General features: G+C 38.6%; 6 protein-coding genes across 9 annotated transcripts; 1 reads left to right on the forward strand and 5 right to left on the reverse strand.

Moving 5' to 3' along the window:
- Nucleotides 1–1,092: 1,092 nt before the first annotated feature.
- On the reverse strand, nucleotides 1,093–7,870 carry LOC118812932 (taste receptor type 1 member 1). Its single transcript, XM_036578039.1, has 6 exons — nucleotides 7,564–7,870; nucleotides 5,707–6,004; nucleotides 4,809–5,561; nucleotides 4,494–4,706; nucleotides 4,280–4,400; nucleotides 1,093–2,027 (listed from the first exon to the last, which is right to left on the reverse strand). The coding sequence occupies exons 1-6, from the start codon at nucleotides 7,737–7,739 to the stop codon at nucleotides 1,093–1,095; spliced, it is 2,496 nt and encodes an 831-aa protein (XP_036433932.1). The 5' UTR covers nucleotides 7,740–7,870.
- A 2,062-nt stretch (nucleotides 7,871–9,932) lies between these two features.
- Nucleotides 9,933–20,446, reverse strand: LOC118812933 (taste receptor type 1 member 1-like). The gene is made up of 6 exons (XM_036578040.1): nucleotides 20,009–20,446; nucleotides 19,509–19,806; nucleotides 18,551–19,282; nucleotides 16,490–16,699; nucleotides 16,154–16,274; nucleotides 9,933–10,913 (listed from the first exon to the last, which is right to left on the reverse strand). Exons 1-6 carry the CDS (start codon nucleotides 20,185–20,187, stop codon nucleotides 9,979–9,981), a joined length of 2,475 nt encoding a protein of 824 aa, XP_036433933.1. The 5' UTR covers nucleotides 20,188–20,446; the 3' UTR covers nucleotides 9,933–9,978.
- Nucleotides 20,447–23,412: 2,966 nt separating this feature from the next.
- On the reverse strand, nucleotides 23,413–30,033 carry ndufa7 (NADH:ubiquinone oxidoreductase subunit A7). The gene is made up of 4 exons (XM_036579004.1): nucleotides 29,808–30,033; nucleotides 29,412–29,461; nucleotides 24,879–25,016; nucleotides 23,413–23,587 (listed from the first exon to the last, which is right to left on the reverse strand). The coding sequence occupies exons 1-4, from the start codon at nucleotides 29,856–29,858 to the stop codon at nucleotides 23,500–23,502; spliced, it is 327 nt and encodes a 108-aa protein (XP_036434897.1). The 5' UTR covers nucleotides 29,859–30,033; the 3' UTR covers nucleotides 23,413–23,499.
- Nucleotides 30,034–32,088: 2,055 nt separating this feature from the next.
- kank3 (KN motif and ankyrin repeat domains 3) lies at nucleotides 32,089–56,683 on the forward strand. 2 transcript variants are annotated; one of them, XM_036579005.1, is made up of 11 exons: nucleotides 32,089–32,202; nucleotides 45,428–45,507; nucleotides 46,462–48,096; nucleotides 48,638–48,746; nucleotides 48,927–49,151; nucleotides 50,380–50,470; nucleotides 50,594–50,813; nucleotides 50,921–51,063; nucleotides 51,949–52,149; nucleotides 52,488–52,586; nucleotides 53,927–56,683. In XM_036579005.1, exons 2-11 carry the CDS (start codon nucleotides 45,471–45,473, stop codon nucleotides 53,984–53,986), a joined length of 2,820 nt encoding a protein of 939 aa, XP_036434898.1. In that variant the 5' UTR covers nucleotides 32,089–32,202; nucleotides 45,428–45,470; the 3' UTR covers nucleotides 53,987–56,683. The 2 variants fall into 2 exon arrangements, with proteins under 2 accessions (XP_036434898.1, XP_036434899.1); XM_036579006.1 differs by having other exon boundaries at nucleotides 48,644–48,746; nucleotides 53,927–54,203.
- An 898-nt stretch (nucleotides 56,684–57,581) lies between these two features.
- dpp9 (dipeptidyl-peptidase 9) lies at nucleotides 57,582–78,834 on the reverse strand. 3 transcript variants are annotated; one of them, XM_036579008.1, is made up of 21 exons: nucleotides 78,666–78,834; nucleotides 74,747–74,837; nucleotides 74,393–74,631; nucleotides 73,940–74,052; nucleotides 72,408–72,581; nucleotides 72,099–72,267; nucleotides 71,764–71,874; nucleotides 71,230–71,358; nucleotides 70,507–70,568; nucleotides 70,208–70,308; nucleotides 69,890–70,067; nucleotides 68,103–68,262; nucleotides 67,941–68,020; nucleotides 67,697–67,849; nucleotides 64,804–64,939; nucleotides 64,461–64,606; nucleotides 63,542–63,688; nucleotides 63,086–63,238; nucleotides 60,168–60,310; nucleotides 59,410–59,521; nucleotides 57,582–58,509 (listed from the first exon to the last, which is right to left on the reverse strand). In XM_036579008.1, exons 2-21 carry the CDS (start codon nucleotides 74,800–74,802, stop codon nucleotides 58,417–58,419), a joined length of 2,655 nt encoding a protein of 884 aa, XP_036434901.1. In that variant the 5' UTR covers nucleotides 74,803–74,837; nucleotides 78,666–78,834; the 3' UTR covers nucleotides 57,582–58,416. The 3 variants fall into 3 exon arrangements, with proteins under 3 accessions (XP_036434901.1, XP_036434900.1, XP_036434902.1); XM_036579007.1 differs by having other exon boundaries at nucleotides 72,099–72,270; XM_036579009.1 differs by lacking the exon at nucleotides 78,666–78,834 and having other exon boundaries at nucleotides 72,099–72,270; nucleotides 74,393–74,626.
- A 3,682-nt stretch (nucleotides 78,835–82,516) lies between these two features.
- Nucleotides 82,517–105,225, reverse strand: si:ch211-251b21.1 (uncharacterized protein LOC571720 homolog). Its single transcript, XM_036579010.1, has 10 exons — nucleotides 105,117–105,225; nucleotides 104,750–104,826; nucleotides 98,463–98,494; nucleotides 98,157–98,336; nucleotides 97,059–97,285; nucleotides 96,812–96,909; nucleotides 95,063–95,280; nucleotides 91,496–91,715; nucleotides 86,032–86,276; nucleotides 82,517–83,302 (listed from the first exon to the last, which is right to left on the reverse strand). The coding sequence occupies exons 2-10, from the start codon at nucleotides 104,808–104,810 to the stop codon at nucleotides 83,204–83,206; spliced, it is 1,380 nt and encodes a 459-aa protein (XP_036434903.1). The 5' UTR covers nucleotides 104,811–104,826; nucleotides 105,117–105,225; the 3' UTR covers nucleotides 82,517–83,203.
- Nucleotides 105,226–106,046: the final 821 nt, after the last annotated feature.

A 106,046-nucleotide genomic window follows, 5' to 3' on the forward strand; every position in this document is an offset into this window, starting at 1 on the left:
ATCCAACGGCTTTCAGTAAAATATTGATCTAAATATATACTCTTTTAGAACTGGCAGTACTAGTAAGGCAAAACATAGATAAAAACACAATTTCTATAAAAATGTCTGTGGTATTGGATAACTATGTCTCACATTTGCTGTACTCAGTTCTGAAGCTGTCCTTTTGAGCACTGTGTTTAGAAGATGACACACTCTTAAAGCTTCTTGTTCTGGACCAATGGTAATTGGAAAAACCTTTCAGAACCTTTAGAACCTTTAGATTATGTTTTGGTGCTTTAAAATGTTCTTCACACTCACATATCTCATTTACAAGTAGGGACTTTAGGGAACCAAAAGTGGTTCTTTAACAGGCACTCTTGTTTATAAGAAGGATTTGACTGATATCTGCTTCAATGAGTGAGCTGAAAACAAGGACATTTAGGGTAGTTTGATGTGAAATGGTTCATTGCAGTGAAACTTACTCTCTTGATTTTTTTTACAGCGGTGGTAAAGGGAACCAGGAGTCACAATGTCTACAACACAAACATAGCCATTCCGTTTATTATCTAAAATGACTAGTGAACCTACACGTCTTCTGAGTTTTTATATGTGATGTTGATGATGAAAAAATTGTGGTAAATCTAAAAAAAATATCTCTTTGCTGACTATTTTGGCTCACAACACTCTGCATATACTGTCCTATGCAGAAGTTTTGTCCGGTTTTCTCAATAAATAACTAGAAATTGCACAAAAATTTGTCACGTATAAGGTTCCCCGGGGATTTGTTAACTTATTTTCACTTAGAAAATCAATAAAACATGTCATTTGATCAGGGGTGTTCACAGTCCATATGGAAATGAAAACTTTATTAAAAATGGATTGTAAAATAATGTTTCAAGTGTTAGACAACATATTCATACCCATTTCATGTATTAGCTTTGTGTAAGGTAGCTTTTAGCGACATTAAACGTCTGGTTCCCAACACCAGCACTGTGAACAGTTCAGACTTAGCAAGTTTCTCCAGAATTTCACATCAAACCACTCTAAATGACTGTTCAAACCACAGAAATGCAGTTTAATTGGCAGAACTCAGCTTTAAGAGTGTAGGGCCATTTACGTCCTGCTGATGTTTTGGGTGTAATTCTGGATAGATGTCTGAAAGTAAGCTTGAGTGTTCTTTTTTGGCTGAAAAACAACGACGTAAGACTTCGGGATGAAGTAGCTTAGCATGATACCATACAAACTGGACAGCTGTGCCACTGCATAAAGAAGCTGGATGTATACGGCCTGAGATATCATATTTGCTGTGAAGTAAAGGCACCAGCTGATATAGAAGAAAAGTATGCTGAAAGTTATGGACTTAGCCTCGTTGTAGTTTTTGGGTAGATCAGCACACATGTAGGAGAAGAAGAAGCAGAGAAAGCTCAGAAGCACAATGAGAAACACAACTACTAGAAATATCCCTATGTTCCCCCGTGAACAGCCCAGGATGATCTGATCTTCATAAGACGATTCATCCCTCGAAGGAGCAGGAGCTGTGGCGCTCACCCATAAAACACACAAGATGAACTGAAAAACAGAGACGATGGTGATGACCAGCCACTGGCCGTTGTGCTTCACCCAGCGTTTGTAAGCTTCAGGGAATTTTGCGGCCATTTTGAAGACACAGAAAATTTGGAAAGAGCGTACAGTCAGACAGGAAAGGCAGATAGAGTAAAAACAACAAAACATCATATTTCGGAAGACACATCGTATCACCGTTGGTTGCCCAAAGAAAAAGAACAGGCTTATGCTGGACATAATCAAAGACACTAACATGAGGAAGCACATACTGCCACCAGCAGACTTCACGACTGGCGTGTTATAATTGTATAAGAACAGAATTGTAATTGCAATACAAAGTAGCACCAGAGAGGCGGCAGATGCTATGAGTAATACAGACAGAGGGTCTGTGAAGGAAAGATACATGATCTCACGTCTCTGACAGGCTATGCTTCCCTCTTGTGACCACTCATCTGTACTGCATGGGACACAAGTGTAGGGGTCTCCTGCACGAATGAAGTCAAAAAGAATACAGTGAGACAAAACAGTCCTAAAAAAATTTAAACACCCACTCAAATACTCACATGTCAAATGACATGTTTTGCTGATTTTTAAGTGAACAGAAGTTAACAGAGCCTTTACAGAGAACAAACGTAAATAGCGTAAATAAATTCTGTAATTTAGTGCACAATGATTCAGTAATTGTGCACTACAAAGGATATGCACATATTTTCAAATCAACAAAACATGAAACTTAAACGGTGTGTACAAATTGTATACAACTGTACATCACTGCTGAAAGCAAATATGACAGCTAATAAGTTTTATTTTGAGCATTTGTAGCTCTCCAGAAGAAAGTGCTGACTAAATAACCTAATGGGGAAGAATGCTTACCAACAAAAACTAAGGCCAGAAACATTAAAGTCAAGGTAGGGGCATAGCTAGAACGTTTAGAATAGGGGTGGCCTGGTAGGAATAAATAAAAATAAATAAAATTGCATTATTGTATTAAGATGACGTCTCTGTACATCACTAATCTGTCCATAATTTCCACAAGAATAAAATATTACAGCAGTACTGCCAAAACTAAACTGGAAAACAAAACTGTAAAACATATTGTAGAACATTTTTGAATCAAGTAAATTAAAAGCATCACATTTCTTCAGTGCAACCTTCACTCTAGAAAAATACTTCATACACACAGGCCACCAATTTAGGTTGCAATCACTGCAGGTTATACATGAGTCTAATTATTAGAAAGCTAGCAAGACAGCACCACATAAGGTAACGTACATCACATGCACTTATTCAACTGTAAAAAGAAATTATTTAGCACGTTAAATGATATATAGACTAATTTTTGATGGTTAATGCATCTTACAATCGAATAGCCTACTTCATAATGTAGCTCACAGCAGCACTGCTGAAGGGACCCAGTGCACATTCACTCAACTGTTTGCTGATAAAATCAGCGAATCACGGCAAGATACACTAATTATTCAATGGAGCGTCATCAGACCCTCCAAACTGACGGGTATCCTGATGCCAGATTTTCACCATAATGTGTAATTGATGCTTTATTAATGATGGCTGACTAATGAATGCTGACATTTTTTTTTACTTTCCATAACTGGGGGTGAGGCCATGCTTCATTTCAGGATGCTGCTGGTCTAAGATGGTCTAAGGTGGTATATGCTGGTCTAGCTGGTCACCCAACATGTTTGTGCTATTGTACCAGCATACCAGCATGCAAAACACAACATATGCTGGTTTACGATGACTTCTAGCAGGATCCAAATGGATTAGCATACTGTTGAATGCTTTCTTATTGGACTAATACAAATGCATGTATGATTGGTTCCACCATTTAAGGTGGAACGGAAAAATTAATACAAAAAAGCTGGTAAACAGCTGGCTTTAGCTTCATATCCCCAAAGATTTAGGCGTGAGCGATAATAAATAATTGTCATATCCCCCCTCTTTGAAGGCATATGATTCCCTAAATTTAACTAAAGCCCAGCAGCAAGGTTGCTGAACTTTATCCTCCTCTGCTGTCACTGCAGACTGGTAGGGTTGCCTACAGAGCACCGCTAGTAGCCTGTTAATGAAATAATGTTCTTTTTTATTTGAGGGTCCCATTTCATAGGGGAAGGTTTCAACCACTACCCCTTGTAAATCAGTTCCAAGGGGCAAGGTGACACGCACAGGGGTATGAGATTGGGCCCAAAGTAGGTAAAAGTTTTGTTGGAAACTAGCAAGAGTTAACAAACAAAGAGTTTAAACCTGTGCTACCCAGTCCAGGTGTGCTCCAGTCCTGAACTAAACAAGCCAAATGTGGACATCAGACATAACTTGGCTGACTGACTATACATTAAGGGTAAAGGAATCTTCCTTATGATTGCATTGCAGATAAAGAACCGTTTAAAGAATAGTTCTACATTGTACTAAAATGGTTCTACTGTTGTTCAGGTCATGGAACAATTTTTGTCCAGAGTATTCCTGATTGGAATGTGCCAACAGGCAAGATGATGATCAGTTAATAGCCCATCTAAATGAAGCCTTGCTATTAATAATAAAAAGAATAGCTACTCATGAACAGAAAAGAAGTGCACCAACCCTGGATCAGTTTCCTCACAAATGCTGCTGAGATAAGATTGTTATTTTTTAGGATGTCCTGGCATGGCCTAGAACATGTGTTATGAATACAGGCCCAGATCAGAAACCATGCTTAAAGAGATTTTGTGTCAAAAGTACTTACGAGTGTGGTTTACATAGGTGTTACTCGAGCAGATCTTACAACGAAAACAGCAATCATGATTGCGATCTTTCTCCCTTTGAAATCCCTCCTTGCACTCAACAGAGCAGTTTCCAAAGGGTACCTAATGTGGGTAAGACGTCCATTATCATTATTATAAATGGAAAAATGGTGACGTATTGTGAGGACATAGGCAGTGAAGTAGGCTTTTCCTTACAGAACCGTCATTATCCCAGAGTATGAGGGAGCTGTTGATGGTGAAAGCGATTTCTGGATATGTATCGTATGTGCCAACCACCTCAAAGACTTGAGAACTGGTGCCAGGGTGCCACAGAACCACTGCATAACTGACAGGTGGATCCCCATTGACGTCATACTTTATTTGACGGCCATTAAGAGAAAAGTTCAACTTCTTAATTTCCTTCAGAAGCTGCAGAATACAGAAGACAGCACGGTTTACTGATGTGGTGATTTGCGCCACATTCAGTATACATTATGAAGATAACTGTTCATGCTATCAAGTTCTACATACCATGAAGGGGTAAACTGTGACGTTCTTGTTGCAGCCACTCGAATCACAGTGTAGAATGTTGTGTAAAGCATGTGCCATGCTATAGATGGCAGCATAAACAGGAAAGCAGAATGTGGTACTTTCATTCAGAATTTCCTCCGAACTCAGCTTCGTGCAGTTATCACAGACTTGATTACATGTCTTTTCCTGAGGAGACTGGCCTTCACAGCCACTACATTCTTCATCGTCGTCACTGTATTTCCGCGTTTTGTTGATGAACTTGTCGAATCCAGGTAAAGAAGTGAATTGTTCTGTAATACCAAAGATTTTCCCAATGTTTTGGATCCCAGGTTCATGAGAGAGCATTTTATTCATAGACCAACCCTCACCAGCAATCCAAACTTTGTCCCTGATATTGTAATTTATAGCTGCTCTGATTAGGTTCTCTGCTATGACTTCTGAGGAAAAAACCACAATGATTTTTATTTTAAGTTTTTCAATTGTCTTAAGTGTTGCATGGTAATCAGACTTGAAGCTGAGCGACTCTTGATAGGCCAAGCAAATGTCATTTCCTCTAATATATTGGTAAAATAAACTCAGGCCGTCTTGGCTGTAGTCATCCTGGCTGCCAATGAAGGCAACCCAGTTCCATCGAAACCACTTAATAATGCGAATAATTATATCGATCAGGTCTTTGTTGCTAGGAACTGTTCTTACAAAAGAAGGGTACAACAATTTATTGCTTAAGTCATAACTGGATGATCCATAATTCACCTGTAAAAGAAAACAACAGGAAAAATTACATTTACGAACAACTGGAAATAAAATAGCTCTGGTCAAAAACAAACAAAGAAACCAAAAAATAAAACAAAAAACAATGCCATTTCAGAACAATTGTACAAAATTACTGTTTATTTACCATGGGAATGAGGTCCATCATGAAGAATGGTGCGACAGTGATAGTTGTAGTGCTGTCATAAGGACCTGTTACTGCGATTACTTTAGGCTGGTACTTGTTGAAATTTCGCAGCACTGGAAATGATCCGTTCTGAGAAAGGAAACTGAAAACGGAGGGAAAATTCAGCGTGTCGGAGCAATGGTTGAAGATTTCATACCCGAGTGATACGTTAGGCAAGAGGGTGGTGGAGTTGTTGATTTCCTCCACTGCAAACCTCATCACTTGGAACATCTGATAAGATGATTCATCAAACTGATACCTGGAGCAAAGAGCAAGAACAGGGAAAAGGTGAGAAAATTCTGAAGTCCTGGATAAAAGAACTTCATTCTTTTAGGAAATATTGGTAACACTATATTGTTGCTGCTGTGACAAATCCCTGCATCTCTAAAATGTATCCTTCCTTCTCCTGCAAAGGAGAATGTGGGACACAAAATACATTGTCAACATTAATTGGAAGTGAATGGAACAAGATTTTTTCCAAGTAATTTTAGAGAATTCCTATTGCTCCACTCATTGTAAAATTGTCAAACTATGTAAAGTGCAGCTTTCATTTTCAAGTTCTCAAAGTAAACAAATAAATTAATAAAATTTAAATAATAAAAAATGACAAAAATAGAAATGCAACGTTTCAGCGATGATTTGCATAAATGTAGGCAATTCTTGTCATGCTTAACTTACATTCAACTAAATATCTCATAAATTCACCTTAATTCTCCCCTAATCCTAATTCTAACCTTGGTCCCAAACATAACCCTGGTGCTACTCCTAACCCTCATTTGAACATATGTAGATAATCTATAGGGGGCTATCCAAACAAAGCAAGACTAAAATATCTTCATTAATCATACATTTACTAGGTGTAACATTTACAATCAGTAGAATTTGTCATTTCGGTACAACACGAGCAAGAAATCAATTCTCTGTTTTCGTGAAAGTTCCATATTTCTTTGATTATTTAATCAATTGATGGTTCATCAATTAACCATTTTTGTAAGTGTGAAGTGTTCAAAGAACCTTCCACCTAATATAAATGGGCAACACTTTATTTGGATAGCCCACTATAGATTAATCTGTTTAATTTAGCTTCATTTTTTATCCTGTATTCAACTAATTACCTATTAAATTCACTCTTTTTTCTCTAACCCTGAACTGTAACTTTAACCTCAACCCAAAAAGCTAAGCCAAAACCTGGTACTAATCCTAACCTTAATACTGTGGAGAATCAACTGACTTTTCACTTCATTTTAACAGCTATCAATAATATATTGGGGGTATCCAAATACAGTGAGACCTATAAATGTTCTACACCAACTAAAGGTCTATCCTCAAATTGTTCATCCAGGCCAGGAACAATCTAAGAACCTTTTTTAAGTTCACTAAATTGGAGAATGGTGCCCTACACACTTAAAAAATGGTTTATAATTTTTTTTTTTTTTTCTTAAATAAGTCTCCAGCATCTGGCATTGTATTTGTGACTAAATTGTGTAGTAACGTTCTGTAAAGTAGCTTTAAGAACCATTAAGCTTTTTAAGCTCTGAGGATGTCTGGTTCCCATCACCACCACTGTAAACAATTTTGACTTGGTTTCTCTAAAATACAGCATTTCACATCAAACTACTCTGAATGACTTTGATTACACCTTACCACTTAATTATGCTGAAGTTTTGGTTAAAAATTGGTGGTAACATCCTGGAATCTGTATTAGAGATACCTATAAAGCTGTTTAAATGCTAGTTTTCTGGGTGGGCCACTATTTCAAGCAGGCACTCTGTTCATTCTAAGTTGTTTAAAACAAAAAACAGAAAGCATGCCACTTACCTGTGACACTCAAGGGTCACTGGGTATGACTGGAGTTCTGGTTTTAAAACTATATTTAATGAGAAAAATCCACCCAGCAAATAGTCCCCCTGCAAGCTGAATTCAGATGCTGAGCAAGAGATTTTAAACCAGTTAGCTACATCCAAAAGAAAAACATAGATGGCAAACCACTGCATGGTGCCAGGTGAAGTGTTTCATGATAGAGCGATGTGTTGTGAGAGTCGAGTAAGAAGGGCAGGAGTAACGTCCGTATCCACTTTACATATGTCAATTTGATTAAACCACCAAATGCATCATTACATGTCATTTCCATGGGACAACCTGAGATTCCTGGGTTCATTGATCTGGGAGAATGGTCCCCATACTATTATACAGTATACCAGAGGTGTCACTAGAGGTTCATGGATAGAGGGAGTCCGAGTGGGAACAGCCAGAAAATATATCTTGAAAAAAGCTATTTGGTCAAATTAGCACATAGTGACTTCTTTTCACTAACCTCCATCAGATCTGCTCCTTCAGCCCTGTCAGTCTCCTTCAGCTTCTTTCTCTCTCTCTTTTCCTGTGTTTAGTAACACATTAATTTCATTAAACTCAGATTTACACTAACTCAAGGAAATAAAGAGAGTTCATTCTTTTTTGTTGTTGTTTTAACTGGTAAACATCTTCTCGTCTGACTGGCCTTCAACAAACTACCACTTAATTTCCATCCACAAGTTGTGGAATTGAAAGATATAAAATTGTGTTACAATCAACACCATATGACATTTTCACTGATAATAGCCAACTGTAATAAATATATGGCAAAATAATGTTATTCTGTCTCTCTCACTGGTTCACACTCGCACTAAAAAGTGAGGTTAAACTAGTTGGTTTGTCAGCTAGCTAGCTAATGTCAGTGTTAGCCTAGCCGCTTTTTTGCCTCAGGTAAAGCAAAGTTAGCTGACCTAGCCAACAAACAACCGAGTAAAAAACCCGATAGCCGCTTATACTGACCATAACTTGTCTCGAATCCATATTGTACTGAATCTTCACCCTGTAACTACTTAGTATTTCACTCTGTGTATTACAGAATTTCAATAAGGTCTGATGTTCGTTTTGGCGTCAGCTGTTGCTGACTGACGTTACTTTGCAGAGCCCCGCCCCCAAGGCTGATATGATTGGCTTACAGCTTACGAGGTCTGATATGATTAAACGAACCATCTCTGGTAGCACAATGACGGGAGCCCCTAAGGGGCCGTGGTTAAAAAAAGTTAATGACACTGCGTTCCCTCGCAAATAAAATGCATTCCCTCGCAAATGTTTTGCATTACAATGTAACGGTTTGCATTCGCTTGCAAAAGCTGTGCTTTGCTTAAGCTCAGACATGAAGCAGCTCGTTGAATTTTACGTTCAACTTGGATTGAAACATAAAGACGTAGTGTCGCTTCTCAAAATCAAACATGATTATGCTGTTTGTGAGCGCAAACTGAAACGGAGATCGAGTGTCCTCGTACAGTAAAAGCTACATTTACAGACACTGCAGAGAACAACTGCTGAATAAACTCAGCATAGACTGGCGAAACTGGGAAAACAGCTTTTAACGTTAGCTACGCTAAAAACAAAGCTCTAATGTAGGCAACGTCATTGGGCACCTCTGGTCCTACGTTTGCTTGCTGTATGACGAGCATATATTTTACGAGAGAAATGCAAAACATTTGCGAGGGAACGCATTTCATTAACCGTTTTTTTAACCACGGTCCCTTAGGGCCTCCGTACACAACAGAGGCAGCGCTGAAGCAGCGGGCTTTAGAGCAGCAGCAGCGCCTCCTCCAGGTCGCGCCTTGTTATCACAGGACATTGTGAATGAGAATAAACTATAGATGATTTGAATTAAGCGCTGATAAAGGCTCCAGCACCCCCCACGACCCAGGAGGACAAGCGGTTTAGAAAATGTGTCTCTGTGTATCATTTGAATTACATTTATATGGAAGGGGGGCTGAATAACAGTTAAAACTGGCCTAGCAACACCCATGCAGTATAGTCTGGATAATCTCCATAATAAAAAAATAACCAAAGGCTATTTTAGCAAGTGATCAAATGTTTAATAGCACATCACATTTAAATTTGCTACAAAGGTTGGAATCATACATCATATTGCGAGAACACACACTGTACTAGATGTAGACATCAACCAAGTGTTAGCTCTCTTACTCTGAACAGTGCAGATAATTAACATATTGTATTTCTAACACTTTAATATGTAAATATTGTCATTGTTTTAACATTAATGGAAAGAATAAAGGTCAGGGAATCATTACCAGAAGAAAATATTTTATCAGGGATTTACCAGGATTGTGAAAATCCACTTACTGCTATTGTTAATCACAAAATACCAACAGCAACAGAATTCAAAGAATTGTGATGACTTGCATGAAACTACATTCTGCTAATGGTCTGGGTATAAGTCTGAATTTTTGTCTGAAAGTACGCCTGAGTGTTCTTGTTTGGTTGAAAAACAATGATGTAGGTCCTCGGGATGAAGAAGCTGATGATGATTCCATATGAACTAGTCAGCTGGGCCACTGCATTAAGAAGCTGTACGTACTGTCCTCTGAACACGATGTACGCTGTGAAATATGCAATCCAGCCCAGGTAGAACAAAACCAGGCTAAATGTGATGGACTTTGCTTCGTTGTAATTTTTTGGAAGATCTTTTCCCATGTAGGAGAAACAAAAACAGACCACGCTGAGAACCCAGAGAAAAGACCAGGCTAAGATGGACGTGACCACTGTCCCTATATCACAGCTAAGAATAGTCTGATCTTTGAAGGACGTGTTGTCGTTGTAGGGTTTAGGTCTGCCAAAATGGAGCCATATCCAGCAAGCGATGAGGTGCAGAAAGGTATACACAGCAAGGCAAAGCCACTGGCCATTGTACTTCATCCACCAGCTGTACGCCTTCGGGAACTTGGCAGCCATTTTGAAGACAGACACAATTTGAAAGGAGCGCACAGCCATACAAGAAAGGCACACAGTGAAGAAAAAGATAAAAAAGATGTTTCTTAAAACGCAGTTCACAGGCAGAGGGACTCCAAAATAAAAGAACACTCCGATGTTGGACAGAATCAAGCAAACTAACATGAGGAAACACATGCTGCCACCAGCAGACTTCACCACTGGAGTGTTGTAATTGAATGCAAAGAGGATGGTGACTGTAATGGAAACAACCATGAATGATGCGGCACATAGCAGGAAAAGTATAGAGAGAAGGTCGGTGTACTGAAGATAAACGATGGAACGCTTTGTACAGTATGTGCTCCCCTCGTCTGACCATTCACCCTCCTGACAGGAAGTGCAGGTATAGAAGTCCACTGAAACAGAATAGCCAAAAACAAATACACTGTTAGGTAAAATTGTTCATATTTTATGCTGAAGGTTCCAGAAAAGTAGCTTAACAGGAGAAGGCAAAAGCATACATAAGCTTTTAATATAAGTCAATTAGTGATTAAGAGATTAGTGATTTTAGAACATTTCAGTTGGTCAATTCATCATGAAATTTGGACATGATGTAAAAGGCAGCTGCTGTGTTTAAATGATGCAGAAAAATAACAATTGAAAAAAAGACATACATGTTTTTGGGATTTTTTTGGACAGCGACAATATATTTCTTAGAGACCCAATCAAATAGTAAACATACCCTTTGAGCAATGCTTAAATGACTCATGAATGACCGATATATTTCACCACCTTTCTTTCCTCTTGATGTAAACTGGGCGGTCCTAATCTTGGGTAACACTTCCGCAAGCATTCTCCTGACCAGTCACAAGGCTGACGTCTCTTGCCCCGCCCACACAAAACAGTTTCAGAGTCAGAGAAACTTAGCAAGCTAAAGCTAACCAAGCATAACCAACAGCTAGCAAGCTAGACCACCTGTCTGTAGAGGCCTGCCACTCGTTCATTTATTGATCCAAACACCAACACTGTTTGTTTATATGTTCCTTCGTTCACATATTGCTTCACCCATCCGTTTGTTCATCCGTCTGTCCGTCTGCACATCTGTTCAGCCCATGACTTTTTTCATTCAGTTACCATTAAATGAAAGCTGGATAATGATTTTAGTTCTGTATGAGTGGCAGGGCAGGCTAGAAGTGTTTGACAGAGAGAGGTCAATTAAACTGCTGACTAGCCACGCCCACACAGCTCTCAGATAGGTCTGTTCAGCTGTGTTTTATCATATTTATGTATTATATCTTTGATTCAAGCTTTGCTGGATGTTTACTATAACACCCAAGTTTAGTATCATAGAAATATTTTGCTCTGCGTTCCCTGGGATTTCAAGAATAGGGCCTCATTCACCAATATCTTCGTAAGTTTTTTCTTAAATTAGTTCTTAAGAAAGGTCAAGTCCACATCAGATTCATGACGTGTTTTTAAACCGCAGGATTATTCACATCTTTGTGCTCTTCAATGTGTGTAGATTCTATTCTTAACTAAGAATAAATCCCAAATAAGAACACATTGGTGAATGTCAAAAACGTCGTGACACCTGGGTTTTAAGAAGAAATTTCTTAAAAAGTTATGAAAAACTATAAATATGCCCATTTTTCTCCGGGAAAGTGAATGCAGTGCAATGTAATGTGAGTTTAAAACTTATTTAAGGTAGCCAATTAGACTTTAAGGACCATGTTGTACCTTTGATGTACCATTTACATTATTTGTACCTTGGGGGACTAAAATTGTTCTGACAATGCTTGAGGCCTGTGCCATATTTGTGTGGTGTTTCTTCCTCTGCTTAGAGGGTCATTGTTCTTTGAGAGGGTCATTGTGAGTGAGATAAAGATTTGTTTATGCCCATCTCCAAAGTACCAGACATGGTGGTGCAGCCTGTAGTAATGGAACTGGAACTGCGTATGTCCATCACTGTAGAACTGGGTGAAAGGTGACTTTGTGGAGGTTACTGGGGATTCATGAGGCCTTTAGCCTGACTGAAACTGACTGCTGCCAACGTCATTAGGATGTACATGACAAACACTGTTTGGTGACTGGACCAATGACACTGTGTTTAGTTATGTTTTTGAATGATCCAAGTGTCCATTATAATAGCTTTGCTACGTAGCAATGAATCAAGAGTTGTAAACATAGTTTGTCTAATTTATATATAATTTGAATAAAGGTATAACTCATTTTTAGGAGGGAGGGAGACTCTGAGGGCGCTCTCACCTCCCATGTCATTCATCTTTCTGTCTCTTTAAATCTAATCAGGATTTTTTTCTCTGTGGTATCTACATATATACAGCCAAGCAAGCTCTCACATTGGCTAGGACTTCAAGAGCTTAACTGAATGCCTAATGTGGCCCAACAGTTTAACCACTAATATAATTAGAAACTAACAGTGGAATAAACTAATCAGTTTTGATTCCTAATGAGACGAATTTGGTTAGAAAAACGCCACTCTAGGCCTTCTGGAAGTGCTAGATACATCACTGACTGAGTACAAGTGGTAGTTTCACCAATGAGTTTCAGTCAGATGTTTGAAGTGGAAAACAAGTGGCAACTCTATGCCTGCATTTAAAGCAGCACTATGTAACATTTGGGGATTTGGTATGTGTAATTACATGCAGTGTGCGGAAGAACATTTTGTGTAATCTGTTGTGCTTTAGACCCCTCACGAGTGGATAAATCTGATGATTGACAGTATTTAAAGAGAACTCATCAGTATAATGTTTTGCCTTTGAGACCTAAACATTGAGCTGGACCTTTTTTTTGAGTCCATTACAGCATTATCATAGAGGTGTTTCTTCCCTTGTTTATTAGAGTGCCAAAATGGGCACCTAGCTCTATTAGTCATGGTTCTCCACTGCTTATTGCCTTTGTTAAGCCTTTATGTGTAAAGTTATATGAGAATGTGTTGAGATGATTGAGATGAGATACTTTTCCTATTACATTTTACAGTGTTTCAGGTTCTCAAATCATGGTCTTCCCTTTTTTTTAAAATGATAAATGTTTGTTTTTTTGTACATTTCTAAATCTTTTTCTCAGTCTAGCTGTGTTCAATTACCCAACAAAACAATTTGATGAATGCCTTCATTCATAACAATAGTTGCATTAATATTAAAAGGCCTATATAATTGAAAACCGCATATTCCTCTCTTTAGAAAAATTGATATTGTAGATAAACATTGTCACTGTTTCAAAATGTATTGTTCACTCAACAATATATGGAACATAACTGAAACAACAGCCCATTTTAATTGGATAGTTTTTGTTATATCATGGAAACCATTGCATTTACATATATCCACTTTTTCAGCCTACAGCAGTTTAGCTCTGATCATTCTCACTTAAGTTATAAGGACTGTTTCAGCTCAGACTGATTTCTGAACACGTCACAACACAGGGCAGCCAATCAGAACACAAATCATTTACATATATCAGCTTTAAAGGCACAATAACAAAAACAACCTGTTTGTTTCTAAGGGATGGTTAGGGAATTTATTATATACTTCTGGGGATAAAAATACAAGAAAAATGTAAGATATGGGCTGTTCAAAACTTTTTAGTCATGTTTCATGCAAGTAACAGAGGACACTTAAGAAGCTAATCCCAGCCTCTTCAAAAAGTGTTCATACGAATCGCTGTTAGCTTAGCGCTAAGAACAGAAGTTAGCATTATTGTTGGGGTAGTTTTTTTCCTAATGTTTTGACTGGGTTTTTGCGTTTATGTCCCAAGCTGAAGGCTTAGTTCCAACAGTCACAGTTCACCACTGTTATTATTGATATTTGCATGAACATTATTTTTTTTCATGTAAGTTCAAGGCCAGCGGACACATTTTTTAGACACTGAACATCCTTTAAAAAAGTCTTTTAAAAGGTAAAAACAACAATACCAAAATCTAAAATCTTTAATAGAAGTTATTACACCTACATGTGGTCATTTGGGCACTAAAATGATTTCTAATTATGTATAATTGAGTGGGGAATCAACAGGGCCTTCTAGGCCTTCAGAGAGAGCTCAGTGATGTCTGTGAAGTACAAAACTAAGTGTATCTATAATTATTATTATTATTTTTAGTTCAATCATGCTTGTATTTAAACTTTAAAAAGTATTACTGGTCCTGTGTCACTGTAAAGTTTAGAATGGAAACAAAAGGGTTAAATTCTAAAAAAAGACGAGCATAAAATCGGCCAATCACAATCGTTGTCCTCTGTGGTATCTAAGTAGCTATAGCTAAGCTAGCTAACTCTCCTACGGAGAGGCAGCGGAGGCAGCTCTGTACTGAAGGAGTCACTGAGGAACTGCTACGAGGTAAGCTATACACTAATATGTCTGTCACAAGCTTCACGTAAAACTTGTAATGTCTTTTAGAAGCTCCAAATATCTGTCTAGAACTGCCTTTTCCAATTCTCCGTTCCATCTTAAATGCTGCAGCAGTCACACTGTGGTGCATTTAGGCACCATAAATTAACATCTTAACAGCTGCAGGGTTTAAGGTGGAGCGGGAAACTTAAATCAGAAGCTCCTTAAGAACTCCAGCCTCCCCAGAAAGCGTTCTTGCGAATCGCTGTTAGCATAGCGCTAACAACAGAAGTTACCAGTGTCGCTGAGGTATTTTGACCCGAGCTATTATTGACATTAATATTATTTTTAAGTCACAGTTCTTGCAAGTACTAGGCAGGTGGAGTTTTTAACACTGAACATCACTTTAAAAGTCTTTAAAAAGCTACAGACGACAAAATCTAAAACCTTTTACTGAGGTTGTTACACCTACATGCTTTCGTATGTGTATGCAGAAATTATTTCATCATTTTCTAGAGTCTAAAGCAAGACAAGTTTATCTATATAGCACCTTTCATACACTGCGGTCATTCAGAGTGCCATACAAATGAGAAAAAACAAAAATAATTCAAATTAATATTTGAATATAAAGTTAAGGAGAATGGAAATTAAAACATGATTAAAATAATAGATAATTAAAAAAAGAAGAAATTAATCACCAAATTAAAAACTAACCCAGTTTAATAAAGTGCTGTTACAGGAGAGAAGTGCAGTAGAGCTACAGGGTTTTAAACTGAGCTGAAAGCTGCTTCTGTGTCCAGTGTCTGGACTCTTCTAATGCTCTCTGTCAACTGGTTCCATTTAGGAGCAGCATAGTAGCTGAACGCTGCTTCTCCATGTTTAGTCTTTACCTCAGGCAGGACTGACTCACCAGCACCAAACGATCTGAGAGTTTGGCACATATCACCGCAGCGTATTAGATAAATGTGCTGGTCATAAACCATTCAGCCATTTATAGACCATTAATAGTATCTTAAAGTCTGTTCTGTAATAGACTGGTAGCCAGAGTAAGGATTTAAGAATGGGGGTGATGTGATCCCTTCTTTTACTCCTAATAAGACTCTGGCAGCTGCATTTTGAATCAGCTGAAGTTGAAGCTGGAGTCCAGTTAGGAGACCATTACAGTACAGTAGACTTTGATTTAAAAAAAATAATCGGCACTTCTAAGCAACATCAAGAACAGAAAACATCTTCAAAGTACTCAAACAATAAGCCTGCAGACGTGACTGTAACTGTATAGTATATATCATGTAAGATGTATACTTAAAGAACTTACCCGAGGTGTTGATGTACGTGTTGGCCGGGCATTTCTCGCACTGAAAACAGCATTTATGTACTGAATTCTGCACTCGTGCAAAACCTGACTCACATTCGACAGAGCAGTTAGAAAAAGGCACCTGGGGAACGGGGCGAAAAAAAGGAAATTGTTATTTGGTGCTTCTTTTTTTCATACTTTATATAAAGTAACTGACTGAGATGTTTCTGAGAAACATTCGGGGCACATTTGGATGAAAAATGAAATGTTTTTATAAAATCGATCAAAAGCGCAATGCAACAATATCCATACATCTTCAAGATCATCAACATAATCTTAGAAATAAGCATAGCTTACTGTGCCGTTGTCATACCAGGACACCAGGTTATTGTTCAGAGTAAACCGAACAGTTGGATATGTATCATATGTGCCAACCATCAGAAAGAAGGGGTCTCTCTTTGGTCTCCAGTGCACCACTGCAAAACTGGCCGGTGGATCTCCATATTCATCAAATCGAATTAGCCGATTGTGCAATGTGAAGTTTGACTTTCTCACATATTGTAGAAGCTTGAATGAAAAGGGAAACATTGTAGAAAGACGTTTGATAAGCTTTTTTGTTCTACAGTGACAGAATAAAGCCACTGTGCAAATATATGTTAGGGGAGGGCACAAAAACATATTTTATATTTGTCGAATTCATGTTTAACTATTTGAGCAAGATTAATTGTTCTTAATTGTTCTTTAAAACCTGCATGTCTCCGGTATGAGAGAAAATATATACTTTGTTTCCAGTTTCCGCTAAATATTTCTATGTAGTTTGAACTACAGCTTTAATATGTAATATAGGCATTAAGAATTTTATATATATATAAAAAGAAGTGCAAAGTACAAAATAAAAGAGCAAAACTCAAATATCAGCTGATAAAATTAAAAATAAAATCTATTTCATTTATATGGCATTTGCAGTCTGTTTTTGATGAATCTTTAAATAGTTCCAGAAAATTAATTTATATGACGGAATATGGACTCTTATTGTTTGTTTTGGGAGTATTAGTTGTACAACTTGCCCTGCCTTGTGGAGGCTGCAGTTAAGCTCTCCTCAGGAGTTGTTTATATTCTTCAGAGTTACACTATATTCAAGCCACCAAGGGAGGCTTAAAATAACTTGATAAATAATGATGAAAAATGGTACAAAAACAGTGAGAACTGTCACCCAGGTAGTGCTCAACATGCACAGAACATGTTTCTATGGGAATATGATAACATAATCATAAGCACATTCTACACAAATGTTATAAAAAACCTGTGTTACTTTACCCCATGTTGGGTTGTGCCCATCTCCCCAACAGGAGACTATAATCAATCTTAGTGGGGCCCTACGCCAAACTTGACTTGCATGTTTTGCATTTTATTTCATTATGTTCCATCACATTTTGTTCATAATTTCATTACCTTTGTAAAATTTGTTACATTAGAAAGCATTGAAAGCAGTGGTGAACAGTGACTACTAGAGTTAGGCCTTCAATTTAAGCTGTAAATGTCAACTTGGTCCAAACAAGAGGTGAAAAACCCACCTCCAGCATAATGCTAATTTCTGTTAGCATCACCCCTAAAGGATTCTAGTAGTTTGTAGATGCTTAATTTTTTTGGTCCTGCTAGATTAAAAACAGACATTTAAAGCTTCTTAATGATATTCCATGTTTTACTTAAAGCTTGTGACACACAGTTTATTTATTGCATTTATTATACCTCGCAGGACTTACAGTAAAGAGCCCTGCCACTGCTGTTTTCCATTTCTAATAACGAGTTCATTAGCCTGATGCTCGTAGTTATAGTGAGTGACATATTGTGAACTTCTAGAAGGCCTAGAGTGATGTTTTTTTTTTTTTCTTTTCAGAAAATTGGTCCTGCCATACTGGAAAACATGATTGTTTGATTCCTCTGTCACTTTGTATTCATGCTGATTGTTAGTCCAGTGAGTTAGGACATCTAGTGAACTCTTATTTTTGACTAACAGGAGAGCTTGCTTAGCTAAGTCTACCTAAATAATATGGATAAAAACAATTCCTGATTGGTCAATTTTCCGCTACGCATTTGAAAGATTTAACCCTTTTGTTTCCATCTAAAACTTAAAAATGAAACAAGTAGTGCTGTAATACTGGCAGAGGTTAAATACAAGCATGATTCTATTGAATAGATATTGCATTTTTATTCAACAATGAACTAAAAATTACAACTAAAAATGGCATTTTTTTAGTTGCCAGGAATTGTCAGGCCTAGAAGGCCCTAAGGGGTCCCCTCACAGTCCTCAACTCTATGCTTTCAAATATGTTTGCAATTATTAATCCTCTGTGAACAGTTGCACGATAGCTATATATATATACTTTGGTATCAACACTTCCATAAAAAGAGGCTTACCAAATAAGACGGAATGTCTTGAACTGTGCTGCACCCGACGTCGCTGCAGTTGAGTGCATCATGCAATGCATGGGCAATGGCGTACACAGCAGTGTATACGGTAAAAGAATACGTGGGGTTTACATTAATTACTTTTTCTGTATTCAAGCTTGTACAGTTTTCGCAAGCTTGGTTACACGTCTCTCCAACCGAACACTCGTCAGCTTCACCCTTGAACCGTGACTTGTAGACAAAGTCTGTGAATCCAGGTAAGCTCAGCGTCCTGTCTGTAACTCCAAAAACTGTCCCGATCTTCTCAATCCCAGGTGTAGTGGAGAGCTCCTGATCCATAGACCATGTATCACCTGCTATCCAGACTTTGCCCTTTATGTTGATCTTTATGGCTGTTTTAATAACGTTCCGGGCGTAGTCTTCCAGCGTAAAAACTATTATGACGTTTATACTCAGCGAGTCTATCTTGCGTAGTACATCCTCATAATTTGACTTCTTCTCAAGTGCATAAAGATTGGCCAAGCATATACCGGTGTCTTGTATGTACTCGCGGAATAACTCAAGTCCATTTCGGCTGTACTCGTCATCTTGACTGCCAATAAAAGCCACCCAGTTCCATCCAAAATTCTTTATGATCTGAATGATTAACCCAATTATATCTTTGTTGGTTGGTACTGTCCTCAGGAAAGATGGATACACCAACTTATTGCTCAGAGTGAAGCTAGAAGCTCCGTAACTGATCTATAAATAAGTAAATAAAAATCAAGTGAGTATATACAATTGAATGCAAAAGTTTGGGCACCCCTGGTTAAAGCTGCATGTTTAGTTGATTTTCTCAGTAAAAACAAGTTGTCATTTGATCAGGAGTGTTCAAACTTTTGCGTACGACTTTATCCGAATGAAGATATTTAAGCAATATAATTTTTTTCGAAATGTTTCGTCACTTCAATAGATCACTGATACATACCATTGGAATGAAGTCCATCATAAAAAGAGGTGCAAGAGGCACAGAGTCGGCGCTTCCATATGGGCCCACAACACCAATAACATTGTGTGTTATGTTCTTACGACTCGCTCCCACTGTTATTCGCCCATTGTTTGAGATCAAATTGAGTACGGAAGGAAAATTCTGAACAGCAGCACAAACATCAAAGATCTCATAACCAAGAGAGATGTTTGGCAGGAGGGTAGAGGAGTTATTAATCTCCTCTACAGCAAACCTCATCACCTGCATCATCGAATAACCCTCCATTAAAAATGGCTGCCTGTAGAGAAAAGGGAAAAAGAGCTATTTGGAATTAAGCAAGTCAAGGCATCTGAATGAGTGATTAAACGAAAGCTGACCTCTAGACCACCTTCATTTCTACCGATGCTGTTTCCTTCTCTTTAAGGTAGTTAATAGTGACTACAAGACCACCACATCTTAGAGACACAATAAAAAAGTACAGGAAAGTTTTATGTACTTACGTCAAGCATTCCAGTGCCACAGGAGAACTTTGGGCTGTGATGTCACCAGCTGTATGCACCTTAAAAATGCCCCCAATTTTGTAGTCTCCTTGTAAGTTAAACTCTGAAGCCTCACAATCATGTTTGGTGAAAACATATAAAACAAAATTGAAGAGACAACCTAAAAGAACACACTGCATCGTTGCTTAATCACTGTTGGTATAGCAATATGATAAACAGAGCATTGGTTATGACAAGCAATTATACAGAAGCTGGAAGATCATTTGGACCAACTTTACATAACCTAATTTGAATTTTGAAGGCAAATGTCATTTTGCATGTGTTGCTTTCCTGAAGTACTGACCTAACACCTGGAAAACCCCTGACACTTTGACTGACACATGAGTGAAGCTGTGTAGCTAAATTTGACTCTGGCCAAAGTGATACAACAGGTAGGGCCTAACACACATTACTATCCTCCTCAGTCCTGAGATGGACACCTTAAAAGCAAATGATTTTTTCTCATCAAAATGTCCTCTGCTGTGTACTAAATAATATATTACGTGATTTTTTTTTGTTTAGTGGGAAACATGTAAAACTCAGTGTCCAGTATACCAGACATAGGACTTAGGCCAAAGAGTTTTTGAAAAATGAACATATTTCTTATTGCCAATAGAACAAAACACAAATCGGGCACTGAACATTTTTCTGTGTTTACTGTATGTGGAGCGGGATGAAAAAGTTTCTGAATTCTTGGAACTACCTGGACTTCTGCTTTAATAGTTCCTAAAATATTAAATAATCTTTAATATTTTATCTAATATTATATATATTATATATTAATAATATTTATCTATTACTACTACTACTAATAATAATAATAAACAGCTTTTTTAATGCAAAGTATAGACAGTGATTTACTACATCTACAATGAACAAATGGTTGTAACAATCGAGGTAATTTAAGAAAACAAGCCAGAAAACTTTCCATAAGCTATATTAACAAATGACTTGAATTTGTATGTAATATACATATTACACATTTTATCCAATGTTGTAGATGGAAATAATGTTTATGTTATGTATGATATTTCTGAAACACAGGAAATGTTTAGTTTTTGTTTGGTTCTGTTATCCCAATAATAATAATTGTTTGTTTTCCCACATTTCATTAGCCTTATTCCAATGTCCAGTGTAGTGGACAATGAAATCTACTTAAATCACTAAAAAAAAAAAAAACAATATCCCCAAGTTCATAGATCATCTACTGCCGCTTCTAAATACATGTTAGAGTCTGTTTTAATAAAATAACGCAATCATTCAAGATTTTGTTTTTTGTCTAGTGCGAGTCTGTTATGCTAATCAAAGCATAATTTACTCACTATTTACAATTTACTACATTTACTACTCCAAATATCCAGATTACTGGACCATAAACTTCTAAATCTCACAATTTGTGTATGTAGAAAAAAATATTTCTTTCTTTCTTTCTTCACCTTTCACAAGAGGAATTTTGTAGAGGGACATACATACAAAACATTTCTGAAATTAATACAGGACCAATCACATACAGTCTGTCATTTGGTCTCAGAGGTGGTCAGTGTCTATCACGCCAGCTACTATATTTGTTTTTGTTGATAATGATAAAAAAAAAGAAAAATTTATTAAATGAGTAACCAGTACTAAACCAGTATCGCTTCAAACTGGCAAACACTACATACTGATGATGTAGAAGCTTCACGCAGGAAGATCAGCCAAACTGTCAGTGGTCCTGATTCTTCTAGATCTCTCTGCTGCCTTCAACACAGTCAACTACAAGACCCTCCCGTCAAATCTCACCAGCCTTGGAACTGTCAGCTCTGCATGCCAGTGGTTTGAGCCCTTGACTACTGCAACTCACTTCTGGCTGGTCTTGCATCTAATCCATGATGCAAAAGCCTGACTCGTCTTCAGTTTTCGGTTCACCCATGTCGCTCAACTGGTGCGTACCGTTCTAGATTTAAAACACTGATGCTTGCCTACAAAGCCAAAAATAGACCACCCCTCCATATCTGATGGTAGTGGTCAAAACCTGATTCATAATTGGAGCCCTTTGAGCTTCAAACACAGCTTGGCTTGACACGCCATCCTTCAGTGTGGATTCTCAAGACTCTTCTGTCTCGGCACCCAGGTAGTTCAATAAACTTGTGCTTACAGACAGAGTTCCTTGCTGTTTTCAAACACAGAATGAAGACTAATGAAGTCACTTGGCAAAGGGTTTAAATGAACAGTAATCTTGCTCTTATGTCTTGTAATTAAACTTATGAAACATCTTATCTCTGCATTGCGTAGCTTTGTATCTAGATATCACTACTGACTTCTGTTTGTGGTAATAACTCATCTTGGGTGAATCTTTAGGCTTTGGTAAGATGCTGGTGACCACACTGGTTTACTTCTGCTCAGGAGCGGCAGTATACAAGACCCCAGAGCTTCTGTTAAGGAGCGGCAGTGCACAAAAAACTGGAGGTTCCTCAATAACCATTTGGCACCAATAGTGCTATCCAAATAGCATCCTCATGGTCGAGCTAGCAAAAGTGTTGCCTTTCTAGGGATGAAACTGGCGGTAGAACTAATCGGCAAGTCAGCCAAGACAACAAAGTGTTACTGCCCTCACTGGGGCATCCCACTGACAGGAAATGGTCAGAAAATGTCATCAGGTATTACGCAAGCAAAGCTCTTGACCTAGAGCCCTGGGAATTTAGACCCCTAGGAGCAAATGGCCTTGGGATCATAGAGATGTTATTTTATGATATTGCTAATGCACAACTACTTCTAGATTCCATTATGCCACAACAGTTCTCATTCCAACAAACCAGGAGCTCAGGCGATCAATTATTTAGACAGAGAGCGACTAATTTAACAAATCAGGTGAGCTCCTGCTTGTTTGCAATGAAAACTGGCAGCCACACCAGCCTTTTGCAGGTAAAACTGGACACCCCTGCATTAGGCTTTGAGTAGGTTATGCTTTTCAGTAAGTTTTTTTACTTACAATGTTAGCTGCCATTTTTTACGTTTTGTGAAGTTTTCATGACAAATGGACAAACAGAAATGGTCCAAAATGATTTGGTTTCATTATATTAATTTACATCCTATAGAAAGTTGGCCTTCTGGAGATTATTAGAATTATATATTCCTTTAATGTATTATTAAACTACTGGCCCTTAGATAAGCAATACATCACCACTTTAACCCTTCAAAACAGTCATGCTTCATTTCAGTAACCTCGCTTCCTTGCTTAAAAATAAGGGGAAATGACTATTGAGTCATTGTTTATGCCATTAGGCCAAAAAAGCTACATTCCCAAGTGTGTGCACTGGATGATTTCTGTTCTCCAATATTCTAACATGAACAATGAAGTGACAGCAGACAATTAAACATACATCTGCAATGTTTCCGTATGTACACATAGTTTAATCAAAGACAAAATACTATTAACAAGGTTTCATGATTACACTCCTCATGAAATAAAGTGATCAAAGGTATGGCTGGTCAGTAGACAGTGGGAGCTCCTTTGGCTCAGGTCCAGGCAGGACAGGACGTTTGGCCTTTCCTGGAGCTTCGCTGTGAAAACATGAAATAATGACTTTTAATAGCAGGTCAGCACAAAACTAAGTCTAACTAAGACTAAACTGCTTTGGTGTGCACTGATCCTCGTGAAAATCAAGTTGTATATATTAATCGTATTGACTGAAATGTACAGTGATGAGCAAAAAAAAAAGAAAGCATAAGACAATTCAGTGGGAGTTAATTACACTGATTAAACATTTCTAAAACCTAAACCCAATTCCAAAAATGCTGGGACAGTATGTGAAATGTTAATAAAAACAGAAAGCAGAGATTAGTAAATTCTGTTTGACCTGAATTAAATTGGAAAAAAAAGTACAAAAACACGATATTTCAGACATGATTATTCATTGTTCAAGTTGTTTGATATCCATCCTGGTTTTTAATGCAGTCCTGTCTGAGGGACTGAAGGTCACAGGGATTCAGTAGTGGTTTTCGCCCTTTACGCCTAGAGATTTTTCCGGATTCCCTGAATTTTTAGATAAAATTATGCACCATACAGGATGAAATACCTAAAATCCAAACACCTGCTGAGGAACATTGTTCTTAAACAATTGCACCAATTGCAAACATCCTTACTTATAAAGGACTTAGACCTAAGGACTTTCCTGGATGCTCCCCTTACACCCAAGCATATTTACATAACCTCTTTTAAAATGTTTTCTGAGCCTTTAACAATGCTACTATTATTAAATTGCCCTGTCCCAACTTTTTTGGAATGTGTTGCAGGCATGAATTTCATTTACAATAGTGTACATTTACAATAACCAACACAGTTGATGAAGTGAAACATTTGTCTTGTACTGTTTTCGTTTACATATAGGTCAAAGTGAATTTATACATCACTGCTTTCTGTTTTTATTTGCACTTCCCATACTGTATCAACTTTCTTAGAATTAGGTTTGTATTACGCTGGTATATCACCTGCGTTTTCTCTGTGCTGGTGTTCATAAAGTAGTCGTGAGTTAGAGGACTGATCTCTGAGCTGATTTCTCTATTTATAAGTCAGAAAAATTTATCTATATACATATGCACACACTATATGGTATAAGCCCCACACTACCATTTCACAAAGAATAAGTAATAACAAAAAAATACAGCTATAGCGGTTGTCATGCTACCCATGTGGTGTTGTAGTGATCCCTGCAGCCCTAAAGGCGAGTACAGTCTAAGACAATATAAGTACACTTGTGGACACTGAACCAGTACTGTAACTGCTGAAAACCAACATCCAGTAAGCGGCACAAAGACGGAAAACAGTAGTTTAATCACGGAGAAGATAATTTACCTTCCAGCAGCCAGGGCCTTCTGAGAAGACATTATAATAGTTGGGGGAATAGACTCCCGTCTTCCATCTCTGGTATGATAGTAGTTGTTGGCAAATTGATGGCTGGGTCCAACTGGAAGTTTGGGAGGCGGCTGAGTCCTGGCACCAAAACAAAATGAGAAGTTTGAGTATATTTATACAGGCCACAGACACTTTCAGGTATTTAGTATATCTTCACAGATACCAGATACAGTTTTACTTTGAATGAATGTTCCTGGCAAGTGTCTTTGATACTTTGCAATATTACACCTCCATTCACCACACTGTCAACAAAGGGTGCACCAATATGGGAAATGTGGGCTCATGCCGATATCTAATATTTTTCATGTAAATTTCTGTCATTGCTGATGCCGATAGGGCTGGGTGATATGGCAAAAATGTTGTCATGATAATTTTCATATCGCACACACACATTTTCTAAGCCGCTTATCCTTCTGGGTCGCGGGAGGAGCTGAAGCCTATACCAGTGACAACTGGACAGAAGGCAGGATACACCCTGAACAGGTCACCAGTCAATTTTCATAAGTTTAAAGGCTGATTTTTGCTCCTGAGTGAAAGTTGAAACCAAATGGTTAATTGTTTTCGTAAACTATTCTTTATGGTCAGAACATGACAAACACTTGCCAAACAGTGGAATATTTTACAAATCTGTCATGGGATAGTGGGAGAAAGTTTCCCAGGTTAGTTGTTTTTACCAGCTGGTTAAAGCAGCTCTCTCACACGCACAGCACAGCCACAATCTTTGTAATATTCATAATTTAAAAAGAAATCATTATTTTTAGCTGCCTGGTGATAAATGCTAGGCTATAACAGATGCTAAACTGTTTAGTTTCTCAACAATGTCAGCTTAGTACAAACAGCAAACATTAGCTGGCTCGGCACATCAATGATGGATCACACTGCCTTACTGATATCACTCCTTCCACATCCATGTAAAAGCGTATCACAGTATTCAAACACAAGCCAGCAGACATTTGGATTTCTCCTTGCTGATACAGTAGTTTGAGGGGTGGAAGAACCGCAATATATCTGACGCTTACTGAGTGAAGGATAGACCTCACTGGCATTAACTGCAGTGTGATTCTCTCGCACCAGACAAACAACGTTGTACCTAAAAGGAGGACGCTGTTTGCTTGGTGCGAGAGAACCACACTGCAGTTAATGCCACCGAAGTCTCTTTTCTGTTTTGTTTAATCACTGTAGTCCACTACAATAACCGAGTGACAGAGCGCTGCTTTATGTTAGTCAGCTGCTAAAAACAGGTAGCCTGGGAGGCAAGCAGGCTAGTGCTCTCCCACTCTACCATGCCACACATACAGCATCCTCAATTTACTTTTGTTTAAATCAGTGCTGTTACTAGCATGAACACACTCCTTTCTCTCACTTTTGTTGACTGGGAAAGCACTAATACTAAAATATGACTGTTTAAACTCTGTAACACAGCGCTGTAGCTGCAAGGAGCAGACATGATTTAACGCTGCTAAAACTTGTTAGGATGTTGGCAAATAACACTTGGTAACAGGAGAACAGATCACCAATCACTCCACTCAAACAGGGAAGGTAACCCCATGTTTCAGATGTCTAAGTATATTTGGTGACCCATTTTAGTCCCCCTCCCTTGTCGAATCATGTCGGAAAACTCAAAAGTGTGTCCTTTTGTGGCGACAACAAAGTAGTGTTACTTGACTTACAGTAGAAAATGCCACCAGAACTGTCGCTAGCATGCGGATGTGTGTCAATCGTCTGTTATTTCAAATATTTCTTATACTTCTATCGAGGAAAATAAGTTATTAAAGTTATTGTTATTATTTCATCGCACTCCCGATACATAAACAGTACAAATTTGGACTATATTAATCTTAACATCACAGAGAAATATTTATTTTTACTACAAATGCAGTAAAATTTAGCAACCCAGTATCACTTCTCTTCCATAATACAATAAACCATTATCATTGTGTGTCTCGTGTTAACACAGTAGTTATAATGGTTGCAAAATAGTTTTCCAGGCAGAAAGCAGCCTGTTGAAAAGTCTAATGCAAAAAGTAAATAAGGTTTGAGCTATAAAGACCATAAAGTTAAACTCTGCCTCATTTAAACGCATATATTAAATTAAATATTTATTTCCAGAACTTTGATTGCAACTGCAGTTATAATATGCATAGTTTATATACTTGTTCCTCCTTTCAACAGATTAACGGTAAAGCATTTCAAAGAATATACACAATATATACAATGGATTCTAGGCAAGTTGCTCATATCAATAGCTTTCAGCATAGCTAAATATAATGTCCAATACAGTTAATGTACTAGGGTCATACGATAAAGCGTATTGTTATTGTGTTGAGTTTCTGCAAATAAATACATAGTAAGGAGCGCTGATGACAGAACAGACTGAATTACTTCATAAAAACAACACCAGAGAGACGTCGTTACGTTGCCAAACTGTCAATAGGCCCACACAGGGGGATGGGTAACTTAACCATTAGGCTAAACAGCCAAGTACAAAACACACATGCACAGCTCAAAAAGTGCTCCATTCACTGGACAACTAGCCTGAAAAAACACATCCAACATTAGAGCTGTTCTCACACCCAGTGTTGTAGGGGTGGGAATCTCTAGGCACCTCACGATTCGATTATGATTCAGAGGGCTGTGATGCGATTATAAAACGATTATCGATGCATCTTGAGGCATCTTTTTTCTATAAAGGATTTCTTTTTTTCACTGTGTGACAACTTTGTACATTTAAAGCAGAGTATTTGTAATAGTCCATAATTAATTTACTTCCAATATCTTGCATTAATAAAACAAATGGAAATGATGTGGCAAGTGAACTAGAAGGCTCTCATTCGCTGTTCTTGTTTGGAGCACATGAGACGCAGACTGCCACTCATCTGCGATAAAATGCGCAGTTACGGTTAAATAAGATTCTGTGGCAGTGGATGTCCACGCATCGCGTTACAGCTGTCCTACACGTTTTCTTTAGTTATTTTTCATTTTTGGTCTCGTTGTAGAGGCGGAGTGTCATCAGTAAAATATGTTTGAGACAGGACGCTGTATCTCGGCTCCAAAGTGGGCAGCATAGCGCGAAAGCCTTTCTCAACGACACAGAGCAGACCCTAATCCTTGGCAATAAAAGTTGTGGCAGAGTTTGTAATTCACTTCCAATTTGGGTGGAAGCTCCGACATCGCTTGCTTGAACATTTGGAGATGCCTTTATAAGAACCACAGTTGGTTTAAGATATGTTAAATCTGCAGTGAGAAACTGTCAAACACTAAAAAGTTGTGAAGATGTCGGCTTCTCTTTCAAATTTTCCCGTTCCACCTTAAATGGTGCTGCGTTTATGTTCTGGCGCCTCAGGCAGACTTTAAGGTGGAACGGGAAAATTCAAACACGAAGCTGGAGAATAAGAGGCGACTTCAGCCTCGTAAAACAGTCGAACGTTGAGAGACATTTTATAAGAAACTATTCAATGTTTGAGGAAAAGGTCCCTGAGGGAAAGGGGAGGAAAGCGGTTATAGCTAAAGCTTAAAGCAGAGCAAAGTAAGTCAGTGTTTTCGTTTATATTGTTTAGCCTATACTAGGATATTATCAAATACTGAGACATACTGGACATTAAATGTTGTGGCTCCCAAGGTGGTTTGATTTTTGTTGAAAGGTCAAAATGGCTCTTCTTAACATTTGAGTTGTGACTACTGACCTAACCTGGCTTTAATGCAGAGGGAGCCGGTCGGATTTCTCACTCATCCAGTAGTGTTTTTGTTATGTGCCGCCACAGACTGTCCGGCGCTGCACTTCCACACTTCCAAGTTCCGTCTTTTGCATTCCGTCAACATTAAGTTATAAATTAACTATTTAGAACATTTGACATTTGTGAATCGATTCAGAATCGTTCACGTCTGCATCGCGATGCATCTAAGAATCAAGCTTTCCCCACCCCTACAGTGTTGTGTCGTAAGTGTGTGAGGTAGTAACAGCCACTGTCACAACAAGCATATTTAATAACTAAACAGGAATAAAATGAAACAAAAATATGTACTTGTTCTTGTGTGCCTACATAAAAAAATAAAAATATTTCTTTGTTTTTGCAGCCTTCATAGAAAAGCTGTTGAGGTAATGTTGACTATTTCTCAGCCTTTTAGTGCCCAACAATGTGCTCTCAGTTCTGATGTAAGTAGCTGTCAGCGTTTCTTTTTCTTTTGCGCAATTGTGTATGATGCTTTTGTAATTTTGTATTTTTATAAAGAGATGTTAGTGAGATTTCTATTTACACACCCGAAAGATAAATAAAATAAAGACAAAAATTACACGTTATCATAAAGAGTCTGCACTTGTGTCACATCCAATCAGAGGCTCGTTATTTTAAACACAATTGATCGCTTCTCATATAGTCATTGTGATATCTGAACATTGCATTTTATGCCAATGTAGAGAAAAGAACACCTACATAAGTTACACCTAACTACATAACTGAAGACAGACGTTTATACCTTTTAGCAATTTCATCATAACGTAACTGCAGCTTTGCTTGGAGGTCTCGCTGTGGAGAGAAGAGTCAAAACAACGTTAGACATTTTAGCGACCCATCATACTGAAAATGATTTAAACGAACTGAAAACGCTTCCGACGGCTAGCAAAGTGTTTGTAGGACGGGATAAAGTCACTATTAGAGTTTTCAGCCGTTATTCAGAATAATATTGCTATAAAAGCCGCTGAGCAGAACAAGCATATGTAGCACTGGAAGCTAACGAGGGTCTTGTTTGGTTAACGTAACTAGCTTTATAAACCTGCATGGTGTAATAATTTCTTGTGTTATGCTTCTTGCTAGCAGTATTTTTCTGTGTGAACACTTTTGAGGATATAACATAGCCGGTAAGACCTCTTACCCCTGACAAAAAGTTCCTTAGCCTCTGAATAATCTTGGTTGCAGACGCCATGGCTGATGTCAAGGTGAAAAGGCTGCTGTCCGCTGAGGCTGATTCAGGATCAGCTCCGCTTTAAGGAGCCGACAGTAACACAGCGGTTATTCCGTTACAGCTGAACTCAGATCAGTCAGAGACGCTCCAGCCTAAAGCGCTGTAGACGGAAACTGAATTTCTTCTCCGTGTCAGTGGAGCCGTTACGAGGCGAGTAATGAAAATGTCGCCCCCTGTCGATCCGAGCACTGAAATCACTTCTCAGGTTTACTGCTTTAGTGACGTTGTGTGAGTATTTACCATAATAACACAGAGCTTGTGAACACAGTTGTATGTAAAAGTGTGTGTCCCTGGTCAAATTATGTTTTTTAGATTTTGTAAGTGAAAATAATTTAAAACTTAAGCACATTTTAATGCATTAATACTGTTTGTTTGCTAAGTTTAACTTATTAGGCAAAAAAATGTGCAAAAGTTACAGTTTTATGTTTTTGTTCCTAAAACTCAGTAAATAAATTGAAATCATTACACACTAAATTTGCACACAAAAAGGACAGCAGAGAGAATTGTTGGGACTTCACTTCCTCCCATACAGGACATTGCAACAAGTCGCTGTCTGACCAGAGCTCAGAACATAAACAGAGACCCCTCCCACCCGTACCATGGACTGTTCTCGCTGTTAGCCTCTGGAAAGAGGTTCCGAAGTCTTCGAAGCAGAACAGCCAGTTTCAAAAACAGCTTCTTCCCACATGCAATAAGACTGCTAAACTCTAAATAAATGCTGCTTCAATTCTTTTTTTGATTACTCCATACCTGGGAGCTACAGTGCAATACACCCTCTTGTATATATACTTATTTAAAATTTATTTATCTGTTGACATAAATATGTTTACATATGCACCACACTCTGCACTACATTGCACTGCATTGTATTATTTATAATTCTCCTGATCTACTCTGAGCCTATGCAACGTAATTTCATTCTAATGTGCACTGTACGGTGTAAATTTGAATGACAATAAAGTCTGTCTAAGTCTAAAAAGCCTTTATTCTTTTTTTCACTAAGAAATTAAACAAAAAATGTAATTCGAACAGGAGTGTTCAAATTTTTGCATACAACTGTAAAGTATTTTGAAATATATGGTCAAACTTACAGTTTGTCAGGATGGTTTGATTGTGTTTAGAAAGCAGTCTGTATCTTTTCCTCTCAGATTTCCCTCCTTTGGCAAAACATAAACACTGAAATAAAAACAAACAGAATCAAAACATGTGCTTCTGCTTCATAACCTGTAAATACACTAAGATCACAAATAAGTTATCTTAATTCTTTTAGCTTAAATCTCTCTTGAAATCCTGTTACACATGTTGAAGAATTCTAAAAATTTGAAGAAGGTTTTAGACTAACAGATTATATTCACTGGTTTGGAGCAGACAGTGTGGACATTTTTGGGCTCTTTATAAGAAAAACACTCATTGAGCTTGATTAGGTTACTTTCTTTCAGTGCTCTAAAAATGATATTTTTAACATTTGCTTTGCTTACAAGTGGCTTTCAAATGAAAACCTTAACAAAAACAAACCAAAAACATCATCTAGTCTATGCTTATGATGTACAGTTTTGGCATGGTTAGAGACAGGGAGGTTTAAACTGGATTCTTTGGTCACTTTTAGGCTGTTGGTCAGCATTTTTACTGGCAGGCCTTTTCTTCAAATGAGCCTCAACTTTCAGCCCAAGGCACATTTTTACTTTGTCTGGCTGGGCAGCTATAATTTAGCCATTAAATTATATATATATATATATATATATATATATATATATATATATATATATATATATATATAATTACACAAAAATATTGAAGTACTTACATGCTGTAATAGTTTTATAGCTTTTTGTTTTAAAGAGGGTTGGATTAATTTAATATAATGCTCCCTCTTCTTTTCAAAGGCAAGTTATATACACTTGTGAATATAAAACTTTAGCCATTAAAAGTATAAGATTTATCATAAATAATACTTTTCATCAAAATTATGAACAATGAAGACACTGAGGTTTTGCCAATGACATGCTGATAATGCCAAAATAAGTGAATAACTGTCTCTGGGTAGTTGGAATTGTTGCTTTATGTGTCTGTACGTGTGGTGTTTCCATCATTTCGCCACGTGGTTCTCGAGTCTGGTCCCGCCCCCGAAAAACAAGAGCCGCTCCTATTGGTCAGGAATTGTGCGTTTCCGTTGGCCCAGCCTCCTGTCAATCATTAGTCTGTAATCAGTAGCAACTCTATTTGTGAGTTACTGAAACTCCCATTTGGAAAATCTGCAAACACGCATTTTACCTGCTATTAGAAAGAAGAAAGGGTCAGCCAGAGGGTAAGAGATGTTATTATTTCTTCCGTTTAGTGCTTTTAACAGAGAGAAGAACAGATAACATTGTATGTTAAAGCTAGCTTGTCGCTAACTTGATATCTCGGCTGCTCCGTTAACCTTTCTACAGCTCTGAGAACGTTAACGGTTTTTCGTGAAGTTGTAAGGAACGTAACGTTGTTATTTGGGCTTCGAAACAACAAAAAACGTGCCTTAAACTCAACTTTTTGGAAGTTTATTCTAGACATAACATTAACTACGAACTACTTGGCTGAGTTGTTTCTCTCAGGCTGCTAAATTATTGTCCCGCCACCTCCTCGTATGAGAGGAATGTTATCAAGTTGCTCCCTTAAAACTCCAAAAATATCCTGATGGAATTTAAAGCGAAATCTTTTTTGGCTGGCGATGTGTCTGAATCAAAATGCGTTTCATCGTTGTTTGCGTAGCTAAAACGCTGAGTCTGCTTGAGCAGCTGTAGTTTTTTCCCTTAAAAAACGTTACCCTTTTACGTGCATTTTTTTAGCTTCATATTCATAAATATGTGAGTTTATCGTTTTATTTACATTTGGAAGAAGAAAGGTTTTCTTTGTCTGCTGCGTTTGACGAGACACGCCCATGTAACTTTTCATTTTTATTCAAAAACTGAGGTTTCAGAAAAGTAAAGGCAAAGGAATATGTGAAAAGTCTCTCTGTGTCGTAAAACTGCCAACATGTAGTCTGTCTGGTAAAATAATAAGCATTTTGTTAGATGATAAAACAGGGAGAAACCTAGTCGTCCGATTGAAAGGGGGATTCCACCGATTTCTCAAAATGTCTGTGTAGTTCAGTGGTTGAGATATAAACAGTCATTCAGAGTGGTTTGTTGTTAAATTGTTCATTTGCTGAGAAAGTTACAGACTCAGGTTTATTTACAGTGGTGATGGTAGTAGCCAGGAGTCCTGATGTCTACATATACCCATTGTATTTAGTGAACCTACTCATGTCTTGTAAGTTTTTTTTTTTTTTAATGTAACGTTGATGATGGTAAAATAATGGTCAATGTGATAAGTTTTCTTTGGGGACTGTTTTGCCTCAGAACACACTTCATCTATCCCTCCACTGTGAATGGATTAAAATAAATGGATTAAAATACATTTTAGACCCAAACTTTACCTCAAAATACCATAAAACCATGTCTCGGGCATCTGGCAGTGTATTCCTAAACACTTCATGTAATAGCTTTCTGGGAGGGAGCTTTTAGAGGAGTTAAACTCTTCAGACTTCTGGTTCCTGTCACCACCACTGTGAACAATTCTGACTCTGTAATTTTCCTCAGAACAAAGCATTTCACACCAAACCACTCTGAATGATTTTGTTGACGTGTTAACCATTTAATTATGCAGAAATGTTGAAGATTTGGTGGCGTTCCCCTTTAAAGCAATAGCATAGAATGGATGGAGATGGTCAGGAAAGTTCAGCCTCTTATGGATAATATTCAATCACTGTCCCTTTGTTTTCCTGGCGTGGAAAGTTACAGCAAGAAACAGTGGATGTAATGTGATGACACGTCTGACGGGAAATAAAAGGGACAAAATGACATTAAATTGTTGACTTGCACTCAGAAAATTGAACTTGCCTCCTAAACAGTAAACTTTCACATGCTTCACGTCCCGTGATTCTATTTATGGACGGTTTCCCTTGCTTGGGCCACAGGCTCGCTCTCTGCCCTTCTCCTTCATTTCCTTACAGGATAGGTTAGCTTCCCTAGGCTCTTCCATTTTCAGATAACCTCATGTAAAAATAAACGTTCTTTAACATATATTATCTCTTGGAAGGACCTTTAGATGGAGCCTCCACATTATGAAGAGATTTTTTTTTAAAGAAATTTCACTGATTTTTCAAAATGTGAATAAGTAAATTGTTAAGATGTAAACAAAGTCATTGTGAGTGGTGGTGTAAAATGTGTAGTTCCACAGAAACGTACAGAGGCAGAAATGTTTACAGTGGTGATATTAGACATCTGAAGTGTTTAATGCCTGTAAAAGCTACATCACAGAAGGATATTACACAAAATGGTTATGAATACATTGCCTGATACCAGAAACATTGGTTCTCATTCACCAACCGTTCTTAAGAAGAAATCTCTTCTTAAAACCCACTTTTTGAAGATTTTGACATTCACCAATGTTTTCTTATTTGGGATTTGTTCTCAGGTAAGAACAGAATCTACACACACTCGAGCACAAAAGTGCGAACAATTCTGCGCATTAAGAACACGTCATGAATCTGACGTAGACTTTTTCTTAGGACCTTTCTCAAGAACAGATTTAAGAAAAAACATAGGAAGATATTGGTGAATGAGGCCCATTGTTTTATAGTGGTTTTGTAATAAAGTTTTGGCCTAAAACATTTTTTTCAAATCCATTCATAACAGAAAGGTACATGCAGGGTCTTGTTAGGCAAAAAGTACCCAAAGAAAACACATGTTTTTGGATTTACTGCTCTTTACCATTTTTAACATTTACATACACAAAAAATTAGATGTGTAGGTTCAGTGGTCATTTTGGACAGTAGATAAAATTGCTATATTTGCAATGTAAACAACACAATCCCTGGTTCCTATCAAAACCACTGTAAAGAAAATCAGTGCACCATTACATGTCGGACCACTCTGAATCTCTTTACTTCTCAGCGGTTAAATTATGTGGAAATGGAGGAAAATTCTTGGAAATCCCCTTAAAAACTTCACTCTCTTCATATCACATTTACAAATGTGATTCTTTAAAGAGCCATCCATTGAAAGGTTCTTTAGGGAGCCAAAAGTAGTTCTTCTGATGCTATATCACTCTAAAGTACCCTATGTGGCATCTTTATTGTGAAGAACATATGTAGGGTGCATACCTAACGTTCTTTGGTTGGATTTTTCTCAATATTCTGAATCGTACACAACTCACGCATGTTGTGTTAACATAGCCTGATAAATACAGTTGTCATACTGCTCCTAACTCTTCCTAGAGTCGTTCTTGATGTAGTAAACCATTATCACTCTTATCCATCGACTCTGTGTGCCTGCAGAACTCCTAAAGATTCAGAGCTTCTGCTTACTGTTAGCACTTATCTGCTCATTGTCATACCTGCTTTGGTCATTTTAACAAGAGTCTCGCACAGCAGGCTACACGCCTTGTATCTTTTACTGGAACCACTTTTCGAGTTTGTACCAGAGGCAGTTTCCACATTGCTTTGCATCTTTTTCCCTTTTTGCCTTTTGTTGCTGGAGCGCTGCACAAGATGTTGGGCATGTGTTTCCACAGTCGGGCTGTTTTATAGTTAAAGATAACTTCTGAGATGGAAATTACACTTGTCTTCAGTAAACCTGCCTTAAGTGCCAATGATGGACAGTTTAATTGCATTTGGTATCCTATCCTTGCTATTTGCTTTCATCCTGAGGTCTGCATGAGATGGTAAATCAAAACTGAAGCGTACTGTATTGAATTATGACCAGATTCATTCAAGGATTTTTTCCCCACATCATCTACTGCTGTATATATCCGTGACTTCAACATGTTTAAAGGTGGATATGAGCTGCAATGTTTACAGTATTTTGTTGCCTCTGTGTTTTGATGCTTGCAGGAAGGTAGATAATATGGTCGAGTGTTTTAGCTGACCGAACAGAATGACTTTAAAAGTCTGAATTATTGATCACGTGTAAAAGAATTCTATTCAGAGGAACCTTATTCTTTTTTTGCAAGCAGTAAAAAAAGAAACAAGTCATTGTATCACATGACTTTCGTCAAGACACAAGTAAAGTGGCCTTTATTTTCGAATATAATTAGTGAAATATGGAGGTTTGTTTTTCAACTAAATATATTTAAGGTGGCTTATGTTCATGTATTTCATTTTTGAAACAGTCATAATAGTTAAGCTTAATTGAGTCAGATGTTTTCTGCCAGTGTATGAAAAGTCTGTACTGTAAAGGAAATTGGTGGAAACTTGTGTGGTTTCATTTAACTCAGAGTTAGGAGTTCCAGTTAGCACATTGGCACTATGTTTGCACAGTTTGTAGACAGGGTAACCTTAGAGGTACCTTACAGTAGAGTTTGAATTAGTACTGTTGTGAAGACAGGTTTTCAGTGCTTAAAAAAACTTTGACCACACAAGGAAGCTTTACTGAGTAATACATTTTGAATTAATCATGTCTGAAATGCAAGTAAAGAGGTTTCTTTTTAAATACAGTACTGTGCATTTCAGAGACCCTTCATTTCCAAAACTGGAGTTCTAAAAATTATTAAAAGATATAGGAAACATGGGGCTCGTAATAACCATGCAAGACGTGCTAGACCACCAAAACTGTCTTCACCAGATAAACAGTAATTAAAACTTTTGTCTTTGAGCGATGCACCCATCCTTCTACTGTGAAGACAACTCAACACAACAGGTCTGAAAAGACGTGCAGCTGTCAAGAAGTCATTAAGAAAAATAAAATAGACAAAAAAGAAGAATTTGTACTGCACGCTCATAAATAAAGGTATGACACTGTCACTTGGGCATTACCCCTCTTGTCACTGGGGTGGTACCCTCAAGGGTACATCTCAGTACCTTTAGTCAGGAAACATAATTGTACTATAATCCATTGAATGCCCGTCTCGTCTCCAGGCTTTTATTTTAATGCTCTGTTTTAAAACATTAGATTATGAAAAGGAACAAATATGTACTTTTCGGTAAGGCCAAATGAGTCTGGAAGCAGAAACATTGTCACATCCTTATATGTCCCTAGTTTGTGTTAGCAGTCTGTAGTCTGATATCGATCATGTTACAGTATAAAAGTGTTCTGCACACAGAAGAGCCTTAGAAGGTTAAGCCTAAAGACTTGTTTACGGTCTGGCACCTGATGCATCAGTGACCGCAATAACAAATGCTCCTGTGGTTTGTTGTAATGTTTGTGTAATAAGAAATGATGAATCATAAGAGTGGGCATTTTGTCTTGAAATGTGGAGCACTAAATAAAATCAGCAATAAAGGACTTCACATCTGGAGAAGTGCATGTCCTTCTGTGGATGCTTCGTGTTCTGAGAGTGTAGGCCCAGGCACAGTTTGATGTTATACAGGCTGTTTTGTTGGCTCTTCTGATGTCAAACCATTTTGAAGGTATGAAAATGATCAATATTTTCCTTTGTGATAATGACTTGCATGTTATTTTGCCTCAAAGAAATGTGCTGTGCATTTTTTTTCTTACAGATGTGGGAGCGAGAACCTCTACTTAAAATTACAACTGTTTTTCCAGACAAGCAGAATAGCCCCTGCTGCATTGTTTGCTATAAATTAGAGAGAACAGATTGGAAGAATGTTACCTCTCCAGTTTATAGGCCTTCTGCTGGATATAAAGCCTAGGTTTGTGTTAGGATCAGGCTACAGTCTACATTGGTGTGCATTTTCATTGTGCACAAGTGAGATTGTATAAAAGTTCAATGGACTTATCGTCATTATCAGTCAGTCTGGATATTGGCATTATTGAATTGTGGCTTTTAATTTCAGAGCAGTACATGCTGTTTGAATGCATGGGAATGGGAATGAAATACGCCCGGCTAAATCTGAATCGTCTAACCGGCAAGAATTCACAAAGGGCACTCTCTAATTGAATCTGCATTGCCTCGAGAATCCATTTAGCCTGTCTTAAAACATAGTCTACTGTTTTTCACAGGAAGGCACAATTCTGTTCAGCTGCTTTTAGCAGCAGATGCTTGATGCTAATCATATCACACTTTGTTGACTCAGTCTGGCTTGGAGTTGATCATCTTTTCTTCTTCCAAAGCTGTGTTTAGTTGTTTTTGGGGAGCTAGACATGGCCATTGGTGCGACTGTGAACAGCTGGATGGTATGGAAAATATCAAGGGGGGTGGGGATGATCATGGAATTCCCCTTCCTTTTGCTAAATGGAGCAGCAGAGTACACATTAGTCAAAGCTACCTAGAGCTTTGTGATTTCTAATACTGTGTACTTGAACAGAAACTTGGGGCCTGTTTTTGGTTTTGACTGCATTTTACTGTAGTGGCTAACGTTCATCTGTTCTATCAGTAATCTTTTATCCTTGCGTCTGAAGAGCTTACATGATTTGTCTACATTGTGTATCCACACGATATGAGCAGAATGTTTGGCAAAAAGCAAATGTTAGGAATTGCTTCCCAACAGAGTCTTTGTTTTGGCAAAGCTTGCAGGAGATCTTGGCATGTAATATGCTATTTACATGAGGTTATAGAGTTTCACAGTTTTTGATGTCTGTGCTTGTGTTCCTCACATAGGCTACTTGCTTTTAAACAGTGATTAGTTCTGACCACACCACCTGATTGGTTGAAAAACATTCTACCTGTGCGTGGTCATGGGGTGCCTGGTGCCCTAGACCACCAAACCCCAAAAAAAATTTTTTTAACTCAAACAGTCCTATGCTTCTGATGAAAGTTACAGAATGTAATTCATCTTGCATTCTTGATATACAGAATGTGTCTGCTATCACAACGGCAACATTTACAACCCCATTTCCTAAAAAGTTGGGACGCTGTGAAAAATGTAAATAAAAACAGAATGCAATGATGCGCAAATCATTTAAACCCTATACTTCATTGAAAATAGTACAGTCTGCACAGCGTCCCACCTTTTTTGGAAACGGGGTTGTACATGGCTGCATGTCACTGTAGGTCATAGTTACACACAAAACATCACTGTGTTTCTCATGTTTGTTGGAACGTAGATGAGCTGTGTTCATTCCTAGCATAGTCAGCTAATTACTTAGCCAGTGAGGGCTGTTAAGTGGAAAGAAAGCAAAGTTCAATACTGAAAAACAAGACAATAAACAACAACAAGATGGTCTTCAGCCATTCACCCTAGCCATCTATACTGGTTCTCTAAAAGCACTCTGATTAATTAGCGGAGACTATGGCATGGTGTCGGCTGTTATAGGAACCACAGTTAGGCAGTCAAGTGCAAGGTCAGCAGTCGTGTTGTATTTACTTTTTTTCCTCTCTCTCTGGTTATGGAAGCTAAAATTAAAAAGGCTAATTGGCTAATTGGTACTTGTATGTCTCTGGGACATAATGCTTCCTGGATGGCCCCTCCCAAGCTGTAACCAGCATCTCCAAAAATGACATTTTGTCTGTTCCACTGATGTGTTATATTGTCCTGTTGATTATATTCTGTCAGTAAATACAACCACTTCCACCAGCTTAGTCACTTCTGGTTTGAGCCACACACACTTTCGGTTTAAAAAGAAGGTATGAAAAGAAAAAACAATCAGGAATCAATATTGAAATTAAGGTATTGGTACTGGTACTGATACTGAATTTGCAAAACTATTGTATAAAAGCAAAAGAGTACTTAAGGCCATGTGCAGTCACAAATAACCCGATGACCAAATCACAGCTGTGATGTTAATCCTGATAACGCACTCCCTCTGGGGTTCTTTTGCTTAAATATATTGTAACTGTTGAATTGTTTCCAGCAGTTTTTAGCATTTCTGTGTTGCTTAGGTAATTGAGTGTTTTATCATTTTTTTTTGTCTATGTTTGCTGAAGGTCAGCAGATTTCAAATCAAAAGTCTCTTGAACTGCGAGCAGTACTTTCATTGACAAGTATCATCAAGCATGATTTACAGCAAGGAATTCTGGAACGCGACTCTCTTCAGTTTCTCTCTATTCTTTCCAGCTCTTTTTGTAGATGGGGGAGTGAACTGGAGAGCAGAACAAGGAGACTTCAGAAATTTTGCCATGCGAGTGGCATAATGGTCCATTATTTGATGTTCAATGTGTCCTTGTGTTACATGGAGATTCAAGGGACTTTTTTTTGTTATTTGAGTTGTCCAAAACGAAAGTTTAAGACCTCATACGAGGCTTCCTACCCTTTGTAGGAATTTCAAATACTAAACTGACCCCAAAATGTTGCTTGCCTAGTTGGTCATGTGAATATCCTGACCTTATCATAGGCATTGCTGGCTGGCGCCACTTTCTGATTTGTTTTGCCTGCAGTGAATGTCTGCACTCATACAATTGCCAATTAAATTGGTTTAGTTACTGTATTTAAGTGTTTTTATTATTATTCTCATTATTATTGTTGATATTCCACTTAATTTCACTTTATTTCCATTATTCACCGGAATTTATGTTAGAGGCTAGTGTAAGGAATAAGAAGTTTCGTAGTTTTTAATTTAATGGTGTATTGTGCAGTATTAAATATCATGTACCATGTAATGAAGTTAAACTTCCCATAACTGATGAAGTGCAAATGCGATTATATGTCTCCTGGCATTCAAAGCAGCAAAAGTTGCATTCCTATGCAATCAGCTGATGCGAGGGTGCAAGAGCATGCGACTGTGATTTGTGTTCTTCGTTTCCTTGTTTATATCCCCCTTCTCAGGTTTTGAGGAAGCAGCTTGCGGTCCATTGATCAGTTGTCTGGCACTTGTAGTCCTGGAAGACAATGGGGGGCGTCCCTGGGGGCTTGAGGGTGTTATCAAACCTGCTTCCCTTCAGGAAACTGCAGATGTGTTGCAGCGCTGGGTTGAGGACTAAGAGAATAAGCGACTATATAATATCCAACCCATCTATATTTCTAGGCTGTATATGTATGCACAGATTTGTGATGGCACTTTAAGACTCATCCTTTGTAGTCAGTCATTCCTTAACTTCCTTAAGCCTTTAAGTTTGACGCATTTCCCAACACATACTGTCAAGCTGACACTGTCTACTGAGAGCACAAGACTGCTACTTCCTTTTAGAGGAAAAGGGAGGGAAGACCATGAGGTCACTTTGTTAAAATATGACTCATTTTCATAATAGTCCAAGGGATTATTTGTAATAGAATGACACCTCTGAAAACTCTCAGCCTTCAAAATGGTGGATGTTTGTCAGCGGCCAACTACAAATTGGTCAACATGTTCGATTAACTGTGTAGAAGAAGAAATAGACATATTTCACTCAGAAAAGCTAACGATGTTGAGAAATGATTTAATGTGTGGAAGTTAGCACTATGTTAATGAGTCCCTAACTAGCCTTTTAGTCATGTTGGTGTATTTAGTTTGTCAGTAGTGTTAGCCATTTTAATATTATTAATTTATCATTAGTGTAGGTCTGTTGGTAGCCATGTAAGTGTTTTTAGTTTGGCGTTAGTGTAGGCCTGTTAGGCTTGTTAGTATTTTTATGTTATCATCAGTGTAGGCCAGTTGTTAGCCATATTAGTATTTTTTACGTTATCGTTAGTGTAGGCCTGTTAACCATGTAACTATTTTACTTTATAGTTAGTGCAGGCATATTGTCAGTCATGGTAGTATATACTACAAAATTTCTTAGTTTATCATTAGTGTAGACTTATTGTTGGCCATGTTAGTATTTTTACCTGATTATTATTAAAGACCTCATGTTAGCCATGTTAGTATTTTTAGTTTATTATTAATATTGGCCTATTGCAAGCCATGTAACAACTGAAGTATTTCTTTAAAACATTTTTACAGTGGAATGGAATGGAATTCAAATGATCTCCTCCAGTGGAGCTGTGAAAAGCAATTTTTCTGTTTGTGTGAACCTTTCATCCTGGTGGTATGTTGTTAAAGAGAATTGGGGAGCTGAGAGGAATGTGTCCCCCCCCCACCTCCTTCTTCCCTGTAATTAGGCACTTATCACCAGACTTTGTAAACAATATGATACGTCTGCTCAAAGAAAAGAGATGGGGGAGTTCAGCAAGCTGCTGGTCCAGGAAACAAGCTGACACGCGGTATCGCGGTCAAGCATGACTGATTGATTTAAAGCAGGCCTTGATCTAGCTGACCTCTTTAGGGCATGTCTAAGTGTTCACATCTAGCATTGAGAACACCGTGTGAGATCATGCGCCTCATTATACTGCTCAAGTAGGCGAAAACACCCCTTTGCCTCATTAAATATGAACAAGCATGTCTGGAATTAGAGACGGTGTATTCATGCTACCTTCATGACTTTAAGGAGTAAAGTTAGTATGTATAATATGTACAATGCCCACCACAAATATTGGCACTCCTGTCAAACATGAGCAAAACAGGCTGTAAAAAAACAATTTCTTGCTTATCCCTTTGAGCTTATATTCAAAACATTAAGTTTTAAGGTGTGCTTTGGATCGTTGTCCTGCTGATCCAAACTATGGTCCAGATTAAGCTTCCTGGCTGAGGTGGTCAGACTTTGATGTAATTTCTGCTGGTGCTTGATGGAGTTAGTGATACCATATATCCGAAGACGTTGTCAAGTTGTCATCTTTGCTGACCATTTAAGTGTTCCTAATCGCTCAGATGAACTTTAAACATAAAATATAATCGGGAATATATTACAGTTACACTTCACTCTTAAGAATGTCTAAAGGGGCCAACAATTGTGGCACACATAGATTTGGAAAAAATATTTATTTCAAGATTTAGTTTTTCTTTTGAACATTGTACCTTAAATAAAGGTTAGATTTTTGCTAATATTTGGAGTGACAGATCAGAAGGATAAGTAATGAAGTTGACAAACAAATTCCAAAAGCACAACGCATTCTGGGTAGTCCCACACCAAGTGCTATAATGTATTATTTAATTAGTTATGAGTGAGGAAATAAATAATACCAAATGTAGACTTCTGAATCAGTTTCAGTATCTGATCCTTTACATGTACATATCTTCCTATACTGATACATGAAAGTTTATAAAATGTAGTATTATAGAAAAATATAGCATTCCTTTTTCATGAGGTCACAAATGCAATTTGTGAATAAAATACAATTGTAGCCCAGCATCACTTAAACATTATGCTGTTCCTACGAGAAGTAAATTCATCAATTCATTTCAGATTCTTTTTTTTAAGCTATTACCTATTGATGTTGATATGATTCCGATTTCATTGTGCATCCCAAATTAAAGTACACCATGCTTTTGTTATTGCCAGCAGTAACCTTGACTGCTAAGGGTTAAGCTAGTGCAGTAGTGTTCTGTGCTTTTTCACAGCTTGGCCCACAATCTGTCCATTCACGTTTCTTTTCTTTCTTTTAATACATATCCACCTACACCCTGTGCCCAAATTACAAGTCCGAGCCTGGTCACATTAGCAGGATATGAGAGGGAAGTGTGTGGTGGAATGTGCCTAGGGCTCTGCAAAAACAGATCAGCACACATAACATGCTTTTGCCACCCCCCACCCCTCCACCCCTTTCCTCTGTATCTGTGTTTTCCTGACAGCATGCATGTGTATGCGTGTGTATTAAGTGTATTTCCATGACCAGCCCTTTTTCCAGGGCTGTTAAATTGAACTCTGTTCCTCTGAAAACGCATAAAGAAGCACTGAGTGAATATCTGTTTGTGTGGATGAATAGATGAATTATTTCTATAAAGTAACCGGCCACAGCCTATGTAACACACTGTGGATTAGATCACCAGCACATAGGCCTTGATGGTTCAAGTCCTTTAATTGCCCGTTTCTTGCTTTTTCTCACAACAGGAGCTTAGAGACATTACTTTTAAGGCTCCTCCTTGTTGTTAACACAGTGAGCGTTTGCATCTAAAATGCATGTGCCTCCATGACAGACTTTTCTTTATAGATTTCTTACAGACCTGGGAAGTCCAGCACCTGTTTTTGAACATGCTATGCTGTCTGTTATTATGTACATTTTGTTCATGTAATTCTAGATGTGCTGTTTAACTGGCTGAAACGTCTAGTCAAATGCTGGGCCCCATAATGGGGACTCCAGGTGTTTGCAGCGGCCGCAAATGCATGCATCATCAGGATTATCTTCAGGAAAGGCGTAGCTGTTGTTTTCTGTTCTACAAAACATCCGCTGAACAGATTTCAACAAGGACATGATTGGTCAACAAGTTGATTTCCATTATTTGGATAATAGGATTTTTATATTGAGTACTGTTTGTACGCATTATGTAGTTTCAGTTTGCATGTTATTGTAAAATATCTGCATTTGCTGTTGTGCTCTGGTCTCAGGCATCCTTCCTCACCCTTTTACAGTGGTAACTGTTGTCAGTTGTGGAATTCTGTAAGAACATGTATGAGGTTCACATTGCATGTGTTATGTTATATTTTGACATTTAACATAGAATCTTGAAGCTTGAATCTTGATGAAACATGTTTTCATAGTGGTCTTGTGACAGCCTTAGGCTGATAATGGATGAAATTGAATAAAGTGGTAATATAAAGAAGTGCTGATGCAAATTATATCGTTCTTACGTTCCCTTTCATTTGGCTTTTTTACTGCTGTGTTTTTCTTTATAGTCTTTGTCTTTTGCCTTTGTAGTGTGCAGTTAGTTTAAAAATGAATCCAATAGAAAAGACAGTAGCTAATTATAGGCTACACAAACAGAACATCACGAACGAATTAACTACACACACACACACATACATACATACTTTGAACATGGGAAGATTATAACACAGATTTTCAGACAAAGATTGCTGATGTATGCTCAGAGAAAGTCTGGAGTGTGACAGAGATTGTCCAGAAGAAGGGTGCAAACACACTCATTTGGCAATATTTTGGCTTCTAACCAAATTAACAACTGGCTGTTAACAGTGTTGCATGCTGTCTGTGCAGAACATTATCATTATAAATTATTAAGTAATATTAGCATCTACCATAGTTGGTAATTATAATCAGGGAAATTGCAGGCTGTATGGTAAGGCTCTGTAATGCTTCCACTGTGGTACTTTGTTACTGAATTTGGAATATGACGATACTGTTTATTGGGAAAAGGCTGCAAACAATAATCTTTTGTCTAAATTTACCTTATCAAGATGGACAAGCTTAGTTGTGCCAAAATAAAGATTCCTTTGGTTTTGCTTTGCCAGTGATGTCCTCATTTCTGATGACTGGCTCTTCCTCTCTTTAGTGTCAGATATCCTTCTCTTGTAGAGCCCTTTGTTACTGTGGTGAGGAGACATCCTGGAACTTGCACCCATTTTTGCAGAGAGGACCTGGGCTTGTATTCATAAAGTTTCTCAGAGAAGGAGTGCTGATCTAGAATCAGATACAATGATCTTGCTGACAGAAACATATCCGAGATCAGCAGGCATACTGAAAGAAATCTTATGAATATGATCTCAAACTTCTTAAACTTTACGATGGGAGCAGTTAATAACGACTAGTGCTGATTCTTTCAAAACTTGATTAACCTGATCACAAATTACACATATCATGTTAGACTTTGACATCAACATTAAGTAGTATAGATCATTTAATTCTTTATTTCTTTTTTTTTTCCTCACAGGTCCTGAACTGACCTCTGGAGGGGGACCAGAAGGTTTCAAAAAATGACCCAATCTGTGCACATAAACTCCAAGCTGCCAAGTGAGTGTTTGCCTTGTTAACTTCAGAAAGAGACATAAAATAGCAGTTATAGCCTAATTCTGGGACTGTCTGGTCTTTATTGGTGTCGAAGTACCAGTGGTGATCAGTCAGAAGTCCATGATCTCTGTCTGAGAATGTTACTGAGAATGCAGATGCCACTCACCTCCTCCACTGCTGTGCAAAAGCCATAGACCACCCTTCATTTTGTTGCATTTTTCTGGTCAAAGTGGTTGTAAAGTACAATTCATTTATTTTTCAGGAGATATTTCTGATATTTCAAGAGATTAGATACAAGACATCTTGTATGAGAAAGGGGAGATATAGAGAAAATGGTGCTCCTAACAACCTGTAAGCCTGGTAGACCACCAAAAGTGTCACCATCCGATAAACAGTACTTAAAACTAAAAAGTCAAGCTCCACTCTTGCTTCAGATCTCAAAATAAATCACAGGTGTTTGTCCATCCTTCCACTGTGAGAAGACAACTCAGCATTATGGATCTGAAATGTGTAGTGGTCAAGAAACTGTTACTGAGAAAAGGAAATGGACCAAAAAGAAGAAAAATTGCAAATCGAACAAAGAAGCTGCTGCTGTTCTCAGAACAATAGACTGACCACCCTACAGTCTAGAACTCAACATTATTGAATGTGTTTGTGTTTACTTGGATTGTGAGTAGCAGAAAATGCAACCAGCTGTTAAAACTGTCTTGAGGGTGCTCTCTGCCTTTGCACAGTACTGTAGTACAAATGGTCTGGAAATCAATAAGTTGACACTAGTTCCAGTCAACAGTAGGCTGCCCTTTTTAAATAGCTGAAATGAACTCAGTCCACACATGACCCATTTGTACTGGCAGCTAAAAGACTGGGAGCAGTTTGTAGAGATCAGTTGTCAAGATGCAAATCAACAAAAACATCATCAACCGTGATATATGGCTTCATAAACTTTTTTTTTTGCAGATTTGGGTGCCCCTTTCCAATGTGCCAGTCAGGAGGAAATGGATCACAGTGGATCCTATTCTGTACAGACTCCTTATGGATTCCAGTTGGATCTTGATTTCCTGAAGTATGTAGAAGAAATAGAGAGTGGTCAAAGTATCCGGAGGGCCCACATGAGTCCTCGGAGATCATCACGTAGTGATAGAGCCTCTCAGAGGAGTGTAGGGGGTCGCACCAGTGGCTGGACATCTACTGAGTCACTGGCATCGTCGACTAGCGAGGATGGGCGATCTGTTCCCCCACCCATTTCTCGAAGCCACGTTCCCCAGTCTCCCAGCAAGTCCCAGCCACTTTCACCATCTTCAGTGTTCAGCCCCACAATACCATCCACTTCGAAGGTCCCACCTCCACCTCCGCCACGTAACCCGCGAGTGGAAAGAACACTACTTGAAACAAGCCGTCGACTGCAGCAGGAACAGGGTCTCTTCCCAAATGGTTTAGGATCTCTTGTGCCTGATCTTCCCAAGGTGACTGTCAAGGATGGAGGATGCTCTGGCAACTTGGCTGCATCCTCCCAGTTTTCTCCAGATGGTCATCTGCTACAAATTTCACCTGCTGTGCAGAATCCACCTACAGCTGGCTGGACCAGAATTAGCCCTCAGAACTCTGGGAGGAGCACCCCAGCTTCCAACACTGGAACGTCTTCAGTTCCCCCAGCGCAGCTCCAGACAGTACGAGAGCAGATGGCTGCAGCCCTTAGACAGCTTAAGGAGATGGAGGAGAAAGTGAAAGGGGTATCAGCCTTGGAGAGAGAGGTGGCGATGCTCCGCAGTGAAAAGGATAGGCTGCTTCTGGCCCTTCAAAAGAAAACAGAGGAACTTGATGCTTTAGCTAAAGTGCAAAGTCCAGCTGAGGCAGTAGCAGGTATGGTTCAGCCTGCATGTTTGTCATTATCTTTGGATCTCAGCAGTTCTAGTCAAGAGGTGAAATCCAATGAAAAAGTAAAGGAAGCTCCAGCTGTGTTAATTGAGAAAAGGTCCATAGCTATAGGCAGTGATATCCCTCTTGAGGCAGTGGTGGTTTATAATCGCCAGGATGCCAAAAATGCATCCGTTGAAGCCGCTGTTGATGTCTGCCATAAAAGTACGGAGACTGGTATGGTGACCATGTGCGATGAAGAAGTCCAGGCTGAGGTCCAGACAGATGAAGCAGCTGTTTGGGTGATGGAATCTTTACTTGGACTGTCAAGTGAGGCTGAACAAGAAATAGACAACCTGCAACAGACAATCAAATTTCAGCAAGAGTCAATTAAAGTTCTGGAGACACGTTTAGCCCAGACCAGTCAACACCTGGAGGAGCTGAAGGCTAAGGAGATGGAAAGGACGTCGAAGATCTGGTTAGAAAGAGGGACACTCGTCAGACCGGAGACGGCTGAGGCTGTAGTGGAAACTGAGCGTTGTTTGAAATCGTCAGTTGGAGTGGGAGTTTCAGATGCAGACTTTCCAGTGACAAAAACTGATCAGAGCATTCAGACAGATTCAGTAGAAGGTTCAGTAGAAAAGATCCCTGTGACGCGGGTCAGCACAGGTATCCAATGGGAAAATCTCCATAGTACTGACACACAAGACAATCAAGAACAGTCAGTCTCTACAGATGGTGAGTATTGACACAGTGTCTAATGTTAAAATATACGGTAGCCCATTCCCATTATTTTATTCCCCTACTTCTGTTTCTGGCAGAAGTATGTCAGAATTTGAGTTGAGTCTTAAAATATTGACTTATTTTTTTTTATTAATGACTTACTGTCTCAACAATAGTTACTTATGTTCTTGAAATGTTGAATTATTTTATTTAGATTTTCAGTTATTAAGTTATCTCTACATTCTATGTCAAAATAATTATTGAATTTATTTAATTAAATTTCAGGAAAGTAAGTAATTATTTTGGGGTCATTATTTTGACATAGTAAGTCAGTATTTTGAGAAACAAAGTCATACAAGATATTAAGTCAGAATTTGATGTACTGCTTCCAGAAAGAATGAAAAAAATGTAGGATATTTTTTTCTTCTCTACATACTTAGAAATGGGTGTCCATAAAAATGCCTGTGATCAGAGAACTTTTGTTGTCTTTGTTTTTCTTTTTTTTGTTTTTGGCTTGTATATGCTTTCCCCTTGACTTAAATATTTTCAATGGAAGCTACAGGCCCTCTAAAATCTATCATGAAGAGAAAGGATGGGAGTGGCTCAGGCGGAGCTTGCAGCAGTGGCAAGAAGAGCTTGAAATTCGTAGGAATTCTTAATGGAGGGTGAGTTTCTCTTTTTTTGCTAAAAACTTGACTACAATGTTTCCATGTCAATATGCATCCATTTTTTTTTGGATTTTGATTTCCATTGGTCTCATACTTGACCACCATCAACTTCATGTTGAGTAAGTTTTTGTCATTTTGAAATGCTGATAGTAATATTGACACTTCCATCCTGTCCAGGTATGAGTCGACGTCTAGTGAAGAGGAAGATGAGGAGGAGGATGAAGGAAGCTCCTCAGATGGAAGTGCAGCTGGTGCATGCTCAGACAGCAGTGAGGAGGAAGCGGCAGCTCTGGAGGACACATCGGATGACGAAAGGAACATAAATCTGGAAGACAGTGAAAGCGATGAAAACGTAGCAGCTGTTCCAGATGTTAAGGAGCAGACTGAAGAAGTAAAAGAAAAGTAAGTCTCAACAGATAAGATACATATTTTAAAGTGATGGTTTGGCTACAAATTTAGTTTTTCCCCTTACCCCAAAAGACGTTGATCAGTCAAAACTTCTCAGCCTCAGATGCTCTGCTCACACAGAAATGGACCATCTGATGCCTGTTGCACGCTAAGCTGGGCACAACTCTCAGGATTTTGCTAATTTCATTCTAATTGGGTATTTACACCTCTGATTGGCTATCCACACTTCCATGTGAACTAACTTCTGTGCAACTGGTTTTGTCGGCCCGACAGGAAACAAATGTTTGCAAGCAGTTGCCACTCTGCATGCCGCGAACAAGTCTTTTGGTATAGGATAGATATATAGAGATAGTCGTTGGTTTGGAAAGAAGTGTGTCTTTAAAAGTTTTATTAAGTGTTCTTTGAAGTATTAAGTTGCTTTTAAGTAAGAGAGCCTTGCTTGTTTGGGGACGCATACAAGCCCAGGTTTCTGATTGTTCATTTTGTATGTCAGTAAAATGGCCCTTTCCTCTCAAAGTAGGCTGTTTATGGCCACATTAAGGGACGAATCACGCCAGACTCTATGACAATAGACAGAAGCCAAGACTACAGAAATAATCCAGACTTTTATATGGCTTCTTCTAGTGTTTTAAGCTATTTGGTGTATTTTTTTTTTTGTCCATTTTTCTAGTTTTCATATTGTACAGTAGCAGAACAGTGTTAGAAATCACATAACCAAGTCTGTTCTTAGCAAGCTGATGCTACATTATCCTTGTAGATCTTGTGTAAAGCTAAAGAAAACTTTGGATGCAAAATATATCTTGGTTGATGGACCACATGTGAAGTGAGGGGAAAATAACTAAAATTAGATTTTTGGCCAGACTATTGCTGTAAGAATGTGGGAATAAACTCCTCTTTGTAATTAATGAAAAGTTGATCTGAACCTCTTGTTTGTCAGTCTTTTTTTCCTGGGGAAAATTCCATCTTTCTGTTCTCCTCTGCCATATAAAGGGTGATATTATAAGGATTGATCCCAAAATATTGCCCTTTCAGAGCTACAGACTGTTCTTGTCTTTTAATACACAGTGTTCTAAATAAAACCAATTTGTTCAGGCCAAAGGAACTTGATAAGCTCCCTGTGTGCTGTTCTGTTTTGCTCTGTGATCCATAGCCCTAAATGTTTCGTGTTTTGTTTTTCTTGAAGAAGTTTATGGTTTTAAGCATATACAATATTTTATCATAGGTTTGAGCTGAGTTCAAAAATGCGTGAGGCTTGTCTCATTTTGAAGAACCACCTGAATGATGGTGCCAAAACAGCGAAGAGTAAAGAACTGGTAAGTGGTTTACATTATATAAATGAATCAAATCTGTATCCTACACTATATTAATAATCCTTCCAAGAGTGCCAACAGGAAGTCATTAAATATAGTCTGCCTATGTTAACTTTATCATTTCAGTTGTCCAGCACACACACTGTGCAATTGGAATGGTTCAGAGTGTCCAGTGCTAAGATGTCCCAGCCGTCACGGGTCTCCAACTACCTGATGGCTTTCTCTGAAATCTCCCCTGTCTTACTGGGGCATGTAGTCAACATGACCGATGGCAATGGCAACACAGCTTTGCATTACAGTGTCTCACATTCCAACTTCACTGTGGTTGGCCTGCTGCTCGACACAGGTTATTATAAGTTACAGACTCGTCAGGGTCAATGTAATTCTGGATTGCTGTGCTAGAGGTTTGGACACGAATGTAAGTTTATATGTGTGATGGTGTGCATTGCATAGGGATGTGTAATGTGGATCAGCAGAACAAGGCGGGATATACCGCTGTGATGCTGGCAGCATTATCAGCAGTGAAAGAAGAGGAGGACATGTTGGTTGTCAAGAAGCTGTTCAGTCTGGGCAATGTCAATGCTAAGGCAAGCCAGGTAAGTCTATGCCCAAGACACACACATTGCTGTACCTCTTTAATTCCTGCTAAGGCTAGTAGAAACGTGTTAACACTAGAAGACCATTCCAACTGGTCCCGGTGTTTACTGAATATTGCAGTCAGTCTTGTGAGAGTGAAACTTTGTTTCCAGCACCCTCTATTTGTGAGCAGTTTAGCTGAAACATAAGTGCAGATGTTACAACCCCCATAGGTGGGCTTATGAGTAACTATTAACACCATGAGGGCATGAGGGCTTGCTTTAACAGTCAAAAAAGCAATACAGGAATTTAAGATGGGGAAAAAATGTACATTTATGGTACCAAATCAAGAAATTCTCAAGAAATGTTGATCCGTTTAGATAATGTTGCTATGGTAATAAAAGATGATGGGCAAAAGTATCTGCTTGACCACATAAATTGTCCATGTTTCATTTTACCTGGGGTTAGTTTGTGCCGCCCTCTCTCACCTAGATGCTTATATGCCACCAGTTAGCATCATGTAAACTACTTGCCTCAAACCAGTTGTTCAGTAATCTCAGATAGATTTGCTTATGTGTTTTTCTGACATACTGGTATCTGTAAAAAATTGACAAAAGTACATTGCATACCTAAAAATAGCTAAACTTCAAGCCTGAAATTTGTCTGTACTTTTGCCCATTTTTATAGGTAACAGGATGTCATTTAGTCATAACATAATGCAGTTTGCATGATGCTAATTAAAAGGTATAAGCTTCAGTTACTTGTTAGCTATATTAGCCTTGTAGCTCCAACTATGCATAATTAAAGAAGCACACTTATGTTACTAAACATTTGGGATGAGGGGAAAACTGTATAAATGAGATTTTTAACCTGCTGCTTAAAAGGCTGGGCTGTTTGTGCTTTAGGCTGGGCAGACTGCACTCATGCTAGCAGTGAGTCATGGAAGGCAGGAGATGGTGCGAGCGTTACTGGAATGCGGTGCCAGTGTGAACATACAGGATGACGAAGGCTCCACAGCACTCATGTGTGCCAGTGAACATGGCCGTGCTGAGATAGTCTCACTGCTGCTGGAGCAGCCAGGCTGTGACATCTCCATCGTAGACAACGTAGGTACACCTGCTATGTAACAGCTGCTGTTAGTTTGATATGTGTTGTTTATAAAATCTTGAGCAATTTTACAAAGAAACTAAACATAATAGAGCAGGGTGTCTGCAGTATTATCCACAAAGGGCTGGTATGGCTGCAGCTTTTTATTCCAAGCAAGTTGGAGCACATCTAATTCCAGTCTTCAACTACTGAACACGTGAGCCCTGCTTTATTGGAATGGAATCCTGCAGCCACACCGGCCCTTCGATAAAACTGGACACCCCTGGAACAGAATAATTGGTAAATCATTCTTACCTCTTTCTTCATTCTAACTTACTTTCTTACTTCATTCGTCTAGGATGGCAGCAACGCCCTATCCATTGCCCTGGAGGCATCCCACAATGACATTGCTGTGCTACTTTATGCCCACATGAACTACTCTAAAGCTCAGGCAGATGTAAGTAGTCCAGCACTAGAGATCTGATTCAAGACCTGCACATCATTATCACACTCGTTTTATTTATTAAGTTATTTGTGTATTTATATGTACATTGAGAGCTGAAATTCCCTTTAAATGTGAGGTAGATATTCAAATTGCAGAATAAAGATGCTTTTTGTAGATTATCATACTGTAGCTTGACAAACATTTTGCCTCCTCCATCAAGCATCTTAGATCAGACTTTCAGGTCTTTCACTTTCAAGTTTTACGACAAAGTGTAGTTGATGAAGGGACTTGATATGATGTGATATGATATGATATAGGTTTAAAAAATGTGTCATCTTTTTGGACGTCCATGCTGCTGGTGAAAGAAGAATTCTGTAATTGCTCTGAACATTCAGGTCATTCTACCATTATGGTGGTCCACAGTTTTAAAGCCATAAAAAGGGGTCAAAATAAGAATAAACGACAGCTAGCAGATTGTCTGTGCATCCTAAATTGGCCAACAAAAACCGTAACAGTTCCTCTTCTTGAATTTTTGTTTTGGTGATTTTTAGTTCACCAACAGCATCTCACAGCAGTGACTTCACAGATGCTGAAGTGTTATTTTAATGTGAAACAACACTTGTCTTCAGTTTAGAAGGTCTTTTTGAATTACTTGTATGGATTTCTCAGGAAGGAAAATAGGAAGACTAACACTGAAGTCCATGTTTTTAGTGAAATCTTGGCTAAAATTGTTCTACAACACACAACATGGATAGATTGTAAATGGTGTTACTCTTGTTACATTGAGTGATTTTTAAAATTTAAATAAAATAACATGCATGGTGACTTTTAAATTAAAGTGAGAGTGGACTGTATTTTAGAAAAGCCTAGATTTTAGTCATTTTGTCAGTGATGATATGGTCAGTGGTGTTTAAACCTTATTGATGTTGTCCAGTATAACAGACTTACTAATATAGCCTGTTTGCCACTACAATAAAATGTCAAATTTAGAGATTAAGGGATCGTCTAAAAAGTGCGTAATGTGGATGTCTATATGTTCAATTTGTATTTAACTAAAAGAAAGCAAAAGCACATTAAATCACTTAAAGAGAGTGGCTTCTCTTACATTGCATTTGTAGTAGACTTAAAGAAAGCCACTCTGTTTACTACAAGACATTTGATGTGAGTTTGCCTAGTTTTAACGTTAGCACTGTTTAGACGATCCCTTAATGACTGAAGTGTGCATTTCTGGAAGGTTGAGCCAAATATAACAGCTGAAATTTTTGAAAAATATTTGGTTATATGTTGTCTGTCTTATCAAAAATGCAAAAGGACACTAATTTTAACTCTTTCAATCACCTTGTTTCTTTCAGGTTCCCAAAGCAAACCCTAGGAGTCCGTCCAGCCCTAGAAAAACGTGGCCTTCTGAGTAATGCAGTCCCAGCTCAGACAAAAGGAGACAAATGGATATTAGCAGGACTAACTATCTTGACTGGAAAACTAACATTGTTTATATAACAAGTTTACATGTAATAATATTGTATATGCCAGCCATTGACTTTATATCCAGTTAAATGTCATTATATTGCATTGTAGTGTAATTATTGGGTACAACTGCAATAATCTCATTCATTTTAGTGGGGAGGACAGATGTGTGTCTGTGGATGGTTTTAGATCAACTCATGTCGAAGGAGAAGAGTCGGGACCCAGGTCTGTTGATTTGTATGGCTCGTTTCAAAGTGTTGAGCCAGTGTTTGTTTTGTAAAGCTACAATCAGTATGTTTTAGCCGCGTCTGTCATTTTGGACCGATGTTTTTCACGGTTCTCATAGCGGATTGGCCGCTCCGCAGCCAAATAAGGCCAAAGTAATGACAGCCTAGATTTGCTTGGAATGAGCAGGTTTTAGCACGACCTTTGCGAATCCGCATGCGTAGTTGTTTCTCATAACAGATCTGTGTTTTATATAAAATAATGTAGACACATTCAGAGCACATGAAATCATTTCTAGCTCTATAAAACAAAACTTTGCGTGAATTCAATCAGTATGCAGGAAAGTGATTATTCAGGGAGTGTGATTTGTCAGTTTGGGTAATTCACAGTGATTTTCTTATGCCTTACCGATTTTAAAACCTCCTAACCAAAGAGCACTACAGGGAGTAGCTTGCTTAGCTGTAGATTAACTCAGTCTTCCATCTAGTGCATTGTTTTCCAGTGCTGGGGTGTCCCTGCCGTACACACGTTAGCATTTACCTGCTCACCTGACTCAGCTCATGAAGGACTCAACACTTAATGAGTAGAGTAAGGCCTTAGAGAGCAGAGAGATCCTTCGTAAAGTTAGGGGTGATTTCTTTTGCACTGATATATTATTATATTCACAATAGCACGTGCCTTCATTTTCCTTTTTGGGAAACACTGACCTTTGCAAGCAGGGTCACCCCATACTTGGGATTGGAAAATAATATTGATTTTAATGAAAGAAATACTTTTACTTGTCCAGGCACATAAAAAAGAAAGTGTCAGTAAGAAGTGGGAGAGGATGGAGTAGATGTATACGAAACTCAGGTCAGGTCTATGATGGAACAAAAGAATTATGAAGAAAAATACTCCATAACTAGCACAAACATTGAGTATTAAAGTTGTATCTGTTGGTAGATATTGCCTGGTTACATTGGTGTAGTTGAATGGGTTTTGGGTAGCAGCTTCTGTCAGCATTCTCCAGTTACTTGGCCTACGTTTGAGTAAGATTGAGCAACAGGATGTACTTACTAGTCCTTAACTTTGCACACCCATAATGCAGCTGGAGGCCTAGGACCAGCTCCTAGTCTAATATATAATCAGTATAAATAATCTATAATCAAATCCTTTGAGATAGAAAAGGCAAAAAGCTGTTCTTACAAAGGAATTCTTACCAGGGCAAGCTCAATACAAACAGGCCCAGATGTTTTTCACAAATAACATCTGGGAAATGCCCCTTCAGAGAAAATTCACATGGTTAATTTGTGCCATCTAGAGGTGAACTTGCACACAGCCTTATCCACTGCATCGACGGGAGTTAATGTAAAACGAAGAAGTAGGTGAACCTTTTCAGAATAACATGCCTGAAAAATAGTGTAGAAGACGTATTTGCAGTTGTGTGCAAAGGTTTGAACACCCCTGGTCTAACGACGTCCCCTACAGAAGACTTACACTTAGCATTTTCTGCTCATTTTAGTGCAGTTTCTGTTTATTTGCCAGGTTTAACACATTGGAAAATGTAAAATGTGCCATAACCTTTTCAGACACCATATTTTAAACATTTAACTGAGCAAATAAACCGTAATTCTTTTCACTTAATCAACAAAACATGTAAATTAACCAGGGGTGCCCAAACATTTGCATATGACTGTACTTCACTGCAATCACAAACAATGTGCAGTGTAATTCAGCTGGAGTATAATCACTACTTTGATGGCCGTATGTTTCGAATCACGTTTTGCTAATTCTTCACTTTAGTACTACAACTAAATGGTATTGTATGTAACACAGTTATGTCAAAGAGTAACATAACCAGTACTGATCAAAGCTTAGGCCTTTTGCCCCTTTCCTAGCCACTGCATGGGCCATTTTGGCTATTATTTCCACTGTGTTCCCAAACCCTTCATAGGATAAAGCTACACTGAGATTTCCCCATGTCCCAACTATAATCCAGCTTCATCCATTGCTTGTTGTAGTAGTGAAGAAAAGGCCTTGATTTGGTAAATCGGCTCAGAGCTATAAGCCTTTATAGCAGGGGTGGAGAACTGAGGGCCAGAGTCCAGCACAGTTTCATGTTTTCTCAGCTCTATCACACCTTTTAAACCAGGCCGTTAACTGATGGGCTGACAGGGTATGTTTGAGCAGGAAGATCACACTGTGCAGGACACAGTGCACACTGTTCCCCACCTCTGCTTTACAGGCAAGTTCTAAGCAGCCTTTTCAAAGATGAATATCAGCTGATTGCAGTCAGTTTCTCTCCATCTCTACTGCTGTATTACCACAGTACGGTTAGACATACAAGATGTATTTAGCACCGTTATCCCACAAACGATATCCTGAATTTACCTTTTACTTTGCTTATATAATATATACTCTGTTATCCTGTGGTCACAGATTATTACTTGCTGTATCAGGAATTGTGCCTAACCAGTCATTTTACCCTTTTTACTGTAATGTATTATTACTGTACTGTTATGTTGCATTTTTATTATGCTTCGTTACGTGCCTTGGGCTGCTTAGCCACCTTAAAAACATACAAATAAAGTTTATATTACATAATATAAACACCTTTGTGATTTCTGAAGAGACACACTAGATTGTGTTCTGTACATACAAGAACCACAAGCTGTCGGCACTCCTCTTCGTGTTGTTCTCCAGCATTATTCAGATTTACTAAAGCCGTGTCTAGAGAAGCACCAGGTGCGTGACCACAGCTTTTGAAGAATGCAAAATGACTTCTTCAGGTTCAGCTGCAACTGGCTGAGAAGTCAATGTTCAGAGACACTAGTTAGGGAGAGGTTATTTATAGTTAATATTAAAACAAAGGTAAATTCCACAGACTTGTTCTCAATGATACAATGTTTGAAATCATTCAGAGGGGTTTGATGTGAAATGGTTTGTTCTAGAGGAACTTGCTGACTCAGATTTCTGACCAGTGAACCTAAATCAGAACAAATGGATTTACTTTTTTACTTTTGTTTTGCCTTACAAGACCCTGCATGTACCTTTCCACTAAGAACAGGCCTTAAATCTGTTTCAGTCCTTCGTCTCGGGCATCTGACGGTGTAATTTGGACTCTGCCAATTTCTCTAAAACTCAGCACTTCACAACAAACCACTGATTTAAATTATGCAGAATTTTTAAAAAATGGATAGGAATCACCTTTAATTGGGCAGTGCTGATCCTCCTTCTGTGCTCTTAGCTTTTACATTCAACAACACTATTGTGTACTACTAAGCGCAAGGCTCTATAATTTTGTAGACTGGAAAAGTGATTTGTGAATTAGCCAGCTAGTTAAAACACCACTGAATCACAGTCATTTAATGAGTTTCTACATATCACACCACTTATAAAAGAATTGGAATTCATAAAAAATATGTTCCTTTAATAATACACACTTAAAATATGAATTGCAGGTAGTAGTGTGAGGTGTCTTTATGCAAGAGCCGCACCGCGCGGCTAACAAGGTGACGTGTTGTAATCCAGTTTGCACATTAAGCACAACTGTACTTGCAAAATAGAAAAGCTTGCTTTAAGTTAAAATGATCTGTTAACCAGAGGGAGATAAGAGCATTTCTGTACGTGAGAGTGAAAGGGGGGGAGGGGGGGGTGCGGGTAGGGGGGGACTCGATATACGTCAGTTAAGCCACTAGCAGGAAATAAAAAAAATAAAGACACGTTTTGGCAACTTAGTCAGTGTTGAAGGGGGACCGAGAAGAAAAGAAAGATGATACCTAGATGTGGCACGGAAACAAAAAAACAAAACAAAAAAAAGATCCAAAATGAAAAGAAAACTGCTTAGAAGTTCATGAGCTACAAGGTTCCTTTTGTTGAAGTTACTGTGTCACTTTGCACCCCGCGTCTCGGTGTGTCCTTTAATCAAACCTGTTAAAACTGCTGACATGCTCAACGTAGAACGTTTTGGGACAAGTCTGTTTCCTGGCTGTTGCAAAGACTCTCCAGAGGGAGAACGGACAAGCAAAAGGCTATAAAGAAGAGCGCCGCCCTGAGCTGTTCATGTCATGGCTGCTCGAAGGCGGTGGGTTGTGATTGGTTGACAGGCGGGTGGTCGGAGACGGGAGACTGTCCCCCCAAAAAAACCCCAAGAAACAAAAACCCGCAGCCCTCATCAGAGATTCTGCTGGAGGAAATATAGCAGCGTGATCTCGTAGTGCTCGCCGGATTCAGGGCAGCGGATGCTGTGCCTCTCGTTGGGATAGATCTGGGAGAAGAGAAGAAAAGACTCAAGTCAGTAACTGGAAATTAAACCTGTAACATCTAACATGACAAAAAGGTCTCAAGATGTATTCACATGTTGTCACAAAAGAAAAAAAATACTTGTATCTCCACAGTGGCATTTTTATAGAACAATGGGGGGTGGGATTCATTTAATGTACATATTACTATATTAAGTACTTCTGGACCATTTCTATTAAACATTCCATGAGGAATGGTCTAACACAATGTAAAAGGTAGTGGACATTTTCAAATGTAAGAAAATAAAAAAAAAAAAAAAATGTTTTGATACGTGGAGTAACAAAATCTATGCCATGTATCAACAATCAAATCAAGTGAAATAAACAAGATGCAGCTTTAAATTAACAAGAAGGCAAACAGAAGGTGGTCTCAGAGCAGCATTCTTGTTCTGAGTTTAGTCAGATTCATTTTTTGCCTTTTACTTTCTCCCCAATTTACTCTTTGCCAGCTCCCACTCACTATGGAAGTCTCATCACACGATACTGCCAAGCTGGGAGGGTGACAGCTAACATGCGACACCTTCGAGACACGTGAAGCGCCACCACATCTTTTCAAACTGCTGCCAACACATCACTAGACAGCTCAACACACTTAGAGGAGAATGCCAATAGTCAATTTTGTTGCATTAGCAAACAGACACCCATGTGGCTAGCACCACAAAGAAAGGTGGGGAGGAGGAGGACCAGGCCAATTATAACCCAGCCATGGGTGGCTGCGGTATCACTGGGGATCAAACTTATGATCTTCCAACAACAGGGCCAGCGCTTGTGCCAAGATGGTGGTGTCATTTCACTTTCTTTCTTAAAAAATACTGGTAACAAATAAAACATTTACGTGGAAAGCAAGAGGAAAGGGGTGTTCAAACCTGTAGCTGATAGGGCTTCCCTGCACGGATAAGCTGGGACACCAGGAAGTTGGTGTGGAAAAAGTGCACATTCTCATCAAGGAACCCATGTAAGATTAGTAATCGGTTTGGCCTGTGAGGAACATCGAACATATTAGTAACTTAAGAAAACATGACAAAATAAAGCAATGGTGCAACACTAATAATGGGATATAATAAAGAGAACACCATATAATTTAATTCATTCAGCTAAAAGTAGAATTAGGCTTCATGCTTCTGAAGTTTTTAACCCAGTATACTGCAGATACCTTAGCAGAAACATCTATAGGCATTAAATATGTTTTAAACCCAAGTTGAGCACAAAAACATTTTTCAGAACATAGGCTGATCTTTGCTCTCAAAAAAAAGTTTTTAAAACGATTAATTTTGGGTGACATAAATGCTAAAATAAGAAATAGACATCCACTATTTTAAATCTTACTGTAAGACCTGGTAATTAACCCAATACATGCAATCCTAATTTGCCTGAGATGGTTTAACTGCTGTGGGTTGGGATGTATTTCTAGATGTTTTCACTTCCCACTGTATTAGCTTGTTCCTCAAGCATAGAAATAAGCTAATACGGACTGAAAATCACATCAATGAATAATCATTTCCTTCAAACACATTTTCTTTAACAGTGCATGTTAAATGCTGATTTCTTTTTATCAGCACCTGGGACTTAAATTTATAATGCTATTTTATTGGGGTCAGATACTCCTTTAATGATCAGAACTCACTCATTTGGAAGCTTGTCCACATGCAAGGCCACAGAACCTGCTTCATAGCCCAGCAGGTTGTTTTCAGGCACATCCATGTAGCGCTCAGTGTAGCCAGTGTCATACGCCATCCACACTGTTACAGGGGCTCCAGCTACGGCCACCTAAAGAAAGATAAAGAAGTTTTATTTGAATCAGAAAGTCACAAGGCCAAGAAATGGATCCTAGATTTTCCTTTCAAAAAACACAACAAAATTTATTCTATCTTTAGTCCTTAATAAGACATAAATAAGTATGTAATAAGTACATACTTGTAGAAATGTACAGTTTTATATAACATGATTCCAACAAGCTAACAACTCACAGTTGAGTCTTTTAAACGGGTGTCAGTTGAATATCAGTTGGTCAGAACTGATGAACAGAAACCTTGTGGTGAGAAGTTGTTAGCTTTCTAGCTTAGCTAGCCCTAGCACCACGTGTACATTAGGACAGTATAGTGGAGCCAAAGCAACCTGGAGGAGTAACAGCTACACACACACACACACACACACACACACACCACAACATAAGTTCTCTCCAGATTGTGGTATGTGGAGCTGTTAGTCTGCCTGATAGGTTTGACTAGGACAGTCAAGCAGTAACTTAGCTGTACAGATGTCGAACAGAAAATGAATAGCGTCATGACTTATCTACTTTAGCTGAGTGCACGTCGAAACTTCACAAACCTTAAAGTTAGCTAAGTTAGCGCAGGCTTGTTCTGTAGCTGTAAGGTTCATTACATTGTAACCCTATTGTTAGCATATTTTAGTATACTGGATTACGACAGGTTCACGATTATTTGAAACATGCGCAACTGAGATGATTGCAGTTATTTGAAATAATGCCAATTATTTAAGATGACTGCAATCATTTATCACTGTTAGATTTCACAATAATATTATGCTGCAAACAGGCAGTTTTTTAATTGGTGTGTTGGGTTGTGGCAAATAAATGTAAATAAAAGAAAGCAGTAAATGCATCTATTGAGACATCATGGAGCTTATTACTAATTTACAGTGCAAGTAATTTGTTTGTGTGTTAACTATGTAGCTAAGTCAGAAGTTTTTAGTATAGAAGCATGAAAGCTATATTTGCTTATATTTTCTCTTGCATGAAAAAATCAGTTTTGCTTGACTCTATATGTGATTTAGTGTAACTGCAGACATTTGTGTTAGTGTGTGTGCACACAGTGTAGCTACTAAGTAAACATAACTAGGAAGCCAGATGCCTAATAAACCAAATTAGATTCTTTAGGTACTTTAACAGTTGCTTACAATGAACAAGAAAAGAAAGTTAATAGCAATTCTTTACATGACAGCTGTCACAAAATTTCACGATCATGACAGCTTCACCTATGAGCTGTGAGTCTATGTTTTCAATGGAAATGTAAAGTCTGTGCTGTGGTAATACACTGGACAGAAAATACTCTAAAATACTAAACAAAATAAGTTAACCTAAAATACTAATCTATATATCATAAACAAAGATGAGTATCTTTTTCAAAAAGTACCTTTTTGAGTGCAGAGAGTCCTTAAAAGTACATTACACACTTCGCCCAATGCTACTTTCAATCAGAGCAGACTTGGTGTTTTTGAGATTATTCCCCTTCTATTAAAAGTGGAATATCCCTAATGTTTTATGGTACCACTGTTTTTTTTCTCTCTCCCTCTCTCTATACACATACATACATACATACATACACATATAAATATACACACACATATATATATATATACACATACATACATACATACATACATACATACATACATATATATATATATATATATATATATATATACACACACACACACACACACACACACACACACACATACATATATATATATATAAGTTTTTTTTTTGTCCCCCAATAAGTGGACAGTTCTCCAAATCTTATTTTAAATATGACTCATATTTAAGTCAACCTCATTTACTAGTCTGGCAAAATTCTAGCTATGTTTACAATTTCAAAGCAAATCAACGTAAAATGTTCCTTCGAGGATTTCGTTCATATAAAATTCATCCATCACGCATAAATTGTTACAAAAGGTTTTTTTTTCAAAAAGTGAAACAAGTAAAATAGTCTACTAATGAAACAGCCACCATATCTCAGACTGAGAAAAGCAAGAAAACCAAGTATAAACCAAAATGAAGAAAATATAGCAGCGAGTACCAAGTCTTATCATGCCGTGACAAACATCTCCTTTGCTCCTCATAAAACAAGCAAATAATGACACTGAATGGGCTCCTTTCAATTCTAGAAAAGTAAAAGGAGCACAGAGAATTCATTCAGGAGCCAGAACTTTATGAGACCTTTTGGATAAAGTTAGCACTTTCGTAACTCAGTTTCAGCTGATTTGACAAATATCAAAACAGTGTGAATGAAATGTCACCATTTTCGCCATTCCAAAAATCACATTTGGTGTGATCAGTAATACATGTGATCGAATTAAATTATTGTCATCCAAAAACGCTGCACGAATAAATCACATTCAGTGTCCTTTAGGTTTCACATGTACGAGAACAGAACACAAGCGACTAATGCGCTGCGGTGTACACTTAGAGGTCTTTTTTTTAATAAAGCTTTGAAGCTGAAGAAATTATGGTGGCAGCTGGAGACGAAAAAAATATGCATCTAAAGCTACTTAACTGAGCCAGAGCTCTTCCATTAACATCTAGCACTTGCTAGCCGCCAAACAGCATCAGCTAACTCATCCGGCGAGTTAGAAAATGTTCGGCTATTTTAGGTGTTTGTGTTGTGGTATATTATACAATCAAGCAAAACTGACAGTCTACATTATTTTTTTTATATTTGTTTGCACATTAAATGATCTGGTCAGTAAAATCTTGTAGGCTATAGAGGCTTTTCTGGCCAGCAGGCCATATGCAAACCTTACCTTGAACACATTAGGCCGATGAATGAGGCCCATGAGGGAGAGGAATCCTCCATAAGACCAGCCATGAATAGCCACACGACTTAAGTCTATAAACTTGTACTTGTCAGCCACATACTGAAGACCCTCCACTTGGTCCTCGATCTCCACTTGACCCTGAGAACAGAGAACACATCACCGGCAGTCAGACAAGGTATAACAGTGTCCTGTGTGTCGTACTGGCGTATTTATAAAAGTCAAGTAACACTGCAAGAGCTAAAGCCATCTTTGAGAAACATTGTCTTTAATGGTACGACCAAATATGCTAAGACTGTCAATACTGAATAAATGCTAGCAGCTATCAGTTAACAATGAGGAAATTAATTGGTGTAACTGGTTGATGCAAGCTCTCATTGATTTTAGCCATGTTAGCAAATTCTTTGGAATATTCCTTTATGATATATAGCTAATCTGACATACCATTTTGTTTTTAAGAGCCCCTTCGAACTTCAGACCCCTCTGGCATGAGCCCCTTCCATCGATGACCACCACTGCATAACCTAGAGATGCTAGTGTGTTCAGACGCAAATACTTCACTCCTTTGTAAGAGTTGTTCACTAACTGCACCTGCAAAAAGGAAAAAGAAAAAAAAAAAAACAAAAATCACCACCTTATAACCGATTTCAAAAGAAAAGTTGCTTAGATTTTATGTGTACATGGTTGTGTAAACTACAGATAGCATGTTAATACATTCTTTGTCTAATACTAAAACATTTTTGGCCAATTCAACTTTAAGTACTGATAAGCTTTAAAATGAATTATTTTCAACTAAACAACAAAAACACTTGTTTTCAAAAGCCACCTGGTTCCTATCACCACCACTTTAAAGAAATCAGAGATAGCAAGTTCCTCTACAAGGAATCATTTCCCATTAAACTACTCTGGCTCTGTTTATAGCTCAGTGACTGACTGAGAAATTTGGAAATATTATTGAAATTCCCCTTAAAGATGGCCATCTAACAGTATCATGCTCAAACACGGCACTCTTTGTACAGCAAAGATACAAAGTCACACAATTAATTCATTCATTTTAAAAAGGTAAATGTGCACTTAGAGTGCAAATGTATGCAAAACTATTTTAAGTAAGATGTAATTATAGTGCAATACTAAACTAGGTACTTGATGCTACATGTGACTACTTGTATTACATAACCTACATTACATTATGTTGCACTACAAGCAATTCTATTAACTTCAGACAGTTTGTTACAAAACTGGATCAGCTTTACGCTTTCTTTTTTTTTTACTCTGGCCTAGCATATACACAGCAGAAAACTAAAATGTATAACTATTTCTAGTAATTAAAACAAACCGACCTAAAACTAATGAACAAACCAACCTGTGGACCACCATACACAAACAGGATTGCTGGGTGTTTCTTGCCCGGTTTCAAGTTGTGTGGTTTGTACAACATTCCGTACAACTCGAAGCCAGACTTTGCAGGGAAACTAAATATCTCTGGGGGGACATAATCTGCTGGGCAACCTGAAAGAATAAATAAATAAACACAACACAGCTAAATGATGTGAGCAAATCAAAAATAAGTGACCGCAGTATAGTTTAGACATAAACAGTCAAGATGCAAATTGTGCTACTAGGGGTTATTATTTCTCTGTTTGACTCTAGAATATTGCTTTATCATGTGTTCTTTCCTCCCACCCTCTGAGTCACTGGACTTTTACCTGCTGCCTCCATCATGCTGGCCCAGAACTCGGGCTCTTTGTGCAAAGGGTCACTGTCGGAACCAACCAGCTTGTAGACGTGAACGCAGGGAGGAGTGCTCACGTTGCTATAGTGGCTGATGAACATGTCGAAGTTCTGCATGAGAGAGTAAATATTCGTAATAATAAATAAATAAATAAATAAATTTTGATCTATTCCTGCATGTCTGGCCAAGCACATGACTTCAGCAAATGAACGTTTTTTTGTGCTGATGGCAAAGTTAAACATTTCTGCACGAAGACAAAAACAGCTGCCTATCAAAAACAAAAAAAAAGTGAAGCCATACTGTTACTATGTTGGCTCTAGAGTCGATAATAAACAAACAAGCTAAACAAAGATGCTATAAAGGGGAGCAGGGTCAGATCTTAGGAGGAATGAATCCTCTGTAAAACCTGGGAGGAAATAGCAGGCTGGTCAATGGTACCTGTGGCATGCGCCCGCCCCCCGGGCCCCGACGATGACGGCCGCGGGAGCCGGCAGGAAGGCGGGGCCCGAACACCCAGCGGCGACGAACCTCGGCCAAGACGGCAGGGAGAGAGCCGCGAGTAGGGAGGGGGCGGAGCGCAAAGCCCGAGCTCCTCCGAATAACCCGAGTGACGCGAGTGACGGCGGGAGAAGGAGCAAGACGACGACGACGGTGCCGGCAACGAGAGGCACCAGGGCAAGGAGCGAGTCCCGAGCTCCGCCGCCTGGACCCCGCCCCCGGTTACGCAGCGAGGCCGCTCCATTACACCTCACGTTCGACCCGGGCGGCTGAGCTGCCAGCTGGGGGCGGTGACAAGGAGGCGGAGCAGCGAGCTCTCGTTCCCTCTCGGCTCAGGTGCTCGCGCTGCCCTTAATGAGAGCCAGCTGATGCTGATCTGGCTGGCAGCGTGAGCGCCTTTTAAAAGAGCTGAGAGGGAACAGAGGGAGAGAGGGACGAGCAGCAGCAGCAGCAAGAGACAGAAGAGCTGAAAAGCTTATTTAGGAGAAGGACTGAAAAGTCTGGCTGAAGCCACTGAAAAGTGGCCAGCCTAGCATAGAGCAGTGTTGGTTTGTTTGAGTTTGTATTTTTTGTGGGATTAAAGAAATATGGCTGCTGCAACCCTGAACCCTGCCTCCAGCGTCCTCCTTGAGCCCAGGGTAGCACAGGCCGTGCTACAGTACCATAGCAATGTACAAATTCAAGCAACTACAATGCTGTATGGCACAACAAACCTACAGTAAATTTATTCTGTACTTGTAACCTCATTAGTCCTGGGGCAGCAAAACTGCTGTTTAGAAAAGTTATGAATGAAGATTACAGCATAATATAATATATAGCTTCTATGGAAAACATAATGGAAAACTGAATTCTTAATTTTTTAAATATAAGAGTTGTACGTTTTTGCAACGTCACAGAAAACAACCTATATACATATGTCTGCCTATGTCGCCTACGGCAGTTTAGCCCTGCCCAGTCACATAGACTGTTTTTTAAATGAGGCACAGTATAGAGTACCCAATCAGAATACAGCTTATTTACATACAGTAGGGTCCAAAAGTCCACATTAAAAATCTAATTTGTTTCATTTTAACCTGGAAATAAAAAAAAAAAACATTTTGAGAATTTTGGAAATTTTAAAACAAAGAAAAGTGAAATGAGGAAAAATGTTCAAGATTCACTATTTCTAGGTCACTATTTACACTGAAGCAAAACTGTGTGAAACTTGTCTCTTGCACTGAAGCTTGAGTTCAGAGTGGATTTTATCTACCAATCAGAGGCTTACCAACTCGCTGTAATATATTTGTAATAAGACATGTTAAGTTATATTGGATAACACTGCAAAAAGAAGCATTTTACTGATGGTCTCAGACCTTTGGACCCCACTGTACACCATATATCATCTTTCTATAGGTCATATTTAATCTTATAGTGATAGAAATTCAATTAAAACAATCTTCCCCATCTCCCAAAAGTAGTCAATTAGCCAAGACATCCTTAACTAGCAAGCAATGGAAGCTTGTACCCCACCAACTAGCACTGTGCAAACAGCATTACAATCTGTTTCTTATGGCGCGACATATCAACCTTCCGATACGTCACAGCCTCTATCGCGTTGGCTGAGTCTCTCGTCTTTTAAACATGCCGCAGTGTTTGTTCTTTGTTGTTTGAATAGATCTGCACCCAAACAAAAAAGAAAAAAGAACACACTAGCTAATGTTAGCGCCCATACTGGCCCCTTTGCGGATAACCTTGATATATGCTATAGGCTTTACCGAGTATTTCTTGCTATGAACCCACATCTTTGTGTTTCAGGTGTTGGCACTGTGCTACCCAGCTAGCAAAGATAGCTAGATAGCACACACTTATATTAAAAATATATATATTTTTATTTTTTAGAAATACCTCAGCCAGAACACGGTACATCATCTTTATATGTCAGCTAGCTAGCTAGCTTACTGCTAACTTCTAACATGCATCGACCTCATAAATCCTTTTTTTCCATGGATGCCTGGACTCCATCCTTGAATAAACCACCTATTTAGACACTTTTTAGCCCTCAGTGGTGCCTCACTAAACAAGGAAGTGACGCAGACTACAAAATGATGACAACTTCAGCGGTCCATCGCATGTCATGCAATGTCTGAAACCACATAAGCAAGTATATTTGAGAACACTTAACAACTTAAGGTGGTCTGAAGAAAGTGTGTGATGATTTAGACATGCAGTTTGCACAATGCAAAGTGGGTTTGAAGTTTGTCTTAGGAGAAAACTGGGTAAATCTGATTTCTCTTTGCACCTCAATCATCTTCAAATTTGTCACACATTGGACTCAAAACACTGAACAAAGCATACCAGATAATATGTGCTAAAGATGTGGCCACATGTACCTGGCTAACAGAGCAGCTGTGAGAAAAGCCTGATTTGGTCAGCCGGACGATGTCTCCTGGAGATTCATAGCTGACCACATATAAATGATGCTCCAGGGGCGTGTCTTTTGTGCCCTGGAAGTACACCAGCTTTGTGTCTTCATTTACCCAGATCTGCAAACCCAAATAAAGGTAAACAGTTAAACTTCATAGCTCATTTACCAAGTGTTCATATTGCTAAGTAATCTGATGACATGGTACGGACCTTCGACCCATGTCTAGCTAGCACTTCCCACTCTCCGCTGGTTAAGGTCACCTCCTCCTTTATTGGACATTTGAAATCATCTAGGGAAATAAAAAAGAAGCATGTTGTACCTTAAACTTGGAACAATGCACATTTAGATATAGATGTCATTGCATCTCTTACCCTCTGAGGGAGTGTAGTCTCTAGTCCACTGGTGGCAACCAGGCTGTAGAAGGCTTGTGACTCTGTACAAATGGCAGAAGCCTGTTTTTGACTCATTCACCCACAGGAAGTTGATCTCATCGTTATTCGTTTGAATAAAAGGGTAGAAAATGTCGTGGACCTGTTTGCAAAATAAAAAGTTAACATTAATTTTATTTGATGCTTTTTTAAATATACATTAGGTTTGCAACTAAATATTTTAAATATTAAAATATTTAAAAAAGTAAATATTTTACTAAACAAAGGGCTATGCCACTATAAGGAGTACATGTAACTTATTTTTCTGTTCTGTTCCAGAGTGATTTCTCTCTATAGTAGTAAAGTGCAGAAGGTTTAAGAGTAGTCTTGTAGGGCCAGTTGTGATCTCATAAGAATGTGTAAGAACAACTAGTGGGTGGTATGTTCAAACATTTATATCATGGCATTTGTAGATATCACAGTATATATTTTGCGGAATTAAACCATTTCAGATGCTTTACTGAACTTTTCTTTAGTCAGATTTTAGACTGCAGAAAATCTGTCTTCCTCAAATCAGACAGGCTGAAAAATCTGATCTGAGCTGCATGTCTAGACAAGGCCTTACTATCACTCACACCATCAGTACGGCTTGTTGCAGGCACAAGGCCCCAGCACTGCAATGTCTTTTGATGCAGCAGATCAAGTAAGGCGGCTTGTCAGGTAGTACAAGAGGAAGCACGACAACTGCTCTGGTGTCCATGTTAGGCAAAGGCTAACCGCAAAATACCCACCACTCCTTTATGCCCTGTGCCTCAAAAATAAAGCGGACTACTTCAGATGGTGTAATCTACTTTAGGTCGAAGGTCAACTGCATTTTCATTTGAAATGTGACAAACATCTAGGAGTAAGCTATTTTGTTAAACAAGCTAACATAAGCATAGTTTGTATGCATTATTTGTATGCTGCATTATCTTCTGAAGAAGAATTTCAACTGTTACACCGGTCACTCGTAAACCACGATCACTAGGGACAACCATTACGAATATTGGTGGGAGGAACACAGAATTATCAGAGTGGGAACAAACTGATTGTGAAATTTCTAAACCAACCCAGCGCGTCATAATGGCGTAGCCCAAAGTAAGCGGCAACTGTGTGCTCGTCAACACTGTCCAACGAGCAACAAGTCTGTTAGCTCATGGATGTAATAAGTTAGGAAAAGCCCCCCAAAATACCCTCTAATTAAGCATGTAGATTTGTGTCATGTGCACAGAACACATCCTTTACCTCCTACAACAGAAAACAGTTCCAACTGCTAAAAATAGTGCTTCACTGGCTAGCTAGTCTTGCTTGTGTTATCAACTGTACCCCCGATGTTAAATAAGCACAGACTAGGAATTTGGGAGCAGGTTTTAGATGTAAATCCTTGTAAACAGCAGCAATCCAGCACCAAGTTTAACAAGCTGTCCTCTTGTTTATTCTCGTTATGAGATCACCAGGTTCAGATCTGAATAAAAAGCTACACTACAATGTAGCATTTTTTTGACAAATTCAAAATACCAGCTGCTCTTTACACTGTTTAAAAATTTTTATGACAGACTAACTTTGTTTTGTTCTGTTTTTTTAAAAAGTTAATGTTTTTTCCTTCTCCTGAAAGGCTACCTGTCTGGAGATACTAGGTTTTGTTCCATCAGTGACTACGTACTCCATGCCAAGTATTAACAGCCAACCTTTTCCCCTCCAATTACAAACTCCTGTATGATGTCATTATTGAAGACAACAAGTGCCCTTACGTTAATCCAGACGTCCGTCACTTCCTCATAGATGACGAAGGGCTGCACTCCCTCAGGCATGGCTGCCACGTGCTCCTCCCACTGTGGGTCTTCAATGCCCACCCGGAGAAACAGGGCAGGGGGTAGGAGAACTAGCTGCAGCTTCTGCTGACTGCGGTCCAGTAACACTGCCCATGCACTAGTCGTTGAGAAAGAAGTTTCTAATTCATTCAGCAAATAACTTCAATCAACTAATTAGAGAGAAACGCCTTTTAAGACATGATAATGATATGATAATAACCACATGAAAAAGCAAGCAGACTGCTGCTGCAAACATACTATTTGCCATCTTTCGTCCAGCCAGCCCGTGCAATGTACTCAACGCCAGGGAACAAGGTCTTAAAAGGCAGAACAAGTTCCTTGATCTGTGTGCTTACAATCTGTACAGCAGAAACAGAAACAAAAAACACATTTCTGTAAGAAATACATAATTAAAAGAATAGAATTTAAGAAGTGGGTCCAGACAGAGATTGGTGTTGATAATTAAGCAATATCAGCTCGTTTCAGTCCAATACGAGCTCTCACACAGATGTGGAAACTAAGCCATTTATAGTAGGAGCCGTAGGGCATAGACTCACCTCACCATCCTCATCAGTTCGAATTTCAACAAGTTTCAGACTGATCTGTGGATTTTTACTCCCTGAAAGCAGAAAAGACAAAAACTTAGCTCTCCCAAAGAAATGCAATCAAGGCTGATAATGTTAGATTGATTATTCATAATACTAAAAATATAGCAATTCGAACAAAAAGAAAAAACTAACTCTATTGGTACTCCTAGTCACAGGTGCTAATTTGTGTGTAACACTGGATGTTTCAGGGGTTGTGGAATGATTTGAATTACAAGCACTGCTTCTTTTTCCTACACTTTTCCTCATTACATCATTCTGGTACAGGGTAATCTTTAACTCAGCTGTCTGAAAGATTCTGCAGACTTCTAAAGCATGTTTAGGTGACATGTAACCTGTCCTTTGTTAAGGCCATGAACTTTTATTGAAGCTTACTGTTTGCTTGTGGTAAACTACTTGAGGTCACGCTGACCTATTCTTCTCCATACAGTAGTCTTTTACATATTTATGATTACATCCTGCATAATGTTCTAGATCAGACTTTTTTTTGCCTTTTGTCTGATTTATACAGATTTTTCAGGCTCTGAATGGCCTGCTTTATTGGCAGGCACACTTCATGTACCCTAAGGTTGAAACAGCAGCAGTAGACCCAGAAAAACCAATTATGCATTTCAAATAAGGCATTCAGTAGAGTTGGATTCATATCTTATGTTTGAGCATGGATGTATACATTACCAGTGCGTGGGTATCTATATACATCTGCCTTGCGCTCCTCCAGGGCTGGGGAAGGGACATGAATGATCTCCACCTCTGACTCATCCACTTCTTCATAGAGCAGCTGCAGGGTCTTGCCTCCATCTGCATCTGAATTACAAGAGGAGGGTATAATGAGAAGCTCATGTGGTGAAAGAGACACTTGAATTACTCTATGGAACAAGAAGTGTCTTTATTTACTAGAAATGGGTCATGGTGCATATTACTCAAAAGGTGCTACCTTGTAACTTATAAGGTCAGTATATAGAAAATTATAAAAGTGGAAGGCCCTGATGGGTAAAAACATGGGCCCCAATACTGTACATTCCAAACAGATACTTACTAGCACATCTAAAAAGTGCTACCTTCACTTATCAGTAAAAGCCACAAGGGGCCAGTTAGCATTTTAAAAGAGATCTATTTTACCACTGGTCAGCGCTTAAGGTCTATAGCTGCACACAGACTTGATGTCAGTCCAACAAAGCCTGTAATAATAAGTCAAACTATCATGCAAACCTTCAGAAACAGTTGGACACCACCAGTAGCCAGTGAATCGATCAAACTCCTCCTGAATCACAAAGGTTGCAACGCCAGCTGATTTTGGGTCATCCTTGATGTTATTCAAGCCTGCAACAAGAATAAAAGTATATCACATACATATAATATTTACAGCATGCAGGGTGCTGTACGGGTCACATATACGTGAGAAATCACACTCACGCTCAATTCAAATCACTTCTGTTTGCATTAGGAACTTCATTTGCATGGCGCTCATGCTTGTCACATTTGGATGATTTCATAAGAGAGTGCATGACAGCACTTGCGTATCTGAGCCACGACATCCAGCTCACCTTTATGACAGAAGGTCAACCTTCGCTCCTCTCCGCTTTCGATGTTGGTCACCCACAGGTCGTTGTTATTAATGAAGGCTATGAAGCTGGGGTCACCGGGACATATCTTGGGGTCCATGCGAATCCCTGAGCACTGAGTTTTAATCTCCACAGGCTTCATGGGTGCAGCCTGCTAAACAGTACACACTTTTTCAGGGAAAAGGGATAGATGGGAGCTAGAGACATCACATTTTGTGAGAACATGTGGAAACCTGGTTTTATTTGAAGGGGGCTGATGGGTATTGAAAGAAGAAAATCTTGTTGACTCACAATGAAGCCATTATGCCCACCATCATGGCAATAGAAAAGGCTGTTGCTAGCTTGAAAGAGGAAAAGGCCGCTTTGCGCATGATAGTCATAGGACGTGATGCCGAACACGCCGAGGCGCTTCCTCTCGCGAAGGAGCTCCTCCTCCCGAGAGTACACACCATGATGAGGAGTCGCCTGAAGAAAGAGCACAGTTGATGGTAAAGGCAGCTGTTTTTTTCCCCGACATCAAACAGTTAAATGTAGGCTTGCTAATCAATTAAATTATTGCCTTTGTCAGAACTGATGCACTACATTATTACATTTAGATCAAACTGAAGTTTCAGAGCGAACTGTGAAGATTAGTAAAAAATTAACATATTTGCCCCTGTATCTGGTGTCTGGTGTGTGCTTATTTAGATTTCTAACCGAGTTATGAGGCTAAAGATCCCAACAAATAAGGTTGGATACCTTGGATAAAGGGTTGAAGGTAAATGTCATTTTAAAACATAGTGTCATTTCTGCAAAGCACAAAAGGGTATTGGAGGGCTAACAGCATCCCCTTGTGGAGAATTTTTAACTTGTTAAACGTGAGTGAGGGAGTTAGTTACAAGCCAGATCCATGAGATGCTTCATACCAAAACATTGCTTTCTTTAAGACAGAAAGTGATTATATTCTTACACATCTATAACAAAGAGCAAATACATTTTTACAGTACCCAAAGTCAACAGTCAACGACACTAACTATTATGCCTACAGTGTCCATCATGAAAAATGGATTAGTGTTTAGCCTGTGTGCTGTAGTCAACTCAAGTCACAATGGTAGACAGAGTACCAATACTCCAACACAAATACTGACTATAATATAAATACTAGGGATGTGTATGGGTACTTGAGTACTCAACTAATCATAAATTGTTCCAGCACTTGAATACAGAAATCATTATTCAGGAATTTGTTACATTTCCCCACAGGATGATGGGGAAGCATACAGGCTAACAATTCTAGGAAACTTAAATTATATGTTTTAATAGGAATGTAAAAGGAGATATTCGCAAAACTAAGTGCTGAATGTGTGTTGCCCAAGACAACATGTTCAGGACTGTGGCTAATCGTATATACATTTATTAAGTCTTACGGATACACAAATATCAAAATTTGTCAGGATGCACATTCTTAATAAACACAGCAGTGTGTGCAAGGGTACAGAAATAAACGCAATATGAATATACATATCCATGTTTGCAATCATGTGAGGTCAATTATCACAGAATACAGAAAATAATCATGACAAAAACATATCAGCTACTTATGAGTTCTCGTTTTCACCCCATAACATATCCTGTAAATTTAGTCATTTAAACAGACACTCCAGCCAAACTAAGAAACCCCCTTTCTAAAAGGTAAGAGAAACTTGAACAAAATATATATGCCATCCACCTTCTTCTTATTCTAGATGATGGCCAATCAAAACCTCCTCCAACCTTCTGATCTATCATTTGAAGGCAGTTTTCCTAGTCTGGACAGAGCATCCCTTTAAAAAAGGGCAAATTACCTGAAAGTGATCCAACATCTGCTTCCAGGACAAGACCAGAAGAGCTTCTTTCCTGATCTTCTTTGGAATTTCTGAGTACAGTAATGAGTTTTCCCTGCTTCCATAGGGCATACCTTAGAGAGAAGAAGAGAAAAAATAAAACAGTGAGAGAATGTTATGTCAGCAGTAAAAGTCAGCAATATTTGGCACATTTCTATGGACGCTCTGTAGGCTGAGCATCAATAAAACTATTGCCTTTCATCAGGCAATATATGTAAACCGGCTCCCACATGACCCCTGTGGCCAGAAACTCACCTTAAATAAATAATTCAACAAAAATGATTAAGATGACTAACACTGAATAAAATCTACTCTAGCATGATTTCATTTGAATAGTGGTAACTGAGGTTTTCATTAAAGATTACTGCCTTTAGCATTTTTGAGTGATGCCCTCAAGGATGGGAGAGGTATTACCAAGATAGTACAGGCGATGAGAATGAGGGCCCGAATCGTCGTGTTTCTGTACAAACTGGAAGTCATGAGGTGCCTTATTGATGATCATTCCAGAGTACTTCCGACTCCCATGGATGATTTCGCGCAACCCATCCCACGAGTGCTTCTCCACAAAGAACTGGGAGGGAACGTCTTCCATCTCCACTACCTCGGTGCTGTCTGAAAGGTCGTCTACTGCAGTCATCTTGACAGCTGCTAAACTGAGCACAGGAACAAGACAGTAGTAAACATTTAGTAACACACTGTAACTGCATCAAGTATTGTATACTATAAATCTGCAACCAATAAAATTCCCTTTTAAAGGTTTCTGATTACCTTTTCCAACTTCCTTCAGTTTCGTCTTCAAGTTTCACCCTTTTTACTCTATACATTAACCGGCACACAAGCCTCCACTTGATCTAGCAAGCTGCAGAGAGGAAAGAGGAGGAAAGACCCAACAAATAAGACATTCTGATTCATTGTTTAATGACTCAAGCGATTTCTGCTCTATATCACTCATAGTTTTGCTATGTTTATTTATATTTTATAAAGCTGAATTAGCAGAAACAGGCAGGAGCTGATTTATGACGTTTGTCCATCTGGCAGTGCAGTACGGTATGATTACTAATCTGTCATCATGCATTTTGTTGTTATTTCCACTGCCAAGTGAACCGTACCATACTATGCTGGATTTGGTTACCCCTTTTGCCACGGTACCAAGCGCGTTGAGTCAGAACACATGGGAGGAACTAGTGATGATACAAACCACTGCCTGGGCAAACACAATCATTGTGGAGTCACCACATGGTGTCACCAGGGTCAGATGACCACCATTTAAAGAAAAGTGGAGAAAAAAGCTAGAAGGAAATCTGTGTCTGTGGCTTTCACAGCTGCAAGTATAAGGTAAACTTGGAGGTCCTCCACTGTTGCTACTGTTGTTTGTGTTTACTGTTAACACTAGAGTTGCGTGAGAAATCCTGTGAGCACCCGAGTTTGCCTATTTTCACGGTTGTGTTATGTGATGAGAAACGAACACAGATACTCGACTAGGGTACCGACAGTTCTGGGTTTGGATTCATAACCGAATCATGTTGTACTGTACCGCAAAAAACACCATTAGAAGACATGCCAAATGCAAAGAGGTGGGCAATATGACAGCAGTTTGATCATTTTTGTTACCTTAACAAACAATATGCTTTTGTCAACATATAGAGGATATGGTCACTACTTAAAAGAACACTGACCGTACAGTATGTGAAATGTTGAAAAATCATTGTATTCATAGTTTTCGCTCACCTCTTGATATGCAGTAAACTGTCCCCAATGGTCATAAATCACAAATACTGATCTGTTTCATGACATTCCCCATCAACAATCACAAAACACAAAATTCACTGTAACATCACTGGCCTAAAAGTGTCCTATGAAAAGCTACATTAGTCTTTACATGCTTAAATCCTAAAGACTTTTACAATCTGGGTTACAACTGTAGATAGCTGTTCCACTAATGTTGCTGATAAAATAAAAGAAATGGAACTATGAACAAGTTACTGGCTACAAGGAGACAAATTTTGTTTCTGTTTTCTTTGAACAACACTGGCAGGTATTATCTTGACATTATTTAGAGCTTCATGATATAAAAACAAGCTGCATTAATGGCCAGATAGCCCTTATCTATTAAGTGTTGGTGAAAGCGGTGCAATTTTTCTTATAATGATCATGTGTTCAATCATTTAAAAAACAGAGCTACACCATAAGCAGAGGTAGAGGCAAAACGTCGGACTGAAAACACACAACATTCCAGTCAAAGCACATTCACTGGGATTCAACCTTCAGTGACTCAATGACTCCAGTAAGCATATCCTTCATTCAGGCTTGACCTGCTCTAGTGTCTTGGCACAAATGCATCATAGACATGGGGAATGTTCAGCTATGAATGAAAGGAGGCCACGTCAGGGGACTTGAAACTGTGCTCAGATTACTACGTATGACACAAAAAGTCTCTTCTACAAGCAATTAAAAGGATCCTTCAAAGTGGAGAAATTCTAAACCTGACAGTTCAGACATCCCATCTAAAATAAAGTCACTAACTAGCACTCATATAAGATCATATACACCATCAGCCATTATATTAAAGCCACTTCCTTATATTTACATCCATTGACCATTTTATCAGCTCCACTTACTATACAGGTGCACTTTGCAGTTCTACAATTACAGACTGTAGTCCATCTGTTTCTCTGTATACTTTGTTAGCCCCCTCTTACCCTGTTCTTCAGTGGTCAAGACCCCAACAGGACCATCACAGAGCAGGTATCTGGGTGGTGGATCATTCTCAGCACTGCAGTGACTCTGACATAGTGGTTGTGTGTTAGCGTGTGCTGCGCTGGTGCGAATGGATCAGACACAGCAGTGCTGCTGGAGTGCTGTACTGAAAATAGTCCACCAACCAAAAATACCCAGCCACAGTGCCCTGTGACCAGCAACAGATGAGTCTCCAACTTTACATCTACAATGAACCAACAAGAACTGTGTCTGATCCACTCAGACCACCACAAAACACACTAACGCCACCACCACATCAGTGTCACTGCAGTGCTGAGAATGATGACCCAAATAATACCTCATCTGCGGTGGTCCTGAACATTAAAGAACAGAGTGAAAGGGGGCTAACAAAGTGTGCAGAGAAATAGATGGACTACAGTCTGCAATTGTAGAACAAGAGAGTGCACCTATATGGGAAGTGGAGCTGATAAAATGGATAAGGAGTGTATAAGTAAGAAAATGGTTAATTGGTTACAGTACAAATAATATACTTCATAATCTACTGAACCTGTAGCCGATCTGACGTAGAAAACTAGTTGCGTTTCCACGACCGTGATTTAACTCAGGAAGCCTCGCACTACTTCCTCTAATCAGCTACAATAAACTTAGTCGCCACTGGTATCAACTGTTATAACAAACCTCTCAAAATGCTCGATTATAATTAAAATATCGCCGTTCAGAATCACTGTACCTGACTCACCAAATAACTCTACCGAAAGCACTGCAGTTAAGCTATCCGGCTTACTAACTACACTGTGTGCCATTTCACCTACAACGCTCAGTCCTGCCAAAGGGCACTGACACTCCAATACGCCCGTTATCAAGAAATGAAGCCAAAGTCGTATTACTGTACAGTAGCTGGTGAGGTAGACAGATGAATGCATGCCAGTGGTAAGGCTGGCAAACCAGTATTACAGGCAATGACGAGGCAGGCTAGTCGGCTATGCTAACTTCACCCAGCGCCCACTGGCTGAAGGGTGTAACGTTACAGCTCGCTATGTGTGGCTGCCATTGAGCACGTCAACAGCGGCTTTGTCAAATGTCGTTCATAAAGACATATCTAGCTAGGCTGCTCTAGGTCGCTAAAATGGTGAAAAGCTAAACAATTTGCCTACTGCATAACAAGTGTACAGCTAACTAGTTAGCTAAGCCACTCATATAGCTGGATAACGTTAGCGGTAGTTTCCACAACGGGCTAATGTTACCGTAGTGATATTGCTAGCAAGCTACATCATAACAGAAATATCTGACAAAAGACAAACTGCTAATTCGTCCCGAGTTAGTGTGCTGGTACAGAAAATACCACGTTAACACTGAAAATAACGTTTAATTAACGGTACCCAACATATAGAGCAAACTTTCACAGCTATATATGTAAGGTTAGTTTTATCGAGGTTAGCTCAACGTAACTAGCTAGCTAGCATTATCGGACTACTATTGCTGAAAGAAGTAAGCGGTGGGCTTTAGCCAAGACTGCATTTCTGAAGTGACACTGTTCTTCAACAAAGACATAAGGGAAAGAACATTCCCCAGTTCTGTCAGTTTATGAATGGATTCAAATTAACATTTTGCGAGTAACATGCTAGCTAGCTATCTATGTGGCTTGGCAACATTAACTGAAATAGCTGAAATAGTAACGTTAGGATTTGACCGATATCAGATTGTTGAAGCCAGCCAGTTACACAAAGTGTAGCTAACAAGAATTATTACTAATCTAAAAAAAACTCTTTCATTTTGTGACCGGAATCAGTTGTAAGAAATACTGAGGGCTATGCGCTTGTAAATGTGAATGACTTTGAGCTCTGGCTACATTATTTGCCTGTTCTCGTCCTGCTGGAAGAGAAAGCGGCCCGGCATTCACACCGAAATGGGAAACGATTCGCTCCGGGTGCTCGACTGAGCCTCAGCCGCTGAGCAGCGCGGTACTTACAGGTATACCCTTAAAGAGTCTCTCTCATCTGGTGACCTGTTGATTCTTTAAGCGATTTTGCTGTTAAAAACGGCCTCCATAGCCCGTGAGCAACACAAAGCGAGAGTCAGCAGCTGCTCACGAAAACAGGAACGGACATCATCGACATGCTCGATTCCGGGCGGAGGGCTTTACCACACTGCACTTCCGCTCTGCTTATTGACGTCAGAGATCGTCGATCAAAGGGAGCGAAATTTTAAGTGCAAAAAATGATAAAAGGAGGTTAAATTTGTCCTAGACATCCTTCATTCCCAGTTCCCCCAAAGTTAAAGAACTGATTTTTAGTTTCTTAATGGCATGAATCCACCCAAAGGTCATTTAGTGCAGGGTTTTCTCTAAACAGGGTCAAGTTTTCACATGCTAAGGAAATGTTTCCTATTTTTCTATTGTGTCATACTTTTTCTATTGTTTTCATACTCCTTTTAGGTTGATCTCTTTCTAGACTAGAAAGATTAGTAAAGAAATTCCTCTTTAAAGCCACATTTCCTTTTGATGAACTTTTATTTAACCCTGATGAGAAATAATAAACTTCATCATAATAACAGCTAAATTTTATATGTAAAATTTGCCAGCCTCACATATGCCCTGTGTACACACAGATCTATGTAATTACACATCTACATTAGTAAATTTACACTTGATGCAAAACAAGACATTTTGTAAGTCCATTTCGGTGTTAAAGCTTCTTTTCAAAGAACACAAAAAAAAACTTACATGTATCTTTTCATTGTCTACAGGAAGATGTTGGGCAGTAGGACTCTAGCATTACTGCTGCTGAGTGCTGATTGGATACCATTACTGCTGCTGAGTAGTGATTGGATACTATTACTGCTGCTGAGTGGTGACTGGATACCATTACTGCTACTGAGTGGTGATTGGTTGTGAGCAGATCAGTTACTTGGCTGAGTGAAGCAGTTCATGATCACTTACATCATAGACATACAGCAGAAAAAACTATGTGGACACCTCTCCTACTTAATGAGTTCAGGTATTTCATTTAGACTCATTGCTAACAGGTGGATAAAATCAAGTACATAGCTACGGAATCTCTTTATAGACAAACACTGGTAATAGAATAGACCATATTGATGAGATCAGTGACTTTAAAAGTGGCACTGTTATAGGATGCCACCATTGTCACACATCAGTTTGTGAAAATTCTTCCCTGTTAGATCTGTGAACTGTAAGTGCTATTATTGTGAAATGCAAGTGCCTAGGAGCAACAACAGCTCAACCACGAAGTGGTAGACCATGCAAACTCACAGAGCAGGACTGTCAAGTGCTGAAGCATGTAGCGCATAAAATTACACGTCCTCTGTTGCATCACTGATTACAGAGTTACAAATGAACTAGAAGCAACATCAGCACAAAAACTGTGCATCAGGAGCTTCATGAAGTTAGTTTTCATGGCCGAGTAGCTGCACACAAGCCCAAGATCACTATGCGCAGTACAAGCGTCAGGCCAGAGTAGTGTGAAGCATGCCATCACTGGACTCTAGAGTAGTGGAAACGATAAATCACCCTAAACTATCTGGCAGTCTGATGGACACATCTGGGTTTTGTTGCATGCCAGGAGAACGCTACCTACTGGAACACATAGCCCCAACAGTAAAGGTTGGTGGAGGAGAGATAAAGATCTGGGGTTGTTTTTCAGGGTTTGGGCCCTTAGTTCCAATGAAGGGTAAAAAGGGTACAAAGAGATTTTAGGCAATTGTATGCTTCCAACTTTGTGACAACAGTTTGGGGAAAGCTCTTTCCTGTTCCAGCATGACTGTGCCCTGTGCACAAAGCGAGCTCCATAAAGACATGGTTTGTCGAGTTTGCAGTGGAACTCCAGTGCTCTACACGAAGCCTTGACCTCAGCCCCGCTGAACACGTTTGGGATGAACTGGACAGTCAGTTGTGAGCCAGGCCTTCTCCTCCAACATCACAAATGTTCTTACGACGGGCACAAATTCACACTGACACACCAATATCTTTGTGGAAAGTCTTCCCAGAACAGCGGAGGCCATTACAGCCACAGGAGGGGGTTCCCATATTAACGCCCACGGTCTTGGAATTGGATGTCCTACAAGCTCATATAGGTGTGATAGTCAAGTGTCCACATACTTTTGGCCATATATTGCACATGAGGTGCAGTTAGAAAGTCCTTAAGTTCAAAAGTGCTCTAAAAGCAGCAGTGTTTATGTGTTACATATGAATAATTGATGCTGTTCTGTGTTCAGAAAATTATCTTTTAACTTTTACTTATTATTTTATTACTTTTATTTATTATTTTTAACTTTTATTTATTCATTTCTCTTAATAAAAAATGATTGAGCATTTACAAGCTATGAGTTTGCACAAAAGCTCCACAGGAACCAAATCAATTTGGACTTGCTAGGGAGCGCCCTCTAGTGTTCAACAAACCTGGAAGGCATAATTGAGAGGCAGTTCTCCTTGATGCAAGTTCTCTGGTGTTGTTTCCACTGTCATTCTTATATATGTTACTGAGAAACTGAGCAATGGGCTGAGAGAATGAATAAATGAATATTCATTATGCATCAGTCATTCATTCTAGTGCCTCTTTGCGGAGTCAAACAGAGAAAACAGTTTCAGTTTGCAGTTGTAATATTCATGGAAAAGTCCTGTAATTTACTGTTAAAAACTGACATTAGATGTTCTAACCTTAATAACAGGGAGCATAGTGGTCAGTTTAGCCTGAAACATTCCACCCCATTACAGGCCCCTCTGTCATGAGTTCAGTGTAATGGGGTTGGACTTCTCAATGTTATTTGGCACAGACAGAAAAATGGCTACTGAGGTGGGAAAAGCTGTTTTTTTTTGGTAAGAGCAAAACGTATCTCATGGAATGACTCATGCAGCCACCTGTGAACCTAAATGTGAATGATGTTATCTTGCTATTACTGAATAAAAAACTGTTTGAATCTGTTCATTATTTCTCCCAAATTGAGTCCTTATTATAGGCCCTCAGTCCTCTTAGCTCTGGTCCCATTAGACAGAGCTGCTTAAGTTCATTCTTAGACTTAAACTAGCAATAGTTATGAAGTTTCTAAAGCTGTATAGGTACTATACTGAGCATATATTGTTGCTTAATGCCTCATGATTTCAGAGCTTGGTTTATTGACATATTAAGAAATTAGAATGGAAGCGTTCATGAATAAGCAAGAAAGTACCTCATTATTCACCAAATTAACAACTGAAATTAAAAAAGAAATGTGTAATCAGCTTAAATCTGTCAGTGAACCACAGCAAACAGACAAGGATTTGACAAGTTAAGAGAAATTGAAAAAGCTGGTCCAGTTAATTTTAAGGAAGTTAAACCCTCAAATTATCTACTACGTAGACCATTCAGGCTGTTGTGACTGTAGAAAGAATAGGCACAGTTCAGAGAAACTGTTACACACACTAAAGCCTAATAATGCATATTTTAGAATATTATCTTTCATAAAACTCTCTTTCAGACCACTTAATGTGGCTTTATTTGTCACTACTTCTAAGGGGACTGATTTGTGTGATAATTTAGGCCTGCAGATTGCATGATGCTAATTGGTGTGCTATATGCTTCCACTACTTGTTTGCTGCATTAGCCTAATAGCTTTAATGCAAAACTAAAGAAGCAAATTTCAAACACCAAACGTCTCGGAATGACTTGACGTTCGGGGTGACAGAAAACTGTGTGTCTTTTTGCCAAACTCTTCCTGTTAGCACTGTCCACAACACAGTGCCTTTACCCTCCAGACAGAATGCAGTGCCAACACGAGTGTATTGGTAAACTTTTTTGTGATGGAATTCTGTACGTTGTACCACAATAAACAGAAAATGTTTGCCTTTTAATTTCACATGTAGTATCAGCATTACAATATAAAATCAACATAACATTTCACGTAAGCCTTGGCTGCTCAAAAATCTCATTTCACATCACATTTTAATCAGTATTACTTGCCAGATGTAACTCACCATGCACTAGGAGTAATTTCAGCTAAAAATACTCAAAAGTTACTTTAGCTAGTTCATCTATTTCAGAGCCATTGTTAGATGTGATCTGTTCAAGACTAGGCAATATTAAACACAATGAGCCTCATTCACCAACGTTTCTTAAGAAGAAATTTTTTTTCATGTAGTTTTTTACAGCAATTCTGCCATTCACCAATGTTTTCTTATTTGGGATTTGTTCTTAGGTAAGAACAGGATCTACACACACTCAAGAGCACAAAGGTGTGAACAATTCTGCACTTTAAGAACATGTCATGAATCTGACGTAGACTTTTTCTTAGGCCCAATGAGGCCCAATGTCCTGCATGATCCAAAAGAAACCTAGTCCTGTAGTCTTGTGCGGTTAAAATATATGATATTGCAAGGCAAAGATGAAGACGGTCTCATACATAGTTAAAAAATTAGCACAGTTTCTAAAGTACGTCTTTTTTTAACAGAGGTGAAAAATCAGCTAAATAAGAGAACAGAAATCCATGAGTTTCCTCTATTAGTGTTGGGCAGATTTAAGCTTTGCATTTCTCATCTGTTTCTGCAGATGTCTTCTCCTCACTTCTTCCAAACCGTTGACTTAGTTCAGTGGTCAAGACGGAACAACAGGATTTCTAAAAAAACACAGTTGCAAAATGAGGAACATCATGAAATCAAATGTACTCTTTTCCAAGAACTTGGTTTTGGCTAAACTGAAAGATTATTTTCTCGAAGACTTGCAGGTTAAACAGGCTAAACAATAGCTAACTGGCTAAACTGGTAGTCCATTCATTGAATGACTCACTGTAAAACTGCAACGTAAAAAGTAAAGAATATGCTACTGTAATGTCTTATATGTGTCAAATGTGCATGTTTTCAGCAGATCTGCCTTTAGTCATATTAAACCCAGTGCAGGAAAAAGAATATGTGGCACCATTAGCTTGATGCTAACTCGGAAATCGCATTGAGGTGCTAGTTGAAATGAGCATTGTAGTGGTAATTTGGAGAGCAAAACTACTTACAAGCGAGGGTTTCTGCATTAAACAATATTATGTTGTTACATTTACGTTATTTTATGACCAAAAAAATTTAAAGTTCATGAAATCACTGCAAAATACACTGATAGGTGACTGAAAGTTCTTGTCCTCCTTCATACTCTAAATCAACTACACTTGTAGTTGTTTGTAATAATTGTTTGTAGCAATTATTGTTAATTGTTACTTAAATAATGTATTGAAAATGTACATATTATCATATTTTTGTTATTTTATAAAAGCAGTAAGCCACTGGAGGCTGTACGCTACTATGATTCTACTAAGAACACCCCAATTCTAAAATCAATTAAAAAATCTCATTAACGCACGGCATCTTGTGGCTTATTATCTAGAGGACATCCTATTTTTCTTCTAATATTTCTCTTTTTGTACAGCGTTTCCTCTTTTCATTTTCCCTGGAGCCTTAAACCTCCAAGGCAATGTTCAGATGCCACAGAATGGCAAATTGGCAATCACCCAAAGCAAAATATTCCCTGTGTATCTCAGCTTTCTGACCAGGCCTAACTTACCAATTGATTTCCCACAAATGTGTTCTTCATTGACAACTTTAAGCTTTACAGAATTTTGGAAAAAATCCCATCCAACCTAACTTGTTGTGAACTTGTTGTGCCCAAAAAAACTACATTTAGTACGTCAATAACTTCAAATTAATGAACCACTCTAAATTTGTTTGTGCGACTTAAAAGTCACACTGTGTAGATAGAGAGGGAGTTTTTTGTCATGTAATCAACATTTTAGGGATCGACATTTGATAGCTAAGCCAGGGGTCGGCAACTCAAATGTAAAGAAGATCCATTCTGGTCTTTCAACAAAAATTAAACCACCTTGGGAGCCACAACATTTTATGTCCATTTTATTGAAATAACGTTTCACCATCCTGGCTGTAAATATGTCTCAGTATGTGCTAATGTGCTAGTATAGCTAGTATAACGGTATCTATATGTTATACAAATGAAAACGCAGACTTACTTTGCTCTGCTTTAAGCTTTAGCTCAGCTACCGTTGCTTTTCTCGCATCTCCGGCAGGAAACTTTTCCACAAAAATTAGGGTGGTTTCTTATAAAACGTCTCTCAATGTTTGACTTTTTGCAACTTTTTTTGCGAAGTCAACTTTTCATTCACTAGCTTCTTGTTCAAAGTCTGACTTCAGCTTCACAACCGTTTGACAGTTTCTCATTGCAGATTAAACATATCAGGAAACCAGCTGGGGTGATTATAAATGCAAATAAGTCCATTCGTCTCTAAATTATCAATGTTCATCTTGAATCTTTCTCTTTGCCTTTTCGTTAGCTGCTAGTTAGGCAAGACAGCTGTCTACATTGCCACGTGACCAGCAGTCTACATGCCACACTTCAGGGTTAAAGGGTGAATTAGCAGATAAAGGCTACATTAAATCCAGCATTTATGACCATTTATTGTTAAAATTGTGTTAGAACAATCAGCAGAGCTTTATTTTAGTGCAAAGGAGGATTATTTTATTTTTACCTAAAAATCTAATTCTGCTGTGGAGCCACAACAGGGCAGTAGAGAAGCCACATGTTGCCAACCCTTGGGCTAAGCAGAAGTTCACCACCTTCAACTGTGGTAAATGAACACAATTTTCCCATTACCCTGAAGGTGGTCCAATGGTCAAGACATATCTGATGTACAAAGTTTGATTCTTTACTTTTGCACTAGACCTGCTTGGCTAAAAAAGATTTTGGGTGGCGTAGACTTACACTACTTTTTATTAGACCTTCAGCTCCAGTGCAAAACTAGAGAAGGAAACTTTGGATACCAAACATGATCTGCCTGCTCTGCAGGGTAAGGTAAAATGTTGTTTTTAAGTAAACCAATGCTTTAACATTTGTAGTTGGCATTAATATTGTAACTACTACAGTAAAATGGCTGCTCAAACACAACAATCCTACTAATGAGCTAATTAATGAGCCCTTTCTGAGTTGAATGAGGTGGGAAAGCAATGCAGCACAGGGGTACTTCAACACCAAAGCTGGGGAAACATTGCCGAGCTGTAAGGCAGGCTGAGATTACATGACAAAAAATGACATCCCATTTTTCCCATCTTATTTTAAAAGTATGACCTTTCACACCCAAATAAAACAAAAATCATCTGAAATGACTGCTACAATTTTCCATTAGGTTGAATGGGATTTGTCCAATTTTCTGTGAAATCTATACAACCTTGCAAGGGGTGCCAAGAAATAACACATTTGTAGGCAAAATACGGGCAAATCAATTGCAGAGTAAACTTAGCTTGCCAACCACTTCAACTGAGTTTCTGAAAATCTGAAACCTAGCTCTGGACCCACCCGCTGTGAGTTAGCGATGCTTCTTGACTTGGAAGCCAGCTCCATGAGGGCCATAGCAACTCCCAGGACCAGGCCGAGCGCCAGCAGCAAGAAGACACCCTTTAGGCTGCTGGCCTTGAGGGAAGAGGCCTGGGCGTTTTCCGCTACACAGCTGCTGGCCCACCACTTGCTGCGGAGGTAATCCAACTCTCCGGACTCACTCAGCTGGAGGATGGCTATACTCAGATTTTTCACCATAGGAAAGCCTTAAAACACAAACATACACAGTGACTGCTGAGCAGTCTCAAACTTCAAGGTACAGTTTTACAGACCCAGAATAGGCCCAATTCTGGACGGAAAAGAATTTTCAGGAGTGAATCAACACTAGCATTGCAGTTTTGTCAAAAACTAGTCATAATTTAATGGATGTAAACCTGGCTGTAAAGGAATTTCAGTGGTCAAATTCCATTAATGCTGACAATAATTCAGCTGACAATAATGCTTAATCATTCTGTGGAAAACAGGTTCTACATCTTTTTATTCCAAGAAACAAGCTCCCATCATTGCATAACATACCAGCTGCTAAGTAACATTAGTCTGTTTAATGCAAGGTTTGCGAAACCAAGCGTGGGGGGAGGGGGGTCCCGTTACTTACCTATTTGGACTGCCTGAAAGCCACAAAATCAATTTTTGTGGGGTGCAAAAAAAATAAAATAAATAAAAATCTTCATGTTATAGTATTGTGGGGTCCACCACAGGCTGCACTGCACTGGGGGTCTCGGGAGATGCCACAGTCTCGGTAAGAAAAGGACAGTTGTTGTTGATGTTGTTGTTGTAGTAGTTGTTGTTTATCAGTGTAACTGTAACCAAGGAGGGTGGATTCAGTGTGTTGAGTTTGTCAACCCTCCTTGTATGTCCTCCCACATTACTCCCTCCCATTTGCCCATACGCCCAATGTTTTCTGCATCTTCTTCTATGTCAATGCTACACTGGTGTCAGAAGTGAGGGGCGGCTGCCAAACTGGAGCCCGGCGAGAGGGAGGTGGCGTGCATCTGCTTACCATGCTTTAACGGTGAGGGCGCCTGGGAGCCATACTCCGCACAGCTGCAAGTTGTCACATGCCATCATGGCTGGACAGTGGCCATCTCTGTGACACAGTTGTGTTTGGCACTGGAGTGGAAAGCATTACAGGTGCTTGGCGATCTGCCAGCTGCCTGCTCCTAGAGAGGTGGATGCTAAAAGGGGAGTGGAGAAGCATGCTGGTAGGGGCACTGAGCACAATAGTTCGACAGGTATATCCAGCATTTCAGGAGGCTGAGAAGGAATAGTAGGTGCTGGAACACTTCCTGAATGCACTGCTGCCAAAGAAGCTGAGAAGGCAGCAGTTGCATGCCCCACTCAGTCTCTCCGCTCTGGGACACCAATTGAGACAACACCCACAGAGCTAGCGTTTGGCTACTCGTTAGGTTCAGAGGAGGACAGTGCACCTGGAGCAGGGTACGCTGTGCCAAGGATGCAGCCCCAAGAGAGGACTGGGGGTACACGTTGCCAAGAAGTGGGCACACCATGGCCCTTGTGGATTTTGGTTGGGCTGTGTGGATCAGCAGGAAAATCACAACATCCTGATGGTATCAGCAGAGAGCCCAGAGGTCAAGCTCATGAGGACACCAGGTACCCCCTCAGGAAGGGAGCCCTCAAAGAAGGGGCGACAAACTCCTAGACTTTTCAAAGACTTTGTCTGGTAAGACCGCTAGGCACAAAGGTGAGGGGGAAAAGTGGCGTCAGAACCCACTATGATTCCCATGATGCTTTGTGCATGCTTAGCCGGACTGTATTTACTTAAAAAAAACATGAAGGTAAGGGGTTTTGGTTACATGTTCAGTATGCATGTTAATGTTTACAGGTTATGTGAACTGTTGAGCAGGTTGGGCAGGTACAGGGTCATAGGAGTGTGAGATCACCCAGGTTTGTTTCCTGGTTAATTACCCCCGGTGGAATTCTGTGGCAGAACACAGTTGTGCCTGAGGTTTAAAGAGCATTTTTCCCTTTTGGAAATAAGAGTGATAGTGTTACCAAGATGGTCCCGAGTAGACATTCCTACAGCCTTTAGCAAAGCTCTCTTATTCAGACAGGTCCTTCAGGGAAGAAAAGGAAGGGTAGGTAGCGGTTGGCGTTTGGCCTGTTCCTTACAGTGACCTACCAGTCGGCAAGACAGTAAAACAGCTAGCAGAATTAAAAGGACGTTACTCTTGGCTAGATGTAAAGGGAAAGAAGTTAGAGTTTTAGGTTTGCAGAGAAGTAAAAAAACGTAGTGCTTTCAGAAAAAGATCAAACTCTTTCACGTGTAAGGTTACGCAGAAGATTGCTACTGTAGCTCTGACTGGATTGTGGTATTGCTATTATAATCCTCTGCATAATTTGATGGTCACTGTTTAACAGTGGCATGCATCGTGGACAGGGGCTCTTATCTGTGATGCTGGTATGACGGACTGCTTTTTGTTTGCAGAATGAGTAGCACATATATGTATGATGCGATTTACCTAGCTATGCTATGCTTAGAGTATGCATTCTAAACTGCTAACATTCTAAACTGTTAATTTAAATTCCATAATACCAAAGTCAGATTTGAGTGTAACATAGGGACCCCCAGATTACAAGGGGGTATTTCGCACACTTGTTTACACACTTGTTTACTTAAAGTTATCCACAGTTAACCACACTTTAACAAAATAAGAAATAGAAAAATGGATGTATTCGAAAGGATAACGTCTGACTTTCAGCACTCCCTTTATTCAGACTTGAAAGAAGAGTCTAAAATTAGTAGGTCAAATGCCAAACTGCACTCTTACACAGCAACATGCCACTTATGGTGGATCTACTTTTGGCAGATGAAATAGCCAATTTGAAAATGTATGTGTAAGCCCGTTTTTTATTTAATGGGCCATATTATGTCATTTTGTCCACTTATTTCTTGAAGTGCCCCATTTTGTCCAAACCACTTGTTGAAAAGGGGACACACTGAACAAAGGGGACATTGAAAAGGTACAGTCTGTTAAAAATAGCACCTGTCTAAAAGTGTATGAAACAACACTGAGATCAGGCAGAGGTGAAGCGTATGCAGGCAGTCACTCCTCACCTCATAACTAATCCCTTGATAATAATGGCCACACTAGGTTAGCTCACTGACATGTATGACCTCAGTAGGGTTTTTAGGGCCTTTTTCTTGGTTAAGATATATTTATGTGGTTAATTTGGGCGCTTAATCCAGCGCATCTGTAATAATATCATAATAGTTGTTTTTTTCCTTTGGGCATTTAAGACAGAGTGGAGTGACAGTCAGACAATTTCACATAATGAGTGGTACATTTATACTAGACAACTATCTTCACTTAGTAACATGATAATTTAACTGTCTAGTGTCATTAGTGTTAACATTAGCCTGTGTAATGGTAAAGCAAACATATAGCATATAGCATATAGCCTGCTGTCTGTTTTAGGCTACGATGTGACAGATCAGCTATGTACTGATTTCTCCCCTTTAACGCTTTATTACTTTATTCTCGTTGTTGCTGCTGTTCATGAATCAATGTTATAAACAGTGTGCTGAATGGCCGAGGCCAAAGGTAGGGCTGCTGCTAATAATTACATTAGTAATTGACACGTAACATAAAAGCTACAGCATGATACATGAGTGAAACGGACTCTACGTATGCAGGTGGTGTTGTGGACCCTGCTGTAGAGTCCATGGCTAAAACATTATCCAGCTTTTATATGGTGACGTCCTATTCACTTCACTGGATGTGCATCCAGAGAATGCCGGCGTGGCCAGTTGAACGAACAAACAGATGAATGGACTTTCATGCTAGCTCAGTAATGCCTGCCTGGTTAGCTTTTGTTCGTCGTTAGCTTTCTCGTGGTAAGTTCATTCAACTTAAACAAGGAGAAGGAGACTATAGGGGGACACAGATTTAATAAAGCTTGGGCAGGACAAACCAAATCAGCCTTGTGTGAGGATATTGCTTACATACGTCTGACCCAAGATTAGGACTGCCCGGTTCACATGGAGTAAGAGAATGTTGGCAAAATACATTGACCATTTAATGGACACTGGAGAGTTATATACAGTACATATTTTGTACACGCACATTCTGTGCTCACAAGAGCAAGATTAACCTACTTGGCAGGAAGACACAAATTTAGGTTCTGTAGGGTTTTATCATACTTGTGATCGCACCCACTGTTCGGCCCAGTTTCAATACTTTAAGAAGTCTTTACCCACACTGACTCACCAATTGGATGTGTGTCACACTTACATTACACAGGAGGTGACTCATGGCAGAAGGGGGGAGGTGAAAGTGGGGAACAGATTTTTCAAACAGGACACCCTTACCCTCAGCCCATTAGTCTCTGTGAGCTAATTGGCTAACTCCGACAAGTTTTTTCACAAGGTGGAACATAATATCCATAAAATTTGTGAATAATTGCTTTGTCTGGCTTTATACACTGATCAGGCATAACATTATGACCACCTCCTTGTTTCTATACTCATTGTTCATTTTATCAGCTCCACTTTCTATATAGGTACACTTTGTAGTTCTACAATTACAGATTGTAGTCCATCTGTTTCTCTCCACACTTTGTTAGCCCCCTTTTACCCTGTTCTTCAGTGGTCAGGACCCCCATGGACCCTCACAGAGCAGGTACTATTTGCGTGGTGGATCATTCTCAGCACTGCAGTGACACTAACGTGGTGGTGGTGTGTTAGTGTGTGTTGTGCTGGTCTGAGTGGATCAGACACAGCATTGCTGCTGGAGTTTTTAAAAACCTCAGTGTCACTGCTGGACTGAGAATAGTCCACCAACCAAAAATATCCAGCCAACAGCGTCCTGTGGGCAGCATCCTGTGACGACTGACGAAGGACTAGAGGATGACCAACGCAAACTGTGCAGCAGCAGATGAGCTATCGTCTCTGACTTTACATCTACAAGGTGGACTGACAAGGTAGAAGTGTCTAATAGAGTGGACAGTGAGTGGACACAGTGTTTAAAAACTCCAGCAGCACTGCTGTGCCTGATCCATGTTATGCCTGATCGGTGTACTTGGTGTAGTGCCATTCTTTTTGTTAAGCCATGTAGCCTTTGGCATGCTAACTAGCAAACTAGTGGAGTGAAGTAATGAAGTTGTATCAGCAGTCATTTATAACAGATGGAGCAGTTTGCAAACTAAAGCTCAGCAAAGTGAAGCTCATGGTTTTGACATATAATGAGTTCAAGGCAAATTCTGCTGCTGAATCCGACAATTGTGTTCACTCTGTCCCTCACCGCTCCAAAGGCTCATCTAAAAAACTTTACTTCAGCTAATAAAAATAATGGAACGGCCCTTAAAATGCTGTTAGGGTTCCGCCCCTCCCCAAGAAGAGATGATGAGGGCTTGTTAAACTGGCATTGAAACAGGTGGTCTGTATCCCAGCTTGGCCTGCACCTACCTAATGGAGCTGCAATGCTGTAGCCTCTCATGCTGATGACCTCAGGACAACGCATCAGATTGCAGTAGCGTGCAACAGCCAGGTCCAGAGACACAGACTCTCCGATGAAGGCGTAATTCCCCTCCTGAGCCCTACGGACACCCTCATCCATCGACTGCACATAGCTCTGCTGCCTCTCCATATTCTCATAGATCTGCCGATAGGTGGGATTGTTGGAGTTCTGTTCGAACAAGGGACAAGAACGGTCATACCATGGATATCTCAATGACAGACTGAAGGGTGAGACCCACATAAGTGTATATATGAAATTGTCTGTTAAAAGCTTGAGGACACGTTTCTAAAACAAATAAGCATGTTTTCTTTGTCAGTGTGCAACAGCCAGGTTTATTTTGAAGAAAGACAGTATCACTCCTGTAAATATTTGTGGCAATAATACACTGGACAGTACTACTATATTGTGATGTCAAATTAGGTGTTTCAAGTACCTGTAGAGCAAAAGATTTTCATTTTTCATACTTTTACCAACAATTTGCGTAAGAAAATCTAAATCATTACGTAGGCAAAAATAAGCTCTTCACAGCAAGGAAGACTGAAACTCAGTGTTGCAGAATGTACCCAAATTATTAGGTAACAGCTGTTAAATGTTAACATATTTACAGTAGGCCAGTTGCGGTTATAAAGTAATCGTTGGATGTTCATTAGGCAGAATTCCAGAGAATTCCACAAAAGCAGCTGTGATTCAATTTGGCATGGACTGAACAAGTTTCTGGACATCAATATTCAGCCACTCTTGCATCAAAGAATTGCACGGTTCGGCCAGATTTCGTGGATGCCTTCAATACACCTGTAAATTCAGCTACTTCCTTCACACTAAGGCCTTTCGGCACACCCAAATGCATTCACCCCTTTTTGCCAGTCATTAACATCTACTTTGTGACCCATTTTCCACACATCGAACGAGACTGCACTGTACCCCCTTTTCTCAATCTATGAATCCCGTCACACACACCGCAGATATTAATAGTCCAATCATCATGCAATGCCATCTAAAGGAGACTGAAGTTACTACCACCTTAAACACGCAAAGTGAGTCTTGCTAATCTAAGAGTATTGAACAATGGTGAAATTTGACTAACCTCAGTTATTATCTCTGACAGTGCTTACTTTGTATTGCAATTAATGCAATGTTTTATTGCAGTTTTACGCAATAGAGACGTGTCATGGGTCTTACAAGAGCAACAGAAGTTCTAGCTGAAGGTGTGTGGATCGATACTGAAATATGGATACTTCCGATCTTGTTTTTTTTTAGAATTGAACACTTACATGACAATTAAAGGGGAGTTCTGCCAAATATTCTAAATTTATGCATAATTAAATGGTTGAGATATAAACAATTTCATTTAGTAGTTTAATGTGAAATGCACCGTTTGCTGCAGATTTGACCTTTCTTTTCTATTTTTAGTTTATTTGCTTTTTTAAACATTAACTTTTATGGTTAGGAAAGTCTTTATGGTAAGGAAAGTCTTTATGGCAAGGAAAATCTTTAATAAAAAACACAGTGAATAACTGAATACTGATTAACCCAACACCTTTAGAAAACTACTGTCGTTTGAAGAGATATTGCTGCAAATGTGTATTCATGAGCTTCTTCTGGTGTAGGTTCATGGTGACATGCATGGTGACTATAAGCAATTTCCAAAGCCATGTCCGTGTGTTTTTAATATTAAAAAAACAAGACACATAAGCAGTACGGAAAATACTGCATTTTTTGCAGTAAATTATATGGAGTAGAGGCAGTGGGCATTTTACTGTACCATAGCCTAACAGTAAATGAAGCATTATTTAATGTTTTTATTACCTTTTTCTGATCTGAAAGACCAATGCTAAGGCCAAACGCTCCAAACTATTTATGAAGTTTTTGTCACATTCTAACAGCGATTTTCAAATATGTTTTTGAAACACTTATTTGACCTTCAGTTTCAAGTATTTTGGTGTCTCCCCATTCAAAGAGAGGAGTCTGGTCATGTATGGCTGGAAATAACTGCCTGCGTTGTTGTAGAAATGGCCGCCAAGTATACAACCTTTCCTATAAGGGCTTTGGCAATACAGTGCCTTATATGATGAAACAGTGCTTCATATGATGTTTATAGATGGCATATATTGCTTTTGCATTTGACAGTGTGAATCTGCCTCTAGGAGTCTGACTGCCAGGTTAGCAGTGAGAGGGGCTTAGTGGAGCGCAGGGAACAACCTAATATGGGGCACAATTTAACACTGCCTTTTACATTGTTAAAGGAGGTTGAGCAGCGTGTGCTTCTGGCCACAATACAATATTTCTTAGCCATGTTCTCCCATGAAAATTCAGAGCAATTTAAAGAGATCTGTGCCAAAGAGTTCCAAAGTTTTTTACTGAGCTGTTTGTGTAAATCACAAAATCCAACCTTACAATACTTTAATCATATGACATTACAACTAAGCCTTCTTTAGTAAACAGACAAATAAAGTAAATTATGCCTTTTTGTTCTGTATGTTTGTACAGATTTTAAGATGAAAAAGAAAAAAACATCTAAAAGACAAGTATTTTCTTCTACTTTACTAGTATCTTTTAGATGTTACTATTTTTTTAATAAATATATTAATTAAATTGACATTAACAGCTGGTAAAACTGTAGTTTATACAGATGCAATGGTCCATATCGCTGTTGTCAGAAGAAAACCTTGTATCTCCATTTCTGACGTTTTTCATTCTTATTTCAGTTTTCATACATAGTTCGACATGTGTGTGTATCTATCAGTTGAGCTGTCTGTCTGTCTTATAGATGATAATATATAAAGCAGTTTGGTTGAAAAATATTTGTTTCTTACAACATAGAATTATATATAATTAACTTTGTTTGCAATAATTCATCAGACTTTTCTAGCAAGTGTTACAACCAACCCTCTGTTTACAGTGAACCCATCCATGGGGTGAACTGTAACATTGCACTTTCCGTAATTTGGGGAGTTTGTGGAATTGTACATGAATGGTAGGGGCTAGAAACAAAGTTCAAGTGTTCATTTGTAGCACAGATGTATATGTTGCCTGTATAAAAAATATGAGTATTCCAACTTATATCTTTTTAAAATTATTCAACAAATAACAAAGTGTGTTGGGTTGTGCCTCGTTCTCCCCTATATGCCTTTCACAGTGTTAGCAGACATTAAGATCATGCTGTGTAATAAGATTAATAAGATTTCAGACAAAAGAACTGCACATCTTAAGCAATAGTTTGGTGAAGAAACATACAGCAAACGGCATCTGTGCTTTTGTCTGTTTTTGTGGATAACAGTATGTCACAGTGTCAGAAATCACAGAAGTGAGATTGATGTGGTTGAGGTGGTTTGAGTGTGTGATGATTTATGCAGGCAGTTTGCATGATAATAATTGGTGGGTTATAAACTGTCATTACTTGATAGCTGTAATATCTTTGTAGCTTAAGTGCAAAACTAAAGTGGTGAAGGCTTTTAATCCAAACTGTCGGTTTAGCGTAAGAAATTTGCAATGGTATGTAGTCGCACACAACCTACCTTGAAGTATGCAAGGGTGGAAGAGGACTTCAGCGTGCCATACTGAATGATGTTTTGGTTGGCTAAGTCTTCAAAGCTCTTAATTGACAGATGTTTGTTATCTAAATGGAGCCAAGAGCTGAGGTTGGCGAAGTAGCAGGCCAGCACCACTAACGAAAACATCCACCAGATGGCAGTAATCACCCGTCCTGACAAGGCCTTGGGGTGAGGGCCCGCTCCTGCAGGCAGAAGAATTAAAGGGGATTCCACCACTTTTTCAAAATTTCTGTATAATTCACTCATGAGATGTTAACAGTCATATCAGAGAGGTTTGATGTAAAATGGCTCATTGTAAAGAAACTTATAGACTCTGATTCTTTACAGTGGTGATGATATTAACCAGGGGTTGCCATGTCTACAACATGAACATAGCATACATCACTCTGCCATGAATGGATTAAAATAAATGGATTAATATACATTTTAAGCCAAACTTTCCTACAAAACATAAAACATACAATCATAAAACTTCAGACGTCTGGTTCCTATCACCACCACTGTGAACAATTCTGACTCTAGTTTCTCTAGAATGGAGCATTTCACATTAAACCTCTTTGAATGACTTTGTTGACATCTCAGCCATTTAATTATGTAGAATTTTTTGAAAAGCGGAGAAGTTCCACTTTAATATGAACAGAACTCATTGTCTATCATCTACGCTTTGTTTTAAGAGAGATTAACACTTATGCAATAAGAAGAAAATGTCTTTGCATTGTGAGTGTCAACATACAGTACTTCATTTACTGGATCTCCATTCAAAATGGCCAATACGTACATGAAGTTATTCATTTTAGGAGATATTTCAGAGGAGAAGAGTTACAGAGAAAGTGGGCCTCCTCACAACCTAGTAGACCATCAAAACCATCACTATCAGATGAACAGTATTTAAAGTGTTCATCTTTGAGAGAGAGGAGAAAGCCAAACTCCACTCTTCCTTCAGATCTGAAAGAATCCACAAGTGTTTCTGTCCATCCTTCCACTGTGAGAAGACAACTCAACACTGAGTAAGAAAGGATGTGTAGCTGTCAAGAAGCTGTTACTGAGAAAAGGAAAGCAGAACATTTACAGATCAAACACATGATGTTCTCGTTTTGTCTTGTGTTATAAATCCAGCAGACCCTTTTCCCTTTATAGCAGAGCACTTTCACCCCTCCCTAAAAGCCCAAACTCACTCTTAGCCAGGCTGTGGCATGATTCAACTTGAGCCAAGATGACAGAAAAGAGCCTTTGCTCAACAAGAAAGGTAAAATCAATTCAGCTGTTTGCAAACACTTTGGTTTGAAGGAGTCAGATGAGGAACAACAACAAATACTGTGCAAAAAAAACCTACATTTTAACAGTGTAGTGTCTGCACAAGACAATACGACCAACCTGTTTAATCATCTGAAGTTCAATCTGTTAAAAAGTTTTTTTTTTAAAGTTTGGTAAATGCATGATGTTTCCGAGTAAATGAGTAATAGTGTTAAACAATTGTGTTATTGTGATGTAAATCACTTTGGAGGTGTGGAAAAATATCCCTGAAGATTTCTCTGAATAACTGAAAGCAAGTCTGTAATAAACTCTGAAAAAGGATGGGTGTTGTCTAACTTTTGCACAGTACTATCATTTACATGTCATATATTTGAGATATAAATTACATCTGTATGTCATAAAGCATTTTTCTTCTTATTAGATAAATGTGTGTATGTGGTGGTTAATTGAGTTTGTTACCTTGCAGAGTCAGGGCTCCAATGGTATACCAGAAGCTGTGTGAAAGCGTGAAATGATTGTCCTCTGTCTGGGGTTGGTCCCATTCAGACGGGCTAATCCTTCATAAAACACACACAAATAATCAATTTCAAGCCTTATTCCACTCAACCTCATATCTCCAATCTTAAGCAGTCTCTCTCTCTGGTAATAACCTCTATTCAATGTCCTGGCTGAAGATAAGAAAGACAAAAGAGTGAGTGTATCTCACCGAGCCACCAGATAGATACAGAAGGAGGTCAGTAGATAAGCCACAAGGATGCCCATCCACATTTCAGTGGAGAAGAGGTTTAAAAAGCTGAGATACTGCGAGTCGTCAGAGGCGATGTCCTTTCTCATCAAAAAACTGATGCCTGTCTGCATAAAAGGTTTGGTCATGTCCACAGCTGCCTCCCGACCAGCGGTCAGGGTGAGGGGTGCCATGACCAGGTCAGCTTCCTAATGAGAACACAAAGATAAATTAGCATAGCTGTGGGCAGTTTCATTTTATAAGGAGATTCATTTGGTTGGTCAATACATTAAAATGTGCAACAACTTGACTGACTGGCCATAGAAAATCTCCTGTCCATTGAAGCTCTAAATGAAAATGGAAGGAGTTAAATTACTTAAGGTGAGGAATGAGGCTACAATATCTTGAATGGATGGTGGATGGTGATGGACATTACCATATAGACTCGAGAATACTTTGACAAACCATTGTCAATAAACACTGTTTGTCGCTGCATCCACAGAAGTCATATGTCAACAACATTCAGAAACACCGCCAACTTCTCTGGGCTCGAGCTTATCTGAAATGGACTGATGCACAGTAGAAACGTGTACAGTGGTTGGCCTAGTGAACCTTTCATCATTGAAAATCCACTTTAGTTTAATCTGGGTCTGGGAAACTGGCCTTTACATTCTGGGGACCTCCAACTCTAGCTAATGAGGTTGGTTTTCAAGGTTTCCTCTAGAATACTTGTCAATCTGAGCGTGAACATTTTAGAGTAGCTGGATTGAGGCAAGATTTCATTGTGGAAGTCATTGTGGAGGTCATTTGGTTGGGTTTGTATGGTTATCACCAACATCTTTCTTTTCTTAAAACAACCTAAAAATAGTGGGCTTAAAGGGCCTGTATCCTACGTTTTAGGTGTATTTTATTCATTTTCTTCCCGAGGTTATATTTGCATAGTTTCTTGTACTGAATACAGTCATAATTCCTTTTTACTTGACCATTTTCCAAACACTCTTTATTTTATTTAGTAAGGGATACTTTGAAATCAGGCTTCCAAGGTAAAATCAATACATATCTTCTGTAGAAGAAACTCACCCCTCTCACAACTTCTCCAACCATGCCGAACCAGTTCCCACGTTCGTCCTTGGCCCCGTATTTCCCGTCTTTCACAAGATGAACATCATACTTGAAGCCCAGCTTACTGGCAAGTGCAGAAAGCAGGTCCATACAGAAGCCTTCCAGTTCTGAGCCTTTGGTCATTGTGTACGGTTCTTGCTGTAGAGGAGGTCAGTGGAGTTTGATGTTTATTATCATTATTGAATTACCATTTATTAACAGGCATCTAAACCCGGATGTTCCACTTAGAAACAAAGTTTACTCGATTTGGTTCTCATCACCTACCTTAATGGTGGTCACCTTTAATGGTTGTGGTTCTAACAATAAAAAAGAACAACTGTGTTATTGGACTAGAAAAATCTGTTAAAAAAATACATGGCAAAATCTGAGTTTTTCTCTTGCCCCAGAAACAGTCAATCAGCCAAGACATGTTTGGTTTTCAAAGTGTGCTTCTGTAGGTTTACAGTGGACGCTAATGTAGATAAGAAATAATAAAAGTTACACTTATAGCACAATAATCAGCATTCTGAAAACAGCAAGCCTCAAACTGTGGTATTATGTAATCTCAAAAAGATTTATTTATGTAGCTTCTGACACTGTATTGCATGTGTGTGTATGTGTGTGTGTATACTCTATACACTGTATGGACAAAAGTATTGGGACACTGACACATTGCACCTTCAGGAGCTTTTATGACATCCCATTATAAATCCATATGCATTAATATGGAGTTCGTTCCTCCTTTGCAACTATATCAGCTTCCACTCTTCTGGGGAGCTTTCTACAAGTTTTTGAGTGTGTCTGTGGGAATTATTGCCCATTCTTCCAGAAGAGCATTTGTGAGGTCAGACACTGATGTTGGACGAGAAGGCCTGGCTCGTAATCTCCATTCTAGTTCATCCCAAAGGTGTTTGATGAGGTTGAGGTCAGGGCTCTGTGCCGGCCAGTCAAGCTCCTCCAAACCAAACTCAGCCAGTCATGCCTTTATGGGCCTTGCTTTGTGCACTGGGTGCACAGTCATGCTGGAACAAAAAAGGGTCTTCCCCAAACTGTTCCCACAAAGTTGAAAGCATACAATTGTCCAAAATGTCTTGTTATGCTGAAGCATTAAGATTTCCCTTTACTGGAACTAAGGGGTCTAAACCAGGCCCTGAAAAACAACCCCATAGCATTATCCTTCCTCCACCAAACTTTACAGTTGTCCCAATGCAGTCAGGCAGCTACTGTTATCCTGGTATTCACCAAACCCAGTCCATCAGACTGCCAGATAGAGAAGTGTGGTTCGTCACTCCACAGAATATGTTTCCACTGCTCCAGAGTCCAGTGGCAGCATGCCTTACACCACTCCATCCAACGCTTGGCATTGTGCATTTTGATCTTAGGCTTGTGTGTAGCTGTTCAGCCATGGAAATCCATTTCATAATTCTCCTAATGCAAGTTATCTTCTCACAGTGGAAGAATGGACAGAAACACCTGTGGATTAATTAAAGATCTGAACAAAGAGCAGAGCTTGATTTTCTCCTCTCTCTCAAAGATAAAAGCTTTAAGTATTGTTTATCTGATGGTGACAGTTTTGGCTTTACCAGGTCTTGCACAGAAATTCTCCTAAGAAATGCCCATGTTGACCGAAAATTAAATAAATGAAAGTGGTCTCTGACTTTTACACAGAACTGCATATTTGATTTCATGTTTGTTTTTTCAAAGAGCTATTCCTTTGGGTCAACACTAGGGATTTTCCTGTGCAGACTGGTTGCTGTTACATCATTGGTATGTATTAAGCTAAATGCGAAATAATTAGGCTGAATCTTTACTTAACTCCACATGGATTAATTCAATTTGAGGACTCCCTGGAGGGATAAACCAATTATCAAATCCTTAATTAGAAAGGAGCTGAACAATACCTCTACAAGAGCACGGCAAACAGGACGAGAGAGGGACAGAGAGGGAAAGAAAGAAAAACACCGCCTGTCTCAATCTGACAAGAAGCCGAACTCTTGCAAGACATTCTTGGCAGTAAATGAAGCGTTTCATCATGCTGTGCCATGCTTTGTACTCCTCTTCAGACGGAGGCAAATATCCCCAAGTTTACCAGACAGGGACAATGTCTTGGTTGTGTTGCCGCTCTCTTTAGCCCGGTCCTAAGCGTCATGGCCACTAATCGTCCTTTAAAAGAATAAAGTTGCTTGAAAGGACATAAAGTGAGCCAAACAGTGGGGTTGTTGTGGAGCTTGTGGTGTCTCTCAAGTCCAAGCTGAAATGTGTCCCTGAGAAAGAGGAGCCACCGTATGCTGGGAAAGTGCCCTGCTTCTCTCCTTTAAGTAGGTGTTTTTGATTCTTCTTTTCAGCACTTCAGAGGAAGAGGCTTAACTCCTCACACTACAAGGACTAACATTCCTCATAACAAATCTTACATAATTACTGAATTTCATAATTTCATAGTAGTTACTGAATCATTTCTAGTACATACTGAATAATTTATAGTAGTAACTGAGTGTTATCACAGAACCTTTTATTTAATTTATAGTAATTACGGAATCAGTCATAGTACTAAATAAGCAATAGTAGTTACAGAATAATTTACTGTAGTTACTTAATAATTTATAGTAGTAACTGAATGAAATTGTAGTACTTAGTGAATAATTTATAGTAGTTATGGAATAATATACAACAGTAACTGAATCATTTATAGTAGTAACAGAATAAGTAATAGTAGTTAATGAATATTTTATAGTTGTTACTGAATATTTTATAGTTGTTACTGAATATTTTATAGTAGTTACTGAATAAGTAATACTAGTAACAGTAATTTACAGCAGGTACTGAATATGTTAGAGTAGTAACAATAGTTTACAGTAGGTACTGAATAGGTTAGAGTAGTAACAATAGTTTACAGTAGGTACTGAATAAGTAATACTAGTAACTGAACAAGTGAGTTACTGAATAATTTATAGTAATTACTAAATACGTAAATTAGTAACTAAATAAGTAATATTATTAACTGAATAATTTATAATTGTAACTGAACAAGTAATAGCAGTTATTGAATAATTTGTACTAGTAACTGCATAATTAATAGTAGTTAGTGAAGAATTTATAGTAGTAACTGACTAATAGTAGCTACTGCATAATCTGAGTAGTTACTGAATAAGTAATAGTAGTTAGTAAATAGTAGTAACTTAATAAGTAACACCTGTTACTGAATAATTTATAGTAATAACTAAATTTATAGTGGTTGCTGAATAAATTAGTGGTTACTGAATAGTTTCTAGCAGTTGCTAAATGATTTATGGTAGCTAAAGAATAACGTTTGGTCATTACTGAAGATGTAATATTATTTACTTAATTATTTATAGTAGCTATTGAATAATTTAGTTATTACTGCATCAGTAGTAGTAGTTACTGAATAGATTTATATTTGCTGAATAAATCAGTAGTTACTGAATAATTTCTAGCTGTTACTGAATCATTAGTAGCTAAAGAATAATTTAGAGTAATTACTGAATAATTTATAGTAGTTACTGAATAATTTAGTGTAATAACTCTATTTATAGTACCTGTTAAAGAAATCAGTAGTTACTGAATAATTTAGAGTAGTTACCAAATATGTAGTAATTACTAATAATATAAAGTAATTACTGAATAAGTAATTGTAGTAACTGAATAATAATAGCAGTTACTGAATAATTTATAGTAATAACTAAATAACTTAACATAGTTACTGAATAAGTAATAGTAGTTACTGAATAATTTATAGTAGTAACTAAATTTATAGTAGTTGCTAAATAAATAAGTAATTACTGAATAATTTCTAGCTGTTACTGAATCATTAATAGTAGCTAAAGAATAATTTAGAGTAGTTACTGAATAATTTATAGTAGTTACTGAATAAGTAATAGTAGTTACTGAATAATTTAGAGTAGTTACTGAATAATTTATAGTAGTTACTGAATAATTTAGAGTAATAACTATTTATAGTAGCTGTTAAAGAAATCAGTAGTTACTGAATAATTTATAGTAGTTACTGAATAAGTAATAGTAATTACTAATTAATAATTTAGTGTAAGTAAATTTATAGTAGTTGCTTAATACATCAGTGGTTAGTGTATCATTTACAGTACAGTTACTGAATACCAAGTTACTAAATAGTTCAGTAGTTACTGAATAGGTAATAGTAATTACTGAATAATTAACAACTACATTTATAGTAACAGTTATTGAATCATTGAGTGGTTAATGAATAAGACACTGTAGTTAATGGAAAAGTCATAGTCCAAGACACTACTGAATAATTCATAGTAGTTTCTAAATATTTTTAGTAGTTTAGTAGCTATTGAAATCATTTATAGTAATTTGTAATGGTATATAGTAGTTTTGGAGTAGTTACTAAATAATTTATAATAGTTGACTGAATAATGTGTTTTAGACTAATAACTGAATAATGATCAATTTTGGTGACCCCTTTATTTTAAAAACAGGGCATCAAAAATGCCATATCATGCTTATACAATTTCTAAAAAAATGATACATATACTGTTTTTCTTGCAAAGACTCAGATAGACTCAGTTTTACCAGTTGGATGTCTGGTTCCTATCACCACCACTGTGAACAATTCTGAAATTCATCTTTAACCAAAGATGTTTTTCTCAGAATATTCCACTGGTTAGCAAAGATGTACTCTTACCCTAGTGTAAAAGCCTTCACACTCTTTGTTGATTCCAGTGCCTCACATTAAAAGTTCTTAAATTTTTAAAAACTCCTAATTTAACATCGTATATCATCTCATCAAACTGAAAATCAGGCAGATATGAACGTAAGGCTGCAATAAAACTCTGCAGGTGTATAAGAAGCAACAAATGAAGAACAATTTAACTGTACAGTGTTGCTGCAGATTTTGTTAGATGATACTTAACATATTACTGTGTGTTATCTCTAAAAAATTAACTTTGTATTTGTTTTTATGAAGTTGTTGTTTCCAGACTTTTAGCCTGCAGTGTAGCTGAGATTTCTTCAGGGGTCAAAGGTCTTACAGCAGATTAATTGTGAGAAACGTTCTTCTTCCAGCAAGTTCTTCCTCAACACGTCTTGGGCAGCTGCATTGAGACGTGGAAACCCCGCAGGAGTGCTTCAAAAGTCGCACAGTGGCACTGACACCCATTATCCTTTTCTTGCAAAAATATAAAAAATGTACATGCCATCCAAGCCGCCACCATGACACGGTCTGTTCTGCATTTCTGACTGCTTGGTTAGCGGTCACTAATTGATTACTCACAGTCATTGTTGGGGATGGCAGGCTCTTTCTGCTCTTTAAAAGCAGATCACTCAGAGCCCAACAGAATGCTCAGATGGGGCGCCAGGACGCCGCTGTGACCAGCAACTGAGGCAGTTACACGCCAGACCGGCTCTGGCCCTTCCTATATCCTGCTGATTGACTTATATTGACTCACTAGTGGAAAGCCATGGGAAGACCTAGTAACATCAATAACCCATACAAAAGATATTCCATACAAAATACCGGCAAAATTTAATTCTCCGTTTCTGTGAGTGCCTAACTTTACTTTTTATTATACATTGCCTATTAAAAGTCTGGGTACACCTTTTGAAATGTTTAATCTGCTACTTTTCAATTAACTCAGAAACATATCTGCAAAGCGTCTAACATAAAGCAGATATTTGTTGTTGTGGTATATTTTTGTCAAAGTGTGAAAAAAAACTTAAGCCTAAGTTTGCCTAAGTATTGATTTGACAGTTTTCTTTTCCAGGAGTACTCTCTAATTCTCAAGAGAGTAGTTTTCCAATGTTTTTTTCTGTCAGTTTTAGCAAATAGGTTTCTAATAAGATAAAAATAAGACAAAGATAACAACCTCATTTTTTATAAATGTTTACAAAAGTAGGTGTCCCCAAACTTTTGACAGGCAGTGGCATTCTGGTTCTAGAGAAAGGTACCAAGTCAGAATTGTTCAGAGTGGTGGTGATAGAAACCAGACATCTGAAGCATTGAATGCCTCTCAAAGCTGAAAAATCACAAAAATCTGTTGCATGAAATACCTGATGCATTAGACAATGTTTCCAACAGTTTTGAGATAAAATGTTCGTCTAAAACATGTTTTCATTTCAAAAATCTTTTCATGGCAGAGAAATCCCATGCAGGGCGTGGTAAGGAAGTTTGTCCCCCACAGACTTTCCACTATTTCACCTTCATTAACATTATGCATGTAGGTTCTCTGGCCATTTTGGATAGTAAATAAAATGGCTACATTTGCATTTACACTGTGACCCCTGGTTCCCACCTTCACCATTGTAGAGAACGCTGTAAGTTTCTCTGCAATAACCATTTCACATCAAACCAATCTGTATGACTTTGTTTACATCGCAATGATTGATTTATACAGAACGTTTGAATAGTGAGTGGAGTTCCCCTTTAAATCAAATCTGTTATAATGTGGTAATAAACTAGTAATAAAACTCTAGATGCAGAAAAAACAGTAGAAGGTAGGTAAAGAAGGTAATAAATGAATAGCTACATTGAAAAGGTCATAGTATACAGAATGTGATCACACTGTTGGCTTGGTTACCTGCAGTGCAGAGTCCAGCTGTAAGTGCCGCAGTGAACAAGAGAAGCCCCAGTGATGCCATCCTGCTGTATTCCTCACTACAAAATGTAAAAGGTGCTTTAAAACATGGTCCAAAGATGAGTGCTAATCAGGCTTGAAATATAACACCATTTGAAAATTAAGACAACAGCAATGATGTCTGCAATGAGCTGAATGTTTTTAAAATCAGTCCACCTCCTATTCCTCTCAACTCCAAAAACAATGACTTTATTTAGTCTACTCCATTTAGCCTTTATACAAATATAAGTTCAGTTGGAGGTCAAGACATTCAATGCAATGGGTCAAAATCAAGATGAAAGAGAAGTGCACAAGCACATGCCAAACTTACCCTGGCCTGCGATTAGCTTTCGTTCCACTGTACAGACCATCAGGGACCTGCCTAACATATAAAGCCTGCACAAACACCCCAATGTCAGAAAGTAGCCAATGAGAAACAGTGGGAAGTTCTAGAAAGTGGAGGGAAAAGGGGGTGTGGGATTGTCACCATTGCAAATCCACATGGATTTATGGGTAGGGGAGGTGGGTGTAGAGGAGTGAGAAGTTGGACTCTAAGAAAAACAAGCATGTGATTTTCAAGCCAACAGATTTGACAAAGGCTGTGAAGTTGAACAGGCAATGCAAAAATAACAAGAAGGGGCCTAAAAAGAGTGGATAAACCATAAGCTATGCAAAAAGAAGCTTAATGCTAATTATATAGTGACAGAACAGGGCTTCTATGCTATGCTAAAAGTAGTATGTACACTAAATGCCTAATATAATTTGGAGTGTTAATATCAGGTGAATGATATTCATTTTGTTAGTGTTGCTATAAAATTTTTAATATGGCAAAGCAACATTAAAGGGGAGTTCCACCAATGTTTTCCATATACTTAACCTCTTGAGAAGCCCCAGTTTCTTGTTTCTAGAACTTCCCACTGTTTCTCATTGGCTATTTTCTGACATTGGGGTGTTTGTGCAGGCTTTATATGTTAGGCAAGTGTGTAATAAAACTAAGTTTTATTACACACTTCTATAACATAAGAATGGTTCGACCTGTTTGCATTGAAGTGCCTGCAGTTACTGAACAAAAAGCCTTGGTATGTAATAAGCCTGGGAATTTAAGGAGTTAAAGTGTAAGATTTAAACCTGTATTATGTAAGATTTCTTCATATTGAGAGAATTAGCATTACTGAGTCAGAAAAAGCTAAAATATGGTATTGCATGCCTCCCTGTAAAGCTTGAAATAATAATTTAAATTGTAGATCATTCACTTAAATCC

Source organism: Colossoma macropomum, unplaced genomic scaffold, assembly GCF_904425465.1.
Source record: "Colossoma macropomum unplaced genomic scaffold, Colossoma_macropomum, whole genome shotgun sequence".
Classification (NCBI taxonomy): domain Eukaryota; kingdom Metazoa; phylum Chordata; class Actinopteri; order Characiformes; family Serrasalmidae; genus Colossoma; species Colossoma macropomum.

Bases quoted from the DNA above. Each gene is read 5' to 3' on its own strand.
- LOC118812933 (XM_036578040.1), bottom strand. From the start codon at position 20,187: ATGCAGTGTGTTCTTTTAGGTTGTCTCTTCAATTTTGTTTTATATGTT. The intron at 16,700-18,550 runs GTAAGCCTCTTT...TTTTCATTCAAG, and splicing joins AAGACATTCCGTCTTATTTG to CTTCTACAATATGTGAGAAA. The intron at 16,275-16,489 runs GTAAGCTATGCT...CCCGTTCCCCAG, and splicing joins CCTGGTATGACAACGGCACA to GTGCCTTTTTCTAACTGCTC.
- LOC118812932 (XM_036578039.1), bottom strand. From the start codon at position 7,739: ATGCAGTGGTTTGCCATCTATGTTTTTCTTTTGGATGTAGCTAACTGG. The intron at 6,005-7,563 runs GTAAGTGGCATG...TCTTTGCTCCAG, and splicing joins GTGACCCTTGAGTGTCACAG to GTATCAGTTTGATGAATCAT. The intron at 2,028-4,279 runs GTAAGTACTTTT...TCATTCGTGCAG, and splicing joins CACCTATGTAAACCACACTC to GAGACCCCTACACTTGTGTC.
- si:ch211-251b21.1 (XM_036579010.1), bottom strand. From the start codon at position 104,810: ATGGCATCACTGGGGCTTCTCTTGTTCACTGCGGCACTTACAGCTGGA. The intron at 91,716-95,062 runs GTAGGTTGTGTG...TTGTTCGAACAG, and splicing joins CCACCCTTGCATACTTCAAG to AACTCCAACAATCCCACCTA. The intron at 86,277-91,495 runs GTAGGTGCAGGC...TTGTGTTTTAAG, and splicing joins CAGCATTGCAGCTCCATTAG to GCTTTCCTATGGTGAAAAAT.
- kank3 (XM_036579005.1), top strand. From the start codon at position 45,471: ATGACCCAATCTGTGCACATAAACTCCAAGCTGCCAA. The intron at 50,471-50,593 runs GTAAGTGGTTTA...TTATCATTTCAG, and splicing joins CAGCGAAGAGTAAAGAACTG to TTGTCCAGCACACACACTGT. The intron at 51,064-51,948 runs GTAAGTCTATGC...TTTGTGCTTTAG, and splicing joins TCAATGCTAAGGCAAGCCAG to GCTGGGCAGACTGCACTCAT.
- dpp9 (XM_036579007.1), bottom strand. From the start codon at position 74,802: ATGTATAGAGTAAAAAGGGTGAAACTTGAAGACGAAACTGAAGGAAGT. The intron at 70,068-70,207 runs GTATGTTTGCAG...CTCAACGACTAG, and splicing joins TGGACGAAAGATGGCAAATA to TGCATGGGCAGTGTTACTGG. The intron at 59,522-60,167 runs GTGAGTTCTGAT...TGTTCCTCACAG, and splicing joins GTGGACAAGCTTCCAAATGA to GCCAAACCGATTACTAATCT.
- ndufa7 (XM_036579004.1), bottom strand. From the start codon at position 29,858: ATGGCGTCTGCAACCAAGATTATTCAGAGGCTAAGGAACTTTTTGTCA. The intron at 29,462-29,807 runs GTAAGAGGTCTT...TTCTCTCCACAG, and splicing joins TAAGGAACTTTTTGTCAGGG to CGAGACCTCCAAGCAAAGCT. The intron at 25,017-29,411 runs GTATAAACGTCT...TTTTGGTGCCAG, and splicing joins TATGATGAAATTGCTAAAAG to GACTCAGCCGCCTCCCAAAC.